The sequence below is a fragment of the Salarias fasciatus genome, chromosome 10 (genome assembly GCF_902148845.1).
Source record: "Salarias fasciatus chromosome 10, fSalaFa1.1, whole genome shotgun sequence".
Classification (NCBI taxonomy): domain Eukaryota; kingdom Metazoa; phylum Chordata; class Actinopteri; order Blenniiformes; family Blenniidae; genus Salarias; species Salarias fasciatus.
Genome location: NC_043754.1, coordinates 5,931,598 through 6,037,191, shown reverse-complemented (window position 1 = coordinate 6,037,191; position 105,594 = coordinate 5,931,598). Strand labels below are relative to the sequence as shown.

The following is a 105,594-nucleotide window of genomic DNA, read 5'->3' as shown; positions in this document are numbered from 1 at the left end:
TGTGAGTGTGTGTACACTACAGGTATAGCGATATGGGTGCAGTTATATGTGAACTGTGTATCTAACTGTGTTTATATGAACAAATGTAAATGACTCTGATCTCCATTAAAGTTCCACCATGATGTGAAGAAAAGGTGTTTAAATGGAATCAGAATGAACAGAAACGAGGTGAAAGTTTCCTCTGAGGCGGAGGAGCGGATGGATGCGTCACTGGACGGACTTTCTTCTGCAAAACTCTTTCTCTCTCTCTCTCTCTCTGTCTCTCTCTCTCGCCCCCCCGGCTGTGTGGACACCAGGGCCGGCGCTCAGGGAGGGGAAGTGGCTGCCGGCCCTGATAAGGTCTATCACCAGAGGCAGTGTGGGGCAGCAGAAGGCCTCCGGGTGTGGAGCGGACTCACGCCTCACCCGGGGAGCTGGGATCACTTCCTCACGGGCCTCACACACACACATACACACACACTCACACACACACAGACAGACAGACTCGGTGAGATGGGGGGGGGGGGGGGATTAGCCCAAATGCAGGCCAGAGCGGTCAGAGGCCAAAACAAAATGTGTGGCTTTTAAAGAGCACATATGCTGCGAAGTCCTGACTGTAGCAGATGGAGCCGCTGCTCCACGACTGACCCTCCCAGTCCCCACACACACACACTGCATCTCATGTGTTTGTCCTTTAGCAGGACGCGGCCTCGGCGGCGTGCACGTGTCTCGCAGCTCCTCGATCTGGTTCACCTTTTATCGCCTCCATGTGGTCCTTTTGTTGGAGGAGTTGGGTTCCCACGTCCACGGTGACGTCTGCTCCGTTTGTCCAGCAGCCGCCGGGGGAATTCACTCAAGTGTGTCACCTGCCGCCCTGCGCACGCACACGCAGGCCCGGCGCTCACGCTTTTCTCAGAGCTCTGCTTCCCCTCGTTCTGCTGGTCACTGTGCTTCAGACCCGGCATTTCTGGCTGCGTGAAAACCTCACAGCTCCAATCCCGTCACAGGCCAAAGGATTACGAGGAAAACGGTCAAACACGATTTTCATCCAAACGTCACTATCATATCATGTTAAATCAGGTCAGACGACCCGTCGTTTCACTCGACAGTCTCAACTTTAATCCTCTTGTTTTTTTTCAAAAAAGATCCAGTGAGCTTCATGAAACGGCATCAGTTCAGCAACTTTTCAATAACTGTGGTGGAAAATAAAACAAAAACACTAACTCACTCTACGATTCAAACATTTAATCAGAATTGAAGACATCACTTGGGCAAAAGCTGCATTTAAAACATCTGAACCTGCTGAACCAGGTCAGTAATTGAATAGTTTTTTAATTCAAATGTTTCATCGTGTAAAAAGTGGAATCGTTACAACAGTTTGGGTTTGAATTTGGGTTTTCGTTTCACCTGATGAGTCAAACGGAGACACACTGGAGGTGTGTGATGTTTCTTTGACCTGTTTGTCAGAGTGAAGCCTCCACAGCATCAACCTCTAAATCAGGGGTGTCAAACATGAGGCCCGAGGGCCAAAAACCAGTGTGAATTTAAAAAAAAAAAAAATCGAAGAAAACATTGATTTTTCTAACAACTTTCTGAAGAATAGCGAACGCAACACAACACTGACACGTGAGCTGAGATGTCGGCGCCCATTGCTCAAAGGCACGCTGTCAGGGTGAGTTTGTAAAAGCGCCCATAACGTAACAGCTGAACCAGAAAGTTTTATCAAAATTGTCGTAATTTTTGGTCGGAATTGCTTTGAAAAAAAGTACATTTTCTTCCCGTGCACTCTGCACCACAACAAAAAAAAACCTTTCAAATGTAATGTGTTAAAGGTTATTCGGTTATGAAACTATTTGACACCTGAACTGAAATGTTTGACACCTCTGAGCTAAATCTTTATTTTAAACCTGAACTAAAAGTTCAACTGGAGGCTGAAGAAAGGATGAGACGAGCAGACGGCGCCTCTCAGGACCTGTGGGAGGGACTCGACCTTCAGGTTGGAAACCACAGCGCTCCTCACAGTTTGCATGAAACTGAATATAAAAGCAAAGCGCTGCTGCTTTCAGCTCAACAGGAAAAGTCTCACTCCAGCTGCACAGTGAGAGAATCCCTGGTTCGAGTCCGGTTCGGACCTGTCAGTGTGGAGTTCAGACTGAAACACACATTTCAGTAATAAACATTTCAAATCAGGCGTGAACACAGACCCACAGGATCCCATCCTCATTCAGCACTGTGATAAATACGCCGCACGATGAGCCCGGATCCACGGAGGCCGCAGTGCAGCACTGCGTGAAATAAAGCTGATAAAATACCAGCGGAGGATCGCAGAGCTGCTTTTCTTTTCTGGTGACCTACATTAGACTGCAAACCAGCAGAGGAACAAGAGACGCAGAGAGAAGAGCTGGATGGGTTTTTAAAGGGAAAGTGGTGCTAAAGCATTCAGATCAGTGATGAAATACTTCAATTATAAACAGTTGGTTTCCTCTCCTGCTTCATTATTTAGACCGCAGTACATCTGTGAATTCAAGCATCGATAAAACAACAGTTTGCATCTTCTTTAGTCGGCATTGTTTAAAAAAAAAAAAAAAAAAAGTGTTTTATGATACTAAATATTTCTACTCTTCATTTATTGATCTTTTCACCTGATTAAAGAGGGACCCAGAAGGACACACTCCGCTCGACGCCCCCTCCCCCCCTCCGGGGCCCGGACGCTGACGGGGAATAGAAACCTGCCACCTTTCTCTTTCACAAACCCCTCGGCGGCGGCTGCAGCAAGAAGCCAACTTCTGACATGATCGCATTAAAACAGCTAAAAAAAACAAACAAAACAAAACTGAAAGAACTGGAAAAAGGTAAAGAGAGGAGAGTCAAGATGATGGAGAGGATTCAGAAATGTGGAACTTTGACAAATGGTCTTTTTTCCTTGTGAATAAAAAGCGTCTGCAGCGAGGCGGAAGAGGAGGAGCGGAGCGGCTGCGACTGTTAGACCTCTTCCTGTGGTTGCGTCACGTGGGGTGCTGAGGGTTCAAAAGGAGGCAGCTTCTTCTTCTTCTTCGTCTTCAGGCGCCGCTCGGACCGACAGAAGACACCTGCAGCCGGCCCTCCAGGGAGAAGACGGGGTAACGTATAGACGGCGGCGGCGGCGGCGGTGAGGAGGAGCACTCTGAGCTCACTTCTTTAGTGGAGGAACGGTAAATGATGGGATTTGTTTTCGAATGAAAGAACAGAACCTCCTGCTTTAAATGGCTGCTCATATTTGATGGAACTTCTTGTGAAAAATCCTCCAATGATTTTAAATTAAAAAAAAAAAAAAAATCAAGAGTCACGTTTTTAAAACTGGAAACATTTCCGAGTTTCTTTTTTCATCTGAGAATCTGTCGAATTTCTTTTGGTTTTAAATGTGTCAAGATGCATTTTGTTAAATTTCACTGTGAAAATGTGTGTGCAAGCTCAATATTTAAAAAAAAAAAAAAAAGAATGTTGTAAAAGATTTAAATGATTTATCAGGGTGTCGACTCGCTCCGGCAAAAAAGCTTACTCATCCCGGACAAAATGGCCTCCTCGCCATTGTGCTTCCTCTGCCGGTCCACATTTACCCCAAAATCTGCACCAGAGCGCCATCTTAAAGAGGGCCATGGTTGATTTTTACTTTTTTTTTTTCTTCAGACAATCTTAAAAGTTGTAATTTGTGTCTTCCGAGTAAACTCATCTGACTTCCAGCTGCACGGCCTCACGGCCTCTGATCTGGATCGAACATTTCTGAACGTCTCGTCTTCTTTGTGGCGGTTCGGAAATGTCAGCGAGGCCTCGTTTCAGCCTGAAAAAAGCCACAAAGGAAGCGGTGCGTGCTAACGCTGCGAGGCGAAACAGGAAGTGTGTGTTTTCTGAGGCGAGGGGAGTTGTAAAAGTTTCAGGTGCAGAAGAAGAGGAAGAAGAGGAAGAAGAAGAGGACAGTGGATGTACAGTGCAGTCATCCATAAAGTAGAAAGCACTACTAAACTCCTCGCCACAGTGTAGTGTTTCCTACTTTATGGATGAGTGTACTGTTGGCTTCAGGGAGAGCGCCGGCGCCCGACCGGAGGACTGGGGGGGTTTGGGGGAGGGAGAGAGAGGAAGCCGGTTCGCCTCGCGACGCCTCACGTCACCCAGAGTGTGGCGGTCGGTTCACGTGGGCGGAGTCAGGCGGCGAGCGGACGGCGCTCACTCTCTCTCCCATTCACCTGCAAGACGGAGACAGATCACCCTGTAAACACTGTCTGATGGACGAGCTCATGCAATAAAGACCAGAAAGAGAATCTGATGCTGTCGTACCTCATTTCCAGTGACGCACGCACACACACACACACACACACGCAGTGTTTTCTGTGAAAATATACATACTTTATTCCTGTAAAAAGATCCATAATGAAACAAACCATCACATGTTCAAGTCAATGAGTCCTCTGCGCTCTACGTCTTCACACTCGGTCGCTCCGTCCACACGGCCCGCACATGCAACAAAGACGACGACAACAACAAAAAGATGCCTGCAAAATAATATTAACAAAAAATATTTACACATCCAAAAAAAAAAAAAAAAAAAAAAAAAAAAAGAGTAAGAAAAAGAGTCGTATAGAATATAAAAAGGTCAATCTTACACTGGTTCCAAACATAAATGCAGATCAGGACAGAGAGAGAGAGAAAAAAAAAGTTCCTGCGCTGTATGAAAATATACCACAAGTTCAACACTGTTCATTTATACACACACACACACACACACACACACACACACTCATTCACACACACACTCTCAGCTCCTACAGCTTCTCCTCCACTGCATCAACACTCAGGTCAGCCCAGAAGAACAGAAATGTAACAGCAACAGAAATAAGGCCGAACATGGGAGTGACATTGGTATGCATGCAGTCCATCAACATCCTGTAAACAACGTGTTAAGACTAAATCAAGGTCTTGGTGTAAGGCTAAACGAGATCGGCTCGGCTAAAACTAAACGCGGGTCGAGGTCCTACTCGGTGACTACACGGCAGGTCGAGGAGTACGTGTGCGCGAGAAGGCCGTAAATACAAGATCAGTACAAAGATTCGCTGTACATTTCGGCAACTTTTGAACTTAAAAAAAAAATAAATAAATAAAATAAAACAACAACAAAAACATAAATAAGAGGAACCGTAGAGCACAGCCTCAGTCTTGCCTCTTTCCCGGCTACTTTACATCTAAAGTGTCTGAAAATGCGCCCTCGCCGCTCATTCTTGGCATCGTCTTGCTCCCTTTATGTAACACGGACACATTCATGACATTTGGAGAGTTTCCGCTCTGGGGGGCTCGGGTCTACTGCGGGGGTTGGAGGAGGGGGGGGGAGTCTTGGTCTCTATGGTAACGGGCGAAGCACCTAAACGTTTTGGCATGTCCGGCTGCTTTCCCGCCGCGGATCGGCAGCCGGGAGGAACTACAAGTGAAAACCTGAGAAGATCCAGATCGCACCGAGAGCGGAACCGGATCACTGCCGCCGCCAACGCCGCCGCTGCTCACGTTCCCTCACTGCACCGCACAACGAGCCGTATCCTCAGGTGCCAAGCTGAAGCCAATCGGAGGAAACAGAGCTGCTTTTCAAACACTCCAACCACCGAGAATCAGGGGCGGGCGCTGCAGCGTCGAGCTGTCGAGTCAAAACTACACATCTGCAGAGCGAAGGAAGACGAGCGGCAACCACCGCTCAGTTCAACAGCTGATCCTGACGGCCGAGCAGGAAGGATCGATACGTGACTGCTTCAATTCAAGCGTCTTCATGAAATAAACAGAAAAAACAATACGGAAAATCCTTTGAGTCCAGATATGAAGTCCTGCTCAGACTCTTCCTGAACGTCATCAACCACAAATCCAATTTTTCACTTTTTTCAGGTTTTCTGAAATGTGTGTCACATGTTGGGAAGACAGTCTGCTTCATGTTTATACAGTTATGAGGACTGTATATAGAAAAATACATATCTAGAGAATTCCAATTAAAGAAAAAAATACCTAAAACTTATCAGTTTTATATAATAAAAAGAAAATGAGTGTCTTGTGTCTGTTAAATCCAGACAGTTTTCATTCACTCGGAGGGAAAAAGCTCAGTTTTTATCAGACTTTTTATAATAAACAACGTTTTGGGCTTTGTCTTTCACAGAGAATGGCTGACAATAAATCCAGATGCTGTTATTGATCTTATTCAAGTGAAACTTGTAGACTGTCAAAAGTTTACTCTTTCATACAAAGTCTGCTTAAATCTGGTGACGGGAGAAAAACAAAGTTTTCTCTTCATTTAGAAAAAGAATCATTTCTCATTATTTGAATACAAGCGTCCCAAAGATTAACTGGTGATTGAGATCAGTGGTTGCGGCTCGACTGTCCTCTCTAATCTCCAGTTTGTCCCTGAAACCCTGCAGGTTTCTGTCACACACACACACACACACACACACACACACACACACACACACACACACACACACACACACACACACACACACCCAGAGACCATACGTCGTGTGTAATGCGTCGCGGACTGCCGTCACGAGCGTGGAGAGTTCCTGTGGTCGTGTCTGAGAAAGGCATCAGTTTTCAGTCTCACCACTGGACTTCGTTTACACCAGCGCGCTTGTTCACGTACGCGCGCGCACAAAAAACAGAACACACAAAGGGCAGGCCTTTGTGTCTGATAGAAATAAATAACAGCTGTACAACAAACTAGATAAATACTGAGGACAGGAAAGAGGAGTGGGAAGCAGACGTTTAAATACACCCTCTGAGGATGAATAGTGCATTCGTTCAGTGGAAGAGACGGACTGCGGCTTCTTCTAAGAAATAAAGTGGCACGAGTACGCGAGCGCTCAGTATTCAATGAGCCGTTTCTGAGCCCTGCTCTTACATAACTGTCCCGTTTCTCTACATAAATATCCTCCACTGGTCTATGACTAAGTGTTTTCAAGCATTGGTGCCTTTGCGGAGCTGAAATATTGCGAATGCGTGGATAATCAGGAAGTTTCTGGAGGTTATACCTGTGAGTTTGCTCACGTCAACGTGCACGTCTACATGCTGCAAGCCGAGCGCTTCTACGTCTGCCAGCCGGTCTAGCAGTGCTCTAAGGCAAATGGATGAAATCTACTGAGGACCGAGCATCGGGTATTAGATCTGACGGCTCCTCGCTAACCCACCGACAGGAAAAGTGCTTTCAGCGTGACACAGGTGGGGGTGTGGGGGGGGGGGTTCTCATTCTTTCTTACTGGATCCCAGTTTTTTGAACAGCCTCTTGCCTTTGGAGAAAAAGCCTTTCTTCTTCTTGGCTTGCACGGAGCAGTCTGTCTGTGGCGGGGGGTCTGCGGGGCGGGGCGGAGCAGGAGGGGGGCGGCGGTCCTCCACCGGGCCGGGGACCGGGTCTGATGGGGGGCTGGCGGCGGGGGCCGGCTGGGATCGCGGCTCCGCGTTCTCTGTAGCTTCAGATGAAGGGTGTTCGGTCTGGAGCTGCAGATCCTCGTCTAGAGTTGAAGTTCCAGGATCCTGCGGCTCAGTGGACGAAGCCAGCGTGTCCTACGGGACGAGGAAAAGACTTTAGAGAGAAACTGATGTTTCACCAAACCTGAAGACGAGCAGGTCAGCTACATTTCTACAGGGTAAAAACAGTACTCAAAGGAAAGGATCTTCCTTCTGCTGGCAACAAGGAGGAGGACTGGAGGACTAGAGGTGGACAAGAGGACTGGAGGAGGACTGGAGGAGGACTGGAGGAAGACTGGAGGAGGACTGGGGGAGGACTGGGGGAGGACTGGAGGAGGACTGGAGGAGGACTGGAGGGGGACTGGAGGAGGACTGGAGGAGGACTTGTGACTGTGGAACAGCTCACCAGCAGCAGGGCACTAAAGGTGACCATCTCACTTACGATCAGTTCTCAAAGTGTACAGTTCGTTTTTGCTTCTGTGAAAGGCCATGCAGGAAGCAGCGGAGCAGAAAACATGCAACACAAAAGAATTAATAAAAAGAAACACACAAACACACACACACCAACCACACTATAAAAATACTGAGAAGTGACGACGATGGCAAAAGACGGAAAAGTATTTTCTGATGTCAGTGATTGAAAAAGATGAAACGGCGTGTTAGAGGAGCAGCCTCGGAATGTTTGGTGAAGACGGAGAGCAGTGAAGCTACCTGAGAGTCTTTCTTGGGTTCGGGTGGAGGCGGGGCGCACACGGGAGCATCTTCCGGTAAGGCCTGCAGGAAGTTGGAGGGCACTAAACCTTTGTGTCCGTTCAGGTCCCCCTGAAAAAAAAAAAAAAAAAAAAGAACCATTCATGCAATTACACAAACAACTGAAAACACTGCAATACCTTAAACACACATGACCTAAACCTATCAGCATGACCTGTGAGCCGTTTCAACATTTACAAACTCTAATGTATACATTAACATAACAGATTAGTTAGTGGAGTTTGCATGTTCTCCCTTCAACAGTCGCACCCAAAAAAAGTGTTTAATTTCTGATTTTATATACAGATGTGATTGGACAGTTTGTTGTCCCTTTGAGATATTCTAGCATGAGTCATGCAGGGGTAAAAATCAACAGCAAAAAAAAAAACAAAAAAAAAAACTAAATGAGATCAGTTGAAGCCTTGAGCTCGTTGGACACTCACGTAGAAGAAGCCGTCTTCGTCCATGTCTCCAAACACATGTATGATGTCTCCTGCACTGAAGGTCAGCTCAGCCTGGAAACACACGGTTCTCATGATGAGCGAGCGCTCAGTGCACGTACAAAGAGAGAGAGAGGCAGCATGTGACACACTCACCTCTATGTCAGTGTTGGGGGAGCTCTCCCGAGGATCATAATCAAAGATGGCGACCATCCTGCGGGCTCCAGAGGCGGAGTTTCCCACGGGCGGAGCAGCAGGGGCGGCGGCGGCGCCACCGGCAGGAGGGGCCGGAGCAGCAGACTGGCCGGGATCTGTCAATCAAAGAGAGGGGGCGGGGCAAAGCGTTCAGTAAAAGAGAGAGTGGCGTGACGGAGCGAGGCGTCGTCCCTGCCGTCCCGATCAGCATGCAGCTCAGTCTCACGGCCGGCTGAGGAGTCGTCGCACCACCGCAGTCAGACTCACAGGGCTTCATAAAAACAACCAGAGGTTAGCAGGGGGAAGGTTTACAACTCCGCCTCCGGGAAGAGAGACGCGGCAGGCTGAGCGACGCTGCTGTTTCAAACGTCTTATTATGGGATGAAGGACCAAACGCTTTGAAACACCGTCAGCGAAGATGGAGGAAGGAAACGGAAGTAGAGAGAGATGTTGAGGATGCCGGCTGAACTGTCAAATGAAAGGAGGGGTTAGGAAAAGGGACTGCTTGACATTTATAGCAGAAGCAATGAAGACACGAAACACTCGCTCCTCTTTCAGAGGGAATCATGATTCAGGACAGCAGATTTACAGAATTTTACTGAAAAGTTATAATGTTGTTGACAGCTATTACCACACTCAAAAACTGCAAACAAAGCGGTTTGACTGTGATAATTATGGCCTCCAGATCTAATAATTTGTCCAAGTATTGTAATATTTTGAGATGCTGTGTTTTGATAAATGTCTTATATTGTATATATTAATATATATGTATGAGATATAAAATCCATAGGAAGACGAACACAACAAAAATGAGTGAAACAGATCAGTTTACATATATAAATACAATATAATGAGTTTCTGTCATTGAGAGTGCACACCATTTGTTGGTGTTTAGTATAATTCTTTTCAGAAGCACCTTTATTTCTTCATTATTAGCTAAAATAATCAAACAATCCCCCAAAAGGATGGATAAAGATGAGAGCAGCTGTTAGATAGAAGAATGCAGTCTTCAGGTCTACACTCATAGCAACAGACACACTGACGGACAAAAAGAAACGTATTAAAGAGTAAATGAACACATGCATGGAAACTGATCATGCAGATGCAGGCAAAGTGGGGGGAGTCTCGATGGCTACAGCTACAAACCTTGAGCGGAGGAGCTCTCGCTCTCCTCCCAGAGTGCTGCAGACTCCACTGGAAGAGAAGCGGGTGAGGGAAGAAGAGTGTGAGCACGATCACAGAATGGTGTGAGACGCCGAGCGAGAGTCATCCTGCCTCCAGTTACAGTCGACACAGTGCGAAGGCCGCAGGTGGAGGGCGGAGGGGATGGGTGTGACGGCGAGCGGCTTTTAGGCGAGCATGTAACTCATCTGTGAGGCAGGGGCAGGATGCTGCTTTGGCTTTTAGGATTACTGATCAATGAGAAATATCCTGCTGCCTCATCTGCAGTGCATTACATGAAACCCACTGACGGGACTCAGTGCTCATGTCTGTGGGTTTTTACATGAGTGAAGCTGCTGCACAGCAACGTGCTGAGAAACAGGGAACCTGCGGAAACATCTATAATGTCACGACGTGGTCAATGCATTTTTAGTTCAGGGGCCGTAAACAACCCAATTTCACCTTGCGTGGGGAATTAGAGGAATAATAAGCTTCAAACTTATTAAAGTCCTTCCTTATGTAAGTTTATAACAGCTGGTTTTCACAAAACCAAACAATTAGCACTGAAAATTACCCCCGATTCATCATAAAGACAGTTTTCATGATACTATCTGGCGCAAAATACAGAGAAAGATCGATAAAACGTCTGTTTTTACAAACTCGGCCTGGCCTCACGGCTCTGAGGCTCATTTCTACAGCTTTGTTTCGAGAGTCAGTGGTTCCGTTGTCATTTTCAAAAAAATAATTGAGTCATTTCCTGGGTGGGATTCTCGCCTGTTGCAGGCAGGTTTTGGCCCACGAGCCTAATGTTTGACACCACCCCGCTTTAGGTGACACGCTTTATCTCCATCACCAGCTACATAGGAGGTTTTTTTACAAACCGAAAGTACAAAAGTATTTTCTGCCTTCTGTAGCTTCACTGCAAATTTTTCTGTGTTTGCTTATTACTAAAAACAAAATCTGTTTAAGTTCATCAAACTAAAAATACTGTCAGCTAAATTTGAGTTTTACACCAAACACAAAAAACACTGTTTCCTACTGATTTCCTTTTGCTTCTGCCTGGTTTATTTTGCAACCAACAACTGTGGCTATTCTTTGTTTGACTGCACTTTAAATGCCTTCACTATCCCTGGTTTTGGTTTGTTTCTTATTCAATCGCAACATTTAAGGTCTGGAGTCAAGTAAACTTTCCAGCAAACGCGAGTGTCTCTGAACCAGTGTTTTCAAACTTAAATTTTTCGCTTTTTTTTTTTTTTTTAAAGGTGATGCGGGATCTCAATTACGTAGAACATAAAGAGGGGACCATTCAGAAAGGTGACAGGAAGCTGTCTGATTTCAGCGTCTGGCCTAAAAAAATTCTGTTTCATCCACCTGTTTGAAGTGAGAAGCGGCTAACTGAGCGAGCGGCGTGTGAGGTGAGCGAGACGGAACAGAGAAGCAAACCAGAAAGGAGGAGAGCGAGTGCTGAAGCCACAGTCTGCAGCGAGACACACCTTTCTTGGATCGTCTCGGTTTCGGCGGTGGGACGGGGCGACGTGGAAGCTGTGCGTGTGTGCGAGTGCCTTTATGGAGTTTTAGAAACCAAAAATAACAGTGACAGAAAGGAATAATATATTTAAAAAAAAAAAAAAGAAGAAAAGAAATGAAATAAAAAAAAGAAACACAGAAGAAGCAGACCAGACAGAGTAGACAATGAAAAAGCCAGCGTAGAGCCGTTGAAAAGAAAAACAGCGAACACAGCAGTGAGGACAAGTGGAAGTGAAAAGGTTAAACCATCTGCAAACACCACTCTGGGGTAGAGAGGAGGAAACAGAGGCAGAGTGTTAAGCGTGATCTTGCTGGGTGGGTGACTGTCGCTCACCGCAGAAAAACAAGTTCAAATCCAAAACTGTATTTTAGAGAGGCAAACGTAGATTGGTTAACACCTCCGTCACAGAAACTTAGCGCTCAGGAAACCAGAGTAATACTGGAAGTGATGCATTATGGGCCTTTTCAAAAACCTGATGAGAGCCGTGTCTCTCCTGCTGACTTTACACTGTGTGTCCAATTATCAGGAGTCCGGAGGAGTCCTCAGTCAATCCAAAACAGTCAGAAAGCAAAAATAAACCAAAACACTTTAAAGAACCAGTAAGCTAAACAACGACCCTGCTTCTCAGTGACAGTCATTAACTTTCTAGTTCTAAAGTTTATTTCTTTATCTTGATCTCGGTCTTGTAGAAAGATACAGACTTTTTTCCTGTAACACCACTGGAAGAAAGCATGTTAGAAAACATGGCAGCAGGTTTAAGAGTTGATTTTGATCCATCTTTAAAGACACCGGCCTGTTTCAGCGGCCCGGCTCCGCCTGGCTCCGTCTGTTACTGATCCAAACGAAATTTTTGCACATTTTTCTTGAGGAGAACGAGCTGCTGAATAATTATGTACACACTGATGAGTAGTTTTGATGGTTTTAGATCATACTCTCCCTAACACAAACACACACTGAAATGCTCAAATTAAAAAAAAAACAACCTAAAACTCTTACAGCTTAAAGCTGGGAAATTTGCATGAAGATACTGACTTTTCCTAATAATTGTGCACACAGTCTGAAGGTTACAGCCGAGAGTGGGCTCACGTTGGCTTTAAATGTCTTCAGTAAAATGTCTTTTAATGCCGCAATAAGCAGAGGTTTGTTTTTGTAATGTGGAAGAATCATATATAATTTATCATTAACAACTGTGCTGCTATTTTCACTTACCACTTCAACATGAACAGCAGTGACATTATGGATAAAACACTACAGATTACACCCAAATGTGATCGATTTCAAGTGACAACAGAGTCAAACGGCCACAGCGGCGAGAGACGGAGTCACATACCGATCTTCTCCATGGAGGCCACCGTGGACAGGAAGCCCTGCTGCAGCAGCTGCTGCCGGGTCTCCTCGTCCTCCACCTGGATCTCAGACACCATGTTGCACGGCACGTAGCCGAGGCGACCGGCCGACTCCCCCCGGTAGAACCCGTCTGCGTCTTTATCGCCGTAGACCTGAACGGAAGGGGGAGATGTTTGGCAACGTGGAGGAAAACATGGCTGTGGACATGGATCTTGAAGAGATGTTGTACGAGCTTTGCGACGCGCATCCAGATCATGTGCAAGCACACAATATCAAATGCTGAAACTAAGAAAGAGGATGTGAAAGACACATAAATCAGATATTCAATTCGATGTCAGTAAAGTATTCTAAAATAGTTGCGAAAATACAACAAAAGAGAGGCTCGCCAGATATTTCAAATTAAAAACATCTAAAATCCACAAAATCAATCAATTCTTTTCCCTTTTTGCCAGTGAAACCCAGCAGCCATGAACTATAACATCTTATATTGTGAAAAACATCAAGTACTGCAGCTGCCATTTGAAAATGACCAAAGCCTGTGTGACACACGGGGAAGCACACCGTGGTTTTCTCTGAGGCAAGTAGTCAGGTTAACAGACAAGCAGGTGCAAAAAAGAGGAGAAAAATGGAGGACAAATAAAAACCTTGTGGTTTAATTAAACATCCTGACTCTGCTCACTGTCAGCCTCAAATTTCAAAATCCAACAATCTATCAGTTGCATATTAGTGCATGTGCCACCACTAATTTCTGAGAAAACACCATTTTCTTCTCAATACAACTCGTGCGTTCACTGAGTAATTTCTGAGAGAAGCCATGTTCATGTGTGGTTCAGTGCGACCGTGCCAAACCACACTCTGCAATAACAACATGACCACCGTGGAAACAAAACCTCTGCTTCATTTAACTTCACCTGAAAAATACACCTGCGGAATATTTAATAATTATGTCTTTTAGCTTTAAATGTGTCTCTAATAAACATGAACCATGACCTCTTCAGTCCGGGGAAGTTTGATTATTCCGTCGGCCAACTTTTGAAACCATCAGATCTATTTAAATGTAGTTAATTTGATTTAACTGCCAGCGTGGGTGGAACTCTGTGTCTGAAATGATTCGTGAGAGTGACGCTACCGGCTGAAATCATGTATGAGGGCCGTCTGAGCTGAGCGGCCACATACTTTGATGATCTGTCCTTCGCTGAAGGGCAGCTCCTCTTCCGCGGCGTCGGGATTGGGTGACATGCTGGCCGGGTCGTACGGGAAGAGGGCCACAAAGATGCGTACGTTGCTCTCTGCTTTCATCTTTGGTGATTCGACGTTTCCTGTAGATGAATGGGGGCACATGTACACACACACACAGACACACACAGAGACAAGGATGGTCACAAATGTAGTTCAACAAGAATTCGGCACATATTTTTAAATATTTCACACAATCCTTCTAGAGAATTTTCATAATACGATCCCCGGAATCTCACAAAACTAAAAAGCTGAGGTTATTCAAAGTTCTTTCTTTCATTATCACATTAGCTCCAGCATTTCATTCATTGGATTTGAATTGATTAGGATGAGGTGGATCATCCTTATTTGAGTTTTCAGAAGCGCCCTTCTTAGCTTGCACTTATTAAAGCAGAAAGCAAAGCCAGCTTGCACCTTCCCCTCTGTCAACCAAGCGCAGGGCTCCTGTGAGCGGCGTTTGCCCGGCACCGGCATGTCCTTAAAAGAGGTAATCAAGCTAAACCACTGATCCTAAGCTGGGTGAGCCATTTGACAAACGTGCACTTGTTGATGATCTGCAGCCGTGCAGCAAGGGAGCCGGCGTTTGACCCACTCTCTGATCTACGTCTGAGGACGTTCCCTCAAAACACAGCTGCAATTTGCAAACACATTTTTTTTTTTAATATTATTATTATCCTGCATCACCTGCAGAGCAGTGTGTAAAGTTGCCTGCAGGGTTTATGCGGCAGAGCAGACTTGCAGCGTGGCATCAGTGGGAATAAACACAAGGCGACTGTGGCCTATTTGACAGTGGGAGACAATTTTGAAGAGCTGCAGTGAGACTTTAAGCTGCACTCAAGAGACGTGTTCTCTATCTCATTAGGGAGAATCAGCCCATCTGTGGCAAGAGTCACGGGCAGACGGCTTGCACACTTTCACATCCTCACAGATTTTCTGGTCGATAGGACACAACTTCTCCCTGCTACCTTCCTCTAACTGTGTGCACGTGTACATGTGAGTGTGCAGTCGACCGTACGGCTACTCGTTTTCCAAGGAGCAGCGAGGTTCGTTAAATTAATCTGCGGCAAGGAGACACAAGAGAAGTGGAGGGGATGTGAACAGGGGAAGAGAAAGGAAGGGGCTCGTCCGTCCAATCAGCAAGGCTCTCTCTTTGCTGGCTAATCGAGGTTACTATTTTAATGTCTGTCACTTCCTCCTGTCATGACAAGCCACTTTGGGTTAAGCTGGTTCTCAGCTTAGCAGGCGGTCTCCCACTTCTACACTGCAGCTACAGCAGCCACCCCTCCCCCCTCCTCCTCCTCCCCCCTCCCGACACAAGGTGCTAATCTGACTACCTTCATGTGAGAGAGGGGGAGGCTTGCCAACAGAAAAAACCACCGCTACGTCAGCAGCGCCGCCTCTTGCGTTTTCAAACCGTGGCTCTCAGTGAGGAAAAGCATTGAGAAAGAGAGGAAATGCAAGAAAGAAGGGGGAAAATGAATCAGACCTTTAAGCTGCCTGCTGGCCTGCGAGGACGCCGGCTTGCAGGAGAGCTCTGATTGGCCTGCCCACAACGGACCTGCCTCGGCTGGAGGGACTACGCCGGGATCCTGCGCAACACACACAGGAAGGAATCAAACAACAACGCATGTGCTGGACAAAGACACAACTTCCACACAGGGGAGAGGAAAAAGTTTACAAACTCAATTCGCCTTTGCTCTTGTTACGAACAGCAGTCACAAGAAGCTCATCAGATACAAGAAACTGCAGGGACACAAACATTTTTATGCACAAACGCATGACGGAACACAACTATAAGACAATGCAGGACAGAGCAGGGATGATTCACTCAAGGCTGTGTTCACATTTGCTGGTTTCAACTTCAGCAGGAAAAAAAAACAACTAATTTCTGTTTGCACCGCATTACACCGAACCAACTGAGAGCAAGTGTGACATCCTGTAATTCAAGTGGGAGAACTTTCACCTAAAAGCAACTGGAATTTTTGTGATCCGATTTAAATATTTCAAAATGAAAAATCTTTTCAAACAGCTTTTTTTTTTTCTGTTTATGTGTCGCTGTTGGGTTCATGTATAAACCGAACTGCAGCAGAGCTGATCTGGACCCGTTCTTTCAGGGGTCTGTCGTTTGGCTTGTTTGGATGGAGAGAAATCAAGTCAGTGTTTCCGTCAGTTGAACCAGAGCAGCTGAGTGTGAACACAGTCTGAGACCAGAGTTGAGTGGTTGAAATGAGCAGGAGATCAGTGCAGGCAGATCGAGGGAGAGCAAATTCAGGTGCCACAAAATTAGAAAAGCTGTAGTAACTTCTTGGCAACCCAACCAACAATTAAATACGGTTGCCCGCCTTTTCCTTGTGATCATCGATGTAAGTTTTGTTGCAGAGCTCATTCCCTGACCTTCCTCTGAACACTGCAGTGATGATGATGGAGGCATAAGTTGCTTTCCACTGACTGGAGGAGTTATGCGCTATCCACTAAAGGACTCAGAGGGCTAAATCTGCACAGCTACAGGATAGAGGAGGGGGCTGGGACAACTCAGCCATGGCAGCTAGTTGCAGGGAGGTTTACCGGTAGGTCGGCCTTTGGCCCTCGGCGGTGAGGAGCTCTGCACTGCTCCACTTGAGCCCCCTCCACCCACCACTCGGAGCTCACCTGCTCCACCACCACCTCCCCGGGGATGTACTCCGCGGGCTCTTCGTTGTCGTCGGTACCGTACTCCACGTCGATCTCCACCTGCCGACCGACGGGTGACCTCAGAGTCCGTACTGTCTTGCTGACCGGGTAGGATCTTGGCGGGGTAAGGCCATGACCGGGATTTGCTGCTGCAGCCACAGCCATCTGACTCCTGAGCATGGCCTCCCTCCTAAGGCGGTCCCCTAGCCCTCGAAGCAGTACTTTATCTTTGCTGTTGGAGGTCGTCTGGGGAGGACAGCGGGCCGTGACCCGCCTGCTGGTGGGACCCTCGTACAAACTCATGTCTTCCTCGGGGTAGCTGATGGTGTCCACCGTGTCTGCGTAGTGCACCCTGTGCTGCGTCCTAGGCTTGACCTGCATGGGTCCATGTCTGGGTAAAGGCTCTTTGGTTAGGGACCTCACATCCCTGTTGTAGTGGTGATGATGTGGGGCGACGTGTGGGTGTGGATGATGCTGGGGGGCATGATGGAGGCGCTCCGTGTCTCTGGGGTGGAGGTGGTTGGGCCGTGGCCGAGGTTTGCTGCGGTGGGATAGCGGCTCCTCGTGATTACTGTCTTCCTCCTCCGTCACCTCGGGGATGCTAAACAGCTGCTTGTTGTGGTAAACCTGAGGAGGCAACTTCAGGATCCTCTCCAGGACGTCCTCGTCACTGTCTGGTGGCTCCAACTTGTGCAACTTAAAGGGCCACGGTTGGAAAAACGAGCATAATGGTGCCGGTGAAAGTGGGATGGCGCAAAGTGTTGTTCAGTGAAAACACAGCCCAGAAAGAAAGAGATGAACCATGCAGAAGAAAAAGAAGAGAAGGAGGCAGAAAAACAAACAAAAAAATCACAATCAAAGAAAACTGAGATGACATAAATAAATAAATAAATAAATAACTAAATAAATAACACTCTGGAAAATGAGTTCTCAGCTATGAAGGACGAACTATAAGAAGCAACACTGAAATGTCTCAAATAGCATATTTGCACAGTTACTTGTCAAATTCACCATTAACAATAATTCTGTAGTAGAAACCACAACATAGCTCCCACTACACATCATCCAGCCTCCCCAATGATGCGGGGTTTGCACCACTGGTATGAATCAGCACACACTCATTCTAACATTTCTTTCATTTCACAGGTTAATCACAGACTGTTTCCATCCCAACAGCATGTCCTCTCATTAGAGGACCTGAACTGACCGGCCTGCAGTCCAAACTAATCACTAACAGATGAAGCAAAATGAAAGAAATATGAAGACAAAGATCACTGTAATGTAGCATTGCGCAATGCAGCATCACACACTAAATTCATTGTACTAAAACACACACACACACACACACACACACACACACACACACACACACACACACACTTGAAGTTACCGTTGAGCAATGTGCCACACAACACCTCTTAACTCAATTTAAGAATATTTTTCAGTTTTACTCTTAATCCGGTCAGTCAGACGATCGACGCATTCATTGATTTTTACCCTGCTGGCTGCGACTGTGTATCCTCTGGCCGGTGCGTCTCCCAGGTGGTCAGAGTAAAGGTCCTCCTCCTCCTCCTCTAAGATGTCGGACAGGTCGGAGCGGCTGTTGTCTGCGTTGTAGTCAGTGGGAGGATCCACAAGCCCTCTGCCATAACCCTGAGAAGAAACGGCAACGTCTGTCAGTTTGACTTGGAATCATCACTGAAGACTGAGAAATCCTGAAAGCATGATAATCCAGAACTGACCGGCTGCCTCAAACAGTACACCGGCTCTTGGTCCTGTCTCAGGAACTCCTCGATGGACACCAGGCGGCTGCTCTCCTGCTCCTCCTCTGCCTCTGAGTCCAGTGGAGAAGTGCTGGGGGGTCGGTGGAGGTTGATGTCCGGCGGGTTGAGGAGGTCGATCATGGCGGCTTTCGGTGGGGTGGGGATGCGCTCTGGTGTCCCGAGCTTGGCACTGGGGTCCTCGATGAACTCTGTGATGGAGGGGAAGGGGCGTATGGTCCCGGGGCTGTCGGTGTCTCTGCGCAGATCCACCACAGGTGCCACTGCCACTGCTGGTTCTGGTGCCGGTGCTGCCACCGGAGGTGGTTGAGGTGCCGCCACTGGAGACAGCTGAGATACTGCCACTGGAGATAGCTGAGATACTGCCACTGGAGATAGCTGAGATACTGCCACTGGAGATAGCTGAGGTGCTGAGGTTGTTGGGGAGATCACATTAACCTAAAAATGAGAATCTCAGTCAGTGCAATACAGTTAAACGATGAATTCAGACTTATTTTTGTCTCACAAAGTGGCTCCTCTAGTCTAGGAACTTACTACGGGAGTAATGGCGCAGGCGACTGGCGATGTGGCCTCACACATCGCCAAGGCAGCAGCAGTTGAAGGGTCAGCCCAGGCCTTCACGTACGAGGCAGGTGACAGCAGATCGTCAGGGTGGAGAGCCGGAGGCGGGTTGGCGGCAGCTTCCACCGTGAGGCCGGGCGACGGTGTCATGGACGGCAAAGTGCTGGGCAGCATGGAGACTTTGGCAGCAGAGTTCCCGTAGGACGGCTGTGGGGAGTTACTGGGACAAACGGGGGAGCAGGACAGGGGTGGCACCACTGGGACGGGCGTGGCTGGGCCGGCCATGATCTCAGCCAGCTTGGAGGGCACATTCACTGGCAGCGAGTTGCAGGATTCCCCGTGGGCGGACGTGGTGCGCACGGTGAGCTCCTGAGCTTCCCCCAGGACCTGCATCTGAGAGGGGCCGAGCAGGGCGCTGCCCGCCGTCGGCGAAGACACCTCCAGCACCTTGGGGAGAAGAACGATAACGCACGCACAACAAATGACCACCAGCTCAAAGTTAGAACCGAGAAAGGTAAACACTGTGCAGGTTTTGCAAAAAAACAATTCAAGTCCTTGCCTTTTTCTTGTCAGCATATATTGTGTAACCGGTCACACGAACTCCGTTGGAGGTTCCAGCTGCATCGATGGTGACCGGCAGCCAGCTGATGAGAGCGATCCCCGGAGACGGACCATGTTCCAACTGGACATCCAGAGGAGCATCGGGCGGGCCTGAAGGCGTCAAACCACAGCCAATTCCAAGGTAATGAAGTAGTTTTAATATTTACACTGGATCAAACTATGAATTCACATTGTAGCTATGGTGATTAGGAAGAAAATGACCATCACGTTGGGTGCTACAATCTATTAAGAAGGTTATCATCTATTGCTCTATTTAGGTATCTAGAAAACTAAGAAAACATATACCTTCATTCCCAGAATGTGGGCTTGGAACTTAAGCACATTTAAGGGATTATTTAGTGAAATCAAACTCAGATTTCAGAATACACTGATTATAAATGTGGAACTTCAAAGGCAACAATTTATTTAAAAAAAAAAAGGATTATGTTGAGACTGAGAGGAGCACAGTGACAACATAGAACCAAGAGCTTGAAATTATAATCTATATATCAATAACCTCATATGTATGTTCTTTAAGGCAATCAGGACAAGAGGAGGAAATATATCACTTCCATTTTGCTGACTTTCCACCCTAAAACAAATGTCTGCTGTCAGTATTTATCAGTTAAAATCCAGTGGCGTCATCAATGTGCAGCTGTTTGATGAGGAGATAAACAAACAAGTCACGCCCAGTATTTCTTTCTTTCATCCGACCAACAACAACCACTTGTAACGTCTGACCTGGCAGAATGGGACTTTCCTGGCTGTGGCACAGCTGATGCATGCTTCATTTTCAGCAGAATATATTTCCAGAAGACGATGCCAAACCAAACTTATCATAACAGCCTGATAACAATAGTTTTTTTTTTAAAACCCACTGTGGTTAAGAAAAAGCCCTTGGGTTTAAAATGTCTATATGAGATAAGATGAAAAGTCTAAAATTCTTCTGCCTGAGTGCAACAACGATGGAAAGTTTTGATATAATGGCCGCAACAGAAGCACAAGCCACAAAAAGTAGGCCAACGCTAACCTTTCTCTGCATCATGAAAGAAAGTCTGACCAAAGGTGGCAAATGAACATCCAGCGTCCCCGTACAGATGTTCTGATCGTCTAACACAAGGAAGAGCAATTCACAGAGCAGCTCACAAAAGTGACTGCTGAAGTGAATTAACGCTCACGGCAGAGTAAGACTTATTATGCTTTGTCATACATTAGAGACTGACATTATCAAGAAAACAATCCACATTTTATGTGTAACAGTGATGCTGCTGATAACACCAGCTCTGAAAATACAACCCAAAAGAGCTTAGAATCAGTAGCCGTTTAAGGAAATCATTAGAGAGCATTCATAGTAACATGAAATAACGCAGATAAAATCAGTGAATATAAACTTGTCAGAATATTTCTAACAAGTTTTTGAAAAATAATCATTTAACAAGGCCTTTTTTAAAATTTGCAACATTAAACTGGTTGCTTGTTGGGTTTGTGTCTGTTTATATATTGCACATACCGGTATGTTGCTATCCAAACCTTCTTTATTCACAATGCTGAACACGACTTGTAATTTTAGTGCTTATCGTACTAATAAAATAAATTCTTTATTTGAACCAAAAGTTGGAGCCATGCAGACAGACACACTGAAAAAAAGCTGCTGCTCTCAAGTGTCGTCAGCATGGAAACTTCAAATAACACAGAAAGCGTGAATCCTGTCAAGAATGGCACACTAATGTTTACCAAATATTTGTAATGGAGAGAATTACAATGTCTCTGTGACTTCTGAAGGACAGATTTTACATTTTATGGCATGTTATTACACGTTATGGGGAGTGACTGTTTACATCTATCTTTGTGGAGTAATTGACAGTGACTGTTTTGAATGTTATCCTGAAGTGCCTATTTGTTCTTAATGTACTGCTCCCAATGAGTATCTGGTGCAATATCATCAATAAATATATAATAATAAAAGAAGAAGTGTGAATCCTGACCTGCCATCAGTGTGCTGAAGGAGATGGTCGTGCTCCGGTGCTCCCGCCGCTCCACAGGTAGCTCCCATGGCGTGCGGTGCGGCCGTGCCTCCACTTTGACCGTGTACTGCAGGCTGGGCAAGAGGTTATTGAGGCACAGCGAGTAGCAGCCAGCCTTCACCAGCTCACACTCCTCCTCGTTCAAGGACACGATGTGCACATAGTTACTGTTGCTGGGCAGCCAGGTCAGGTTGGCAGATGTGGCGGTGACCCTCTCCACGCGCAGCTGCGTGGGCGCCACACAAACGTCCCGGCCGACCAGCATACTGCAGCGGAGCTGGTCCGAGAGCCCCTTCTCCGTCAGGCTCTGCACCGACACCCGGTAGGCCTTGAGGTTTATGTCCAGCCGCTCCAGCACCGCTTTGGTCTGGGAACCGAAGGGCACGTTGAGCCGCAGCTCCTGGTCCACGTACACATTGTAGCTCCACACATTGCCCCACCCCGCCGGCACCAGCGGAGGGTCCCAGCCGATGATGATACTCTTGGCGAGCTGCTTGATGAGGGTGAGCTTACGTGGGTAAGGCACAATGTCCAGTCCCACCTCCTCCAAATCCAAGTCCAGGCCGTTGGTGAGGGGGGCTGGGACAGCCAAGGCTGATGCTGGATCTGAGGGGGCTGAGGCGGGGCCGGAGGCAGCGGAGGCTTCTGTCCTTTCGGAGGCGCTGACCCCCGTGTGGAGGTGGAGGTGATGCTGGTGGCTGGCACTGTGCAGGCTGCTGTCGAGCAGGGAGTTGTGGGACGCGTCGCCGGTCTCTGGGTGGGGAGCGCTCATCATGTCGTCGTCCGACACGCGCTCCACGAAGTTGGAGGGAACCAGCCCTCTCCGCCCGTCCATCAGCTCGCCTACAAGGAGCCACAAAGAACCAATCACCAAGACTGGAACGCGATGCTGTAGATACGACGCGCGAAATGACACCAGAGAGTTACCTTCATAGAAGCCATCGTCGTCCATGTCGCCGTACACGTAGATGTACTCTCCGGCTGTGAGCGGCAGCTCCACTTCAGGGTTATCGTTGGGGCCGTCATAAGGATTATAGCTGCCAGCAAAAAAGATGGCATGACGCCATTTTTAATACAAGTCAAACTGTGGCTGCCGGGGGAAGACTCTTAGCCACTGACCTGTATCGTGCGATGAAAACCTGAAGCTTTGCTGCTCCTCTGCTGGCTGTGTAAGGTGCTGGAGCGACGTCGATGTCCAACTCCTCTACTTCACTGGCTGTGTCCACCTGAGAACAGCAAGGAGATGGAGCGGAGACGGCTTCAGGACAGACTCATGTTAAAACTACATCTGAACGCTTCAAGAAATTCTATGAGCATGAGCTATCATTCATAGCAGCATCTCCAACATCTCAGCTCGGGTCTCACTGTTGGGACTGGAGCCTCCTGTGGGTCGGTTTTTGCCCACTTGCCTTATGTTTGACACCCCTACTTTCACCCCGATAAAAAATATACCAGGTCCGTGCATCCCACAAATGAATCATTCTTATACAGATGCAGCTTTTTAAAAGGGAATTGAACAGGCATTCCAATAGTAAGCCATATATGTTTTTCCCCACAGAACAACAAAGTATATCAACACATTCTTGTTTTTGTTTTATACAAAGTAATGTTAACATACAGTAGTTTTGTGGATAGCAACATTTCATATTACCAGAGAACAGTCTGAAAACATGTTTATGAAAGCTCACATTTTACTCCAGCCTGCTACACTGAGTAGATACTCATGAAATCATTCATACGTGTCAAGTTTTTGTGTTTGGAAATGACTGATAAGGAAATCACTGTATTCCTTTTTAATGGACAGTGACTGAAACAGTGAAAACACCTTGGACTGCTGAGCTAGTTAAAAACCAAAACACATACCAAGCTTAATATTCACATACGGTGGTTAATATGAATGAGTCTCTATATATAGGAGAGAATCACCTTGATACCTGATGTGGAGTCTGACTTTCATTCATAACAGCTACGCATAATACAATTAGAAAGGTTGTGGTATTTATAGCTCCCTGGGAAGACCTTTTTAAGGATAATCACCCACAACTACTACTGTATAACCTTCATAATCCACAGTGCAGAGTGGATTATCTCACTAAATATGGGCTTTATTGAACTGCAGGCAGACGAGTGACCTGATGAAAAGACCCTCAGCCGCAATGCAAGACCGGACACGGTCGTCAAAGATGCAATTTCCAAAAGCGCGACATTTTGGCAGCAAATATATAATATTTCTGGTTTCTGCGAGCAGAAACAATTCAAACATATTCAGCTATGGTCTGCACTTGCAAGAGATGAGAGAGAGGTTAAGGAGAGCTTTTTAATCCATTAAATCCAGGCAAACAATGTGATCGTGCAGGGCCGTCTTGGTAATCTTGATCTGCCTGTCTATATGGAAACAATGTAGGAGGAAGAGCTGCAGGCAGGTGTCCTGCACAACAACACAGCCTGGAAGGAGCAGTTTTGTGGAACACTGCATCAGATTAAACATTCTTCACTTTATCAGTCTATAAAATGAAAGAGGAAAGCAGCTTTGAGATGTGCTGTAGCTTTGTTCAGGGCTACAGAAAGCTGAGATTCAAGCCACACCCACAAACTGTATCACACTGATGCCACGGTTACTACTAATGCTTTGCCTTCTGTGTGAATGGCATCACACAAAATAGTGGTATATGCAGTTTAATCTCCACCATAAGCATATTCATGCATATCAATTAGGGTCCAGGAATGCAACCTATTAGTGGAACATCACCAATACTTGCCAAAGGCATCTGCAAACTAATTACATTATTTCACTTAATCTGTCACTTTCATATGACCACATATTACAATATTCTGAAACTTTAAGAAACTATATCAACATAATAATATATATATGGAAAGGTTTCTATAACATTATATAAAATACTGTAACACAATATATCACAAATCATTGTCACATTATAATGTGATATGAAGCTACTGCTAAGAAAAGATGTTAGATTTTAAAATTCATCAAGATACAAAATGTACTGTGTGTATGGTAGTAAGAATTCAAACATATTTCATAACTACCACTGTGATGTAAGTGGTTGAAAAGATCTGCTAAACACTGAATGTTTAAATTAATTAAAATCTATCAAAAAATTATTATTGATTGGGAGATATTGAGTTTAAAAGAAAATTAATGCATCTGCAATCAATACAAAAAAGAAACTTAAGGATACCATCCATACAGCTATCTATTCATCGATCCGCCTCTCACTTATGCAATTACACCCATGAGCAATTTGGAGTTAATAATAAGCCTGAAACACACGTGTCTGGATTGTGGGTGGAAATCTTCACAAAACTAGAAATTCACAACCTTCTGGAATCAAACGGGAGACATTCTCACTGAGGCATGAATGCAAACCACTGCACCACCTGACAGATAGAAGGAACTGATCCAGCCCTGGTTCCCGCCCTACCTCGTGTGTCGGGCTGGACTTGTGCGGACTGAGGTGGGTGTCAGACTTGGGGGTGAGGTGGGCGGTCTCCGACTTGCTGGAGGTGGAGCCTGACTTGCTGACGCTGATGGTGGGCAGCTCTCGGTGCTTGGTGACGGGGGAGCGCTCCACCCTGGACAGCCCCGCGGCGTGTGGGGTGGCCCCCAGGCGCAGCGCGGCGGCCACATCTGACGGAAAAAAGAAAAAAAAAAAAAAAGGAAAAGAAAGCGGCAATATAATAATCTGCGGTATTAGTAGGCGACCTGCGGCCCTCTGGCTGGTTAACCTGGTTGAATCCGTGAGCTGCAAGGTGGGTGGATCGCTGGTCGTCATGCAGGAGGCTCAAGGTTAAACGGGGCTGATTAAACAGGGGAAGGGAAAAATCCTGTTTCCATCTGTCTGAGGTCAGAGGTCACGCTACCTTGTGACAACGTGTGTCACACCAGCGCCGCTAAGGGGCTTAACTGGTTCCACGAGCCTCCACCCTCATGCGATGGTGAGGCGGGCTCTGCCGCCGTGTTGGGACTGATGCGGTGGCGTTGTGGGTGAGATGACGGGGTCGGAACATGCCGTGCTTTGGTGACAATGTCCAACACATACTATGAGGAGCGGAGATGGGAGAGCGTACCGAGCGGGTCATTACCCTCAGGGCAGGAGAGAGGGTCACCTCCCTCGAGACTCCAGAAGGCTATCTCACCCAGAGACACCATATCCAATGTGCCACCGGTGCAGTCTAAAAACACACGGACAGCGCAGGAGAAGAGTTGCACATTCAGCCTTTGGGAAACACACAGGCATATCACCTATGTGCCATTAAGAATATTCAAAAAAGTTTCTGTTAAGAGGCAAAACACAGAGCTAGTGTTGAAAGAAAAAAAAAAAAAAAACCTGAAAAAAATAAGGCCAAGCCATGTTCAGTGATAAAAGATCAATTCTTCTTTCATAGTAAAGTTCCTCTGAAATATCAATGAACAATATGAGGCTGATCAACATGGAAAGTCGGATTTTATTTGCTATAAATGAGTGTCAATCTCATTTTTTGAAATTACATAGAAAAGGCAGATTTCTGTATGTTGCAGAAGTCAACAAACAGATGTTACTTATATTTTTGACACACATTTACATTAATTTTGCGAAAATAAATCAATCATGTAAACAATTGATGAGCTTAACGCCTACTGAGATGTATTCATTTTCAAACATGTAATCTTAATCTATTGGATAACTTGAGATCTGCAGAAGAACATGTGAAAAAGGTGGCGTCAGATCACAAACGGCTCTGAAAAAGGAAACAAATGTTTTCAAAGAAAGACAAACGCTCTTCAGCATCCATCGTGACGGAGAGGCCCACCTCGCTCGGTAGTCAGGCCCACCCCGTTGGTCAGAACAGAGAGGCTGGGGTTGTTGAGGAGGCTCGAGCTGGCCAGGTCCACCTTCGACGCCTGAAGCCGAAACTTCTCCAGCTCCTGGGAGAGCAGGCCAAACTGTTCGCTCTGGCTGCGGCATTTCTCCTCCAGCTCCCGGACCTTCGACTGCATTTGAAGTGCAGCGAAATGTGAAAAAAGAAAGAAAGTATGTGTTTTAAGGTGGATTTCTCCTTCAGTCAGCCATGTAGAGGTTTTTAGCTTGGTGAGAGTTAGTCAAAGTGACCTTCATTAACAGAGTCCTGCAGAAACCTTTTCTCTCATTGATCATGTGTTTAATTGCACATATAATCACACACACACATTAATATTTGGAGGCTAGGCAAAGAAACAATGCAGTAAGGCAAAAACACATGAAGAAAATAAATGTAAGGTTTCTGCAAGACAGAAGACATAAAACTTCAAAGTAAGATTTGTCACAAGCTGCAAACAGAGTTACGGCGGGAAACAGAAGTTTTAGAATATAGAGGGACTCTAATTCTAAGCGCTTGCATGTGAGATGTCGCACGGTGCTTCTTTCTAGATTTTTCTCACTTGCAAAGTTTCACAAAGCAGCTTGACAGTGGGGGTTGTTTGCCAGAACCCCACAGAGGTTTGTTTCTATATGCAGCTGATTTCATTTCCGGTTGCGGTGGGAGTTTCCTGGCAGGCTGATCTGACAAAAGCCTTTGCATGAAACTGTCTGAACAACATTTCCTGTCAGCTCTCACCTACACAGAGCACAGCCTGCAGTCAATCCTTACCCAGCTACACGGAACTGAAATGGGAGGGAGTGCCTAACTAACCTCTATCATCCTGAAGAACATTTTAAGAGGGAGAGGGAGGGTTTTGTGGCGGGAAGATTAAAGTATTTGGCCAAGCAATACCTGCATGCAGTCCAGTGTACTCTGGTTAGCGAAGAGATACAAACAAAAACAAACACATGCTTTTCAAACAGTGAGTTGTGAAAAGAAAATACACATTAATAAAGTAGCAGCAGAACAATCCTGAGTCCAGATAAGCAAGAAAATCCCCTCTCAGAAACCAGAATCACGAGAAAGTCTCGAGGACCTCGGCAGCCGGCACACCTGCCTTCCATTCAACACTGAACGTTTCCTTCGTCTTCTGTTTGCAACAGACTGAGAAAGAAACTTGGAGTGTTGACTTGGTGACAAAGCTCGGGCTTTCGAGAGGGAAGGAGACTTTCTCCTCTGATGCTTCGGGGTTTAAGTAGAGACGGGCAGAGTGAGAGAAATGGAGCCAAGAGGAAGGAAATGAGACTTTTGTTGTTGTGTTTTTTTTTTTCTTCTTAAAGAGGAGCAGCGATACTCTACCAGCTCCCTCTGCAACACAAGCTGCGTCAACTCCTAAAATAAAATACACACTTCTGTCAGGAACAAAATGCATTGAGGTCAGGAAGGCAACACACACACACACACACACACACACACACACACACACACACACACGTATACTGATCAACTGTGGATGACGAAACTTTTGAGTTTTTGCTGCACATGCTGAGCTATGTCTGATCCTTTTTTTTTTTTTTCTCTCTGATTGTTTGAACTCAGTAGCCAATCAGACGGAGAGGGAGCTTAACCGTAGTGCGTTCCTCTCGCAGAGAGCAGAAGTGTAAACGTCTCGCGGCGGCAGGCAGAGGAGCCATCTGTTCAAACGGTTTTTCAGGCCTGCTACTGCTCCAAAAATATACGTTTTGTTTACTGCAACTGCTTCTCAGCGAAGTGTGTAGATAAGAATAGCGCTAGGAGGGGTACGAAAGATAAGTTAATTCTTTTAGTCTTTTTGTTTACCGTCAGGAAGATAAAAATGCTTTAAGAAGGTATATCAAGTCATATTCCTGCACCCAGGACTGGAGCAGAATACGACAGATGTAAAGAAGAACAACCTCTTTAGTGTCACACTGGCAGCAAGATTTTGTTTTACAGAGTGATTTGGGGTTTATAAATCCCTCCAGGACTTTGCAGTACAGTAACAAAAGCACAGGAAAGTCTAAACATCTTTTATTAGCTTTTCTTGCAGTCACACTGCTGCAAAACACACTCACCTCCAGCATCTGAACCACTCCTTCATGCTCCCTCTTGGCGAATAACTGAGCCTGATGAATTAAAAAAAGAGAAATTGTCACAGTAATTACAGATCCTTTCCCACCAAACTTTCCTGCACTGCAGAAGAGTGCTTTCAGTACAAGAAGAAGCTTTTTTGTACACAAAGGTTGCCTCCTGCTGGACAAAACACCCCGCATGCCTGTAGCAGTAACATGAAACTGTTCAGTCTGATATGTAAAGTGTTTTTACCCGCTGTAACCGTTTGATTTCATCCTGTTTGAACTTAAGGATAGCCAGTGCCTGCTCATGTTCCAATTCCAGCTGCTGCCTTCGCTCGGCGACCTCTCGCATATGCTGTTGGAAAATAAATAAGATGACATGAGGAGAAGTAGCACGGCACGGCGAGGAGTGGAGTAAATAAAAAAACGACACACAAAGCATCTCACTCCACGACTACCTTTAGGACCTGCTCTAGGTTCTCCAGTTTGGCACGGAGTCTCTGGTTCTCCTCGAGAACGGAATTGTGTTGAGCGGTCACTTCAGAGAGATCTTCCCTCAGCTCCTCATTCTCAGCCCGAGTCTGACAAACCACAAAAGAATCATCACAACCGAGTAGAAGAAAGACGAAGAAAGAAAGAAATCAGAGGTTAAAATTCACTGACCTGGTCGAGCAGCTGTGCCTTCCTCCTGAGGAGATCCGCCTCCTCCTTTAGTTGCTCATTTTTGCCTCGCTCATCCTCAAGCTGGCTCTCCTGTGAAAAAAAAAGAAAAAAAAGACAACACACACACACACACAAGGTAACAGTGAGTTAAACCTGAGTGTCTGGCCAGTGGTCAATGTCCGCACCGCAGTAATGCCTAAAGCAGACTGGAGGGCAGCCAGGGAGCACGAGAGCAAGCGGCCTGCTTACCAAATCCAGACATCTCTTCTGTCGCTTCTTTACTTCATGCTCGAGATTTTCACATTCTTTTCTCTTCTTGCTCAGCTCGCTTTCCTGAAACAGCAGCACACAGAGGCCTCAGCGCTAAACAGAATCAACTCTCAGCGGCTGCTGACAGGAGCAAAACCATTTATCTTTATTTATATATAATATCTATATTATGACAAATGACTTGAATTTACATTCCACAAAACAGAAAACATTGGCTTTAGTTTGCAGACTGACCTCCGGCGCCACAGCAATGAGGTATTACAAAGCTTAGCATCCTTTAATTATTCTAAATGCAGCTTACATGCAGGACCAGCATCGGAGAAATCAGCTTATTTCAGCGTGACCACAGGACCTCAATCAAGTATTACCACTGAGAGTGTGTGTGGTGGTACCACAGGACACACAGGCTAATTGCAGACCACCAGCAGCTGAGAGGAGGAGATCCTGCACTGCCATCAGCCGTGACACAGCAAGACAATCAAGATAATTGAACTGCAATCTGTGCACTGGTTTGTTTGATTGTGTGTCGGTCTGAATGGTGGGTTTCAGGAAGAGACGTGTGACTGTGGGCCTGAACAACATTTTTGACAGACATAGCATGTGTGATTGCACATGTTGGAACTGTAATGTACTATGAAGTGGCAAATTTTTCATCATTTAAATGGTAATCTACTGTGAGTCAATGAACAAACTTCATCGATCTGTCACAAGATAAGGAAAAAGTGTCTCAAGTACAAGAAACCAAGGGCCAAGCACTGGGTAAGTCTTGAAAGAAATGGTTATTATATAAGATGCACATAGTTTGTAAAATTATCCTCACTGTGTCAAGCTGCAGTTTGTTTTAAATCATTCCATTAAGTCATTTTCTACTGTACACTGTAGTGTTTCATCTCCCATGCAGTACAACAGCACACCAGAAAGCTGAACTTCACTGTGAAATGTACATGTTGTTTTCTTTGAGGAAAATTGAAAGCAGTGGCTTCCAGACTCACCCCTTTAAGAAAAGCTGCATGCATTACAACACACAGATTTCTGGATACAACATACAAAAGCAAGAATCTTAAAACACAAGGTTTATCAGGTCTGGTGAAGAATATCCATTAAATGTGCCATTGATGTTTCTTTTAGATGTGAAAATAGGCAGTTTCACAACAAAATACTGACATTATGAAAGATGACAGATTGAATTAAAATAGACTGATCAGTATTGATAGTCAATATTTCTTTAAAATATATCTCTTTAATGTATAAAATCAATATATTTTAAAGCAAATCTTTCAAAGATATACAAATCAGTAAAACATCTAAACAAAAACACTAAAACTCTACACTAAAGTCATGGTAGCCCTCTTTGTTGTCTTTTTACTGGAGCTCTTTGGATGCTGTTTTCTTCTTAGCATGTGAAAAGCTGTGTTTAGCCATTTGTTCTCAGTTTCTTCAAACTATGAAATGCACTTTGGAGTGGTTTGAGGGCAAATGGAGTTCCTTTTCAGGTGTAGCTCAGCCAATGCAGAATTGCACTGGAAAGCAAGCCTAGACTGCCCGGGCCACATTAGCCCACACCCATTCTGCTAAATGTTTTGTCCAGCAGTCGTCTCTGTATTGTTTATTTTCTACAGAGATGACTGCTGAACAAAAAATGGTGGAACCAAACGGTCACTGTCGCAGCTCTCTCGCTGTACGGCTCTGCATGAGCCTATACAGCTTATCTTCAACTTTCACCATCAGATGCAAGCGGACAGCACACAACATCAGTACACACATTAAGACGAGACTTACATGCTAATAATTAGCATGACTAACAGGTTTGAATGTGACCCTTCACCAAATTGACGACATTAGTTTGCTCATGGACGCTGATAAAACACTCATGTTAATGGTGAAGAAGCTAAGAGCATGATAATGGTGTGTGATGGGAATTGATACTGAAATCCGTCCGTAATTGGTGGGTGCATCATATTAAAAAGCCACAAATCCCATTACAAAAACCGTAGCATCTGAAATAAGACCGTGGCAAGCCACTCCAGACTAATTAATAGAGCACAGAGTATCTGCACAGCAGCTCGGGATGGGATTAATACAGAGCCTCGGTGGCGTCGGCATGTGGAGACGGTTCAGGATGGACAAACAGATGCTTCTTTCCACTGCTCTTCATACCTGTAGTACTGTAAACAGAATCTGGTGTATAAGGATTAGCTTCTCATTTGTATCTTGTTTTAAGTGGTTTGGGTCACAAGTCGGGTTTTTTACTCCTCAGCTTAAGTTAAAATCTTCATCCAGCATTCTCCAAGCTGAACACTGAGGAAATCTGTGTGAATGGATAAAAGCAGTCCATGACAGTGACGCCGGCGTGCAGGCTGACCACCACTGAGCTCCTGCGCTGTCCTCTGTAATCTCTTCCTATAATCTAAGTTCTTTTTTTTGCCATTTAGATGTACAGTATCAGCATTGCGGGGAATTTCCGTTTTCCACCCTGACAAAGAAAGTCAGCACAGAGCTGAAGAGGGGGCAGTGGCCTGTTTAAGCCCTGCAACCTACTTGTAGAATCAGTAAGGGCGATGTGCTGCTCTTCTGTTTCCAAGGGACAAGATCAAAATAATCCCAGCATTACATAACAAATCGGACTGTAGTTTTTTCCTTCAGTGGCGGCCGGCTCAGCCACAGTCCTGACATTCAGGCTGTTGAGTGAAAGTGAAGGACGCAGGGCTCCTATAGTTACTGCTGCCGGAACTCTGTCTCTTCAATTTAGGAACTTCCACTGTTTGTAAATCTTTGATATCAACCTGTAGCGGCTCTGATTCCCTCAGATCATCTTTACCCTGGAGGTCAAACGACTTTTCTTGCAGTGATTGGTGGACTCACCAGAAAGTGTAGGCGCTGCTCCTCTGTGCGAGCCTCCTGGTAGGAGGGGGTCGGGCGGAGGCCCAGCTGGGGCGTCACTCGCAGCCCGGACTCCTCCTCCTCCTCTCCGGGAGTCTTCTCACACCTGGATGGAGCTTCATCTAATGCCACACACGGGGTCTCTCCTACAACCTGAGGAGCAAACAGGGGGGGTCAATCGCTTAAAAGCATTTATTGAGAAGAAAATAGATCTATGGCTGCTGCATTGGACAACAACCTTTAACGCCACGCCACCCCCCCCCCCCCCCCCTCCCCCCCCTCCCCCCCCCCCCTATGAGAGAGGGATTAGCAGCTAGCCTGCTTCTCTGTGGTCCAACTACAATCAATGAATAATCCAGAGGGAATCCCTCTGGCCTACAACATGACTGGAACACATTAACAGTGCGGCCGTCTTTTCTAATTAGCCTGCATGAGATAACTTGGGCGCTTCCCAGTAGGTTGGGTTTTTTTTTTAAGTAATTCCTGTGACACAGTCATCTTCCGAGACTGTATGATTCCTTTAAGTGAGATCCAGGTGGCGGTGGTGGGGGCGTCGGGCTGACGTTGGTTAAGGGCTAAGAGTCGGGAATCAGCATCTAATTTTAGAGCAAACCTACTTATGTTCAGAGCAGAACTGTGCTAGTATAGCCAAGGCCATGACCCAATAACAGGATCAAAGGCACTCAGCCACGTGCTGCAGAGGAGATCGCTGTCTTACATTCTCCTGCCTTATACACTCAAAGACACACCGCTCGTCTCTGTGGGAAATTTCTGCATGTTAAACAAGTGGGACTTCTGGATATCATGAGAAGAAGTTATATATACTTTGTTTAGCTGTACTATATGAAATAAAAATCGATTCCACAATAAAGAAAAGAGTTGATTTTAATGATACAGGAAGACTGAACAGTGAGTGGAAAAATGACCCCGTTTGATTTTATTCGGGCTTCAGCAGTACAATAGGAGTAGTCAATTTCATTCAGCTTTAGTGCAAATGCTCACATTTAATGAACAGTTCCAAAAAATGTAATATGAATAACCTGAAACCTTTCAAGAGAAATCAGTACTATTTAAATCTGTCTGGCTCATGTTTGGATGCATGAGAGACTGTAGACTCAGTCTCTTAGCTAATGATATTTTGCAAGCAGTAGGTATATAGCTTTTACTGCTACATCACTGAAAACATGGGCGCTCTCTAGTTCTGGGTTTCAGTGTCTTAAGTTCCCATCCATGGGAAGACATGAGTATCGCTTATTTCTCCAGCTGTTGCTTGTGTAGTTTTTACATTGTGCAAGATCAAAGATCATCCTACAACAAACTTTTTTTTTTCATGAAGACAAATAAATGCACACATAACACATTTCACTTCACACTTCATTTCGCAGGTACTGCTTTGTTCTTCTTTTTCAGTCCATTAATTGTAGTCTGTGTCTGTATCACTGTGGTCTTCAAGTGCAGTCTTAATAATTCACACTCAAAGTAAGAGTCACTCGCTGCATTTGGATCACAGGAACTTTCCTCAAGTACTAGGAAGCATCACATGAACTACACTACTGGACACACAAGTCAAAATTTAGTTTTCCAGCTACAGAAGTGCCCAGTAGCGTTGTTGCATGCATGAAAGGTTTAAAAACATTGGGGGTGGGGTTTGCACAGTTGAGCATATGTGAATGGAAAACTTCTCTCCATTTATATCACATATATTGCATCATATCATATCAACCATTTTTTTTTAAACTCCTGTTTTGTGCCAACTGCATGTGTTCATCTAAGACCATTGTGCTCTGATTAAACAGAAGAACTGACCTTTTTCTGGTGTTCAGACCCATCTTGCTATGAGTTCTTTTCACCTTTCCAGAGTTTTCTCAATGAAACCAATTCCAATCAAAACATCAAAAGCACTGAAAGTTCAACTTCCTTCACGTTTAAGGTCCTCAATCCAGGATGGCAGCCTCTCCTTTGCTCTTACGATGTCTTAGTTGTAGCTACACAGTGCATCCACAATCCTTGCTTGTTGCTATGTCAGCAGCCTGCAGGCATGATACTCCTGGCACCAGACTGCGGTGAAAACGTCAGGAACATCAACCTTTTTTAGTGACTTGAAGAGAAGTAACTATAATGAAGGGTTCCAGGTACTTTTGGTCGAAATGCAGCTGAATACTGCAGAACTGACTAAACAAGCAAGTCATGCAAAACATGACCGAACCGTGCTGAAGCAGAAACGACTTGGACAGTTATTGGTCCTGAAATGTAGCCTGTACATGTGTTTTGATGGTGCAAATCTTTCTGGAGGCAGCAGGTGGTGATTGAAGAGTAAAAGCTTGGTTCTTTATTTTGAAGATATAAGAGATCAGGATACAGAGAGCATCTCCAAGACCACTTTTTCCTTCTTAAATGGAAACTAATCGAAGCTTGAAGTAAGGCACCAAACTAAGTGTCATATTTACTCTCTTCAGCAGCCACAGTGAGCTTTTGTGTGTGATATGAAACAAGCTATGTTCATTCTAGGATGCTTTAACTTACAAAAGCTGCTGTTCTTTGAAGTGTGTGATATCAGGATTCTTACGTGTGCTCTTCATTACAACCTCTGTGATGCACTGAAGGAAAGGTCAGTTTATTTTATGCTACACTGAAAATGCTACACAGACTTCGTTAAATTATAAAGTTTCACTTTACTTTACTCGGGATTATTTGAATACACACTGAGGAAAAAATATATCAAACCACATGATCAAGTCTCATTTCAAGACCAATGGCTCTTAAGCTGAGCTGTAAATTTGTTGTTCAAGCAATGTGTGTCCCAAATGGGTGCTGGAGGAGAAATGATAAAGTTAGCAAAGACATTTCTTTGTGCTGACTGTGAGCTTGTGGTCATGGTGGCAGAGGTTAGAGGGCTACAGATACTTCTGGAAGTTGGTGTAGCTGATACTATGTTTCGATATCAAGTAAGACACACTCAAACAACACACCTTTCTCACTGTGACCTGGAAGCTTCCTTGATGGATGGACTTCTAACCTGCAGAAGAGACAGCCCCGTTTTCTTTCCCAGTATAATCTGGGATATTATCCAGTCTGGATGGCCGTCCATTCATCCAGATTCTACAGAGCTTCATTTAAGTTATCCAACAGGGCACTGGAGCGATGTGCATAGACAGGCTAAACCAAGGACAAGTCACCACATCGAGCCTGACCTTTGTGACCCCATCAAGACAAAAGGAGTAAGAAAGATGGATGGAAAGATGGTCTGGTAAACAGCTTCTGTGAAATTTCATAGCTGACACTAAAGAGATGTTTGGTATTGGAAAAATTTCCGTCTAAGTTCAATGTGTCTTTCTGCTTACAGTATAAATATCAATATGTGTGTCCTGTGCAGATTTGGGGAGATAATGTCAGTTAAAAGGTTTCTAGAATTTCTGAAAAGAATACTTGATCACTGTGCTATTCTTGGCTTAAAGTTATTTTAAATCAAAGAAAAGCTTGTTTCACAGAAACCTGAGCCTCCCTGAGTCTCGCTCTACACCAAGCAACTGCACCAGAACACAGGACAACACTCACTAGAACACTGGAATCAGACTGGTCTGCTGAGATATATTAAGACCAAAGAGACTGCGGTGTGGAGCTGAAAATCATGCCGAGTCTGTTTAGCACCATTTCAGTGGCATGTCTGAAGCCATCCCTGGTTTAGCTTCCTGACAGCGGAGCAGATGGGCGTTAGTAGTGGTGACGAAAGGCCAGCAGGAGGCACTAATTCTGTTGGCCCCTGGACAAAAACAGCGCCCAGAAGCAAGGGCTCCAAATGGGAGCTTTTTTCTCTCTCTGCACCAGAGTCTCTCTGCAGATAGCTAAAGATCCCGTCACGTTCCTCACCAGCGCAGACGTGCCAAGTGATCCTACCATCCTGGCAAACATCCAGCCTTTGCGTTTGGTCGGTCATAGTTAACCCAGTCGATCTTCTTGTAATTCTTAATTAGCTTGTAGTACTGCGTGTGTGTGTGTGTTTGTGTGTCATTTGGAGCTACAATCTGGCAGCCGAGCACCAAAGCAAGAAAAACAAATTAGCAGTGGCTGGGCTAATATCCTTACAGACACTTAAACAAACCCAATCTGTCTCTATTATTATTTAAGTGCTCTTTCACATCTCATTTTCTCAACTCCTTCATCGAATTAAGAACTTGACCTCTCAGTCTAATAATTAAGTGGCCTAAAAGTGTTTACTATTCGTTCAGGACGTTGAATCAGTTAAAGTGACACACACTGCTTCCTCGGTATAAGGAGCACAGCACGTACTGTTCACCCACATACAGGCCGGGTTCTTTAAAAGAGCAGTTGGTGGGGGGAAATGTGAGAGCTCACAATGCCGCGCTGAAAACAGATATAATCGGCGTCCAGACGTGATATAATTTTGACATGGTTTTTGCTGGATGAGCACAGGGGTGAAGAATATTATATAATATGTCGTTTATACAATGTTGGGAGGAATAAAAGGACTGACACACAGAGCATTAGACCAAAGCTCAGGCTATTATGAGTCGCTTTGAAGGTTTTTGTGCCAAAACACTGACCTAACAAAACTTACTGTGACCCGACCAGCAGTGTAGAGTGTCGCTCTCTTTTCTCATAAAGATAACTGAGAGGAAGGCAACAAGTGAGCAAACGGCACACTGTACAGGGCTTCAGGAAACACACGCAATATATGAAAAACAAGGATCCTGCAGAGGTCATATAGCGGTGTTAAAAAGACACTTTCAGGGGTAGAGACAAAGGTGATCAGGTGGAATTTTTACAAGTTGAGATTTTCTGAAGAGTTCTCCAATAATTATGAGATTGAGCTGCAGTAAAACTTGTTCAGGAAAATAAAAAAATGATTTCTCACCACGTAATAAAGTCATCCTCCATACTGAGTCAAATCAACAAGCAAAGAAAGAACAGGAAATTGAGAAAGTTTGTTTGCTCTATGCGTGGACGCGGGTCCGACTGAACACTTTTTCAACAGGATTCTCTGTACTGATGATGAGCCGAGCTGTGAGCAAGTCCAACATGTCCGCCACCACCAAGTTACTCCCATAATGCTCCCGGACTGTCTCCTCTTCAAAACAACAAAACAAAAAACAAAAGGGTGAAGCCAGTTAGAGTCCACCTAATCTCACAAAGTAACAGATGTTGGTGAGAAGCGCATACTTAAAGAAATGTACGTCGGCCTAAAATTGCGCCAACTTTGTCTGAAGTAGACGACTTCACCATTATCAAAAAAAGAAGATGTCATATTTATAAACTTAAATAATAACCTTCAAAGAAAAAAATGTGGAGTCAGCGTTGTTTATATCATCAATCAAACAGTCCACTGTGAGTTCATTGCTGTGGCAGCTTTGATTACTAGTGTTTGTCCAAGTCTTTCATGAACTATGGAATATCAGCTTGTCAATCGTACTGTGTGAATTTTATCGGGTTGAAAAAAGGTCTAAGTGAAAAAAAAATGGCTGTATACTCTTCAGATGAATCTTTAACCGAATCAAGCAAGCTTTTCACGAGGATTCAAAGTGGGATGAATTCTATTCACTGCAATGCCAGAGTAAATTTATTATTCTACCGGGATGTTCACTTTATTTGACACTTGAGTGAGTGTAAAACCCATTTCCATTCAGTAAGCAGCACGGGATCAATACACTCACACCCGCATGCACATGAAGCCACGGCAGTAAAATGAAATGATTGAGGATGAAAAGCTGGTTACAGCTCTGAGTGAAAACATCCTGCTTCAGGCTGCTGCTGCTGCTGTCGCTCATTATCTAACATGACGGCCAGGATTTAACCCGCTGACCAACCAGAACGAAACGCCGCTGTCACGTTCCACAGTCATTGAGGAAATGGATTTCGATCAAACTGACAAGAAAAAGTGCTGAAGGTGTGATAACAGGACATGTCTTCCACAATAAAGCTATCAGCTGAGGCAGGAAAAGGAAGGGGGCCGGTTGAATGAATTTCACATCGACGGTCCAAGCAGGTCAGTCCGTAGCTGTTTTTGTAGCAAAAACTAGAAGAAGCTGTTACTACAATTTGCACATTTATATTCATTCAAGATCAATATATTTGTTTTCACTGTGCACATCAAGCAAAAACATGTATATCATCATCTGTTATGCTTCCACCTAACACTGGATCTTCATTCTCATACTGCAGACATCAAGTGGATCCTGAGCTTCAGCCACGTGGATTTAAAGTCTCCAAAAAAGTTTCACTGCTTCTTCAAAAATAATGTCTATGAAATGTACACGTTCAGTGTTTATCCAAGCAATAAATGAGTGTGAACATTTTCAACCGGATTACTGAAAACTTGAACGAATTAAACACATTTATCCATTTTTTAGAACTTCAGTCCTTAAATCTATTATTCTGAAGACAAAAAGAGATGAATGAACTTAAACATAGACTTGGGTACAAATTTAGCATGGTCAACATAATAACTGCATGCATTTGAAAGGTTTTAAAGATGAATATACCTTTGATAATGAGTTTTCAGTTTCATGTCAAAAATGAAGTCATTAGTTATTTCAGCTTAGCTGGGTTATGGTTAGTTTGTCGAAACATAAAAACAGAGAACTAACGCTTGTGAGACATTCTCCTTCTTCATCCTGACAGATCTGCACTTCTGAGTTCTTGTGGTAAAAATACTGAAAAGAAGTGGAAAAACAATGAATAATTCTAAAAACTTAAAATAAAGCATCAATTAGCTGCTTTATTTAAGAAGTCACCACAGTAAGTCACTGCAACCTGTACCAAACTAGATTTTAAACTGGATGCTCTTCCTGCTGCAACCAGCAAACCTGGCTGACCCACACTCAAGGTCAAGACTTTTCCTGATGCATCACTTCGGAGGGACATAAAGGGAATCTGACTTAAAGTAACTTCTAAAATCCTGCACGACACATGAAGACCTCCGTACGAATAATTTGTCACTGCATAACCGGAGCTGCAGTCCTGTCCTGAAAGTGTTCTCTTGATGAGACTGCAGCCAACTGGCCTACAAACTCACTTGTGTGTGCGTGTGTGTGTGCACACACGGCATCACACGGCGAGGTGCCACTGTGCACACTTCACACTGATGTGGTCCATGTACATGAAAGGATCAAGTACACTCTGGGCCCATGCGTACTAAAGCAGGGCCAGATCCCATTCAGCAGGCCCTGAATGCCATAAGCACATTGGTGTAATCCCTGCAGACTACTGAAACGGGTAACTGGATCACTTCTTTTAAAAGCACCTTAATGGATTGGCCTGGCCGTTGATTTTTCTTTTTAATACGGAACATATCGATTTCCACCAATCAGACGCTCTCCCACCACCCCGTCGCTGAGTCGCGCCGTCTAAATTCTACATCTGGAAGCTCCGAAATATGACTGTTACAAAAGCAGGTTTCTGACAGGCTGCCCTTGACTAGGCCTCGCACTCGCCCCTTTTCCTTCTGGTTTGTAAGGAAGTGGCCGTCCGTCCCAGACGACGGTGGGATTTGCTGCAGGATTTACTGAAATGAATATTAAAAAAAAAACAACAACAGCTATGAGAGCTAAAAGAAAAATCCCCTCAGCTACGAGTCATATTGCATTACTATGATGAGGCATGTAACATCCTACATCCTAAAAGCTTTTTAGAATAAGCGGCTGGTTTTAATAATATAAGAGATATTGCAACCTCCTGCTGCTTTGAGCCAATTCCCAGACGTCCCACGGTGGTCCTGACACCAACTAGTTGCTAGTGTTAAGTCTCAACTTTGAGTGCTGCACGGCTTCAGTGTCAGACCAAGCACACACATCGGAGGTTTATCCAGAGATCTACTTGCATCCACTGAGACTCACACACATGCACGCACGCACACACCACAAAACTCGCAAGATGACCTACCCCTTTAGTGTGATCTGTGGCAACTTCAAGGCTTCCCTTGGCCTGCTAGTTATCCAGAGCAGGGCGAGCTAGAAAAGTCTTTAGTGCGGCTGGAGTCTTACCTACCACCCAAAACCCTCTCACCGCTGCCACAGCAACAGAGAGCGGATTACTGGACTGTACCATTCTGTTGTTAGAGGGGATTAGAGTTCACACAACATGGCCCCTTTCTGGGTGCGCGCGTGCCACTGGTTGTGCGTGTGTGCGTCCCACAAACGAGAGATTACCACAATCGGCATTCTCATTTGAGCCTGACAGGCAGAGAATTCACTCAACTTCACAGGCAGAGGGAACTTATTAATGAATAAATAAATAAATAAATAAGATGTATTCCTGTCAAGCGGTGCATGCTGAGCTTACTAAACACACAACTGTGTCTTTAAACATCTCAGTCAAAGAGAGAAAGAGGACACGGCATTTCCCTCTACTACAGATGTTCACTAGTGTGGATAAATGAAATCTTGCAATTACAAATAATACTGAATTATGTAACCTTCTCATATTTCAAAAAATATGCTCATCTTTTGCAAAGGATCTAGTTGGATCCGAGGATCACTTATCTGGTGAATGATTGTTTCTAAGAACTGGATCCGGACAAACTCGGCATTAGATACAGAGGGGATCAGAGTGTGTGTGACTTTGGTATCTTTGATCAGGCCCAAGTTCAAGACAGGGAATCATCTCATTATGGCTTGTGGCAGATTAGTATTGAGTCCATCCACAAGCCCTTATATAACACTGCAAAACAGCATCCTGCCAACATAAACATACACAAGGTTGGGAAAAAGTCAGAGGGCTGCAGTTTACATTACTGAGTGATGCATCGTACCAAACGCACCGGAGTACCTCAGTGCATGATTAGTTTGAAATATTTAAGCTTAAGCAAAACCAACCGTTGACAGTGAGAGAGATGACATTACCTTTTCTTCCTCCTCCTCCTCCTCGACTGTCCTGTCCTGGTCTGAGCTCTGGACGTGTTGCCCCCTGCATGACGAGACTGACAGCTGCCTCTGGAGCCGCAGCACCTCTTTCTGAGACTCCCTGAGCAGCTTCTCAAATTCCACTCTGCCAGATGGGAGAGAGGAGGCCTGTGCAGACGCATGCAGGAGCATCAGAGAGTCACACAAACATCTTCGACTCAGGTCATTGAAATGTTTCTGTTGACCAAGCACTAAATTGTATCGAAGAATATCTATGCTACATTGCTTTAAAGCCGCTTATTGTACTTTCTACTTGCAGGTGATGTAAATAGTGTAAAGTCTAACTCTTCAGAAGTAAATAACATATCAAAATGATGTCTGAAATTACCAGTTGAATCTAAGTAGAACACAGGATGAAGTCCAGACAGACATTATCACTAGATCACTGTACAGCTCACCCAGTAAACCACTTAATTATTAAACCCAACAGATGTTCACATTCAGGAGAATCAGCTCTTGAGTCACTGGTAATTACAAACAGGCACTTAGAAAGGCCGCCTATTCCTGCACTGTCATCTATCTAGACATCAGCAGTGACGCAGCCTTGGTAATGAGGGCTTAGGGTGAGGCTGGGGGGAGGGATGCCTATGTTGTCCTGCAGAGGGCGTGCTTGTGGCATTAAAAAACGGCAGCTGTGACCATGAGTGTGGGGTGAAAGGCTAAAACCAGAGTCAGATAATTAGTTATGAATGAGCAGATCAGTAGAGGCTGACGGTACCTTGGATGTCCCCAGCCGTTCCTCCAGCTCCCTGCACTCCTGCTGCAAAGCTGCAATCTCCTTGTCCTTAGACAGCAGGACGTCAGCGTGCTGCGCGAGGTCACGAGCTCGCTGACGGGCAAACGCCCTCTTGTACTGCTCCACTGACCCCGGCCTCAGCAGGGACGGAGAGTTCACCTGAACACGGAGGAGATTTACTCATGTATGAAATATGCTATTTTCATTTCTATTGTTTATTTGGCACTGAGCTGCTGCAGTGTTCTTTCAATTCAGCTCCATTGTATTCAGATGACAGGCTGAATGAAGGGAACTAATGACAGAAAAGTATCCTCCAGTGTTTCCTAAACTGTCTTTCATTACCCTCCAACTCCTTCTCACTGATCTACAACCTCTCTCAGGCTGAGGCCAAAGGCAGCAGAAGAAACAATTCACCATGCACCTTTTGTCAGTGCAGTTTTATCAGAATGACAATACCCTGCACAAAAAGGAGAAGAGGCTGTAGGAAAAGTTTCACTCTCAGTTTGGTGAAATATAATCATAATGCAACATCAGACAGTGATGCCTGCAAAATGCTCAGAGACCATTATATCACTGGATTCATCCTATTTGCAAAGACACTGATTAACAATTTCTCTACCGAACTGTAAATAAATGTTTTTACTCTTTAAAACGATGCAGTGCCTGTTAAAAGCACTGCCTGGACTTTAGAGGAGTGTCTGAGAAAGCAGGAGTGCACAGAGATATTTGATGAAGTTGTACATTTTGTTGCGTTGCAGAAGTTAATTGCTTGACTGCCTGCATCCGAGAAGCGAAGTAGTGAAGTACACAGAATTTTACTGCTCGTCTTCTCAGCATTTTAAACTGCTGCACACAAATCTTTAACCAGTGCAGTACAGACGATATCTAAATAAGCAGCAATGCAGTAAAGCAGTCCTCAGTATACAGTCAAATTTAAACGTCATCTGAAGTTAGTTTTTCATATTTTGAAGAATATCCTTTGAGAAATTTATGGAATCACTTTAGAATCAATTCTCTGGTGGATTATTGTTTCTAAGAAATTGATTTGCTCAGCAGAGGTGATCAGAGAATGTGTAACTTTGGTGTCTTTAATTGGAGCTGAAGACACTATCATCTTGCTATGGTTTGTTGCAGATTATTATTGACTCCATCCTGTATCGAATAACATCAAGTTGATTTATGTGATGCCACATATACTGTATAAGACTTCCAGGACAAGCTTGTTCTATATTACTGCTTCATATCCACCAGGCTGTTATTGATCCCATGATTGACTGCTCTCTTTCTCACCGTTAACCAGAAATCAAGACTATGTGATTTTGGGACGGGGGCGCTTCATGCTGAGTCATTCGCAGCCTTGGGTTCAGACTGGGGGCGAACAGGCTGCTGTGTAACACGGAGTGCTGTGAGAATATCTTTGGCGTTTCATATTTGCGTGGCGTACCACTTTGAGGTTGGCCTCCTGCAGTTTCCTTGCCCTGTCCTCCAGCCTCTTTGCCAGAACAGCCAGCTCTGTGTTCTTCCTCCTCAGTCGCCTGACCTTCTCCTCGGTCTCTGGGGCGCTGCTCTTCCGCTGAAACACACGGGGAACAAATACCAGCATCAGACAGCGCCTGCAGCAAATGCTAACACAGCACTGCCAAACAAGAATAGTTATTCATTAGGGTAGGGCGAGGATTGGTTAGTTGGGCAACAAGCAAATGTAAAGGTTGGAACATCTGTCATACAGAGAGAAAAAAATGAATGAGAAGGAGGAGACAGAGAAAGTCGCAACATCTTTTTGTTCAGCACCTGGCCTACTTTTATGAGAAGCTCTCAGTCGAGTCTTATGCTCAGTTATTTTTAGTCTTACCAGCAGGCCATTCTCCTCCCTCAGCGTGATGCACGTCTTCTCCAGTATATCCAGCGCTCGCAGGAGTTCAGAGTTCTGCCGCAACAGAAACCCATAATCGGCGCCGTTCTGGACCCATAAAAAAAGAGGACACAAAAAGAGCCAAAGTTGATCAATTTTTGACTTTATGAGCAGCACTGAGCCATTTTATTATATTTTACCCGGAGAAAGAAAGGAATTGATTTTCAGTTCTGCAGAAATGCTTAATTCATTCTGTCCATCTGCAGAAGGCTGCATGTGCCAGTGTTTACGCAGAGCTGTCTAATGGTGGCTGACAGATGACAAACATTGAATGGGCTTTTCATTAGTCTAACTCATTGAGCCTACAACTGGCACTGAGCAGCTATTACGCTACACCAGCTCAGCACAGGAAGCAACGCAGTGCATCTCACAATGTTTATGGAGGAGAAGAACTCAAGACGACAAATGAAATATTACAATGGATGAATTTATACCCACATTAGTCTCAAATGAACAAGAAGTAGCCATGATCCAGGTAAACCGAGCCATACGTTTTAGCCGTCTAAATCTCTATTTGTTCATGTTTGAAATAAAGTTCCTAAAAAATGTACTCTGGTTCATGGTAGGGTTTAATTGTAATGTTCTCCTTCATGGCGTTCAGAAATGCTTTTCAGTCAATGGAAACATTTCTAACAGAGTCATGTTTGCTGTAATGAGGCACTGTCTTAATTCCCAAATAATATGATTTTCTATTGATTTCCATTTGAAACTTTTAATAACTTGTCCAATGTATGATGAAAATTCCAAGTGTTTCCATTCTTTATATCACTTTATTGTACAGTTCCAGTCTTACATCGACCCTCTTCCATCTTTCCTCTTTTCCATTCACTTCACTTCATGTAAATCTTTGAGAGGAGTGAGCTTGAGTCTATCCCAGCTATCAATATGAGGGTACAAGGTTCATGCCGATGGGCAAATTTGAGTCCACAATTAAAAACATGTCTTTGATCTAAGGAGGAAGTGGAACTACCTGGACGTAAGCTGTCACACAAGTCAAGCGTGAAATCTTTACACAGCAAGGTCCGATCTACGGTAACTTCACAAAAGGAACCTTCTTGATCTGAAGCAACAATGCACGACATTATTGTGCAACTCTTTCCCCGTTTCAACTTTTTTAAAATATGCCGCTCCAATCAAATACTCAACAAGGACACGTTTCATTTCTCAGCATTTAGGTATTGAACATTAAATCCAAACTGCAAGCAGTGATCAACAAAGCACTGTGTTGAGTAAAGATGTTTCAAACACGGCATGTGTTGTCATGAGGTGAAATAAATACACACCATCAAGGGTAAAGTATTGAGGACTAAAATTGCCATATTCAATCAAATAAATACATGATCAAATAATTACTTCAGTGTCATTATGTTAAAAAAACAAAATTATTTCACTATTTGATGAAATGAGTTGGTACTTTAATATATTAATGTCACATTTATAAATTTACTTCCAATTTTAAAAAATTCATGACTCATTTAAATAACTTCTTTTATGGCGCATTTATTTCATATTTGTACTTTTTTTTCATCATAAACAGTTCTACTTGTTACACAAAATAAGCTTGTTATCTTGTGAGTCCTCAGAGACAAGTGGGCTGAACAGAGCAGCCGTCACTGTGGCAGGTCGTCAATGAGGCGATCAACACCGTCACCGCCCTTCAGCGGCAACATGCAGGGAGTCTGCTAGTGGTGGAAAATTCAGCTTAGTTCTCCATTTAAATAGAAGCGATGTCTCTGTGTGTGTCAGACAGGTTATTAACTGAGCCTGGAGGGTCAGAAGTAGAGTGTGAGAGCAGATCTGCCACCTATGAAAGTGATGCAGTGTTAGATCAGCGAACTGAATCCTCAGAGTACAGACAGTCGCCTACACTGACTTTGCTTGCGATGAGAAAGTGTCTCCTGCTCTGAAAGGTAACACTGCTCCCTGGCACCTGAGGCAGGCTGTAAGAAGCGGTCTGCGTGTCCTGACCCACAGGTATGGCAACTCAAAGACGCACACACATTTGTTCTTGGACCGTGCACGTGTCTGAGCAGGAAAACAGCTCCACACGTGAAACACCAGCAAATCTGTTCACATTTGCACCATTAGGGCTACATAATAGCTTTGGGATTTCATTACTCACTAAAACAAGCCCTCTGACACACTGACGCATCGGAAGCAATGCAAATGCAGATGAGACATCTTCATGTTAAAGAGCTGTCTAAAAATCTTCTGATCGCCATTTCTGTGTTGTTGTCCTGGTAACTGCAGATGCTGGGCGCTCCGGCGCCTCCCTGAAGACCTTTTTGTATCACTACACCTGATATTGACGCCACCAGTAATGACCAGCTGTTTGCTCCAGCAGCAGCTGAGGCTCCGGTCAGGTTGTGACGGTGGGATGAGACTGCACTGCCCGTCAGTCATCCTGTCTATTTAGTAGATACAAACTAGCGCCAGAAAAAAAAACAAAACATGTGTTTCCAAGTTGTCTGGCCGAGACCATGCAGATGAGCAGACACAATATTTTCAATGTGTGGTGGATTTTTACCATCTGTGGGACGATTCAGAATTAAATACACATCCCCTGCGGGACGGGCAGTTTGCTAGAATAAACACAGGTTTCAGTAAATTCAAAATCGTTTCCAAATCATTTGGGGAAATTAAAAGCAAAGATTTGATCACAATTGAGGGAAGTCAACATAGATTTAGACAAGTTTGTCTAATTTTTCTGTGTGACTAAAATCTATTGTTATAAATAATAACATTAAAAATCATCCGTCTTCTACACCAGTGGTGTCAAACACAAAGCCTGTTGGTCAAAACGGGCAACCAAAGACAGCACTGAGAAAGGTAGCTACCTCATTGCTGTCAAGCTGGCCTCAAAGTCACGAGTTTGTAAAAACATTCAATGACTGGATTGTAGCAATTTTTTTTTTCCGGTTTTTGTGAATATACACATTTCCATACCTGAAGTAAAATAAAGACAAAATTTCCGACTAAGCTGTGAGTAGGGCAATGTAAGTTCTTGGTTAGAGGCTTTCACATCCGACAGCTGGTGCTTTGGCTTTAATAAGACTTTAATAAATGACTAGCTCCTGCCCTACTTCCATTCATGTTCTGTAGACTTTTCGTTCTAGTTAGGATCACATGCAGCAGCAGACATGAAGAGCTAGAAATACCCACTATGGGTCATCATGAGACACATGCACAAGACAGTACTGCAACCCAATGTCTCCGAGTCTCAAGGTGTGTTCTTTCTTAGAGCAGGAAAACTATTCTTTACTAGCACATTATTCCCTCTTTTGATGACACAAATTATTTCATGGACAACAGGACAAGTGAGACTCAAGTGTTCATTGATCAATCCGAACCCAAAAAGTCACTGAAGTAGGGATCTTCTTTCAAACAGACTTCACTATGCAACCAATGATTACAATGTCAATCAAAATGAGGAATAAATTAAACTAATGCTGCTAAATATACTATAAATGCTTCCAAAAGAAACTGTTGCAACTTTTCAGACTCAAATCAGCTACAAATGAAAAAAACTAAACCGATGCCGTCTTTTGTGGCCCATGAATAGGCTGACTACTACACAGAAAATTCTATTTACAAGCTTGATTCTAAAAGACAATCCTCTGTGTCCTTGAGAGTTACTTTTCACTCAGGAGTCAGCCTCTCCCAGCCTCCCAGTCCCCCCCGAGGACAGAGATGCTAAAGCAACAATCAATCACCTCAGGAAGGCCGGCCAGAGCGAACTCAGCCTCAGCCATTCGGATTCTAATGATCTTGGAGTCTGTCCATGTCGTCTAATTGTTCCCTGGGAATCGCGCTGAAGCGCTCCGCAGGGCTTTATGAAGGCATGAGGTAATGCTGGTTTCTTCTAGACTGCATACCACTGAGCTTTGGCTTCTGTCTATACCACAGACAGCCCTGTAGGTGGTGAGGTCCACCCAAAGCCAGTTATTAGCATTCAGCCAGCTCTGCTGCCTCGCAGCAGTGCCGCTTTCACGTGGGCCTGGCTCAGAAAAGTGAGGCAGATGTAACTCTGCAGCACGAGGGCAGGGGTCTCCACACAAACGTCTGTCAGGAGAGCTCGAGCCCTGGGCAGGCCAGCCGGGCCTGTTGGAACCATCGCTTTTTATTTAGTTTGAATCCTTCTGCACGAAAACATGAACACAAGCAGACAGTCTCAAAACATCACTAATGAAGGCTTCTGATCATTCTGAATTTCTATGATTCTTTCATACTGAAGTAGCTGTGACAGAAAAAAACTCAATAAATTATTGAAATTAAAAACTGAGGGGGGTTTAAAGGCAAACTCAACCCAAACTCCTGTTACGCAATAGCTGACATTAACAGCTACAGCTCAATTCACTCATACATATCCTTGGATGATTAAACTGATATGAGAGCTTCTGAGTGATTCCAGCGTGAAAGCTGAATACGTCTCCAGATTGCTGCACTGTTCGACATTTGAAGCAGTGAAGAAACTTCTACAACGTCCCTGTCAGTTTTTTCCACAGATTTATAGTATGACTACCAACACTTACAGGGCTGAAAATCAGCTGCTAAGTTGCGATCCTATCTAACGCGATGTGACTAAGACTCTGTTTACACAGATAAACTGAAAACTTCTGTTGAGCACTCACCATTTTTAACATTTATAGCTTATTGTTCTCTGCTTGCTTATAATCACACTATGTTTAAGGGCACTTGTGTGAGTGAAAAATAGCACTGACATTTCTCCCTCTTTCATTCAGACACAAATTCATGCATGGAAACTACCGCGTGTGGTGCTGGAGTGACAACGCTGATTGATCTGGGCCGAGCGAGTCCGGGATCAAAACTCCAACCCCATAATTATCGGGGAGAACCACTGCAGCTCTCAAGTCGCAGTCACCCACGGCTTCACAAGTGGACCGGTAGAAAGCCTCCGATTGCTTCACTTTTACTGCCAATAACAAGCTGACGCTGACAAGACCGAGCTTCATAAAGGGAACAGGGAAAATTACTGTTTGATTGTCTGGGTCAGCTTCAGTTTTATCTGTCTCAAATGGTCTCAACTGAAGTGCTTCGGTTATTGTCTACCATGTCTCCCTTTCATGAGCATTTTATTGCACAGAAAAGAAACGCAACAGGCAACAGAGTAAAATCAAATTGCTACGTTCTCCGCTTCAGACTGAACCATTGAGTCAACTACGCAGATATGGAATACAAATAACAAATGTGAGGCAGGAAAATAGAAAGCAGAGCGAACAGAGAAGTTACTCAGCTATACTGAAGCTTATTTATTTAAACTCTGGCATGAAAGTGCCTGATAGAGCTGCAAAATATAACCAGCTGTTGACAATCTCATACCGTCGACGCCACGTCTTTGTGCATCCATTTCACAAACTATGAAAAGGGATTTTATAGATTAATTGAACAAGCAAAACTGGCCTCTTTAATGAAAACCTCCATCCCCAGTGTATGGTATGCAGTTATGAAATGCGATGAAATATTGATGAAATCATTCTGTATTCATGCAATATTAGGCTTCTTCTTTTTTTTTTTTTTCAAAAAAAGGAAAAAGAAAAACATGTGCAGCAGATGGGAATTTTTTTTTTAAAATATGTTTGAAACAAAAGAATACATGAGTGACCCAGGAAACAATAACTGGAGCAGATCATTAAATGTTCAGGGACTCGTTCTTACATATTCATAAGGTCGCACAAGCAGATTGCTCTTTTGTCTGGGATCCACGGTGAGCTTTTGTACAACGCGTATGGAAATGTCTACTTCCACAAAAACACTGTCAGCATTTTTTAGCTGACAACTAGAAGTCCCTCGCGTTAAGCCTGTGAGGAGACCCAAGACAAAGACACAGGCCGTCACACTGGCGTGCACGCTTCGCTGCTGCGAACTCTTTGATGGGCATGATAACTGAAAGAGAAGCACAAACGCTCGTCTGTGATCAGCGTGGAGAATCACATCAGTGCGTACAGTTTGTATTGAAATCACACTGAAGGAATACATTCATACCACATGATCTCTCCATCAGCTGGGAAACATTGCAAGCTGCTGTTGTCGTTCCACGGAAGCAACACAGTGATTTACACTCATGGGCTGTTAAAGAAAGTTAGACGTAAAAACACAATAATAAGACACATATTTAACCAATTCATACGTTTGTGTTTTATTTTCCAGTGCTTGCGACCTTCACTGTCACCTAGTTTCAGATGGAAACTCAGAATTTTTCCATTTTTGTTTCAAAACAATTTTTTGTGTTTAGATGACAACATCTTGAAACTGATGTCTGTTTACAGGTAAACTGCTGAATCGGTCAAAACGATGCAGTTACCATGCCAGTCCAGGTGTAGGTGCCGTTGTCTGGTTTACTTCATGAAACCACATGCACAGACGATGAATACAAAAGCTGGAATACAAACATCACCTGTCAGGTGAAGACAGCCCAGCAGGGTCTCGCCTCTTCTCCCTACTGCCCCCTGGAAAGGGAAGCAGACTCATAAAAGATTTTATACTATTATTCCGTTCAAGCTGGCAAACGTTTTTGAGTTCTAAAGCAAGGACAATACATTCTATTCTGCTTATCATTAATTCCTTTCTCTGCAGCTTATTCTGTTATTTTTTTCACAACACTCTTCATCGTCATAAACAACCATTATAACATCTCTGTTCACTCTGGTTCTTTCATAAATCGCAGATTCATTTTTATGGCTCATTCAGCATGGCCTGCATGAACAGGCTGCATGAGTTTCCTTCGCTGGCACAGAGTGAGGAGTCTGCTGAGTCTGGAATTGTGCCTTAATTAATGCATGTGTCGTGCGCTCCCAGCAAAATTGCAGGGGAGGAAAAGACTGAGCCACAGACCAAACCCTCACACGCCACATCGACTGAGAAATGACTCCCAAGCATAGTTTTAATTACCAGTCAAGGTGAGAAACAGTCAAACAATACCCAGTAAAGAGCAGGGCCTGCAGCTTTTCCTCTGAAGTGGATACTAATAGACTTCACAATATCAGCAAAGCGAGCTGAAGTCAAATCAATCCCTCTTTAGCTCTGTCTCCTGTAGCATCAGTGGGTTTCTAATGAGGGTTCATGAACCGCTCTGCTGTCCAACACTTTTACAGGACATGAATCTGATCTTCTGTTCAGGCTGTAAATCTTTAAATACCAGCAGCCATGTCTGGAGTAACCACATGTTAAGGAAAACAAATACTGTCAAAAGGCAAGGGCCTGGTCTTTACAGAGCACTTCAAGTATATTCTGAGGGCAGAGAATCCTCATGTTCAAGTTCAATTGAAGCAAAGAGAAGGAACATGCCAAATGAAGTCATGTGAAGCCTTTGAATTCTTTCAATTAATTTTAAGGGAGACTAATTTGAAGCGGAGCGTGCTCACTCAACAATGAAATTAATGAATGAATCACAAAAAAAGATAGCCCCTGTGTAGGACACTACACTGTACATTGAAGCAAAATTGCTGAATCCATAAATCGTGAACTCGCTTTGTCACGTGATAAAATTATTACACTATTTATGGAAGAACATTTTCTTTCTTTTCTGCTCAGCATCTTGTTACATTATTGACCAGTTATTACTTTTTGAGCTTAATTACGTGTTTTTTTTTTTGTTTTTTTTTTTCAATTTAATTTTGGGCTCAGCTCTTTTGTTACATTGTCAACCATTTATTACATTTCAGGGTTGATTAAATTTTTTTGTAACTCTTTTGGCCATTGTTACATATCAGGCTCTGACAAGGCCATCTGAACACAATGAATGAGCTGAATGATGTATTTTCAAAGATGGAAACAACGGCAGCTGTATCTGCCTGTGCAAATAAAATACTTGTAAACACTCGGTTTAAAATTTGATGGTCTATGTGGAAATTTTTTTAAGTCATTTATTGTAACTGCTGCTTCTCCCTCAAGATCCGTGAAGGTGCAAAACTTTACCTCGTGGAGACAAAAATAAAGATGCTCAACAAAGAAGACTTCTGCCTTTAAAATGCTACATATACATGAAAAAGGCTGTTTTTGGCTCGAGGCTTTTTATTATGACCAACTCCTCCTCATACTCATATATAAGTCATGAAGAAGCCCTCTTAAGTGTCCTCTCCAATCCCCTCCTGTATTTATCAGGACTCGTCTCCTCGGGGTACCTGACGGTGACAGATTAGGGGGTCTCTCATATGGCGAGAACAAAGAGCCAACAAGACCCCCCCCCCCCCAACCCCTCCTCCTCCCTCCCAGCCGTGGGCGTCCAGCAATCTACCTCTATCCTGCCTTTTCCCCAAATCCTCCGGGTAGGGGTGTGCAAATGAAAATGTGCTGTCTAGAGACGCTTCTTAAGGTCTTTTCACTTCCATATGTCAAGGATTTAAGACGGGCATGGATTTTAGCAGAGATCCTTTGTTTGACGGTAACTGTCTGGTTTACATGTAATGCCTGTTGTCAAGATATGATGGGCTAATTCAGTGGCTGTGCCAGTGAGTGAGTTCATGCTTCATTCAAACAAAGAAATCAAGCAATTGGAGAAGTGACACAGGCTCCATGGTAATTGTGACATTTTCATTTCTCCTCTGGATTGGGCTGATCAGTTACAATGCGAGCCTCCCAACATGGTCATTAAAATCTATACTAACAAAAATGTCACAATCTGCCAGTGCTCTGAGGGATTAATGTGACATTGCAGACATGCAAAGAGCATGTGGCCTTTCTTAAAAATGCAAAAGATTAACAGCGGGAGGGGAGGGTGGGGGTCACCAAAATATTTCATTTAGTGCAGTGTCAGCAAGAAAATGAATGAGGGGGAGAACAGAATGAAGGGGAGGCAATTCAATTCTTCACGGACCCTCCGCAGAGCTTCAAAAGAAAAATAACCCTTCATGTTGTCAAAGAAAACTGCATATGCATAAGCTCTGCTTGACACCTTCCCCCAACAATCAACCCAGATGCATTTTTATTTGTAGAGATTTGCAGAAATCTCTTCAACAAACAGATTACATATTTCAAAACTGCAGTAGCTATCAAAAAAAAGAAAAAAGTAAAAGATGCACCGCTTTTCTGCAGTTGGAGTGAGCCAGATATCACATCCACACGGGTTTAATTACATCCTCATTCACACCTTGAATACAAACACGCTGGTTTGTGTTGGCTGCCACTTTTTCGGGTTTTCTACTAAAAGATTAGTATACCTGTGAGGTTAAATTGCCTTTGTTAACTGGGACTTTGATCCAACCAATCAGGACCAGCAAATGACAAATTTGGGCAGAGTGTCATTCTGCAGATTGCTCTGACCTCCACACGCTTCACCGTGTGTGCAAAAGAAAATGCATAACATTGATTGAAAAGAAAGAAAAAAAAACCCCAGAAGCTTCCAACTGGATCCACAAGGACCATGTCGTCACTCATGAATGTTGCCAAAACTCCCTCCTCCCACTCTATCACTGTCATCGCTGCAAGTTTCCCCAGCCTGCAGCTCATCACCAGCGGCTCAGTGATGAAGAGCAGAAAAAGTCCCCCTGGGAATATTTCCAGCCCACCGATGAAGTCAAGGAAATCCCATTCCTGTATGACTGGTCATGCGCAAACATGCTAAAACACACTCTGTTTAGAGCATTTGTTCTTTGTGTTGACAATGTTACAAATATTGATTGGCCTGCCCTTGACTCCACACATTAACACAATACTGACTCAGTAATTGGGAGGCAGCTCAATGAAAACACAACAATCAGAAAGATGAAAATCAAAGGTTACTTCAAGGAAAGGAGTGATCCATAACATCAAGTGATACTATGAAGATAGACTCAGCCACAATGCAGGCACTGAGTTATCTAACATTTCTAGAAGGACAATGGTGGCAGCAAAAGCCGGAGCTAAAAATACACACACACACACACACACCTCTTTGGACAGGACAGCAATGGGTCAAGAGAGTCATGGAGTCTCTGACAATCATACTATAATCTCTCAACACAATTTTAGTGCTTAACCGCAAACCTTTACAAACCCCCCTGAAAAAACGTACATCTGGCAGATTCCCCGCAGTAATGAAAGGCCCAGGTGACCTTTCTAACGATCAAGTGGGTCAACAAAATGAGTCTCCCTTTCAGCCTGCAGGCACAGAGCATTTCCCACAGTGAAGAGGGGAACACGGGTAATCATGAGCTAAATCTCACCATCCGTTTGGGAGTAGGACCAAATTACACAGAAATGTCAGACTGAAAAAAAAAAAAAAAAAAAAAACCCAGCCCAGAAAGAGGATGCCAAATACGTGGGGATCTGCCAGTAAATACAGGCAGAAGGACAGCCAGACAGCCCTCTATAAGCTAAAGCCACTAAAAAGGAGTGTTTCAGAGCACTGAAACAACCCCTGCTGTAAATGGTGATCTTGTAAAAGCTGTAATCATCATAAATGAGCTGTTTTTGTAGAAAATGATTCAACTTTTGTGTGTAGTCGCTGGCTGATCTGCCGCTTATGGTAAACAGTCTTTTTTTTTTCCCAGAGAAAAAACCTTGAAGGTCAGCGTGAAACATCTCCCAAAGTGCTGTGGTGAAAAACAAACACGGCTTTTCTCCAGAGAGATAATTTTCATCAAGAAGTTCTAGAAAATGCTCTCATTTCCTCAGGATGAACAACAAACATCATCTCTCCTCTCTGGTCTTCACAGAGCCAACGAAAAAACAATTAACAATTAGCCTGGTTTCAGTATTATACTGAATCTGCAGTCTGCTAAAAGCAGGAGGACACAGAAGTATAGGTGAAACAGAAAGACAACATATATTTCTATTTGTTTTCATAATTTGTGCTATGATTGTCATCATAGCAAATGTTTACACTGCTAATTTTACCGTTTCTCCCTGACAACTGTTTGGTGCAACAATTTGACATAAATGTGACAAAGAAATTGACAACAAAATTTTGATTTTCTAACTTTATAAACTGCAAAAAGAGGATTTTTTTTTCCACTTTAAAGGATGCATACTGCCTCTTTTACAATGCATTGTCTGGAATTTACACAGAGAAGAAACAGTAGCTGTGTTTTTTGAGATATTTATGTTATTTTGTTGCTGCCCTTTAGTAAGAGATATGTAAATAATGTTCTTATTAAAAAACAGATGCACGCTGCAGGACTGCGGAGCATTTATAGCACTCCATATATGATGACGGCTATAATTTCCAGCAGCTCGTCTCATATTTCAGCTCAACTCAGTGCAAGAGTGAGAGAAATGAAAGCTTATTCATTTATTTATTAACAGGATATTAAGTAAGTCCCATAAAAGAGTAATATTGTTGATGGAGGGAGTGATTTCCAGTCTGCTGGATCCACACAAGTCAACAAATGGAAGTGACAGTGAACACAAAGCCCAGTTTCACAGACAGACCCCCCCCCCCACCCTCGTCACAGGCAGACAGGCAGCAGACAGACAGCAGTGTTTGGGCTGGAGTACAGTAGGAGACCAGTACTCAGGAGACCCACTCCTCTATCAATTATTCACAAAGCCGGCCAGCCAAAGACACTCACATGTGTGCAGACATACCCATACCAGCGCGCTCATGTGGTAAAAAATAAACAACACAGAGGCCGCCTGCACAATGAAGCTTTAAAATGAAAATCCCCACAAAGGCAAACTCTGGGACTGAGAGCTGCAATGATTAGCCAATAGATTTGATCATGAGCCAGAAAACGTTTGTAATGTTGTTTAAATTCATGGCTTTTATGAAAAAATATCAGTAATTCTCCATATTCTTTTGTTTTTAGAATTTTTAAATGCTTTTGGATGAAAGATAGTTTCATTCACACATTTTATCCATGTGGTGAAGAAGACGGCAGCTTAACATGGGAAAAAAAACATGTTGCAATGGAAAAAGGTTTTTTTTTGGCCAACACACCAACATGGACAATAATCTGAATGCACTATGACCAAGTGACAGATTGTAAATACATTTTTATCAATACGATAAATTAGGAGCTTGTTGAGGGACACCTACATATCACCAGGCAGATTCAGAACAAATGTCTGAAGAACTTTAGTGATTTTCCAACATTAACAGCCTTTGACTAATTGAGACCCGTTAAAAATAACACAACACTATATCCACATCAAGCTGCTTCTTTTTTTAGCACTGCTGACAATAAAATATCAAAAATATTAAATGAACAGTTTCAATAATGCCAATGAATAGATTTTCTGTAATCTTTTACATATCTGCCCACAGCAGTCATTGTTGTGCACAAAGAGAGGATGACTAATAATTCAGGACCTGCCCACATGTAGCATGAATCCATTCTTTTTTCACATTTGTGACTCACGTCAGGAAATGAACTATCCTACTCTGTGACAAGGTGTTCCAGACATTCTGCTCCAGTTTAGCATCTCCTGTGGGTGCTATTTGGGTCGACAGTGTGTTAAACACCCAACTCTTTGTACCCTGCAAAGCTCCTGTGTCACACCTTTAAATGAAGTAGTGCAGAAACACAGGTGACGTGTTAACACTAATGTTGGATCAGTACTCTATCATATCTTCTAGTTTGAATTAGATAAAAATTAATCATTTTCTTGTGTTTTTAGTTGTTTTTTTTCCCCCAATCCAAGGACCATCATGCCTTCAGGAAAACACAAATGAAATCAATGCATAGATTTAATACCCAGACAATATCTTACATTTCAGCTGGTGAGACCTTCAATCATGGAATCAAAAAACATGAAAGCTGAGCGGTCGCACACTGCTGAGCTGCTTGAGGTATTGAAAACAGCTCTTTTGATTTTTTTGTGCCAATCAGCAGTCATGATATTTTAACAGGAGAATAAAAAAAACTACATGCTGTCAGTGGAGCGAAGGCGACCTTTACAGGCTTTGGAGTCACAGCTGACGGCAGACTGAGCGACACGTATTATGGCGTTTACGTTGTTTTCACAAAGCAGGAAGTGCCACAGTGGGTCGGTCTAATTTTGGCAGGGAAACGTCTTTTGTGGATGCAGCCAGGCACCCAGCATGTAAACAAAGAGTGTTCCTCTTTGCCGAAACAGGAGCACACAACCATTCACACACCTTTCAAGGCGCACACGAAATTCTGAAAGACTCTATTGCAGCTGCTTTCATTGACATTAAATTAAACAACATGGGAAAAAGGTAAAACCATTACAGTATCACTGCTGTGCTGAATAGTACACATCTGAGGATCAGGACTCAATACAAAGTCAATCAACAAGATTAATGGTCTTCAGTGGAGGGATGAGGGTTTTAAGCACATCATCTCTTTGAAACTCCATTTGGGACTCACACTGTGTGAACCAAACAATCAGAGGCAGCCATATGGGAAGAAGACAGGTGTTAAAGAGAGAGGACCACACAGTCAACGAGGATGCTCATCTGCACTGGAAACACGCTGCTTTTCTTCATCAAGTGGCACAAATTTAAACTAGCAAGTGCTTCACAAAGGATTTTGTAGAATTTTTTTGGAAACAAGAGAGATTATTTTATATAATCTGCAGTCAGCAATGACCCACAGTTTGACAGGATGAGATCAATCAGGATCTCTACCAAGACACTTGCAAAAAGGAAAAAAAAGTTGCTTTTCACTGCCTCTCTTCTAAAGAATCCTCAGACAGCTTCCTGCTAACACTACATGGCAACCCCCACTATTAAATAGCTAAATAATCATTTCTAATGCCTCACTTAATGCTTCCTCTGTGCACGTGTGCGCCTCTCAGGTTGCTGTGCTGACAATACATTAGGGGCTTCTCGCTAAACTGTGATCACGGGGATTGGGTAATGAAGTGGCTGGGGATGGGGGCCGCAGCAGGCAATATTGCACACAGATTACTTCCTTTGCTTTGATGATGAAATCCCATCACAGCTCAGGACACATTCACACAAAGCAGAGGCACCAATATTATATATAAGGAAAAACTGATGGTAATATAAGACCGTCACAACAACTCATCTTCAAGCAGCGTAAAGCAAGATTCAAACCTTTGGAAAGAACCTAAAAGCTGATCCATAATTAATATAATGGATGATTTTATTAAATGTTTCTATATTTTAAATATACCATAATTTTTTATTTACTGTTTTTGGACAAAGGAGCCAAAAACAGTTCATTTAATGTACTATATTTTAAGACAGTTCCCCTCTACACTGGAATAAGTTTCCAAGTGACTTAACCTTTAGCTGTGCTTTAAATCATTATTGGCATTTTGGATTTTCTTTTTTTGCAGAATTACCAAGGTTTGAACCCTGCCATGGCTGCAACGGTTTGCCACTCAATATCCAGGATCACACAGTTTAGGATGTCACTGTTATGAAATAATCAATCTCCAAGCCAGAGTTACAGACAATACTGTGTCAACTTACACAACTTCAAAATGTGAATATTTTCTGGTTCTTTTAATCCTCTATGAAAATAACCTGTATATATCATTTGGCACCTGTTAGTCAAGATGGAACAAAATATCTAAGGCTGCTCATCAAGATTACTGATATTCTCTAAAGACCAAGCAACTAAGAAATATAAAGAAAATAATGAACTCGATATTCAATAAATGAAGTTGTTAGCGTCAGCCTCGGGTGCTACTGAAGTCTTTATGTGAAATATCTGTTTCCAATAGAGGCAGCCCACGGTAAATGCAGGCTACAGTCCAGCTTCGGTGACCTGAAAAGCCTGAAACCACTGACAGGACACTCTTCATCGTACAATTAAACTACTTTCAAGGTCAATGTAGGTCAGTGTAACTTCTGATCACACGAAACAACTTGGATGCGTCAACGCTGTAATTCAACACGCGAGTCAGAAACTTACCTTTCGTATCCCCTCTGATTCAAAGCCAGTGAGGTTTGCATAAAGAGAGTGGTGCCTTTTTCCTAACAGGGATGTTGAAGTGACATTAGTTGCGATGGCCTTGTCTGAGAGTCTGTGCTGCTTATCCTGCGGTTCCTGCTGCTGCTGCTGGTGTTGGGCGAGAGCCTCAGCCTCCCCACGGCTCTCCATCTCTGTGTGTGCCCGTGCAGACTCCGGCTGCTCTGGACGAGTGCACAGGTCATACATCACTCTCCATCGAAGTCAAACAGAGAAGATGGGATCGATATGGCCAAATGAGGTGTCCGGCCAAGACCGGGCCATGACAAGCTTTTCATTTGCCGAAGGGGGAATTACATGGATCAGGCGTTACGACTTGGCTTCAGAATGGCAAAGGTGTCACTCGCCTCACTTTTTCCAATAGCCCATAAGCTGGAGTATTTCTTTAAAGCTTAGGTGAAGCATCTGCAACCAAACACAGGAGTGTTATTGCCGTGAAAACTCAAGCCTCATGGATTGACAAGTTTATGCCGTTGACCAAAACAGCACTAGCGCAGGTGGCTGAGGCTTCAATGAAAGCAGGTAAACGTGAACCAGGACATGTGAAGTGGCTCCTCTCTCTTCCTGCGCAGTGACGTTTTCCCCAAAATGAGGACAATCCGCTCAGAAGAGGTGTGTTAGATTTTTTTTATAGCTTCGGCTCGTGAAAGCGATTCAACGACTCTTAATGCGCAGTTGCACTGATGAGGACACTCTTTAGGATCGATCACAGTGTGGCATGCAGATTCACCCAAACAGAGTCCATTTCTTGCTTGAATAGGGTTGTCAAAAAAAATAAATTAATTAAAAAAAAAAAGAACGATGAGGCAGATCCCCTCTTACCCTACGTGATGCTGAAACAACCCATCTAGGCCCAACCAAAACAGCACACAAGTAGAGCTGTGCGATGGAGAAAAATATCCGAGAACGGTCTGACTAACAGGTCCGCTCCTCTCAGTGAGGCTGAGACGAGGGTGTCATGTTGACTCCTCAGCTGTGCGTCTCCCGTCACGGATGCTGCCGTGTGAAGGAGCATTTCATCCAGACACGACGGGGCTCGACGGGTCTGCTTAATCCCATCTCGCTTCGCAGCGCCATAAAGGTGAAGAATGAGGACGAAGGCAAAAAAATGTGTGTGTAAGACGGCGAGTGTCGCTGAGAGGAGGGGGGCTGGGAGGACTGCTTTCCTCACCCTATCACAAAAAGGCAGGCTTCCAGACGGGGTCCAATCATCACAGCGACTGGAGCTCGTTTCCATGGAGATGACGCTGGAATGATGTTGGCTGCCTATTGATTGTTCAAGAGGCAGTAGACTGCAACAGAGGGAGGCTGCAGGAGGCGGACAGAGGAACAAGTGTGTCCATTCCTGACTAATTCTCCTGTTTTACTGCGGTTGTGTATAAGAGAAGCAAATTAGATGGCCGACCGGGCGGCACGGCTCGTATTTCAGCCGAGGACAGTCATTTAAACGACACTCAATGCAGCAGGTCTGACTCTGCAAACTGTCAAATTGGAGACACAACTCAGTGCCGGCTAACACGTCAACTTGTCGCGTGGCTCCTGATTTTCTCCTACTTTATGAGGCCCAATCAGGACAAACCAACAGGCAAGGCAGCAAAGTGAACCTGCTAACAAGCAGAAATATGAAAACAACCAGCAAAAGAGATTTAACCAGCTTCGTCTAACTTGACAGTTGAAACCTTCAACTATCAGACCAACTTGTTTTCTCACCGAGTGCAAAGGAAAGGCGAGTATTTTGCTGATGGTTTGAATAAATACAAAGATAGCTTACCATAGTTTCTGTCATCAAGTTATGAGGAGAATTCCGTTGGGATACATTAGACACTAGCAATCTGAAGCGCCTTTAACAGGATCATGAGAGGCGCACACACGGACACGGCAACCATGTGTTTCATGAGTAAATTTCAGTTATCATGAAGTCAACATCAACACTGATCTGACTAATACTGATCTCAAGTGAGTGAAAACACTGGGCTCAAGTGGAATGAACAGTCAGCGAGTTACTCAGTGGGCCAGGCCAGAAATTCCCACCAGTGGATGCTTGTTGGCTAAAAATACCTTTTGCAGTAATTCCTCTATGCTTGGAATGGTCCATACGGCAGTGAAGAGATAAATAGCACTGCCTGTCTTGGTCACACAACGTTTTCTTGCATCAGTAGCAGAAAGTCATGAAGATTCTGAGAGAAGCCGTTTAAATAAAAAGCCAAAGTCTGCTTTGAAGGCCCCAGCTTGAAAACATATCCGTGGATGCAGCTCAAACACTGACACACTGAACAGAAAGGCCTTTTTTCTGAAACACAGCCAACAGCAACACAAACTTCAAGTTTCCTTAACTCTTTGTCCTCCATACTTCAGTGTATTAATATTCATGCACACAGTAAAAAGAAAGTTATTCTTAGCTCCTGAAAAGGTTAAAAAAGTTCCATCTCATTCCCCCTGAGTCTCACACACACATGAGTTTATTATTTTCCCCTAACCCTGCATTTTCAAGTCCCAGTCTGTTCCATTATTAATTACAGTTTGCTCACAAGGCCGTGTCTCCGGTTTCCCAAAAGGCTGAAACCAACCATGAAAACTATTTCCATGCTGCTTCAGTACTCAAAAATTTACTCCATGATGAAAACCCGAGGCGCTGACAGCGAAAACAGTCAGCAGTCAAAGAGATTACAACCTGGAAAGTGACCGCTGCCATCACAAAGTGTATTTATCACATTTTAGACAGCGTGCAAAACACACACAGTTGAGGTAGCAAATCCCAGAGCGTTAAACAAAGAAAAAACTACGCTCAGCATTTCCCGCAGCATGTCTGACCATGTATGCTCTGCACAGCACAAAGCTGGATCGGGTCCGTAGTGGCCCACTGGTATTGACATCCTTTCACACAAACATATTTTGACAGAGCTTCCCTGTCTGTCTGAAATCAGACTGAGGAGTGGGGAGCAGGTCGACGGCAGCTGACATGACCTTCAGGTGAGGAGAAAGCCTTGAGCTGGCTGAATGTCAAACAGAATCAGCATTTTGTGGAACTAAATATTCATGTTTACATTTAACGTATGCCATCTTTGAACATACTTTTTAATCTGCGCAGTGTTACAATTTCACTTTTAGGATAAAAAAAATATCATAGTGAAGCTCTCACATGAATCATTACTGCTTTCAGAACATTTTTGACACCTCCAAAAATATTTTCATCCCCACATGATGTTATAAGCACGAAGAGCAACACAATCACGAGGCTTGGCAACCGGACACTGCTGTTTAGACACAGTTCACACTTTGATGAGTGATTCAGCTTCCTCCCAATGAAAACTTGATTCAAAATTTAAGAGACGGGAGAAGGCTGACCCACTTCTGTCACTCACAAGAGGCACAAACATTTCTGTACAAGTCTGTGCTCCCTGCAAACATCAGGCATGATTCCACTCTGATGGACAGTCAGACGTGTTTTTGACAGTAAATCAAAGAGCTCGTGTCACAGTACAGAAGCACAGGGGCCCTGTTTTGCTAAGGTGAAGGAAGAATGCCACTTTATTAAGCTCTCTATATCAACACATTACATGTACGCCAATAAGTCACTAGTGAAAAAAACTAAGTACAAATGAAGTTGCTCACCTCCACCTCCATGTTTGCCGTCATGCATTTGGATGGTGCTGGCTCATCGGACCCGGAGGACTCAGCGCTTTGGGACGCCTGGCCCCCCACGCCTGCATTAGGAAAGCTGCGTTTCCTTTGAGGTGAGGGAAAGGCACTCTGGGGCTTGGAGGAGGACAGAGGAGGTGTTGGCGGACAGGAGTTAATGCTGCCTTCCTGTTTTGACTTCCTCAGGGAGCTTTTGAAAACACTGCTGGGGGGTCCTGCTCTCTTCGTCCCCTGTAACAGTCTCCCGTGTGCTTCTAGAAGGTGGCAGAGGAAGATGGCTTTTTCCAGCTCAATTTCCTGCCTGTGGTGCACTTTTTCACCATTTATCTTCTCATACAGAGTCAGCAGCAACTTCTCCAGCTTTGTGTACGTTTGTCTGCTGCAAAAGCTAAAAGTCTTTCCCCACGTGGAATCACCCTTAGTGTGATGCTTGCTGTCCTTCGCCAGGAGATATCCACTGGACTCTCTGTCCTTTTGGCACCCTCGCCTGGCTGCCAGCTCCCTCACGGACCTCTGCTGCTGCCTCTCTGCCTTCTCTCGCAGACGCCTGAGCTCCGCTCCGAGCTGTCCACGGGCCCGCTGCGTCAGCTTCCTCTCCGCTTCCAACTCAGCACGCAGCCTCTCCAACTCTTGTCCGTAGCCCGTCTGGTCCTGGCACGCTTTCTTGGAGGACAGCGCCAGAGGGTTATCCCTGTCTTTCCTCATGGTGCCTCACTCACAGCACAACCATGCAGAAGAGTGGACGAGGAGTGTTCGAGTTGAAAGAGAAGGCCATGCATGAGGAGTGAGAAGAGGTGCTGGAAGTTGTTGTGCGGTGATCAGACATGCAGCATGCAATAACAGCAGGTCACTGGAAAGATGGCACAGAAGAGTGTCAAAGAAATTAAAAAAAAAACCTAACTAAATGTTACAAAGAAATGTAGTGAAAATGAAAGCAGTGGTAATAATGATGCAGTAGTCATACACCACTTTTGATTGATGAAAGAAACTTCAAGGTACTAGCAGAGTGAACACGCTAATGAAAAGTTGTGATTCTTGCAACTAGAAAAATAAAGGCTGATATGACAGTTGGAAAGAGTGAAATTAAAAAAACTTGACACATATGAACAAAAAGGCAAAACACACATGGTGCACTCAAAGACTATAAGGCACTGTATAAATATGCCCATCATTCACTGAGAAGTGATGTTTAAACTGAAACTGTTCCAATACCACATTTTGATTTTTATGTTAACAGAAAACAGTGAGAGAGATAAATAAAACACAATCTACCTTCTATTCTGTGTTATGGATCTCAGAAGGTCCTGAAGCTGATCCCAGCTGACTATGGGTAAAGTCAGGTGAGAGACAGACACTTACACCTTCTTACTTTCACACCCAGGGGCAATTCAGTCCAGAATGAGTCTTAAACCATGTTTTCTGGACTGTGGGGGGACACAGGGAGAAGATGTAAACACAAACGGGCGAGAGTCCTTCATTTCATTTCAAATATATATCAGCAATAAGCCAATTTATGGATGATGATGGAGCATGCGTGAAGTAGCAGGACTGTGATCTGTGGATGCAACAGGTGAGCACACAGCCCAGCTCTGCCTGGTTAGCTGCTGTTACCGCTGAAGCCTCTTCTCTCCATCAGCAGCTAGCGGAGCCCAGATGGAGGCAGGGGTCGGCTCATATTACAGAGGATGGAAGCGTCGCTAATTCCAGCTAATTAATTAGCTTGTAAGTCGCCCGAATGTGTGACGCTGTAGCACGCTCAGCAGTTAATCAACAATAGCATTAATTCGTGTCATGTGTTAGCTTGAACAAGTCTTCACTGCTAATGTTTGTTAGCTGCAATTAGCTCTCCGTTAAGTTTTTCTCGGCGCAACTTGTTTACAACTCACCTCAACCCCTCTGTTTAACTTTGTTTTATCAATGAAGAAGTCCTCTTTGCTTCACGGCGGTGTCAGATTCGGCTTTGCAGCGGCTCCGGGGGTCGGGGTGGACAGTTAGAAGTCCGTAGAGCCATGCATTCACGGGTTTGTTTATGTGACAGACACGGTGTCACACTCACTCTGTCCGGTCAGCGTCATCCTGGCGGCTCGGCCAGCAACGTGCTGCCTTCATACCCCGTCCGGCATTTCATATTCTTTCAAACATACCACCTACAGTTATCTCACTTTATCCTCCTTCTTCTCTATTACTTCTTTAAATTCTCCAATTCATATTTCCAATTAACCTTTTTGACTGCTGACTGCTTATTGCCATATAAGTTACAGTCTACCCGTGTGTGTTTTTATAACTTTAAAAAATATTCCGACATTTCCAGTTGTCTCTGAAGGCAGCACTGTTCCTGAGCTCAGGTTGTGGTGTAAACAGCTGTTGGAGAATGATGACCACTCGTGGTCAAATCATGTTACTGCGATATTGAGCTGGAAGAGGTAAACACTCACCAGATTTCACAGTGAGTCGAATAGCCATTTTTTTATCTTAAATTTGCGATAATTTTTTCTTCCAGATAAAAAAAAGTAGAAATGCAAATGTAGAAAATGCAGCTTCAGGTTACAGTGATACTTTGTTGTTTACAGTGGTTCATGGTTCCAAGTTCACACAAAAGCAATCTTTGTTGTTGGTGTTCCCGTTGCTGCCTTGTATATTTATCTTTTTAAGCAGTCATATTCCACTTTAATACAAGCTTTAATGTGAATATAATTTTTAAAGCATCACAATTTTTCTTTTCATTCTTCTCTGCTCTGGTATTGATGTTCTGTTAAGCTCCAAAGACTTTAGAACACTTCAAATATACCTATAAATTTCAGAATTTATTTACATTGTTCATGCAATCTCAGGATATTTCAGTACTTTAGTCAGCATGAATGATACTTTTGTGCCATTTACACATGACTAAACGTGTTATTACACTTATCAAGATCATACATATGTTGTCAACATTTGCAGCTCAGGAATTTTCCAAATTAGACATCCGTCTATCTATTCACTTATTTATCTGTTACATTCACTATGAATTTGTGGACATGTAATAAAGCCATTTAATCTGATATCCTGTTGTTTTTGAATAAATCCCACTGAAGTCTCTCTCAGCATCTGCTTTAATGCCATCTGTCATCTGTACTCTCATTTTTATCCCTCCTGTGATGTGTGAACATGTGTCAAACCTTGTTTTGTGTCAGTGTTTGAGGATAAATGACTAACAGGAGTGAGGGAATCAAATGCACACACACAGGGCATGGCAGGCTGAGCTAAAAATACATTTAATAAATCAAAGCTCAAAGTCAAGCTTGCAGAGGCAGAAAAAGCCCAAAGGATTGTGAAAAGAAATAAATAAGACAGGATGAGAGAAAAGCTGGTGAAACATTATTCCAAACAGGAACAATAGAGAATGAATGTGGGAATGAAGTGCAGTTGATGAGGAGGTTTGAGGAGCCTCAGTAATGGAGAGATGTGAGGTGGCAGCATGGGGCTGCTCCGTTTCAAACAACCAACGTCTGTCGATCTGGGTCCTGCCCCTGTGCTAGACTAGAGGGTGAAACAAGTATGAAGAAATTCAATAAAAGAAAAAAAATAATAATACAGACTTAATGTCCTGATATGTTAATAAAGTAAATGTATGGATGTAGCTGATAGTATAAGTTTTTAAGAATGATCTCATATTTAACAACACCTCTATGTAGAAAGTTTCAACTTTCATCAGTTTCATCTATTAATACTTAACAAACATGCATATTTATGTATAAATTTATTAATAATAAACAAGACCTTCCTGACATGTTTCACAGTTTTGTCCTCTCATCACCAACACACACTCCAGTCCCATGAGGAAACAGAAAGACTCATTTTCCACTTTGTTGCACCTCTATGTGTCAACTGTTTCAAATTTCTGGACTCTATGAAAAAATCATTTAAATTATTTTCCTCTTTCACTCTTTTTAAAGCTGAATTATTTAATCATCTCCCCTCCAGTATCCCACTGACTGTGAGCTGATATGTTTATGGGGTTTATGATGGTTTTTATTACTAATGACATTGTTTTAGATATGGACATTGCAGTAATTTTTTATAGGAACTACTTAGATTTAGAAAAACAGACAGTTCCAAAACATATAGTTACATATAGCCACAATAAATAAAACTTTAGAATTTAAATGCAAAGATTATTTTTCCACCATTTCACTGATCCGTCCCTCCATAATAAAACTGGGCTGTATGTGGTCCCTGAACTACATCCCTGCTCTACAACCGTTCTGCTTGAAAGAATGCAAACCTATTGACTGTGGATAAAATATTAAATTGTTAATATACCGTACATGTATCGCATTATTTAATGAGATATATATCTTTTCATAAGATTAATAATAATGCTGTTGCATTCATTTTCAAGCATAAACAAAAAGCTACATGAACGAAAAAGAAAGCTTCCAGTGTTGCACAATATTCTGTGACTGCTGCTATTCCTGTCATCCCACCATTGCAACTGAACCAAAGTTAAAGAGACTTTATCAGCAGGAATGCAATGTTGAATATGAGCCGCAGGCCCTCGATAAAATGCTTCCTGAGATTTCATTATTAGGCATTGGCAGCGATATTGAAATGTATAAATCCTCAAAGGTATGTACATACCTTTTCAATATCATGTTGCTGCCTCAATCCATCACACGCCGTCTGATGAGTGTGTGGCACGTGTGTGAGCGGGGGGTTACTCTGTGCGTTTGCATTTGTCAACTTATTTTTTTTTTTAATTCATGCGGGACACAGAGTACATCTCTGGTGGTTTGGGTTCACCGTGTGGATAAAAGGCACAGACGCAGGGCAGACAGAGCGAGCTGCAGCGTACATACCAGGGTGTGTTATCAGGGTGTCCTTGGGCCGCCCCCCCCCCCCATCTCATTCCCATCTCCGTCTGCTCACGTGTGGCACACTGTTGAGAAGAGGCAGAAACCAACTCTTCTGCCAAGACCCACATTCCTGATGCTGCAGCACCCAAAATACTTTACTTCTAACTGAATATTTTACACGTGACAGCGACGGTAGTGTGTGTTTTTGTTGACCGCACACACGTTTCTGGCAGTGGACCTGTTTTTGTCGAGCTGGTCTGATTCCCTGCACGTGACGGGAGCATATTTCTGTGACCACTATTTCATCCGTCTGTCTTCTGAACGCTGGCTCCCTGAGCATGACCCTTGAACCCAATGTGCCACAAATGTGCCCCAATGTGACTCCAAGTGCCACATCCCACTGCTCCTAAGGTTAACTGTAAATAGAATGGGTTAAATGCTGAGTATTTCTCCAAAGGAGTTCAATAAAGTACGCTTTCTTCGTGGTTTAGTTTAACTGCACAGGGAAAGCATGGAAACACAAAAGCTCCAAGCTAGGGTTCAAACTGTGGCCATGTTGCTGTGAGACAGGCATGCTAACCACTTCACCACCTTAACATGTAGATTGTTGTGATCACATTTTAGTGTCATCTGCAAATATGATCACTCATATGTCAAGTTCCTCTATAATCAGAGGAAAGCTGCAAACAGCAGACAATTGAAAGTCAGCAATGGAGACATGGAGAACATGCAATTGGACAGTAAGATTAAAAATACCAGGAGGAAAAAGGCAGCGAGGTGTGTAGTGGTTTACACTCTTGTCTCACAGTGAGGTAACCCCCTGTTGGAGTCCAGTGAGGAGCTTGCATGCTTTCCGCGTGCGTGCAAAGCTTTTCTCTGAGTACTCTTGTTTCCTCACACAGTCCAAAAACATGTTTGAGGTTAACTCTGATGACTCTAAACTGTAGTTTTGTGGCTCCAGGCGCCTGAAAATACTCAAGTGGGGGAGATCGAGTATCTCCTGGTTATGTTCACGAGGGATAAGGGGAAAGAATTGTGAGAACCGACCTGTCGTGGATGGATGCTGAGCTGAAAACATTGACCAAGTGATTGGTCACCCTGCTCTAAACGCAGGAGCTCTTCTCGCCAGAGTGTCTCTAATCAGTGAAAGAACAGCTGCAGCTATTCTGATATCTTATCTGACATTGGCCCGGACTTCACAAGATGTATCACTTCAAGTTATTTGTACTGAAATGACATTTCAGTAAAAACCTCGGCACATGTTTCATTCACACGGGCCAAATGACCGCAGGCAGGTACAGCGCCGCATTACAGTCCTTTATATCCCAGACACTTGATTCAGTTTTGGCGGCACCGATGAAGCCGGGCCACGGGAGTTCAAATGAGACACATGGCTCACCACCCAGTGTTTAAATTAAGCTCTTTTCTCACTGTTATCTAATGTTAAGTGTTGCGTTTGACCTGACCTTGTCTTATGCATGCTTACATGCATCTGTTTCAAAGATAAGATGGTATTTCCTTACCATTTATCAGTAAACGTAATACCCTCAGTTATGTAATCGAACAGCATTAAATTACCAAAATCTGTCAAACTAGCAGATCCCAGTTAACTTATTTCTCCAGAATATATCGTATTGAAATGCTGTCACTTCTAATTCACTGCTAGCATGTCAAGCATGAAACGATTACCTTCACATGCAGTTTGTGGTCTTGATGTGTGCGTGATACTGGTAAAGTGTGTCACAGTGTTCACCACCTGGGGGACACAGAAATCCACTTTTCTTCATGACCCATTTCAAATGATTGTCCGAGACAAAGGTGTCAGGATGTCATGCTGTACTATTTGTGTCATACTGCAGGCCTTCACAGCTGAGGGAGAAAAACACATGGAGATAACCTGTTCCTTTGTGAAAGCTTGTCAGCGTGACATACGACCCTATGGATGATCTCTGAATTTGCTGGGAGTTATGTAAAAGTGATGGAGAAGCACAAAAGCTGACCTGTCTAAATCGTTAGCTTGTAATCCAGAAGCTTCGTCATTCCCATCTGAGCGTGGCCCACTTGCTCACATTGTGCTTCTCCGCTCGGAAATTCAACTGGGAGATGATGAGACTGTTCCTCCTCCAATCTTTTCTCCCTTCGGGCCTTTTGTTTTGCTCCGGCTTTGTTTTCCTCTTTTCACTGCAGCTCTGTAAACTGCTGCACGGAAAAACATGAACATGGTGGCTCTTTGTGAATATATTGTGCTAAAGCAGTGTGTAGAGTCGCAGGGGAAACCGTGAGATCTGTTTATGATTCTCATGACAGTTCATGAAGCTAAAACAAGACAGAAGAATCTGACACTTCAATCTCAAATCAAGCTGGAACATAAAGAAAAACATACGTCAAGTTCACAAAAGGTTTCCTTGTCAAAGAAATGGAAAGGCCGGGGGGATTTTAACTTCCAGTCCCAGCCATAGATCAATCGGGTCAGGCAGTTAATCGCTGCTGACCATCTCGGCATCATTGTACATATTCGCTGGGAATCGCTGCAAAATGGCTCCAAAAACACGTGAACTCTCCAACACATGTCACCTGGTGATCTCCTGAGTCTGTACAGTGTGTCAGGCTTTTCTTTAAAGCGAAAACAACAATAAAATCCATATTTATGATGTTTTTTAACCTCATGCAGCATCAGTTACCTTCACATGTGATTCCATCAAGCTCTGGCTTTCACATTGTTGCAATAAAATGAGTGATTAAATTATTGTCTTCTTGGAAACATAGAGTATTTAGCACATCTACAGTCAAAGATTGACAAAAGCTGCTTCAGGCTCTTCAGTAAACACAGAATGAAGCCATGAATTATCCACATAAAGTTTTACTCACATCTGTTTAAAGTGTTACAGCTGGGTAATCAAGTTCATGGTTTATTGATTGTCATGGTTTATTTATGTCACTCTGGAGGTCAAGATTGTGATTATTGTCCGTGGACATGTGTGTGTGCAGAAGTCATGGTGCGTATGTGTGTGTGCGCCAGAGTGCTTATAAGAGGTTGTGTTTACCCTGGAATGTGTTTTCAAACAGACTCCCAAAGCATAGCAAAGCATTTTGGTTTTCATTTCGAAATTTTTCTGCACAGTGAGAACAGTGATTGATTACGGAGAACTGTCTCTTCGATGTGCAGAACAACTACTTGCAACTGAACTTCTTCGTCTGTCCATTCTAATGTCAATGAACATGTCCATTTTAATGTTGTTATATTATTGCTCTCTGCTGGCATGTAGTGGTTTCATCGTAACAACAAACAACAGTACCCACTAGTGGCCAATCTTGAAAACTACATTGTTTCCAGTGTTCCTGGTTATGTGTAAACAGACATCATTTTTCGAAATGTTGCCATATAAAAGTGAACATTTTCTGAAAGGAAAACTGAAAAATGATATGTTTTCATTTGAAACATTGCTGTGTAAACAGGGCCTAAAAATGAGTGATGTTTAGTGTCGAAACTTTTCAGACATTATTTTTAAAAATGCCATGTTTAGTAGCTGACATACTTTTGCTCTCAGATTATAAAAATGTCAAACGTACACAACATTCAAAGAAAAATTCTCAACACTGTTAAAAGTAAATGCTAAAGGTTAATATTACCGGTGTAACATAAAGCTACCAAGCAGCTGCGGAACATGGAGCTTTTAATGACTGAAGAACAACATCAGTGATCATATGTTTCCTGATACACAATTTTTACTTTGCAGTATTGCCTTTTTATGCATTTTGCTTCTAAACTAGCTGCATTTAGAAACTTGTGGTTCCCGCCTTTTTTACTAAGCTGCTGCTAACTGCTAAGCTAACACTGCTGTGACTTTGCAACTATGATACTTTGACTGATTTCACCTCCGTTTGGCCATTACTGCAATTAAGGCATATTATACATAAATCTTTTTTTGGATTTTTGACCTGTTCTTCTTTCTCTTTAGCCTGACATCAATTTTTTTCTTCCTTAAACGTAGAAGTTGTAGTAAAATCAAGAGGGCTTCGTGACAGTCTTGGTTGTAAATCACTGCCTTAGAGAAAATTTGCTCACTGTGAGAGAATAACGGTATTCTGGTTCAGTGGCTGATTGTGGAGTCATGAACTTCTGAATGGTTTTTTTATTTCTGCCATTAACAGCCCTCATATTTCTTCGTGGTTTAGGAATTTGTAGAGTTTGGAAGCAATCAGCATCGGTCTGTGGCACAATTCAAAGATGCCTCGGGACTTGTTTTGTCAGAAGCTCGATAGAAACTGAATGAGCTGTGAAAACAATTTGTAACTCTGAAATATAAATGCGTCCATAACTTTGGCTGCTGGCCTCAGTGTGTTAGAAATGGAGACAGCTTTTTGGGGAATGAAGGACATTTTTTGAGGTGGGGCAAATGACAAACACACTTCAACTCTCGTGCTGTGTTATTAGTTTTCTTTATGACTAAATGAAGACTATGATTTTTAGCCACTGTGTGCAGCTTCATTACCCTCAGCTGGAGTCCTGATCCCAGCTGGTGTGGTGCAGGTCTGGGTGGGAGAGTCCTGTGCACACATACACACCTACAAGCACAGAAAAAGGGGCTAAAGCTTCGCCTTGCCTCTCCCAGCGAGTGTGTGTGGGTATGTGTGAGTGGAGGGATGAGCAGGACCGCACCTTCTGAGAGCGCTACCTGAAACTGGAGATGCAGGGGTTTCACTAAAGGGTTAGCTTTCATTGTCTTGTTTTTCGCCCCTCCTGCTTCTTTTAACCACGTACAGGTGCAGGGCGTCAGATTATTAACATACAATGCTGTTGGTATTTATTGTTTTACGTAATCGCTGTCTCTGAAGCCAGGTACTTATAGTCAAGCCGGGCTGAGGAGATGAAAGACCTAAAAAAGCGGGTGCTGGATACTCTGAGTTTGCCCTCTTCGTTTCCACGCAGAGTTTGTGTGTTTTCTGTGTGACTTTGTGGAACTAAACCACCCGCTGCTTCAGCTTGGATGACATTTTTGTAGCTTTTTTGGGGGAGGAAACCACTTTTCTATTTATTTATTTATTACTTTTGGTCAAGACAAACATTTTCACAACAGGTATGTATTATTTCTTTATTTAATTTTATTTTATTTGAATATCTATAAGCTTTCTGATGTAATCAGAGTACTTTGTGGGATTGTGATTTTTTGCTTTGTCTTTAAAAGTCATTTAGAAGCTTTTCTAATGATGCAAAACTTGACATTTTTTTTCATGCATAGCTTCGACAAAATCAACTTCATCCTTTTCCGCTGTGTTGCAAAGATTTCCATCATGTCTTTTCTTATTTATATCTTCAGTAAGAGAAATGCAAACAAGATATTAGTGATGGAAGTCAAATGGACACATTACACACTGACAAATGCAACAATTTTCTGACTAAAAGGGACCTCATCCTCTCCGCTAAAGGGGCTGACAGCATTATTCTCTGGTTTATCTCAGATATTAAGGGGTATTTTTGTGGGGCTGAGATCTTTCAGCTATTTCTCAGCACAGGGAAGTGAGAAGGGAGGGGAAGCAGAGCCGACACAAAAGGCAACATTATTCCCCAGCGGATCTGCGCTACATCCCACCATGAATGGAGTATTGAAAAACACAACATTGGGGACTAGATTATTTTTCATGCCTCATAACTGAGCCATTTGTCCCGGAGTTTCGAGTGGTTTGTTGCTACAGTCTGCAGGAGACACAGCCACAGTTCCTGAGCGCTGTGCTGGTGTTAAGATCCCCACCTCCCAATTGGAGGCACAGTCACTTCTGTGTGGACCCCCGGCCTTCTCTCACAGTGTGAATGGAGTGAGAGCTGCTTCTGAGGCCGTGGGCCCCCCCGCACACAAAGGCCCCCCACAAAAATGTACCTCCAGCAGCTGAAGATGCATACAGTAGAGTGTCTTGAGGTCCGAACATCCCCTCCCTCTCTGCCCTCTCCTCCTGCAGGGAGACGAGAGGCGCCCCCGCAGTGTCATCGGCTGGCTAAGCGTTTTGGAGGGTTCTAGTGACAGATTGCAGGAAGCAGCGTTTATGCCTGACGACGGGGACCGCGGAAAGCAGAAATGTCTTTTTGTGCCCCCTGGGCCCGGAATGTCCACTATCTCATGGGGCCAATATCAAATTCTCCCCTCATCATCCCCTAATACACATTCCTGGGTAAGGTCAGGGGGAATTCTGCATGAGCAAAGAGACAAACAACCACATGCTGCTGACAACAACCACTCCTTTTCCTTAAGAAAACACCTCGACTCTGGACTGCAGTTTTTAATGCTGAGCAAAATTCAGGTTTGGGATTGTTAAAATAATCGAAAATGTCTTCACACATCAGGCCAGGTTAGTTAGACCACAAGGAATATTTTCATCTGAAATACATTATGAAATTTAAGGAACTTGTTGATCATCATAATCTTAAACTAGAAGCTTAAAAAAGAACAGCTCTTTCACTGACAGTTGAGACTGGATTCATCATTTCCCATTACAAAACGCCCTTACGGTACACTTTGTCCAATCCATCCTCACGCCACACCACTGCCAGCCATCCAACACAGGCTTCTTAAATATATCACAGAATAACACACAAGCCTCCACTGAGTAATAGTATGTCTGCTTTTTGCATGGAAAAAAGTTTCTATACAGCTGATAACTTTTGGTTATTGAAACAGCAAGTCTACTTTTCACACTAGACGTCGTTCTTGCCACAACTGAGATTCAAATGACCTGCAATCATTGTCAATACTAACGTTATTGCTTGTTTAATCTCCTAAAACATGAGAATATGAGTTACTTGTTCATAACCTGGGCTTCAATAAACAAGGTAAAAAAAAGTCATGTTTATTCAGGAAGACATTAATTTCTCAAGCAACAGAAATGTTCAGACTGTACTTTACAGTCAGTGTGTCTCATCTGGAAAAGACGGACTATATCTTGTTAAAAGAGGGGATTAGCATGCATCCAGTTTCTTTGACACTGGGAAAATGGTCACGTTTGATTACTGTTACCAAAACCGTAATGAATCAAGATCTGATGACCTTCCACAGTTTATATTGTTAGAATTAAGTTTGAAATTAATCAAAGTATGTGGATGATTCCTGGACGTGGAATTAAGAATATGGTTAAAAACAGGACACAGGGCGATGTGTAGAAAGATGTGGAGGGCAACTTTTAGTGTGTAACTTACAACAAACAAAAGTCAACAAACACCAGCGCTGTTCTGAAGTAGTGAAACAGAAGTGATAATTTGCCAAATCAGTTTTCTTTACAAAGGACAGCCTGGATGATGTTTGTGGAGGTATTTCCACCCTTCACTGCTGCTTTGTGGCCTCTGCTGCTGGAGGAGTTAAAAATTTCAAGGAAATTATGAACTCAGAGAAGGCAGTGTGAGCAAAAGCTCTTTGGTTTTTGAGCAAGGAAAGAAAAATAGACATTGTGCTACTAAGAAATCATTAAAGAAGGACAGATGATCTGTTTAGAAGTGGCAGCATTGAGCCTTCAATTATTTTTAGCTGAAAATCTTAGGTAAGAGCTGAAATCTGCCACTGCAGAAGAAACTGTTGTAAACCTATGCAGATTATGGCATTGGGGGAAAAAAAGTGAATAAATAGAAGTGCAACATTTTCAGAGTCTGTCTTTCCAGTGTTTGGATTTGCTATATTAGCGAAGGGAATGGGATTATACCTTTTGAAATGTGAGTGATTACTGCAGCTTCTGTAATGTGAAAAGCTTTCCTGAGTTGTTCTTTTAAAGACGCCCGGTGGCATTTATTCTGAGCAGGACTGTATTTGTCATTCATCCTGGTTTTTCCATTTGGAAGAATGTCGGCTATTCAGAGTCTGGCCACGTTACTATCTACCTCTGATTACTGAGTGATTGTCAGTGAATCCCAATATTTTGTGTCTGAAGGAAAATCCCCTTGAAAACAATGCCGCAGGTGCCTGCCTCTGCCTGTAACACAAGCCGCCGCCAGCCCAGCTGCTGCTGCTGCTGCTGCTGAGGATGCTCGCTCACTAAAAGCCCCATCAGCAGCGACGCCCTTCATCCTGGTGCCCGTTTGCTGCAACGCGGCCATTTTGTGCTCACGGTTTAGTCGCTGGTTCCACCTGCTCTCACTGAATTAGAATATTTTTCTGTGATTCTGTCTGAAAATGTTTACTTCCCTGCTGCGCGATGTGCATCACGTGATCACTAGAAATGATTTCCTATCGAGCTACACACATCCAGAGCCTGACCTCAGACTGCCATCAATACCTTACTACAGCACAGTGTCAACAGCTGCAGGCTCTTTTACAGAAAAAAACAATCCAATACTATAATTAGGCTACTCTCCACCAGAACAAAGGATCAGCTTTTGTTTTCTAGTAGTAGAAAACTATCTACTACAGCTCGGGGAGAGACCGGCGAGAGTCACGGACGGCGTGTGAATGTGTGTGTTCCAGGCGGATGGTTAGTCAGGCAGCCATGCGAGGCCAGCGTGTGGCGGAGAACGTGTGCCGGTGCTGGAACCCGGCCGTCTGGCTCCTGGTGTCCCTGCTGGGGTCCCTGTTCCTGGTGGCCGTCAGCGTGCTGCTGAGACTCGGTGAGTGTGTGGAGCGACGGTGGGGAGAGTGTCAGTGTCAACATGTCAAAAGACACAACCGGACAGTTTTTTTTTTTTTCTGTAAAGCTTCTTCAAGGTAAAAACCTGAAATATTGCATGTGACTATTTTTTAAGAAACACACCACTACATTATCGAGAGATTGCAGGTATTTCGCATAAACACAGGCAGCTATACAGTTTCTGAGCATTTAAATTAAACACTGAATATGCCGATATCTGCACCATATTGCCTAAGACATCGACTAAACTTCCTCTCATAACACCACTTTGTACCACAGGGTGGTGCAGCGAGTCTCTTTATAATCTGGTCAGTCTTCTAATCGCCAGGAGAAGAAGAAGCTTCACGTCTTCAATCTTTAAAAAATTCAGCGTTGAATTTCCATCATTACTCATAAAGGAAGTCAATTTTTTTAATACAGTGAGAGGAGGATTTTTTTCAACAAGTGTGTGTGAAATATATCATCGTGAAACTGTGCATTTTTTCTAAAATGTAATACTAAAGAAAGAACTGAGTGACAGAGAAAAGGTTTACGTTGTAAGATAACTGAACAAATTGTAAGTAATTGTAAACTGAACTCAGCATTTTCATCTCGTCTGCAAATGTGTCACAAAATAGTTTTTTTTAACCAAAATGTTCAAGAAAATATGATGAGCAACTGTACTTACTTAACATATTTAATTACATAGATGATTCAATATTAAATCTACAGCGGGACTTAATAGATTTGTTTGATGTGTGTTGCTTTTCTTCCTTCCACATGATGGCTCCAATCAAATACTTTGAGTTTGAGATGTAAAAAGACAGAAACAGGGAAAAAAAGTTGCTATGACTATTAAGAAAAACAGGGAGTGATAAATGGGATGAGGTCTTGTGTGTCAGTGCTCCACCGCATGTTTCAGGCATTAATAATGCTGAAAAATCGGGTGTACCCGCAAGTCAACTCCCTGTAGATGAACGCCTTTGTGTCCACGGTTCCTCTCTGTGTTAGCTCGCCAAAAGCACCAATCAGTCCCACCCACAGGAACGACACGTGTAACTTATTTAAACACCAACTAATTGGTGTAATCTCTTGATAAAGCCAGTGTGCCGTGCATTGTTGCTCATCATTTTTTCCTTTTCTTTCCCCCAGGAGATCTGAAAATCACCAAACGGGCAGTACAACGTAAGTAATAATCCAGTTTATCCTAACTTACTTTGCTGATGCTCCTGAGAATGAGAACAGTGTCACCCCAGAGGACAAAAACCAATGCCAACCCTCCATGTGACACTGTAAACAGTCATATTTAAAGCCCTGCAGCTACGGTATTTAGTTTTATGTATGTACTGTTCGTGTTTCGAAGCGGGAGGTGCCTGTCCCATCTGACCCACATAGGGTGATGGTTAAATAGAGAAGTCTGTGATGTCTTTGTGAGATGCTGAAACCTGAGATATTAGTGAGGCGTTTGAATCGTCTTCTCCTTCCAGTGGGATTCTGGGCAAAACATGTGCTCTGTGTCAGTACCCACACATCCCGGTCGGACACATGTACCCCTCCATAAATACATTTACAATATCTGCTGTTTTTTTTGTTTTCATTTTGCCAACCCAGACTTGAAATAACAAAAGTAACAAGAATACGAGAAATGAATCAGATTGGCAGAGCTGCAAAGCTGAAGTTTGTTGAGAAATAGAGGAATTTCTACAAACAAACTTCTTGGTTGTTTTCAGTCTTACACAGAGGAGATCCCACAACCACCTTAGTTTGTTGTGATCAAAAGCAGATCAATGAAAATCGTTCAGTCAATTGCAAAAAGGTACAGCCTTGTATGTCACTGAGGCCCCGTTTAAAAATGACATTTTAAGTGAAAGCGCATCGTTTCAGAAAAGTTTCACATTTACGTAGCAATGACTGGAAACCGTTCACACGGAAATGGCAGAAACACTGAAAACAATTTTATTGCCATGTCAGGCTGCTTGTGGGTACTGCTGTTTGTTTTTGTAATGAAACCACACACACATGTGCACAGAGTATAAACATCAACAATAGATCAATCAATAGACATTGACAGTGTTTTGTAAATGCAATCTTAATTACCAAAGCATATAATCAATGAAAATTAAGGAATAACTTTTGGTTCCCAGGAAATTGGAAAATTGCACTCCTAGGTAAAAAATAATTCTTTCTTGCAGTGCTCATTCAGTTCTTCTGTTCCAGATTTTTTTAACTTCTAAAACTACAGACCCTTTATGTTTTGCCTGACATACATAAAAGTGTCACTTTTGGGGATTTTTTGGAATTTTAATAAGTAAAAACAGCTCCCAACTTTGCTTTTGTCATACCTCCAATGGCCACTAGAGGGTATCATAAATCTTACAGTTGGACTTCCATTCACACAGCAGAGCCCTGCCACCATGTATCTATGGGACTGTGACAAATGAATATCTTCAGAGCATTTAAACGTCTGCTAACAGGAAGAAGTGCTCACATTATGCTATTCTCAATATGCTAACAATCCATGTTTAGGTGCTCCAATGTCCTCATATATTATATATACATCACCTATATCGTACTGTAGATACTGGTGCTGATAGAAAAGTTGAGCAACACCAAAGTTTATGTCCACATTTCAGGTTTCATTTTCTAAAGACAATACAGTCAATCTGTTAAATTACTTTTGACTTTCTCATGCTGTTGGCTGAAAATCTAAAATGCATGCAACAGGCTGACATATTGCTTTTGTTCCTGGTGCAAAAAGTCAGAACAGGCCTCCTGTTGTGGCTTCAGTCTGAGTCTAGTGTTACAGGAAAATAGATATAGTAGATATAGAGTACAGTAACTATGGAAGGCCAAGAACCGCCTTTCAACAAATAATTTGACCATACCCTCTCGTTTTCTCTCCCACATCCCTCCTCCCTCCTGCTTCCACCGATGGTCAACGAAACGCAGCGAGGGCGCAGTATCACAGTAAGTGTGAGCTTCACAGCTACTCGTCCTACTCCCCCCTCACCTGCACACAACCTTCATGTTCAGTGAAAAACGCGCCTGCATCCAAGTCGCACCGTGAAAGCCTATCAGCGTTTGGCTGTGTGTCAGTGAGAGAGCGCACGGCAGGCAGAGCGGTGCGCCCGGGGCGTTTTAAACAAGGTCACTTTCCCAGCTCTCCCATTTCCCTAATCCCCGCTCATTTGCTGTATCCACCTCGACCTCACGTCCAGGGAGTCATGTGGCTCACTGTGTCTCTGAACGTGCAGAGTGAGAATCAAGGCATATAAACAGAAATACATGATTAAAATGTTTATACTCACTCAGAGGAGCAGAATAGAGAAATCTTGACAGAAAATCCTTTTGGCTCTCCGAAGTACAACTAGTGAATGGACGCAACAGGTGTGAGGGCAGAGTGGAGGTGAGCTACAATAAGTCCCGGGGCACGGTGTGCGACGACGACTGGGACATGGTGGATGCCAACGTGGTGTGTCGGCAGATGGGCTGCGGGGTGGCCGTGGCCGTGGGCAGCAGCTCTCAGTTCGGACAGGGCACCGGCCTCATCGTCCTGGACAACGTGGACTGCAGGGGGAACGAAAGCGACCTCAGCCAGTGCCACAGCCTGGGCTGGGGGATCCACAACTGTTACCACTACGAGGACGTGGGCGTTACCTGCAAAGGTGAGCGGACTTTAAAATTCTGCTGCATGTGTCACTTTTAAAGAAATGCGACAAACATGGCTGCTGTCTGCTTGCATCTGGGTGCTAGAACCACTCGGGTCGGGCTCCAGAGGGACCGAGGATCAAACCACACCACCAGGGGAGAACTCCGGGTTACGTAAGTGCTCTCCGCTTTCATCAAACTCCCACTGCCAACATGAAACATGAGAGGCAAGAAGTCAAAATTCACTCACAGTATACGCACGTGCAATCGCTTCAACATTAAGAACTTTGATATAAAAAGGAAGCGTAACGGCTCAGAGGTTCGGGGGTTCAAATCTCAGCTCCGCCATTGACCTTCAGGGTCACTTTAAATGCAGAGAACAGGTTGTACAATCTATGTGCCAAATATAGCTTCTTCAAACTACAGTTGGATTACATGACTACTGCAATCTGCTCTCTTACTGTCAATATCTAAATGAATGAATAAGTGAACTAGCTTAGTGTTGTGTCTCCTTTGCAATGAAATCGCGTTCTGGTGAGATACTATATATGAATTCACATTCTTTAGAACATACAAACGGTATCAAATACACTTAATTTTTTATCAGCTACAGTACATCACATCGTTCATTTGAACTATTAAATCAAAAAGTTCAACATTCAACCTCTTGGATATGTAACAGTGTAATACTTACAGTACATCCACTCATGGGAACAAATGTTTCTGGATCCCTTGCTTGTACAGTATTTATTTTATTATACTATATATTGATTAAGAGTATTTCTTATTCCTGTTTTTTTTTTTTCACTGTATGGGATGCCATATAGTTTCATTGTTCTTTAAGCTCAATGACAATAAAGATCTAACTACTTCCCTGTTAATTAGAGATTAGTTGGTTTCACAATCAAAAAGAGTAGACAGATGTAAGCGCGTATTTCATATTCAGGTCTTATTAGATGGTGAATGAAGGCTTACATCATTAAGGTGTGGTGTTTAACAGCAGAAATCTTCATGAGATTCATCGATTTATCAGAAAGTGAGTGTGAGATGAGATGAAGAGGAGCAGAGAAGGTGAACGAGTTCATTGACACAAATACCCTAATAAATATTTGAATTTTGGTCCAAATCAGTTAGGAGTGCTGAATGACTTTCAATCCATAAAACATCCTTTTTGATGCTGTTAGTGTCACATTTCAGTTAGGAAAAAAAAAGTAAACTTTATGCTGCATCTAATTTGAAATTCAGTTTCTGCTAAAAACATCAAATTCCGGCGTGTTTTCTGAAGTATTTTCTGGAAGTGCACAGGAAGCCCCTGAAGGCCTCTTGTATTCCAGGTCATCTTTATAGTTGGTGAGGTTGGTCTTTATTATAGTTGCCCAGTTGTATTTTTTACTTGTGGATAAATCCCAAGAGGATCATGGGAGGTCAAAGAAGAATCTAATTTAGTCAAGAAGTGACGTATTCAGCAAAGCCACTGGGGATGTAAGGAAGTCTTCTGCATCCATGACTTCATTTAAATGATGGACACATGAGAATGCCCATTGTCTGTGTTTTCCTGTCTGGGAAAGCGTGTCAGGTGACAGAATCAGCTTTGTTTTTCACTTCCATCCCCACAGTGTGCTCACACCTCTCTCCTTTCCGTGTATCACTTTCTCTTTCTCCTCTTCAAGTACACACACAATCCTTTGATATCAAGGAAATGACATCTAAGATTCTAATAAAAAAAATATAAACAGTCTAAAAATATGCATGCAGCCTTACAGTCCTTCCTGTGTGTTTCAGGAGACGGCACCATCCGCCTGGTGGAGGGGCAGAACGCCTGCGAGGGCCGGGTGGAGATCTACTTCCAGGGGAAGTGGGGGACGGTGTGCGATGACGAGTGGAGTCTGAACAACGCCCAGGTGGTCTGCCAGCAGCTCGGCTGTGGCGACGCCGAGGACGCGCTCACCAACTCCTTCTTCGGCTACGGCACGGGCATGATCCTTCTGGACAACGTGCACTGCCGCGGCACCGAGCAGGAGCTGAGCAGGTGCAAGAGCCTGGGCTGGGGCAAACACAACTGCGGCCACCATGAGGACGCGGGGGTCAGCTGCACAGGTACGCTGGTCACATGACACAAACGCCATAGATTTACCCAAAAATTACACCCAATAACCTGATAACATATAGCAGGGGTGCCAAACTCAAATATATATAACTACAAATCTAAATGAATGCCTTTGATTTAGAGCAAAAAAAGGATTAATATATCATTAAAAAAAAAACCCTCACATTTAATGAGCTGTCATTTTACAATCCTGAAATTTGAATCGAAGTACTTTAGTTACAACATCCTCCCTCATGTGCTTTACAACCCAGTGTACACCCCTGGTGGACAATACATATAATGCAGTTAATGTCATAATTTCTCACAGCTGAAAATTCTTCATCTTATGACGAGGGGCCAGTTCTGGCCTGCAGGCCATATGTTTGACACCCCTGGCATATAGCATCATCATGTTCACAGTAATAAAAAAAAAAAATTGTGCTACCGACAGTTGAGCATTGATGATATGAATGTATGAATTAAAGTTAATCTGTGGCACACTATCCAGTGCTCTTGCCTCACAGTCAGCAGGTCCTGGGTTCAAATACTGGCTGGGCCTTTCTGTGTGGGGTTTGCATGTTCTTCCTTGTGTTTGCTTAAGTTGCCTCTGGGTGCATATGAGGTCAATTGGTGACAACAAATTCCCCCTAAGTGTGTGTGGCTGTCTGTCTCTGCGTGACGGGCTGGTAACCTGTCCAGAGTGTATCCTGCCTTCGCCCATAGTCAGCTGGGATTAGCTCCTGCACAGGATTAAGCAGTGTATAAGATGGAATTTAATCTGGTTCATTTCTTCTTCCCATCATCTGCAGGATCCACCACACTCCCACCTGCAACCACACAAACCAAGAGAGACCTCAGGGAAACAGAGAACACACAAGGTAAAAATCCCACCATAACCCTCAACTCATTTCATATATTTGATATATTAGTTGATTATTGTCCTTGTGCATGAGCACACTGAAATGAATGTGCAATGCACATAAATGACCAACAGGTAGCGCCAACTCTCCCTCCTAGTCTTTAAATGTGCTGCAAGACATGGTGGTGAAAGTGCCATGCAGACAAACTCCACCCTGCTCTTGATGAATGATCTATCAAACTGTTTTTTTTTCCATCTTCCCTCTAGCAACAAAGGAAATTACAGACACCGATTCTCCAAGTACAACTGTAGCCACCACACCTGCTCTGACAAGAGGTAGCAACCCTGTCCTCAAAGAAGACAGACATCAGAAAAGACAGTTTGAGTGAAATACCACAATGATCCGCCTGTCTGTGCTCACCCCTCAGCGTTAAAACACTCCGTCCGGGTGGTGGATGGAAACAATAGCTGCCAGGGCCGGGTGGAGGTCTACTACAAGAACACCTGGGGCACGGTGTGTGACGACGACTGGGGGATGGCCAACGCCAACGTGGTGTGCAGACAGCTCGGCTGCGGCCCCGCCACCGAAGTCAAGCACAAGGCCCACTTCGGCTACGGCCTGGGTCCCATCCTGCTGGACAACGTGGGCTGCAGCGGCTACGAGGAGGAGCTGTCCCAGTGCTTCCACCTGGGCTGGGGTCAACACAACTGTGGCCACCACGAGGACGCCGGAGTCATCTGTGCACGTAAGACCTGACGGACACACATCATGTGCTGCTGAAACAAGACGTCCATCCATTACATGCAGAGGACAGAGGGGATGCCTGTCACCGACTGCAGTGCATAAATACCCACGTTCAGTCATCAGCTCCACTCAGAGCTCACACTTCCTACTTATCCAGTCATCTGAGCCCGCCTCGCTGAGCTGTCCAGCTGCAGTGCATGACTGTGGCGCTCTGAGGAGGAGGAGACAGCCCAGAGAGCATAAAATATACAGTGGATGAGTCAAGGCATGTCAGCGTCACTGCGTGCCCGCAGGCCAGGCACACACACACACGCACACACTTTCTGTGACTGATGCAACAAATCCCTGCTTTCACTGAAATGCAGTTCTGTGTTGTTTAGTAATAAAAATATAATTTTCCCCATTTGTCTCGAAGGATTTCACCTTCAATACACAATTAAAATCATTCCTACATAATGAAATGTCTATTTTACATTCATCAGAACTGTAACAGTGAAATATCTGTATTGGTAGTTTACGTAAAGGCACTGGGGAAAGCAAAGAGCCATCCTTTATTGATCAGTGGAGTCATTAGGAGAGAAAGCCTTGCTAATGCTTTTGTGACCTGATATTTCCTGAGCAGCATCTTCACAGTTTCCCCTCCTCCTCCTCCTCCTCCTCAGCCTTTGACGTCCAGCGAGACTTCAGAGTAACAGAAAAGACGCCGGCCACCACCGCCAGCCCCACCACCACACCACCCTCTGAAGGTACAGGCCACGCGTGTGCTCCACTTTCCTCCATCAGTCCAAAAACATGCATGCGATTATAATTGGTGACCCTAAATTGCCCCTAGGTGTTTATTAAGAGTGTGTGTGTCTATGTGTGTTTGTATTGTGATGGACTGGAGACCTGTCCAGGAGGCATCCTGCCCTCGCCCGTAGTTAGCTTCGATCGGCCCCAGCATTCTGCGATGCAGAAGAGGAAAAAGGAGTGCAGAAGATGGAGGGATGGATGGAAAACAGGCGGTGGTTTGACTGCTTATAACAACCACCTCCATTTATCTTCTTATATAACCAACAAAACAGGAGAAAGACAGAAAAAGCGACATTTGACAGTAAACATATGATCAGTTCTCCATTTTCAAACTGCTAAACCACTATTCCAATTCAGTTAATTTATCTTTTTTATTATTTACTTTATGGATACCTGGATAATTTATTTCTCTGCATTTGTAGTGTTGTTCCACACAGAAAGCAGAATTGAAGCAAAAGTATCAATAACATGGGGCAAAATTTAAATAAGTCATTAAATGTAAATAATCGTGAGTCGTATGAACATAGAAGTATGAGTATGCTATAACCTACACATCCACAGGAAGAACATGTAAACCACTCAAATTCATTACAGGAGTTATTGAAGCTTCCTGAAGAGATTGTGATGACATTTTTGGGTTTTTCATATTTCGTTTTGTAAATTCTAACTGAAGCCTCTGGGTTTGCAGTCTACTATTGCATATCCAGGCCTTTCTGTGTGGAGTTTGCATGTTCTCCCCACATGAGATCCCCTTACATTTCCTCCCAGGGTCCAAAAACTGAATGTGTGTGTGTGTGTGTGTTTGACCCCACGATGGACTGGAGACCTGTCCAGGGTGCATCCTGCCCTTCCCGTTAGTTAGCTGGGATTGATTCCAGCGCCCCAGGATCCTGCACAAGATACGGACGGAAATCCTAACCGAAGCCATGTGTGGGACTGTTCTGAGTTCGGCGGTTGTTCTCTGTTCTTCCAGGAGAGATGAGGCTGGTGGGCGGCCAGCACTGGTGCGAGGGCCGCGTGGAGATCTACTCCCACTCCGGATGGGGCACGGTGTGCGACGACGCCTGGGACCTGCCGGACGCGCAGGTGGTGTGCCGCCAGATGGGCTGCGGGGAGGCGGCGGCCGCCTACGGGGAGGCCCACTTCGGACCCGGCGTGGGAACCATCCTGCTGGACAATCTGAAGTGCGACGGCGAGGAGGACTCCCTGCTGGACTGCTCCCATATATCCTGGGACGTGCACAACTGCGACCACTCGGAGGACGCCGGCGTGGCCTGCTCGCTGTCATGATTCCCGCGTGACGCTCCTGCCTCCACCCGGGGCGGGAGGTGGGCGTGCCCACCCAGGACTTGTGTACATTATGTAAATAACAGCTGTCACAATGCTGAAGGATACTCCTCCATCAACATATACAACCACTAATATGACACTATACGATTACATACTGTAACTATCTATGCCTATTAAGCACTTTATAAATATATGATATAAAATACAATGTACACATTTTTTATTTGATGCAAAGAAAAGTTTTAAACTGTCTTTCTTTTTTTGTGTGTTACTGCACATGGTATACTTGGATTAAATGAAAATACCAGAGGAAGTCCATAAATTAATAAGTCAGAGGAAACTTAACTTTACAGAAAAGCTTTAGTTTTACAATTCATGAGTGTTTATGATGACTATAAAGGGGAGAAAAAAAATGATACTGTATACTAATAAACCACGAGAATGCAATAGGAAAGAGGCATCCATAAATAAATGTGTTATATCTTGTGAATATATGATGACGAACTGTTGTTTGTTTTCTGTGACTCTCATTAAAATGAATGTAAGGAGCCCATGATCACTGAAATGTGACAAAATACATTGAGACAGAAGCCATATTTGGTGTAAAAACAGAATTTGCATCTGCTACTCTGCCCAGCTTCTTTTTCAAATTGAAAATGCACAGCGCCATCCAAAACATGAAAAAGTGCTGCAGCAATTTGGTTTGTTAATAAATCATCTTGGATGATGGCCTGGCTATAGAACAATAGAATGTTTTATCAAGGAAGCAAAAATGTATAAATACAAATGTAAAGATGCTGTGCTGGATAAAGACAGTAAATTCAGCAACTCTATAATGTCACAAATATCAATGAAAGGTTTGGTAAAACTAACTAGTAATCAGATAAAATGTTCACAATTACCCAAAAAGGAGCACCAGCCATGTGCACTGAACTCACTTAAATTTATCATTAAAAAATTAAGGGAATAAATTATAAATCAATATATTCTGGAAAAAAGTAGTAGAAATATAATTTAAGATACTCTCTGAAAATGCAATTTGGTTCCCCTATTTCCTGTGTTGGCCCAAGCTGCACTAAAAAAAGCAATATTCATCATATATCTTGAAGTTGGAAGGGGTTAAAATAAAGTGTTTGATTACTTTCAGAATAGAAACCAAAACTAAATTATCAATTATTGTGACCATTGAAAAATACAATATTTATGGATAAAATATTTAGATTAAAACATAAAGAAGAGATTTTTTTTGTAAAGGATATTCTGCTGTCTGTAAATCTGTCTGAATTCAGCACCTTGAACCAGATTTCTCTTACGTTTGTGTGAGTCTGAGGTTTTGATGTGCAGATATGTGAAAGTTAAACACGGATTTCCAGGAACAAAGCTGCAGCTCGATCCGCTTCAGTCTATCTGCACAGGGAATCAGTGTCCAGAAAAACAGGGCGTGTTCGATGAGTCAGGAAAAAAGTGACTCAGCATATCAACATCATGAGCCGATCTCAAATCTTTAAAGGAAAAAAGACACATGTACCCTTACATTATGCAAACAAGCCATTTTGTTGATTCATTCTTAAGTCTTGATCTACTCACTTTGCGTTGTTTCGAGTATTTAAAACTGAATGTGAAACATCTTATCAGGAGTCTTTGTTTCATAAATGATTATGTTTCGCCCACACTGAGGAAACACTGTTGCAGGGGTGAGATATGAGCTGCTCTGTGCTCTTAGGTGTGTCTTTGCTTTGTCTGTTTTATTGATTGTCAAAGGTGAGTCAGTCTGTCCCACTTGCACACAGTAAATCTACTTCACTTGCAAGTGCGGAAACATTTCAAATCAACCGTGTAAAGCTGAGCTCACCTTTTCAACAATGTGCACATTGCATGCTGGGTGGAGAACCTCAGTTCATCAGCAGCCTGCAGCTCAGATTTGTGCAGTCTTGTTCTTATAGTGCACAAGTGCATTTCACCTCTACCTGTTCCTGGATGAATTTGCTGGGCACATAAATCCAAACCATCTGCAGGTGGTTATTCTTAAAGCTGAACAGCTTAATTGAAATTATTAGGAGATTATCCCTAAAGCCTGTGTGCTAGCAGCCTTTCTTCTAAAGGCCTCATGATGACAGCAGGAGAAGTGAGGAACAAATCTTAAATGTCAAAATTCAAATCAGACAGTTTCCCTGCGGTCACTCTTCTCTTCATATTCACACGGACTCCGGATAACCTGACAGATTTCATACCTACAAAGTATACTCCTTATCCCCGTTCTAATAGGTTGATTGTTGCAGTGTGAATGTGTGTTTGGAATTCTGTCTCTCTTTGGCCTTGCTGGATTTATTACCTGTTCAGTTGTACCCAGCCTTGCCCTTAGGCTCCGTTCACATGACTACGCTTCAACTAAACACACATTGTTTTTGAATTTTTGATTCAGAAACACTTCACAGGGAGAAACTATTTACCTCAGCTCTGGTGCACATGCGTCATAGCAGCATTTCAGAAAAGTTGTGTTTCCCCCCGTTTCCATGGAGACGGAGTTTTCAAAAAGTTTCACCTTGGAAGCCGTCTTCAGAAAGCTACATTTTGTCTGGTTCCTGAGTATCGTTGTTGTGTAAACGGACACACAAAACTCAAAAAAAGGCTTTCTTCACTTGAGAACGTCACGTAAACGGTGCCTCAGTTCCAAGAGATTTCATAACAAATGCTTTAAGCTTGACGCCCCCTAGTGATATGGTGGTGAATTACTCCGTGACACAAACGCCCTTTGACACAAAACTTGTACAGATCAAGATGTTGTTAACGCAATGGACGGCCATTTACATGGTATAGGGATAGAGGCACAACTCAACAATGGCTCCAGAGTGTCATCACTCCCAGTCCAGATTCTCCTAGCCGAGGTCATGTTATCCTTGACCGTCTCCGTAAGAGCAATCCAACTTGGTCGTCTGTCCGTACGAATGTTGCGTACTGTTTTATACTGTGTCGTTCTCTGCACATGTGTGTATAGTTTGAACTCATGGCCTGGCATGCTACCTATCGTTTTCAGTGTAGAAGGACGTTTTCAGAAAGATGAAATGAAAATACTAAAAAGACAAATTTGTATATGATGGTATAGAAGATGGATGGATGTTGCTTCATGAAAAAGGACTGAAGATTGATCCCTTGATTGATAGATAGATAGATTGATTCCCACAGTCCTTCCACCCCACCTCAGCCCAGCCCCGGGCCTCATCCCCCCCAGGTCCGGCCCTGTTCACACTGAGGATGTGGGTCGGTTTTCGCCTGGAGTAAAAGAGAAAGATCCGCGTCCATCCAGCGGCAAACGGAGCGCGCGGAGGCTTCCTGCGCACGGGCGGAGTGCGGGGCAGTAGGCTGCGGGGCTCGTTACATCACCGGGCGAAGACACGCCTTTCTGGGTGGCGACACAGCCGAGGGAAAGCGCTCGGAGGGGGGAGGGGTGTCCCGTCGGCAGGCGCACACTCACACACACACACACACACACACACACACACTCACTCTCTCTCTCGCTCACACACACACATACACACACACATACAGACACACGGAGACAGACAGCAGGCAGCAGCTGCAGCGACAGGAGCCCGGCGCCCCGACTCTGCCTCCAACACCTTCTTCATATTCCCCCAGAATCTCCGCGCCGCTCCCCCCGCACAGAGCTCTGCGACCACCGCCGACATGGTAGACCGCGAACAACTGGTGCAGAAAGCCAGGCTGGCCGAGCAGGCGGAGCGCTACGATGATATGGCAGCAGCCATGAAATCGGTGAGTGGGCTTCCTCCGGAATGACCTTTCTCGTGTCTAACTCCTTTTCAATGGGACGCCTCCCCGTGAGCGTGTATCGGTGTGGGAAACGTGTGCGGGCGAAAGCGGCACCGTTACGCAGGAGCGGGAGGGGGACCGGCCGTGCGTCCTGCCACCGAGCACATTGTCACGCCGGGCGGGGAGAGCAGGAGAGGAACCGGTGTATGAAAGTCCCGATTAAAGAGCTCGGTCGTGAGAAAGAGCCCACCGTGGTCCTGACTGGGGGGCTGCTTTGATGCGATCGGAGCGACATCCCGTCGAACCAGGCCCGCACAGCCTGGCGCACGAATGGTGTAGGGATCAGTCGGATCGATCACAGCTGATAACGGTGATTTACTGTAAATCAATTGTTTGTTTTTTTGAGGGCTTTGCGGTGGATTGTCTGAATTGAGGTGGCTGTTTGATCTTGGGGCGGTGCCTTTCCGCCACCCCCCCCCCTCCCCTTCACGATCAGCCGGTTGTTGGGGGGGGGGGGGTGATCCGGGGGGGAGAGATGCGCGCACAGAGGACGCGCCTGGCGGTGCCACGGTGATCAGGGACATCACCGATCATCACGGATTGCTCCCAACAACCAGGCTGGTGTTCAGGCTGTGTGACGGTGGGAAACCTGCCCGCCTCCACCTCACGTTTGGCGCATTGGAAGCGTAAAAAAAAAAAAAAAAAAAAAAAAAAAAAAGAGGGAGAGAGAGAGAGAGAGAGGCAATGTTGGCTGAAGGTTGATCGCAATCGATTTGCGCAGAAGCGGCGCACAGAAATGCGACCTTCCAGATTGTGGGTGGATGGACAGCTTTCCCGTGGATGTCATATTGCAGCAAAAAAAAAAAAAAAAAGATCCGAGTGTTGCGTGCGCGTGAGTGCGCGTGTGTGTTCAATCGATGCCGTGTAGCAGCCGCATCCCTGCGTCCTCGACCTCTTGCAGCAGGTTTCCCACACAGAGGCGTGCCGCAGCATCTGCCAAGATGCAGCACACACAGGCCCACCCGTAGTGCACCATTTCACTGCCTCACAAAGGCTGCATCTCTCTCTGGCATGGCTGTGGACAATAGGAAGAGTCGGGCAGGCCCAACTCTTGATAAGAATTCCACCTACTATATATTTCTCATTGTTAAAAATCCACACATTTCCACCTGCTTTTATTCAGAATCGTAGGGTTTAGTTAGTTGTTCCATGATGGTGTTTTGTTCCCCAGCCCAGCCCCGGTTAATAGTAAGGCAAGCAGGATTAGTAAAAGCCACTTCCTGCACATCAGCCTCAGCCCCATGAGTCAACAAGTAAGCTGTCAGCGTGCTTGAAGGCCACGCTGCCTGCTGCTCTCTAGGACCGGCCTGGAGTGCTAATGTCAGAGGGGGCCCGGCTCCACCCCTTCCCATTTGTGCCAAGTCAGAGAGAGCGAGAGGGAGCGAGGAGCTGCCCCTCACCCAGCCGCTGCCTCTCTGCAGCACTGGGCAGCAGGGTGTGTCTGCTGCCTCGCCCATCGCTTGAGGGGAATCCCTTGCCACTGCAGACATGGCAACCGCCCCGGTGGCAACGCAGCCAAATAAGCCGGGATGGGAGAGGAGAGTGGCGAGGCGCCGCGGCCTTCCCTCTGGAGGATTTGGGGAGGCTTCGTGCTCTGGGAACCAGACCGGGCAATCAAGAGATGGTGCTGATAACCAAAAAGAGCTTTCACAGTCACTGAACAACAATACTGAAGAGCAGACGTGTGAAACATTCGGTCCAGGATCCAGGATCGTTGTCAAAGGAACAAAGGAAATATTGACTGGATTCTTCATCAAGTGTTACTACTACTTCCAATTTACGTATTGTGGATTTTAACATTTGAGTCAGAAAGATCGAAAGCCAGTTTTCTTATTGCATGTGATGGAGCATCAGCATCAAAGCCACTGCTACCATAAATATGCAAAAGCATGTATGGAGCTGCAAATTTTATATTATTTTTTTTCCCACCAGTGGGTGTCATTAAAGATGGCATAATGCTGTCCTCGTTGCTCTTTGCACTAAAACAAGAGAAAGTATTGGAATTTCATCAAAAATGTCCAGTTGAAGGTTTATATGTTGCTGATGTGGAGATAGATCGGGGCTACCTGGCCCTCAGCATGCCTTCCTGTGCTGGCCACGCTCTGCTTAACCATCTTACAATCCACTTAGTCCCCATTTTGAGTCATAAAAAAAAAGCAGGCATCTCAGCTCTGTGCTCATGTGGAAGCACTCATCAGTGATCATCTGTTACAAATACCTGCAGTGAATATCATCGTGTCACTCTGCAAGGCCGGACTGTTGAGGATATATGCATGCATGCACGGCATCTGTCATTGTTCAGGACACTTTGTATATTCATCAGTACTTTTCTATGCAAAGCTGATAATAACTCATGAAATGGCATCATATGGGTACATACGATCAGCTCTCTTTGAGAGGTGAGTGATTTTCATCCAAACATAAGATATGCTGAATCATTCTGTTAAAATACCTTTGATTTTTTTTTTTAATCTGGGATGAAATGGGAATCCATTAAATCTGAATCGCTTTCTGGATTTCTTTCCACAAATCTCCACATGCACTTTCTCCCACCTTTTTTCTAATGCAGACCCGGGCGCGGTGCGTTGTACCGAGTGCGCATCTAACTCGGCTTTGACCTGATTCACATGGGACCGCTTCCTTTCGGTTAATCCCCGAGCGTCGCCATGCACCAGAGACTCCGGTTTGAAACTGAAGCTCCCCACGAATGGCTGCTAAATGTAGAGTTACATAGTAACACTGAGTTAGATTACATAAGGTAACGACACAACTGAGCTGAGGTTTCAGTTCAAATTTGTTCCTTTATGTTTTCCTGAAGTGAAGATTTCAGCTCACAAATTCAGACGACAGAATTTTTACATTTTTATTATTTCTATATTTTATTTATATTGTTTTATCTGCCATCATGTTACTTCTGACCTGTGGCCACGGTGGATGAAACAATTAGATCTACTGGAATTAATAAAATTTTCTTAGTACTTTATTCATGCAATTTTTGCACTGTTGCACATTTTGTTATAACGATAATGATACATTTACGATATAATTTGCAGGAATACTGTATAACCTCAAAGAGTTAGACCACTCCAGTTATGATTTGATAAATCACTATTATGTTAGTGTAGACATGCCAAGTGATATTTGGCAGTTTTTTTATATATATTTTAATGTGTGAAACTCAAAAATACAAGGTAAGATAGCAGTATGTATTTATATTTAAAAAAGTAATTTTCTTTATCTGTCTCTAGGTGACAGTGTAATGAGCGATCCTCAGCTTTTCCTTCCACAGAAAAAGTCAAGCAGCCACTTGTGGCTGAAACTGAAATAAAACATGTATTCAGAATAAAATGCTGCAATAGTAAGTTTTCCCATTTGTGCTTGTGGGACTGCAGTGAATGATTGATTGACCGTTGCGATGACCTCATGTTGTGACGCTCCCACTCAGGTGAAATCAGTTACTTGGAGTTCTCGGTTAGACATTAAGCTGTAACAGAGGTCGTACTGCACTACTTACAAGACAGTTCAGTGCAGATGAAAGCGCCTGTGTTTTACAGCCTTTGACTAAATAGGTAGGTGGATGTAAAGTAACGTGCACTATCAGAGAAATTGGAAAAAGGTCAAATCCCCTCAGTGATACCACAGTGTTGAATGTGTCCTAGATAATGACTTAACTAGTTAAGTAAAATGACTAACTTCATATTTCACTTTCACCTGAAATGTGGCATTCCTCCGTTTTATAGTGATCAAAACTGGTGGAAAATTGCCCGTGTGTTGCTTTTGCATGTTGGTGGTTGTGGGCGTGTCCATGTGTTTGGCTTTTCTTTGACCTATCAGGGGGTCTTTAGCCTTTCTCTGAGGCAATCTAGAGAGTTAAAGGTAGATCGTAGCTTTATTAGATGATTCAAATGGCTAAAGGACAATAAAATGCCTGCGATTCTGAGTTTATATGTCATTCTGTTTATTGGGTCGTCACTTTCAGCCAGACTGTCACATTAAGCTGCACAAACAGTATGACTTTACAAATCTAGCATGTTGATGCTTTGCCATATTTTCCTGACAATAAGTCAGATTTATTTCTCCATATCAAGATGTTACTGCAGAGTTGATCATCCTCATCCAGCTGCTGCTGTTCCAGAACCTTCTGTGAATTTGTTCCTCAGATCTGGCTGTCGGGCCTTATGCCACGATTAGCCTTCTGCTTCTCTCCAGTCCCTCACAAGTTTCTGGCAGTCTTTCTGTGACTCACTTTACATTTTTCTGCTGCTTATTGGATCATTTTTCAGCATAAACTCAGTGAAAGAATAGTAATGGAGGTTTTTCTTGCTGCTGTAGCAGCTTTCTTCTGGCACACAGTGACACCTTGTGGTCACAGATAGTATTGCACCAACGTTATTGATATGTTAAATTATTTTCGCATTCTCATGAGAGATGTGGTACATCCAATCACCAGTAACACAATTGTGTCTTCCAGTGTATCAAGCCCTCTAAACTCTCTCCATTTGAGCCTGTAGTGCAGTAGGTCTCTCTTTAATTGGCCAAATATGATATGCAGAGTGCATACAGACAATTTATCACTGTTCAGTCTGTCTTTTGCAATCTGTATTTTGCAGTTATACAATTTTTTCTCTATAGAGGCACATTCAACTTCAGTTCAAGACTACCATCACACTTGAACTGTCTGCTCAGTGCAATAATCCATTTAATGTGCTGCAGCTGATCCAGACACCGCATATATGAGTGCATGCATGCATGCATTGGTGTATGTACTGTATATGTACATCTGTTGAATAGTCTGCATCAAGAATTTGCTGCTGGATTAAGAAATGCACGTGCAATCAAACTTACTGACCCTGTAGTGTATTGGTCCCAGGAGAAGTAGGTATACGCTTGATTTGTGCCTTCTTTGAAAACATCCCTGGAACCCCATTTTTAAAAAGAGTGGATTGACGACTACTGAAAATCCATCCATCTTATTTACTAATTGCCACTTAATTTTGGCATAGTTTATGGTAATGACCCGCCCTACTTCACCTCTGATTGGCTCATCTGCCCTCATGCTGGATGCTAAACATAGATATTAACCAATCAGACCAGTAAATGCAGTGAGTACTAGCTAGTTAGAGGCAGTGGGCTGGGTCATGGCTTCACCATCCTCGAGAAAAAAAAGGCAATCTGACTCATAGATACTGCTGAGTGGTGCATCGGGGAGAAGATGGTGGATCCAAAGCCGACTGAAAAATAAATGGCTATTTGCCATACACCCATGTATAACCTGGATTGCGACATTATTAAAACATTGAAGTCCACAGCTTTAAAGGCAATACCTGCTTTATTTGTAGAAGAGCTGGAGGGACTGAGAGGCCAGCATCACTCATTCCAGTACCAGAGCAGAAGTGTAATATTTTAAAATCTGACGTGTTTCCCGAATGCCATCCACGTCCTGTAAATCAGTCCGGGCGAATGCTGAAAAAGAACCAAGTCGCACCAAGGGTTACATAAACCTCACTCCAAACACCAATATTGTCTCAGAGGATCCAAATCTGACGCGCAAACAATAACACTGCCGCTGCTACTCTCGCGTCTGACACCCGCAGCATCTGATTTGTCTGTTGCCCTGGGAAACCACACAAATCAGTGGAGAAATTCAGGCTTTGAATTGATCCACGATCATTTCTCCCACTTCAGCTTGTCAAAATGTTTGGAATAGCCGCGTCTGCTGCAGGACATGTTTTCATTAGAAAACAGAGGCATATGTAGGAGTCGGTAAAGTCTCCTTTGCTGTGGGAGTGAGTGGGAAATGAACAGTGTTAAATGTGGAATTAGTGTTTTAGACTCCAAATGTGCCTCCGCTATGTGAGAGAAGAACGATCCATGATGAGTTTCCATTCAGATAACGATTGTTACGATCAGTGTGCTAAACTAGGAAATGGGGTTACAGTCAGAAAACGTCTGGCCCCTGTTTGTCACCATTTTCTAGTTTCTAGTTCGTCCTATTTTTCTACTTTTTGTCTGTATGAAGCGTGAAACCTCATTATCTGACTTCTAGAGGTGAGACTGCGCTCCTAAGACGGTCCACTTTATGATCGGGGGCCGGTGTCATCTCAGGACATCTCACAACGGTCCCGGAATGAGTCTTGACTCAGCGATGAGTCACAGAGACACACACACACACACACCGAGCCAACCTCTGTGCACAATAATCAGGTTCATTTCACACCGCCTAAGAGCTGTACTTATTTTTGCAGCACAATGTTCAGCTCAATGTCACCTTATTATCTCGATCTGGACTTTTCCTGGTGCTTATTCACCAAGCACATAGGTGCCGTTATCAAACATCTCACTGATACACCTCCCGCCAGATCTGCCACTGTATTGTAGTTAATTAGAAAGGAAGGACAGCAAGAGAAGGAAAACGAAAGGGAGTATTTATGTATCTTCTTTTTAATGTAAGAGGAACAGACTGATCCCTGCTTCTAGTACAGACACATCTGATTACACTCAGATTCACGGCAGCCAAACAAAAGCTTCAGCCAGTGACTTGAAGCCTTCCAGCAAATATTACCAGCACCCTTAATTAAAACTGTGCCTTTACTGTGTATGTCTTCTTCTTTTCTCCCACAACCACTTCATATCTCTAGAAAATCTGTCTAAATTTAAACCACTAACTTTGATCTGAGTGAAAATCACAACTAAATGGAGCTAAGTGAGCTTGGGATGCACCGATACACATTTTTTCACTTCTAATCTGATCCCGATACATGAATTTGGATATCTGCCGATACAATGCTGTTCTAATACCAGAGCTGTATTTGTTTTATTTTTATTAAATGTATATAAGGCCGTAATAAACTCCTCTCTACATGTATGACTGCATGTCCCTGAAGGCAACTTGAGGTGAGTACAAGGTCAGAAAAGAAAGCCAGAAAAACAGGAAAACCTGTGAATAGGAAAAATCCCAAACGGAAAACAAATATGCAATTTTAAGGGTTTCAAATGGACTGTTAATATTTATTAAATTCAAGACTGATACCCTCAAAGGATAACTTCTCTCACACTACTTCTCTACAGATAAAATATAAAGAACTGCTTCATCTGAACAGCATGAATTTTATACATTCTTGCTCATGTAGCAGCAACAAATCAAGCTTTTTGAAATAAAGGTGCGATAAGTGTACACATCATACAAACACACACTATCAATGAAACAGTGTGTGTCTGAGCAGCAAAAATCAAGTACAGCCGGAGTGTTGGCATTAAAGATCACCTGGAATGAGCTGAAGAGTCTAACTACTCCTCTACCTCAGTGATTCCTGAAGGCTCCTTTCGTCTTTCCTCTCAGTGGCTTCATTTGGCACCGTTTCAAATGTTTGATGAGGTTAGTTGTATTAAAGTTCACAACGGGGCATCCTGCCTCTTTGCACAATGGCCATTGAAACCATTGTAAGTTGCCGTCTTGTTTTGCAGCATTTCAAGCGCAAAACACTTCACGTATATACAAATAACTGACATGTTGTCACGAAAAGCTAGCTAGCCACAGTGCTCGTGGCTGCTCAGCTAGCTGGCTGCTAAATGTGGAATTTATTTCCTGAACGGTGGCGCGTCAATCCATCCCACAGTCTGCAGCATCTGCAAAGCAGGAGATCAACTTCTTTGATATACACTTTAGCCTGATAAAAACATCGTGAGAACATGACAAAGAAGCTACAGAGGGGAATCAATGGTCATGGTGTTGACATTTCACAGTCCTCTTTCTGGGTCTGCTCAGCCTTGGATCATGTGTATTCCTTTGCCTCACCTCTACCTGAAGAAACATGCTCCCACTTATGCAACATTTTCCGCTTTGATTCACTGGAGAATGCAGTGAAACACCTACTTACATAAACCCCTCTGCCCCAGCATTCAGGTGAAGCTGTTCACATCTGAGGGGTCTCAGATTTCTCAAGCAATAAATGCAAAATCCTTTTGCATCAAGCACCATCAATGAGAACAGCGGTGATGCTGGTATTGGTGCACATTAAAGAGTATATCAAAGACTGGGGCTCTACCTTCTGAAGATGAATGGATTTTCAGTCCCCTGTTTTACTCACATTTTGGATGGTTTGCTCACAGGTAGTAGACATTTTAACACTGCTGGTGGTAATCTGTTGGGCATTTCACAGTTCACAAATTTCTTCCAACCTGGTTCGTTTGGAGCATTTCATTAGGATATTGGTCTGTGCGTCTCCATTCAGGTAGTACTCTCTGTCTGTATCTTAGAAAATCTTCTAAAGTTTTTCAATGATCTCTGGGTTGCAGGGGGCCGATACCACTTCCATCTGACTGTCAACAGTCCATCACAGAGCAAACAGGGAGAGACTGGACTGCAATGGAGAGAAAACCATGGGCAGGGTGGACATACAAACTAGAAAACCCCACAAAGCTCAATCTCCATTATTGTATATTTGACTTGATAGTAGCAATTCTCCAGCATGTAGAAGTTATTATATTTAGCCAGATCGTATTTTCGTGCTGTCACAGAAGTGAAGTGGGAGGTGACTTCTGACCTCTGAGAATGAACACGTGTCTCTAACAAAAGCTAAGCAGGAAAGTATGTGGGCTGCTCGCTGCTGCCTCGTACTGTACGCCCATCTTTTGTGTGTGTGTGTTAAGCCGTTACTTGCTCTCAGTCTCATTTGACATGCTCATGTATCGGCATGCAGCACAGCTCAGTCTTGACTCTCTGGACTGCCTCTGCACTCACAAGAAGACCCAGGCTTACATTTCCTGGCAGTGTCCCGTTTGCCCTTTGACGGAGTGTTTTCCTTTGAGTGTGTGTGACCCTACAGCTGAAAACGTTCGCTGCTATCACACAAATACTCTTGTCGTTTATGGTAGTGTAGCAACAAAGAGCTACTTGAAGGCCCCCTCGCCGCCATCGCTATCCAGACACACTTCCTCGCTCTTCCTCCTCTTCTTCTTTGGTGTCAGGCTCTTTGTGGTTAAACCAGCGGAGCCTATTCACGCCGCCGGTGACGTCAGGTAGTCCACAGTGCCTTTGTGCTCGGCTGCCTGAAACGGGGGGGAGGGGGGGTCAGCAGGAGGGTTGTCACATCAGGTTAGGAAAGATTGGGGTGCAAGGGAAAGAAAAAAAAAGGGGGGGGGGGCGTTTACGGAGATGTGGCAGGAATTCATTATGTGGATGATGGTGAATGGGAAGGTAAAGCGGCGAGCCTGAACCCGGCCTGTCCTCAGGCCCGGAGGTACCAGTAGAGAGCTGTCCATGGGGAGGTTATTGATCGCCCTTGCCTGGCATTCGTCTGTATCGCCACTCTGTTGTTTAGAAGTTTGACTGCCATGTGTGACGACGAGTCACGAGAGAGCAGGCGCGATTGATGAGCTTTACAGGCTGACAGAGCGCTATTGTCATCCCCGCTCTGCAGCTTCCGTCAGGGCTTTCTACTCGCCCTGCAGCCCTCGCGAACAAAGGCTGCCATGTTTGTACAGATGGGTTGTTTAGGCCTTGTTTTTCTGACCTCTCTGTTGCTCCGGTGCTGACCTGCTCCTGCTGGGTACCTCAGCTGTAAGGTCAGGTGCTCCCTGATTGTAAGGTAATGTGCTGAGGCTGAAGTGGAGCCTCAGGGGGGCGGTCAGGGAGGGATCCTCCCCAGGGCTTCTAAGAGGGATCGTTATGCAACGGGTGTGATTTTATTGTTTGTGTGCCATCATGCTTCTCCAGTACAGAGGTCAGTGCATTTATGACTGTTGTAATCTTTTTATGACATCCTCAGTAGAAACCCTTCTTTATGAACAAGGTGAAACCTCCGCTGCTCTGCCTGTGATCATGTAGAAGGCGCGTCGTCGGTTACAAGACTGACCGTTTAAGTTTTGGCCATAAAACACGGTACCAAAAACTAAACCGCTCCCTCTGGAGAACATCAATGTCAAATGTAAGGGCTCCTCCTTCAAATCTGTTAAACACAACGGCCGCACAGGACGGCTGAACGAGGACATGACAAATCGTACTGGTGAGAGTGGTTATTATCTGGTGATCTTTTCATCTATACTTCAGTAATGTCGAGCACGTTGGTGTGAACAAAAAATGGCGCTCAATCAAGACATGAAAGCCTCATGTTTCGGTTAGAAAAAACTCAAATGTTTGCAAACATTTAAAAGGGGGGTTATTAAGGAGGGCCGGCAGATAGTGACGTGTTTTTCAGTGAATCAGCTACTTCAACAAAACATTCGGTTAAGAGTCCATTTATTGTTTTTAAGTCAAAACCAGGAGGCTAAAAATATGTGTGACAGGTGAAGAGAGGTTACTCTTTCAGGTCACAAAAAGACACAATCGCACCTACATCCAGCTCTGCACCACCAAACAGCTCAATCTTGGAAGAAAACCTGAGGTACAATGAGAATATGCAAACTCTACACAGACACAAACTAGTCCAGTGTTTGCTCTTCGTTAGATGACAAACGTGGCCTAACTGTCCCAAAACTGAAAATGTAGTTAATCAATTATTGAATTTAGAGCAGAGCAACTCTGTAAAACTTTGATGACCAACAATGGTTATCTAACGTTGAGTATTTTTCACCTGGTTTTTGAGGTAGGCACTTCCTCCACTGGAAAAGACCTATGAATATGACGTTCACACAAATTTATTTGGTAACAGAAAATATTGGTTGGAAACAGTTATGCTCACTCACTCACAAGATGAAATGCTGATCTTAAGCAGCATTACCTATAAACTACCTATTATTGTTTTCCAACATTGGCATTTAACACAAAGCATAGCACAACAACTGATAGGAACTCAATAGATTTGCTGGAAGTGGATTGGTGAATTTAAAGTGAATTTCAACCAGTGGTTCAAATGTACAAGACTTATCTAAACCAGTATCTATTTTTTCTTTTGTAACCATTAATTCCATCCCATATTTATCAAATATCTTCACGATTAACAAAAAAAAAAAAAAAAAAAAAAAAAAAAAACCTTCAAGATCTCCACTGAGTTAAAGTCTTTCACTTTATGAATTCCCAAATTTTCCACACCTGCCTTCTAGATTGATTTTTTATGTAACTTCAGGAGATTTATCGGGTGGGGATGTCATTCAAATGTTTGGCCTCGATTTGAGTCTCCTACATAAGACACTGATAATAAGACAATAAGACACTGCTGATCTAATCAGGACATCACTATGAAAGTTGAAGGGTTTTTTTCCCCATAATACAACTAAACGTAAAATTAATGTAGCATCAAAATAATCCTACAGACTTTACAATTTAAAAATTGAAACTCTGTTTCCTGAACTTATAACTTTGCACTTTGATATGAACACATTAAAATCTCAGTCCTAGTATGGATTAGTACAAATGTACCAATCCATAGAACTTATTGTGGGAAAGTGTAGACCAAATAAAGGGACAGACTCATTGTCATTGTCACAGTTTCCTGGGTAACTCTGCATTTGTTCAAGCTGAAAATGTTGCTCTTGGTTTATGCGTTTTCAATCATGTCGACATCGAAGAGCAGCTGAGCGTCAGTATCTCCAACAGAGATGGAAGACCATCACAAACAAAGGTTTTGCAGTCGCCATGGAAACTGCAGATTGCGCCACAGATCGCTCTTTGCCCTCCACTCCCTCCCTTTTATAGTACAAGTACAGCCTCACAATGATTGCCACTGTACAACGTGGAGACTTTCAGTGAGATGTGTGCAGATGTGTGCGGGGTTTCATGTGTGCTGACAAAGAGTTAATCATATCAGCACGCAATTAGTCATATGTTCGGATCAATGGAGCTTGGTGTAACAGCTGGGAGAGGGATTAACAGCGGCTGTGTGCATCTGGAGGCCGACCAAAGCAGAGTGACACAGCTGCTTGCTCATCGTGACTGTGATGTGCCTCAAAGGTCGCAGGTTTAAGCTTTCCACTGTGTCCGTGTCCTTGAGTAAGACGCCGAGGCTTCGCCATGTGTCCAGGATGCGGCACATTCACTGGCAGGCTGCACAATCTCTAGGGAATATTTGCCCTTCCGTGCAAGTGCAAACCTTCAGCGGTGACAAGTTGCTCCTTTCCACTGTTGCAGTAGCAGAGAGCCACACCCATCCCGTTGGTATGGTAACGCCGGGATGAACAGTCGAAGAAGAAATTGTTTTTGGGATGACTGTAATAATCGGTTCAAATGAAATCTCACAAAATACTCCCTGGATTTAATGGAGACAGAGGAATTTCAGAAATATATACAATAAATTCATGTTCCCCAGAGAATGACGGCACGCCTCACTGAAGATCCTCTGATTTCTCGCTTGGCAGAGAATGTACTTGTAATTCAAAAATCTGTTCTCGTGGTTTACATGAAAAGTCGGTGCAAATGTTTTTACATTTTTTGGCACTATTATATTTTCAATGCAACACCCAGGCAAATAGGGCACAGTGAACGAATGGTACACACATTCAGGATTCCTAGAAATGTTATCACAACTAGTCTGAAGTTTTTTTTTTGGTTTTTGGTTTTTTTGTGCCATCATGTTTCTATTTCAGGACCTTCTGTATACATCAGTTTTGTAAATGTGAGGTGAATTGATTAGCACTAAAATATATTAATTGACAGTTTCCAGATGGTAAATCTTAAACCCAAACCTTTCTACCTGTTACACTGGTATTGGTCAATAAAAGATGTGGATCACTTTCTCACTAGTCAAACTGTAACTTGGCTAATTTGAAATTTTTTTGTACCAATATCAGGTCAGAATTTTAATTTGCCATAATCAGCCAAATATGAACACCGAACCAACGTAACGTGTTTCTTAAGTTCAGGAATGTTGTCGATGTTACTAAAGGACTGCTAGCATTGTGCTGATAACTCCACTCTGTATTTATTCATTCTTGTTGATCTTTTTCATCAGTCGTACTTAGATTTGAAACAGAGAAAATGGCTGCAGACTGCCCCAAACACATTATGAATGGATTACATTTTTTGGTGTTGATAAAACCAAATCTTACTCTCAGGGATTCTTGTGTCTTGACTCATGACTATAGCAATTTGTTTAACTTTAGATGTGTAAAGGGATCTTTGAACCAATAGCCAGACAAAACATTCATTTCTTGCAGCTAATATCTTTTATATTTACAGTCCTAATTTAGCTTTAGCTTTAATTTAGCACGGAGAATTGCTGAGAGCTGGTGGCTTCGTCATTACAGATATTGGTAATTGTATTCCTTTTTAACTGGAGGATGTTCTCAAAGTGTTTGTGCTGCTGAGGACTGCGACAAAAAAAGTACTTGTTTAAATGAGTTGTAGCTGTGTAGATGAAGGTCAAAGCAGACTCGATAAATCCAAGAACCGTGAATAACTACAAAATGCTGATCACATATGTCTTGGGAAGAAGGCTTTATGTATAATCCTTTCAAGTATATCTAAGGTTTTCTGGGTACAGACGAAACGTTTCCTTATTTCACTGTCTGTTGAAAGTTTTGCCAGAATCGGGTTTGATGCATCTTTATGGTGATTGGTCTGCTGTTCGCTAGGCATTGTGAAAAACCTTTCCACGTGATTAGTTGGGGGGGCCCCCTGCTTTGCTTTGGCCATGGGGCTGAATTCTGCGCCGGCAAAGAAAGAAACAACAAGCTTTATAGTGAGAAAAGGTCTGTAAGGATGCCTCTGCTGCACAGTCCCAGTGGGGCATAAAGGATTAAATCCTGCAGCCAGACACAGGCCCGTGGAAACAAAACAAAACCCGCATTCAGAGCTGCACACAGCCAATCAGCGATCGTCTCATAGGATGATGTCAGGGTGCAGGAGGTGTGGCTCACACTGTTGCATGGAGCCGGTACTGTCTTGAGTGCAGTTAAGTTGGTCTAGAGGAGATTAATTACGTGTTTCCGCTTTTCATTCTACTGCAGCCATAATATCTCAGATTTAAATGCTGTCATCAGCAAAGCAATGAATTAGTGGTGGAGTCTTTGTGGCAGTAACATTTTAAATGGAATTCAATGTTACGCGAGATTCCCCTTTACTAAGTGTATTTAGATGTCTGTCTTGGACAGTCTAGCTGGCTCATCTTCTAACATGGAGAAAATGAGGCATGTACCAATTGCCAGTCTGATCCTATATTGGGAATTGAAAGGATTAACAACAATTTTTATCCTCTTGGCGATGTTACAAGAGGTTCTGGCAAATGTGCCCGTGTTTCCACCAGAAGACACTTCCCAGAAGCAGCTCAGCGCTCTGTCAACGATACGTTCCAAGTATTCTTGATGAAAGCTAAGGAGATGGAGCTTGATGTGAAGTCCTGATATAAAAGGCGCTGTGATCGTGGTCTTTTTCTCCAAACAATACACCTCGCGTCTCTCGTGGGTCATGTTCCGTTTCATTGATCACCAGGCACCAACTGGTCAGAAGCTGAGCATCTAACTGCACTGCTTCTGAAATGAGGCTGGTGGACGCTGCAACGCAACAAAGCCACGCCTAGTGCCACCCGTCACCTGGTCACCGGGTGTTGGCGATCCCATGACAGTCCATCTAATAAAGAGTTGGAAAGCACAGTGCAGCTAAAGGGTGATCGAAATACTCTGGTTTACTTTCAAAACTTTGTGTATGAAGTATGACTAATGCTTCCATGTTCTTGCTTCCTTTCTGTGTCGACAGGTGACAGAACTGAATGAAGCACTATCCAATGAGGAGAGGAACCTTCTCTCCGTAGCCTACAAGAATGTGGTCGGGGCGCGGCGTTCCTCTTGGCGCGTCATCTCAAGCATCGAGCAGAAGACGTCGGCCGACGGCAACGAGAAGAAGATCGAGATGGTGCGTGCCTACCGGGAAAAGATCGAGAAGGAGCTTGAAGCCGTGTGCCAGGACGTGCTCAACCTCCTCGACAACTTCCTGATCAAGAACTGCAGCGAGACGCAGCACGAGAGCAAGGTTTTCTACCTGAAGATGAAGGGCGACTACTACCGCTATCTGGCCGAGGTGGCCACGGGGGAGAAGAGGGCCGCCGTCGTGGAGTCCTCCGAGAAGTCCTACAACGAGGCCCACGAGATCAGCAAGGAGCACATGCAGCCCACTCACCCCATCCGCCTGGGCCTGGCTCTCAACTACTCCGTCTTCTACTACGAGATCCAGAACGCCCCGGAACAGGCGTGCCACCTGGCCAAGACCGCCTTCGACGACGCCATCGCCGAGCTGGACACCCTCAACGAGGACTCCTACAAAGACTCCACTCTGATCATGCAGCTGCTACGAGACAACTTGACGCTGTGGACGAGCGACCAGCAGGACGACGAGGGAGGCGAGGGCAACAACTAAAGAGGGGGAAACCTCATTCTGCCAAACCAACAATACGCGCGCTCACAAATGACGACAAAATAATAATAATAGTTTAAAAGTTCTTAGAAATTAAAACTACAAAAAAAAAAGAAGGGGAGGGTGGGGTGGGGAGTGGTGGAGCATTGGCGACCAATTTAGCCGATGGTACCGACGCGGCTGCTGTTCTTTATTTTTCCACAAATTAAAAAAAAAGAAAGAGAAAATGCGAGGTGGTAAGTGGATTTTAGTTTCAGAAATAACCAACGAATAATTAAAAAAAAAAAAAAATCAAAAAGAATGAATCCCTCTCCTTAATAAGCTCTGCAGCTTTTGCCAAAATAACCACTTTAGAAGCAGGAGGTGCATCATTCTCCACGACGTGACCACGGGTCAGCGCCACCGTCACTCTCGGCAGAGACTGGTTGCATCGCGCAAATGAATCTGAGCTGTCTTACTGTATTTAGCGAGAGGTGGAGAGATCAGAAAACCTTTCAGTGCTTTGAGCAGCAAGAAAAATTACGAGTAACCTTTGAATGTCTTGGCCTTTTTTTGCATAGTGAGTGAGGAAGACGGAGGGAGAACGAGCAGACGGAGATGAAGACGGGATATTTCCTGGGGTTGTCCAACTTCATTGCGTAAAAAAAACCCTTCAAACTGACATCTTTAGTTGCACCGCGCCCATGATCGTCGAGTGAAGGTTGTCTCTTGTTATTGAAGATAACATGATTTAAAAAAAAAAAAATGTTCTGTTTGCTTTGTGTCGGGTATGTGTCCAGCTCAGTCACACACAGTCATACTGTAACGGAAAATACAAAAATCCATAAAGTAAACTTAGTGCAGCTTGTCCCTCTCATGTGCTGATGTGCTTTATTGAATAAATTAACTGTTTTTGGACACCTAATTCTTATTGTCAGTATTGTCGTTACTATAACAACTTCTTCTATTTGGCTCCTGATGTTTGTGGGAAACTATTTGATCCAGATAGCTCAATAAAAGTGAATGGAAACTGAACCCAAACAAGCCATGTGGTGATTGAAAATGACTCCACCCTTATTCCTCCAGCCGGCGCTGCCTTCATACCGACGGCGCCACCGAACGAAACACGCGTCCGATTCGCGA

At 43.8% G+C, this 105,594-nt stretch overlaps 3 protein-coding genes across 3 annotated transcripts; 2 read left to right on the top strand and 1 right to left on the bottom strand.

Moving 5' to 3' along the window:
* Positions 1–4,343: 4,343 nt before the first annotated feature.
* Positions 4,344–63,293, bottom strand: tspoap1 (TSPO associated protein 1). The gene is made up of 35 exons (XM_030100531.1): positions 62,509–63,293; positions 61,574–61,575; positions 58,834–59,083; positions 43,988–44,095; positions 43,580–43,708; positions 42,118–42,294; positions 41,340–41,507; positions 32,467–32,637; positions 29,584–29,667; positions 29,335–29,424; positions 29,130–29,252; positions 28,922–29,026; positions 28,672–28,722; positions 27,938–27,970; positions 26,552–26,732; positions 25,829–25,933; positions 25,183–25,388; positions 22,856–22,962; positions 22,664–22,773; positions 21,698–22,579; positions 20,019–20,045; positions 19,672–19,823; positions 19,086–19,559; positions 18,513–18,989; positions 18,268–18,423; positions 16,666–17,466; positions 15,587–15,689; positions 14,041–14,183; positions 12,848–13,016; positions 11,483–11,551; positions 9,975–10,022; positions 8,790–8,944; positions 8,637–8,708; positions 8,155–8,265; positions 4,344–7,539 (listed from the first exon to the last, which is right to left on the bottom strand). The coding sequence occupies exons 1-35, from the start codon at positions 63,232–63,234 to the stop codon at positions 7,222–7,224; spliced, it is 7,083 nt and encodes a 2,360-aa protein (XP_029956391.1). The 5' UTR covers positions 63,235–63,293; the 3' UTR covers positions 4,344–7,221.
* Positions 63,294–75,809: 12,516 nt separating this feature from the next.
* On the top strand, positions 75,810–85,580 carry LOC115395242 (scavenger receptor cysteine-rich domain-containing group B protein). The gene is given in 10 exon segments (XM_030100684.1): positions 75,810–75,945; positions 77,097–77,129; positions 79,259–79,609; positions 79,698–79,766; positions 81,375–81,689; positions 82,488–82,556; positions 82,805–82,873; positions 82,966–83,283; positions 83,945–84,028; positions 85,048–85,580. Coding segments are annotated over 10 exon segments (1,761 nt in total). The 3' UTR covers positions 85,365–85,580.
* Positions 85,581–88,897: 3,317 nt separating this feature from the next.
* ywhag1 (3-monooxygenase/tryptophan 5-monooxygenase activation protein, gamma polypeptide 1) lies at positions 88,898–105,202 on the top strand. Its single transcript, XM_030100685.1, has 2 exons — positions 88,898–89,135; positions 103,819–105,202. The coding sequence occupies exons 1-2, from the start codon at positions 89,049–89,051 to the stop codon at positions 104,473–104,475; spliced, it is 744 nt and encodes a 247-aa protein (XP_029956545.1). The 5' UTR covers positions 88,898–89,048; the 3' UTR covers positions 104,476–105,202.
* Positions 105,203–105,594: the final 392 nt, after the last annotated feature.

Coding starts and splice junctions, on each gene's coding strand:
- tspoap1 (XM_030100531.1), bottom strand. CDS start 63,234: ATGAGGAAAGACAGGGATAACCCTCTGGCGCTGTCCTCCAAGAAAGCG. Junction 32,638..41,339: donor AGGAGGAGGAGGAAGAAAAG/GTAATGTCATCT, acceptor TTTGCTCCTCAG/GTTGTAGGAGAGACCCCGTG. Junction 19,824..20,018: donor CCCACATTCTGGGAATGAAG/GTATATGTTTTC, acceptor TGACGCCTTCAG/GCCCGCCCGATGCTCCTCTG.
- ywhag1 (XM_030100685.1), top strand. CDS start 89,049: ATGGTAGACCGCGAACAACTGGTGCAGAAAGCCAGGCTGGCCGAGCAG. Junction 89,136..103,818: donor TGGCAGCAGCCATGAAATCG/GTGAGTGGGCTT, acceptor CTGTGTCGACAG/GTGACAGAACTGAATGAAGC.